This window comes from Arachis hypogaea, chromosome 1, assembly GCF_003086295.3.
Source record: "Arachis hypogaea cultivar Tifrunner chromosome 1, arahy.Tifrunner.gnm2.J5K5, whole genome shotgun sequence".
NCBI lineage: Eukaryota > Viridiplantae > Streptophyta > Magnoliopsida > Fabales > Fabaceae > Arachis > Arachis hypogaea.
The window spans coordinates 95915247-96058137 of record NC_092036.1 but is presented as its reverse complement, the minus strand read 5'-3'; the positions used below and the strand labels follow the sequence as shown (position 1 = coordinate 96058137).

General features: G+C 32.3%; 14 protein-coding genes and 4 long non-coding RNA genes across 25 annotated transcripts; 9 read left to right on the top strand and 9 right to left on the bottom strand.

Moving 5' to 3' along the window:
* The first annotated feature begins 478 nt into the window (after positions 1-478).
* On the top strand, positions 479-4143 carry LOC112698020 (replication protein A 32 kDa subunit B). 2 transcript variants are annotated; one of them, XM_025751448.2, is made up of 10 exons: positions 479-747; positions 975-1085; positions 1172-1269; positions 1375-1416; positions 1915-1992; positions 2237-2315; positions 2438-2521; positions 2604-2680; positions 3560-3628; positions 3711-4143. In XM_025751448.2, exons 1-10 carry the CDS (start codon positions 640-642, stop codon positions 3790-3792), a joined length of 828 nt encoding a protein of 275 aa, XP_025607233.1. In that variant the 5' UTR covers positions 479-639; the 3' UTR covers positions 3793-4143. The 2 variants fall into 2 exon arrangements, with proteins under 2 accessions (XP_025607233.1, XP_025607241.1); XM_025751456.3 differs by having other exon boundaries at positions 535-747; positions 2616-2680.
* Positions 2236-3717, bottom strand: LOC112698034 (uncharacterized). Its single transcript, XR_003151361.3, has 3 exons — positions 3493-3717; positions 3065-3158; positions 2236-2772 (listed from the first exon to the last, which is right to left on the bottom strand). It is a non-coding gene; the product is annotated as an uncharacterized lncRNA (long non-coding RNA).
* Positions 4144-24909: 20766 nt separating the features above from the next.
* On the top strand, positions 24910-28091 carry LOC112698010 (AP2-like ethylene-responsive transcription factor AIL5). 2 transcript variants are annotated; one of them, XM_025751440.3, is made up of 8 exons: positions 24974-25523; positions 25615-25697; positions 26291-26299; positions 26455-26543; positions 26627-26700; positions 26775-26825; positions 26927-27003; positions 27210-28091. In XM_025751440.3, exons 1-8 carry the CDS (start codon positions 25102-25104, stop codon positions 27836-27838), a joined length of 1434 nt encoding a protein of 477 aa, XP_025607225.1. In that variant the 5' UTR covers positions 24974-25101; the 3' UTR covers positions 27839-28091. The 2 variants fall into 2 exon arrangements, with proteins under 2 accessions (XP_072056168.1, XP_025607225.1); XM_072200067.1 differs by lacking the exon at positions 26291-26299 and having other exon boundaries at positions 24910-25523.
* An 18572-nt stretch (positions 28092-46663) lies between these two features.
* Positions 46664-51625, top strand: LOC112697986 (VIN3-like protein 2). The gene is made up of 5 exons (XM_025751419.2): positions 46664-47009; positions 47197-47281; positions 48473-49151; positions 49703-50043; positions 50192-51625. The coding sequence occupies exons 2-5, from the start codon at positions 47257-47259 to the stop codon at positions 51379-51381; spliced, it is 2235 nt and encodes a 744-aa protein (XP_025607204.1). The 5' UTR covers positions 46664-47009; positions 47197-47256; the 3' UTR covers positions 51382-51625.
* A 505-nt stretch (positions 51626-52130) lies between these two features.
* LOC112698000 (ribulose bisphosphate carboxylase small subunit, chloroplastic) lies at positions 52131-53286 on the top strand. Its single transcript, XM_025751433.2, has 3 exons — positions 52131-52572; positions 52663-52794; positions 52881-53286. Exons 1-3 carry the CDS (start codon positions 52279-52281, stop codon positions 53109-53111), a joined length of 657 nt encoding a protein of 218 aa, XP_025607218.1. The 5' UTR covers positions 52131-52278; the 3' UTR covers positions 53112-53286.
* A 1114-nt stretch (positions 53287-54400) lies between these two features.
* Positions 54401-56692, bottom strand: LOC112697979 (uncharacterized). Its single transcript, XM_072200072.1, has 2 exons — positions 55682-56692; positions 54401-54620 (listed from the first exon to the last, which is right to left on the bottom strand). Exon 1 carries the CDS (start codon positions 56302-56304, stop codon positions 55705-55707), a length of 600 nt encoding a protein of 199 aa, XP_072056173.1. The 5' UTR covers positions 56305-56692; the 3' UTR covers positions 54401-54620; positions 55682-55704.
* An 8506-nt stretch (positions 56693-65198) lies between these two features.
* On the top strand, positions 65199-69770 carry LOC112697971 (probable receptor-like serine/threonine-protein kinase At5g57670). Its single transcript, XM_025751395.3, has 7 exons — positions 65199-65909; positions 65992-66246; positions 66379-66536; positions 66648-66727; positions 66796-66931; positions 67003-67152; positions 69465-69770. Exons 1-7 carry the CDS (start codon positions 65687-65689, stop codon positions 69636-69638), a joined length of 1176 nt encoding a protein of 391 aa, XP_025607180.1. The 5' UTR covers positions 65199-65686; the 3' UTR covers positions 69639-69770.
* Positions 69771-70326: 556 nt separating this feature from the next.
* Positions 70327-71312, top strand: LOC140174557 (uncharacterized). The gene is made up of 2 exons (XR_011864294.1): positions 70327-70809; positions 70990-71312. It is a non-coding gene; the product is annotated as an uncharacterized lncRNA (long non-coding RNA).
* A 1814-nt stretch (positions 71313-73126) lies between these two features.
* LOC112697951 (uncharacterized) lies at positions 73127-79862 on the bottom strand. The gene is made up of 15 exons (XM_025751356.3): positions 79449-79862; positions 78871-79023; positions 78251-78659; positions 77709-77827; positions 77539-77616; positions 76988-77128; positions 76510-76554; positions 76244-76410; positions 75940-76018; positions 75767-75855; positions 75445-75574; positions 74886-75018; positions 74502-74647; positions 74082-74268; positions 73127-73892 (listed from the first exon to the last, which is right to left on the bottom strand). The coding sequence occupies exons 1-15, from the start codon at positions 79740-79742 to the stop codon at positions 73687-73689; spliced, it is 2376 nt and encodes a 791-aa protein (XP_025607141.1). The 5' UTR covers positions 79743-79862; the 3' UTR covers positions 73127-73686.
* A 1157-nt stretch (positions 79863-81019) lies between these two features.
* Positions 81020-83926, bottom strand: LOC112697943 (uncharacterized). The gene is made up of 4 exons (XM_025751344.3): positions 83305-83926; positions 82486-82583; positions 81569-81638; positions 81020-81472 (listed from the first exon to the last, which is right to left on the bottom strand). The coding sequence occupies exons 1-3, from the start codon at positions 83564-83566 to the stop codon at positions 81588-81590; spliced, it is 411 nt and encodes a 136-aa protein (XP_025607129.1). The 5' UTR covers positions 83567-83926; the 3' UTR covers positions 81020-81472; positions 81569-81587.
* Positions 83927-84133: 207 nt separating this feature from the next.
* On the bottom strand, positions 84134-88802 carry LOC112697934 (adagio protein 1). Its single transcript, XM_025751332.3, has 2 exons — positions 88033-88802; positions 84134-86423 (listed from the first exon to the last, which is right to left on the bottom strand). Exons 1-2 carry the CDS (start codon positions 88275-88277, stop codon positions 84815-84817), a joined length of 1854 nt encoding a protein of 617 aa, XP_025607117.1. The 5' UTR covers positions 88278-88802; the 3' UTR covers positions 84134-84814.
* A 9117-nt stretch (positions 88803-97919) lies between these two features.
* On the bottom strand, positions 97920-98288 carry LOC140183734 (uncharacterized). Its single transcript, XM_072232541.1, has one exon. It carries the CDS (start codon positions 98286-98288, stop codon positions 97920-97922), a length of 369 nt encoding a protein of 122 aa, XP_072088642.1.
* Positions 98289-99354: 1066 nt separating this feature from the next.
* On the bottom strand, positions 99355-101403 carry LOC114924867 (uncharacterized). The gene is made up of 2 exons (XM_029290732.1): positions 100640-101403; positions 99355-100570 (listed from the first exon to the last, which is right to left on the bottom strand). The coding sequence occupies exons 1-2, from the start codon at positions 101401-101403 to the stop codon at positions 99355-99357; spliced, it is 1980 nt and encodes a 659-aa protein (XP_029146565.1).
* Positions 101404-112070: 10667 nt separating this feature from the next.
* On the top strand, positions 112071-116540 carry LOC112697918 (homogentisate phytyltransferase 1, chloroplastic). 6 transcript variants are annotated; one of them, XM_072200009.1, is made up of 14 exons: positions 112071-112162; positions 112265-112459; positions 112677-112724; positions 113129-113409; positions 113559-113642; positions 113740-113814; positions 114157-114240; positions 114325-114414; positions 114751-114852; positions 115095-115190; positions 115271-115342; positions 115425-115520; positions 115970-116074; positions 116256-116540. In XM_072200009.1, exons 2-14 carry the CDS (start codon positions 112405-112407, stop codon positions 116295-116297), a joined length of 1230 nt encoding a protein of 409 aa, XP_072056110.1. In that variant the 5' UTR covers positions 112071-112162; positions 112265-112404; the 3' UTR covers positions 116298-116540. The 6 variants fall into 6 exon arrangements, with proteins under 6 accessions (XP_072056110.1, XP_072056118.1, XP_025607098.1 ...); XM_072200017.1 differs by lacking the exon at positions 112677-112724 and having other exon boundaries at positions 112112-112162; XM_025751313.3 differs by lacking the exon at positions 112071-112162 and having other exon boundaries at positions 112180-112459.
* A 1269-nt stretch (positions 116541-117809) lies between these two features.
* LOC112697911 (lysine--tRNA ligase, cytoplasmic) lies at positions 117810-122366 on the top strand. Its single transcript, XM_025751283.3, has 16 exons — positions 117810-118204; positions 118316-118391; positions 118476-118544; positions 118624-118789; positions 118882-118975; positions 119260-119345; positions 119526-119644; positions 119729-119788; positions 120416-120541; positions 120645-120927; positions 121024-121123; positions 121215-121371; positions 121490-121633; positions 121714-121782; positions 121907-122050; positions 122133-122366. The coding sequence occupies exons 1-16, from the start codon at positions 118101-118103 to the stop codon at positions 122169-122171; spliced, it is 1836 nt and encodes a 611-aa protein (XP_025607068.1). The 5' UTR covers positions 117810-118100; the 3' UTR covers positions 122172-122366.
* A 1562-nt stretch (positions 122367-123928) lies between these two features.
* LOC140174556 (uncharacterized) lies at positions 123929-124694 on the bottom strand. Its single transcript, XR_011864287.1, has 2 exons — positions 124365-124694; positions 123929-124246 (listed from the first exon to the last, which is right to left on the bottom strand). It is a non-coding gene; the product is annotated as an uncharacterized lncRNA (long non-coding RNA).
* Positions 124695-128996: 4302 nt separating this feature from the next.
* LOC112750560 (uncharacterized) lies at positions 128997-129783 on the bottom strand. The gene is made up of 2 exons (XM_025799383.1): positions 129525-129783; positions 128997-129430 (listed from the first exon to the last, which is right to left on the bottom strand). Exons 1-2 carry the CDS (start codon positions 129781-129783, stop codon positions 128997-128999), a joined length of 693 nt encoding a protein of 230 aa, XP_025655168.1.
* Positions 129784-130522: 739 nt separating this feature from the next.
* LOC140183979 (uncharacterized) lies at positions 130523-132265 on the top strand. Its single transcript, XR_011880578.1, has 2 exons — positions 130523-130810; positions 131950-132265. It is a non-coding gene; the product is annotated as an uncharacterized lncRNA (long non-coding RNA).
* Positions 132266-142891: the final 10626 nt, after the last annotated feature.

Below are 142891 nucleotides of genomic sequence, written 5' to 3'. Positions count from 1 at the left end.
TTTCAACAAAACAAAAGTCCATAAGTAGTGCTATTAATGAAAAGTTAATCTATTTTAAAGACAAATACAATTTTTTTCAACGGATTTCCTAACTCGACAAGTCGATGACTAATCCAACACATATTGATACTCTATTTATTAAGGGTCTGTCACTAACTAATAGATTCTTATCTTGCTTAAATGAACAAATGAGATGACCATTTATCCAATTCAGATTGATTAAAACAAATATTAATTATTTTTAATATTTTTAAGTTGTAAAAATATTTATAATAATAATAATTACTATAGATATTTTTCATTTAAATTTTAATAAAATTTTTTATATAATTTTATGTATTATCCCGTGTAAGACATGGGAATATATACTAGTAACTATATAATGCTTAAAACGGTAAAGAAAAAAAATTTTAAACCATGAGTAAATATGATTTTTTTATTTAAATAAAAAAGCCAAAAAAGAAAAGGGAGAAAAAAAATGGCGGGAAACACATGTTTGGTCCTTAAAAATGAAAAAGAAGAAAAGAGCAGAAAGGGTTTGATAATTGATATGAGTAGCAGTTACATTTTCCACACGAATTCGTGAAATTTTGAAATATCTTCAGTTTCAAATTCAATCTCTGCATTTCGAAGCATATTATGTATGCCAGCCAGTTTGACGGCAACGCCGCCTTCTCCGGCGGCGGTTTCATGCCCTCTCAGACCACTCAGTCCCATGACTCTTCCTCCACCTTCCCTACTTCCAGAGTAAACCCTCTTTCCACTGTCCTCAATTTCATCATAATCTTAACCTTAATCACCTTACTTGTCACAATAAAACATTAATTAACTTCACTCTCATGTTAGGGTTTAGGGTTTTAGCTTCCTCCGAATACTAAACTCCCGAGTCATTTCAGAAATTGCTTTATTGATTTTCCCTTTTTCTTTTTTATTTACTTGCTCACTTTATTAATTTCTTTTGTTTTGGTTTTCAGAATCGGGATGCTCAGTCGTTGCTACCTTTGACGGTGAAGCAGATAAACGATGCGTATAACTCGAGCGATAATAAATCCAATTTGATTGTCGATGGTGTTGATGTCAACACTGTGTGTTCTTCAAATCCTTTAGCGCTTTTTTTTTTGGGTTTCTGGTTCTCTTTTGTTCTGAAGGTTAACACAAACCAATGTTGTAGGTTACACTCGTAGGAAGGGTATGCAACAAAAATGGGATGATTACTGAAGTTCATTTTGTCCTTGATGATGGCACTGGAAGGATTGAGTGTAATAAATGGTGAATGTTCTAAAAAGTGTCTTAGTTTATTGCCAAAAGTTGCACTATCATTTATTTTTTTTTCAGTTCCTTTTTGTCAAGGATGAGTTTCTTCTTTCCGTGCAGGCTTCAAGAAGCAGCGGAATCAAATGAAGTGGACGGTATCATGTATGGTTTTACACTGCATTTCCTAGTTTGAGTTTTCCATTTACCATCTAGCATATGTATGGTTTGATCTGTGATTCCTCTCTGTTTTTCTTTGGAGGAAGAGGGAAAAAAAAGGGGGGGGGGGTTTGAAAAAAATGGTTCCAAATTTTATTAGCGAGTTCCATGTGCAATTTTACTTGTATATCTTCTTCAACAAAATTTTTGCCTCATATTTACACTAAGATTACTTGGGGGATTTATTTCAATAAGTAGAGAAGAACACTAAGGAACATTACTATCAATTTAGAAACGGAAATCTGTGATTTGGGAAGCTCCCCTTTTTTCTTTCTATTATTTATCTATCATTCTGCAGCAGAAGCTGGATATTTTGCACTATAATTGTGTGTAAAGTTGTTGCTAACACAAATCCTCCCCCCCTCCCCCCCTGTTCTTTTAGGGAATAAAAGATGCTTTTAGTATAGTGTCATGCTAAAATTCTTGATTCATAATTCATTATAGGGATGGAGTATATGTGCGTCTTCATGGACAATTAAAAGGCCTTAATGGGAAAAGGATTTTGAATGTTTTCTCGTTTAGGTATGATTCGAAGTTTACCTTTCACTTTTTTATTTCAGCGGTTCAATATTTGGATTTATATCGTATATGTAAGGTTATGACTTATCAAAAATATTATTCTATCACCATGAATGGTTTCCTTTCAGTAAAATTCAATATGTAAGGATGCCCCATGCTACTTATCATGTTGTCCAAGTAAATGATGAGGCAGATATGTTGTTTTCTTGACAGTTAAAAAAAATACTTTACTTTGTGTCATTTTCAGGCCTGTGACTGACTTTAATGAGATTGCCAGCCATTTCATTGAATGTATATATGTTCATCTCTACAATTCCAAGCTAAAGGTAGATTTATTGTTGAGTTGGACAAATTGAATTTATATTATGTGTATATATGGTTATTAATTTTAAGAAAACTGTACCATACACATATTTCTTTTTCTAACATTACATGGTAACATTTTCAGGCTGCTGTTCCTAACCAGCAACATGTTACAAATTCAACACCAATAACACCCACAAAAGGTTACCAAGTTCTCCCACCAAATCAAGTAAGATAATGGACCATAGATTTTCAGTTTGCACTTCATTTTTATATGGTCTCCTCAGTGGTTTGCTGGATTTTAATTGTAGTTCTCTGGTCAGCATAACAATGGTCAGCCGAGGTTCGAAGAAATGGTCCTGGATTTTTTGCATCTTCCCCCACACAGGTGATCTTTTGAAAGTTATTTTGATGTATTATTTGATCAGCTCTTGTTGACCATATGTCTATCTCCCTGGTGCCTTTGTTTTGTTTGAATATCTGTTGTTTGTGCATGTGATGCATGCATATAATCCTATAATTAGCAAAATCTAAGGCATTGTCTGATGCATAAATGGAAATATGGAATGGCAAATCATCCAATTTTAGATTTGATGAACGATTGTAAGGGGATTTCTTGTTCAACTTTAAGTGAAAAACATTTAATTGGTTAACAAAGAGTTGAAGGGCATCAGCTCTATTGGTTTACATGATGGGTGTGGAACTGTCTGCCTGGTAAAGGAATGGTCCGCTAGTGTAAATTATACAAAATGTAAATTGGTAAACTACTAACCTGTCATGTGACTGGGTCGAAAAGTTAAGTCTCTGGCTTGACTTTTGCTGGTATCCGTTCTGGTATGAATTGGATAAACCTTCCATATATTCTCCTGCAGTAACGAGATTAGGGGGCAAAATGCAAGAATGTGGCCTTTTGTTAATTTTGGAACTGACTAGAGTTTTCCACAATCCGAATATAAGAAAATTTGCAGTATGATATATTAGAATTAAACATTGAAGGTAACTTATATTCTGGAACAGCTGATTTAATTAGATAAGGTTAATCATACAAAAGCATCATTCATTCAAGCATTCTTATAATTAAAGTTTGCACTTACTTTCTCGAATATATGCAGTATTGCATTTACTATGCTTGATTTGTTTACCCTACCTAGTCCATTAATCAGACTATTATATGTTCATATTCCTTGGTGGAATTCTTACTTGATACATGGAGACTTGTCTGGCATAATGGCATTCACATCTCAACTTTCTGATACTGATGTTTCAGTGCATCGGAAGGGGGAGTCTCTATTAAACTTATTGAAGAGCAACTACGACTTCCTAAGGACAAGCTGATGTCTCTCTCTCTCTCTCTCTCTCTCTCACACACACACACACACACACACTTACTTTTGCTGACTCTTCTTTCTGGTTTGCAGGTTGGCTATCAAAAATCTTATTGACGAAGGCCAGATTTATGAAGCTATAAGTGATCACTATAAGTCAACCATCAATGGTTGACATTTTAATATACGAAGATATAGTTTGTGCGGAGTTCCAATCATCCTTTCTATGCCTGTTAGTAAGGTTTAATGTGTGAATATGAGCAATTAAGCGTACTACTTATGCTAAGATCTATGGATTTAAGCAAAGTAGGGAGTTTGCTGGTTCTTGAATCTTGATCTACTTGTTTTGTTTTGTATTTTCTGTCTATGTTTTTCTTTTATATCATGATAAGAAATGGTCTTACAAGGTTTTTTTTTTTGTCTTGACAAGGTGCTAGTTTTTTCACTCTGTAAAGAATTGTTTTTAGGGCTTATTGGATCCATTTATGAGTACGGACAAAAAAAACAAGGAACCATTAATGGGCTACACTTTGGTCTTACAAGTTTTTTTTTTGTCTTGACAAGGTCCTAGTTTTTTTCACTCTGATAAAGAATTGTTTTTAGGGCTTATTGGATCCATTTATGAGTACGGACAAAAAAACCAAGGAACCATTAATGGGCTACACTTTGGGCTCCGTGATACGAATTCGTTTCAAACATTGGGCCTCTCGGTCTCATGCTCTTTCATAAGAGTAGAAACCTTAAAACAATTCGAGCTTTGTTCCTTTGGGCTATTAATTTGAACTGCATGGCCAACAAAATTTGAAGTGTTTTCATATATATGCACAAGTAACTCAAATATTCCAAGAACATATAACTTTCCATCTGATACTGTCTAGTAAGTACAAGAGTAAACTCGTAGGATGCATGAGATTGTAAAGCGTTGTTTAATTACCATCTTTTTTAATTGTGCTTTATGTTGATACTTGATAGAAAGGTAGCCTTAATGCTAAGAGCTCACTCAAACTATAGAACCTTGAAGAGTTGAAGTGTTTTGAAACTCCTAAACTCTATTAGAAGGTGCAAGTGGAAGCATGACTTGGATGCTTCCAATTCCACCGCCTCTTCCTCTTGTGGCTGAAATGGCACGCGTAAACAGAAGTTCTTGTATCCATGTCACGTGCTGCGGTGATAGACGTTGATACCAATTACTAATACCACTCAAGTCGCCACGTGCGTTGCCATTCTCAAGGTTTGACAATTGACCCTCATGTGGAGGCACCGTTTTCACTCTACCTCCATAATTAAACTCACTAACATTTCAATTATTTATTTATAGATTTAGATATAGCAGTGTCCAAGTTCTCTTCCCGAATCCGTATAATACACAGTTCGGTTGTTAGCGTATACTGATTTATTTAATGTTTAATTGGAATTATACACCAAAGTTAGGAAAACGACAAAAGGAAAATATCTTTTTTTGGCTTAAAAAACGTGGAAGGCCTATTCTTTTGCAATAGAATCATAATCAAACCCACACGTACAGTGAATCCTAAGTGGGTCCCACATTGGTATATGTCTTAAATCATGTAATGATCAGACGTGTGCCAACACCTTTCTTTCTCACTCTCTCCAAACTTAGAATGTAAGAACAATATTTAAATCAAACACAACTAAATACATACGGGGCATAAAAACAATAGAGAATTGGAGTAGCTAGAATACAAAGAGGTGAGTGCAAGAAAGGATCAAATGAAAATAATAAAATAGTAAGAAATTAAGATAGATATGGGCAATGAACGTGAGAAATGATTCGTTTCTCTGACCACAAACAAGACTGAGCAATAGAAATGGCACTTTTTTTAATCAAACTTTGACCGTTCCGGCAAAGTATTTGGCCACGAATTAAAGAATATGTCTTTTTATATAGCCAGCTGCCTCAATTAGCTTACTTTATGTTACAACATTTGTATGCTAGTGGGGTTTTTTTATGCCCCTCAATTATTATAGTTTTTGAGTAAATTTCAACTTCGTCCCTTTTATTTTATTTTATTTTATCTTTTTTACCGCAGATTTGAAGGGAATCAAACCACAAATGCCAACACACTCCCGCCGAACTCTCTGCCAATCCAAAACATTCCCCTCCTTTTTTTCTCTCTAGTCTTTACACTATAACTTCATCAGCCTGCAACCTTTTGCATTTGTATTTTTTAGGCATTTTCTCTCTCTCTTTGCACTGTGGTTGGTTAGTGTAAAAGTTCAATTTTTTTTTTAAAAAATCCTATCCGGGTCTTGAGGCCTTTCTTGTCTCCTGCAGCCCACACTATAGTGTATTAAATTGTTTTGCCCCACCGCCGAATCTATATTTCATTGTCCCTTTTTAAAATTCAATTATAAACATCTTTTAGTCTTATTATTAAAGCCTAATTACCTCAATTTCATTCAATTAAATTGAGAATATATTTTTATTCAGATTAAACTCAAGATTTATGATTATTGATCATGTTATGTGTACATAAAAATTAATCACTAATTAATTATTATATATAAAAAAATATATTTGACATTTTATATATAATCTTAAATAAATTTAATTATTCGTTTATTGTAAATTTGATTATTCTAATGTAATAAATTTGATTGGATCTAATCAAACTCAAGATTTACAATTTTTTTTGTCTTTTACGGTATTTTTTAGTTTAGTTGGTTAAGAATCAATTCATTGTGGATTAGAACTCCATTTAAGAATTTGTTGTTGGTTAATAAGTTACTGCATGCATAAAGTAAGATACGAACTTTCGACACTTATTTGACCAAGCTAGTAAACTAATCACTAGACTAACACAACTTAATTCAAGATTTATAGTTATAATGCTAAGATATATACCATCTTAATTAATCAATTATCCTTCTTAACTTATAATTTATTTTTCCATATGAGTGTCTCTCACTCACATGTGCAATGTGAATAATGCTGTTGTGGCTTTGGCTTTGATTGGTGATTGGTGGTGTGGGCTGTGGGGTGAGTCACAATAGGACACATTTTGAGACAAGTGTCCTTGTGGTCCGGGGTCAAAAACTGGTAACCGGGGAGCGAGCCACCATATTTCTTGCCAAACATTAATATAATCCCTCCTTCACTTACTAAATTAATTATCTTCTTTGTGATCCATCCATATCACTATTATTTTAATCCTATGATTAATTAAGCTTGGGGTTATGATAATTGACACTTCTATCGCCTATCTTCAAAGCTTCACTATCTCCCCTTGACCATATCCAAGTGACATCTTTGTCCTCATTTAATATTGCGTTACATCTCTAGTTAAATTCATGTTCAACAAATAATTCACCATAAGAATCACATTTTTATATCAAATAATACTGTATGCATGTTCACAATTCTGAATTCTTGTTTCTCTATCCAAGTTCATATTTATATATACATTACAATATAACAAGCTAAGGACTCTTTTTCTGTTTAAGCGTGACTGAATAGTATAATTAATTAATTAATTAAATAAACGCAAAACATTTAGCTAACTGACAACTCTAGTTGCCTTCTCTCAAAAAGAAAAATCAACCATGCTAGTGTATAAAATATATAAAAAATATATATAGTTAGTTTTTTTTAACATATAGTATCTTTAAAAAAAATTTATTAGATTTTAGTCTTTTAAATTGACCATTATCCTACAATATTATTATATGACTAAAATATTAAATGTTGATGAATGAAAACTCTTAATAAAAATATTAAATATATATGATCCGTTCTTGTATGTTTGAACGGATATTAATGGATCTGAAGTTAAGGGTATGAAATTATTTTCAATTCTTTTTAAGATTAGATAAATGTTGATGTTTAATTTGGATATGAATCTCATGTTTAACTCTATCTCATTCTTGTCTGCTAAAATCTTATAAGATGTGTGGTTGATATATATATATTTTAACATTCTCGATCATTTTACATTAAAAGTCATATTTAAAAGCTTCTCTCAATATAAAATTTTCATATATATATATTGTGTGTGTGTAAAAACATTCTAGAGGTTATTATTTTCAATATGGCAAATGTGTATGTATGACAAGAAAATGATGATAGTGGTGTGAAATATACTTTTATGATGTGCAGAAATCGATGGCATCAATTTTGAATTGTGTATTATGGTGTGCAAAAATCGTATCAAGAGTTTTTATTTAATTTATTAAAAAAAACGGGCCTGCTACACATACAAGCATACAAGTTGGCCCAGCCCAAACAGAACTCACGCGCATGAAGAGAGATAACATGGCGCGTCAAAATCACGCGCTCAACATTCGAACGGTTACGTATGGCAGACTCTTCCACTTCTTCCACTTCTTCCATTTCTCAAGGCGCTTTCAAAACAACGAAACCCTCCCATTTTCGAGCGAAAATCAAAGTTCAAAATATAGAAATCGTAGTTCGAAAACTGCATCAAAACACCATCAAACTCTCCGTGAAGAATCTGAAGAAAAAACAAAGCAACAATACTCAACGTAAGTCCATTAAGATACTGTATATTTTACTTTTCTTCTACGTCGTTCTTCTAGGGTTTACTATTACTCTTGCTTCTTTGTTACACTGTTCTAAGTTCTACGTTGTTCTTCTAAGTTCTACGTCGTTCTACGTTGTTATTCTAAGTTCTCCTGCTATTTTTGTTGATTTTTGGGGGTTTATTGCGTAGATTCGGGGGTGTAAACTGCTTAACCTTGTAATGTGGCTTGATATTGAAGCATGGTTGAGTGATATCTGACTGATATCTATATGGATGTATCTGAATAATATCTATGGGTGTATCTCACTGTAATCAATGGGTGTATCTTATTGATATCTTTGGGTGTATCTGACTCATATATATGGGTGTATCTTACTGTTATCAATGGGTGTATCTTGTTGATATCTTTGGGTGTATCTGACTCATATATATGGGTGTATCTTATTGTTATTAATGGGTGTATCTGAGTCATATATATATGGGTGTATATTACTGATATCTTTGGGTGTATTTTTAGTTTCAGAGAAAATGGCAGCAAGAAACCAAACAAAAGACCTTAAATGTGCCACACATCTCCTGAATGATAAGTTCAGAAACATGACTGAGGAGAAGAAGGCGATTGTGAGGGATCTTGGATTCGGTGGGTTGATGCACATCCCACCACTAAGGGTGGATCACCAACTCTTAAGGGAGCTGGCAAACAACTTCAAACTTGGGGAGAACAGACTGAAGACAGGATATGGTTCTTTCCAAATAACCGCAAAAAAATAGGTGATGCGCTTGGCATCAATGCAACAGGTAATTAGCTCAAAATTATAGGTGTATATTAAGTTGTTGTTTGGGTGTATATTAACCTGATGCTTGGGTGTATTTGAACCGACTTGGATGCTTTGTTGTCTTCCTTTTTGTAGGAGATCTATTTCCTGAGAAAGTTGACTATAAGAAACTTTCTGATGATGACAAAATAATTTATAGAAGATTCCAGGGTAAGACCCTCAAAAGTCTTACCGATGAAATGATGGAAATTGGCGTTGGCAACGAAGAGGAACGCCTGATGTTCAAGAGGATATTCATCCTCTACATACAGATGGCGTTCCTTTTGCCAACGACGATAAACAAAATATCGCCCGTGCACCTGGCCCCAATTTTTAAGATGGACGGCATATCGGAGAGAAACTGGGGGGGCATGTTTTGACCTTCATGGTCAAGGGCATCACAGACTATCAAGAGAAGAAGAAGAAGGCAATCAATGGCTGCCTCTTCGCCCTGATGATAATCTACTTTCATCTTTCAAAAAACAAAGGCAAGAATAGGACTGAAAGACCACCAAAGCCCTGGATTGCCAACTGGACTAAGGAGCAGTTGGTGGAAAGAATGACTGCAGAAAGAGAAGAAATTTTGGTAAGTAAACATAATAAGTTGGGTGTATTTTATTTACCCGAATGCTGCTAACTAAAATATCTCATGTTTCAGGGGATTGTGAAGATGGCAGAGACAAGAGAAAGAATGAAAAAAAAAAAAGAAAAAAAAGAAAAAAAACAAGAAATAAAAAAAACAAAAAAAAGGAAGGCGAGCCCAACATCGTCTTTGGAGACAGAAACTACTGACAGTGACACTTCTACCTCTGAGTCTGAGGCTCAAGAAGACTCAGAGGATTCGGGAAGAAAACACCCCAGCAAAAAGGGAAAAAAGTAAGTACCATACTTGGGTGTAATTTCTTTTTCGGGTTGGGTGTATTTTGTTTGTTCACGTTGGGTGTATGTAGCTTATTAAGCAGGGTGTGTTTCGTTTGCTGCGTTGGGTGTATATTGTATATTTAGTTGGGTGTATCTCGTGAATCCATTTGGGTGTATTTTTAGTATGTTCTAAATGACAATTGTTTGCCTTCCAGAATGGACTCAAGAAAAAGAAAGCAGAGGCAAGAGGAGTCAGATTCTGATTCAGAATCTGAATCTGAACCAAGTGATGAGTAATGTCCTGAAATTAATACTCCTTTCTTTTGGCTATTTTATAAAGATTTCGTGTATTAACTGAAGTGTCTATTATTAACTTATAGGAGCGAAGAGTCATCACCTGCGGAGAAGGAGAAGAAAAAGAAAAAAACAAAAACAACTCCAAAAAAGTAAGCAATTCTTTGGATAAAATTCTGTGATAAAATTAATTTTTTATTTCTGATTGGTACTGTTTTTTTTCCACCCAAAACACAACAAAAAAAGAAAAAAGTTGTTGTGGAGGATTCACCTCCTGAAGAAGATCAATACTTTGACGGGTACAGTACCTCGTAAGCTATACTATGGTCTATCATCGTAATTATTTTTGTTAACGTCTTATTTTATGAATGTAGTGAGAGATATGAAATATCAAGTGACGAACTCGATGAATGGCTAAGGGAAAACGTTGATAAATCTGTTGCAGAGGGGTATGTTTTGCTGGGCTGTGTATTTGAGATTTTGGTGTCTTTTGTTTGCTAATAATTGTATCTTGTTTCGCAGGGAGAACCAAGCTGACCTGCGATCGACAGAAGGTCGCTATGTGTCCTCTGAAACGTAAGAAGCTTTATTATTTAATAAAATCTTGTTATCATGATTTGGATGTATTCTGTGAAACAATTTGGGTGTATTTTGTGGATCAAGTTGGGTGTATCTTGTTTACTAAGTTGGATGTATATTTCGTTTGAATAACATGAAATCTGTTTAGACTACCGGCTGTGAACTTGGGAAGTGATGATCCTTCCTCTCAAGGACGCACAAAATAGAGTAGTGTAGACCAGCCGTCTCAGAGCATGTAATTTCTCTTTCAAATAACCGTTACTTTTGTTCTTCTAATAACTTCTACTTCTAATTCTGTATATATTTTTTTTAGAAAAAAAAGCCCTTTATTATTTTATTCAAAAAAAAAGGTAGCAAAAAAAAAGCAAAAACTGCAAGTATGTAAGTTCTCAAAAAACAAAGCCCGTCTTCTTTTTGAATTGTTCGGGTGTATTTTTTGACCTTCTTTGGGTGTATTTTAGGTTGACTCCAACTGATTCGAATATGATGGTTGTTAGGGAACAAACACCGTCGGAAGCGCTTGCAATGTGAGTTTTCCAAGAATATTTCAACCTTATAACCTTATTATTTTCAAATACGTTGTTAACCTTTAATTTTTATTCTTGTTTAGAGTCCCGATCCAGTTTTTTGTGCCGGCATCCCAACAAACAACCACTGACGCAGATTTCGAACCAACCCCTATGCTACAGATTGAAGGGGCTAGAGAAACGTAAGAAAATAGTATTGGGTGTATATTTATTTAGGGTTTGGGTGTATATTTGCTAACAGTTTGGGTGTATATTCTTCCTGATCAATTTTTTTTACGCCATGATTAATTTTGTGTAACTGTGCAGCACTCCTGAAACCCCCAAACAACTTCAAGAAACAACACCCAAGCTTCCCCCAGCTCCAACAAAAATGTAAGTTCATTAGACTAAAATCAATCTTTGCTTATCATCCGTATATTCTTATTCTTACTCTTATTCTTATACATAATGACACAGTCATCCAGACGCAGAGGACGCTGCTGCCCTGTTGATGATGGCACGGACAGCAACCTATGTTCCTAAAACAGATCCGGGGATGCCATCATTCAGCCTCGAATTGACAGATTCAAGCCAGGAGGGGGCGTCAACGCAGGAGACAGAAAGGGAAAAACCTCCAGAAACTGCAACTATGCTAGAACAATTAGACAGTTTGGTCCAAAAATTAGCAAGCAGTGCGGCAAAGGGAAAAGACGAAAGTCCACAAATTCAGAGGGAGACTGGGGGAGAAAGTTCTGCAAAGTTTGAAACTCCTGGGGGAATAAATCAAATTCCGGATGATATGAAACAAAAGTGCTACATCTGGGGGACGAGACTGAAGGAAGACGCAGATGGCGATACTGACGAGTATGAGGAGATATGCACTCTGATTGGCCAAGGAGAATACATTTTGATGAGAACGCACCTTGCATCCCTCCAGGCAAAAAGTGATATAGAATCTCAGGTAATTTTAGACTAACATTAATGTTTTTACACCAAAGTCAACTGCAATGTTTATTAATTTAAAATTGATTTCTAGATTGTATCTGCCATCTGCCTCATCCTAAACCAGAAAAATGAAAAGAGGTTTCAGGAACAAATATACTGTCTCCCCCCCGATATTGTGGTAAGTATTACTTCTACGAACTTTGGGTGTATTTTATGCATTGATTTGGGTGTATTTTTTAGCTTAGATTGGGTGTAAGTTGTGTATTTTCAGTATTTCATTTCTTGTATCGCAATTCTTGCAGAGCATGGCACTTTCGGATCACCCAAGGGGGGAATTCATATCCCCAAAAACGAAAAAAGAATTCAGGGTGGAAGCCTACCCGAGTTTCATTCACTTCATAGATAGAAAAAAATTAAGTTCGCATCCATATGTAAGTTTTCGTTTCGTAAATTTGTTAGTACGCTTATTTACTTATATGCCAAATAAAATAACAGACTGTTGAAATGTGGCAATCCTTCAGATTTTTGCTCCTGTTTACCACTCGGGACATTGGTGGTTATGGCTGATAAATACAACAAAGCGGAAATGTCAAATACTTGACCCGCTACACAAAAAAGCTCCAAGCGATGAGAGAAAGGACATTAATAAATTCACTGTAAGTTGCCTCTGTCTTCTTTACTTTAATAGATAGGTCTATGTTGAAGGTTGAGTTGGGTGTATATTCCATATTCAGTTGGGTGTATCTTGTCCATTCATTCGGGTGTATTACTGATTTGTTTTGGTATTTAAGGGATATGTATTTTCAAGATTGATAACATATGCCGGCGGGAAACCTCTCGAGAAAGGCGAGAAGGAGAAGGAAATTAAAGCCTCATATGTTAAAATATCAGGCCAAAAAACAAGGTATAAATTTGTGACTCTAAACATTAAACTTTCCTAAATAAGATTTGAAATTTATTTTCTTCGTTTTCAGCTATGACTGCGCTATCTACGTAATGAAGTGGCTTGAGTTAATTGAGCCGGAAAACATTAAAAAGGGGAAGTATGAATGGGATAATTGGACACAGGTAACTGTCTTTAGAACTATATAACTCTGTATTACTTTACTGAATTAATATTTCTGTTTAAACATAACATACTTTTTAATTGTAGGAGGAGGTGGACCACTATAGAGTGGAGTATGCTTCCCGGATACTATTCAGTGAGATGAATAAACAGAGAGATCGGGCAATTAGAGAGAGTAGTGCTATAAGGCTGTCGAAGCCATCCTCTGTATTATTGAGTCCGTTTTGTCAGATTAATTCTGCTGATATAGAAACTGGGTAATCCAACTGCTGGGTAGTTTGTAAATTGAACAAATGATGTAAATATTTGCCATTTATCAACAACTTCTATTCGATGTATATTTTTTCCGATAGTTAAACTATCTGTGATGGTAAACTGCCTGTGATGTATTCAAAAGCTGTATTACAGGTGGTAAAATATGAAGAAAAAATAAAGGCATATATAAACGTAAATTATAAACTGTTACACCCAATGCAAGTCTAATAATACACCCGAGGTTGAATAAAATATACACCCAACTGTCTGTGCTGTATTCAAAATGAATGAATTACATGTACTAAAATATGAGGAAAAACATCAACTGAAATATACGCCCATAACCTGTGAATTTTTACAGCTTTTGTTCTATATGTATCTATATATGTGTCTATATGTAAATTGTCAATTAACAAAAATACACCCAAAAGAAACAGAGCTTTTACACCCATACTCTTTATAACTATACACCCAAAGAGTTATCCCCTGCTGCTGGTACCCTGAGCTGATAATTTATAACTTGTCCCTGATATTGGCTGCAATTTGAATGCGCCGCTGATGCAGCATCAAACAGGTTTATCTGAATATAACACTCCCGCATTAGCTAAACTATTAACTAGAAAAATAAACTCAATCGCCACAAATTTAAAGAACATTACATTTACCTCGCTTAAAACTTTCGTCTTCTTCTTCTTTGTGGCATTTGCAATCTGTTTCTCGAGCTTTGAACCTAGCCTGTTTTTTGGACGTCCTCTTGTTCGAATCCTTGGCGGGCTTTGAAGCTCGTTAACGGATTCCAAGTTGGCGTCTTCGTGGGATAAAGAAGATGTCCCCTTCCTTTTGGCTTTTAATGCTTCCATCTCGGCCATGACGTTATCGTACGCACGGTGCAGAATTGCAGTCAGCTCCTCCGATTCGGAGGCAAATTCGCAAATATTTTGCGAACGAAAAACCAATTGGTCGAACCTCTTGCTTCTTGGCTCCATTAGTGGCTCGTCGTGGCTGCTCTTGATGTGTGTGTGTCGCCTCTTTACCTTCTTTCTCCATCGTTCCAGTATGTATCTAGGGGACACTTGGCTTACTTGTTCGAAGCTTAACACGCTTAGTGCGTGACGGCACAGTATCACTCTCGACTCGAATAATAAGCATTGGCATTTTACCTCGGCTGCAACTGAGTCGTAGGTAACCGCAAACTTGTCGAATATTGAGTTGGAAACTTGTTCTCCGACTTCGTATACTGAATAGCCTAGAGCGGAATTCTTTAATCTGGTGATGCAATTCGCCTTTCCTCTGAATTGGGCTTGGACTTCCCTAAACTTTGCGTGAGTGTACGCATCTTGAAACTGAGCTTCGATGGAGGATTTGGTTGCACACGGTATGACCGTATGAAAATCTGCAGCATCTGATTCTCTCTCTGCTTGCTCCCTGCTTCCGAGGCAATTATCGTACTGTTTGACGAACTGAATGAGCGAGCTGTTCCGGATGATGTACTTGTTAAAAAATGAATGCATGCTCTCGCTCCTTTGTGTGCTTCTCATCCCTGCCCAGAAATGGTGGTCCAGATAGATAGGAACCCATATGTGACGGTCTTCGTACAGATCTGCATAATACACCCAAACACACACTGTAAAATACACCCGAGAGATCGTACAATTTACACCTCTGCTGCAGATTTTAAAAACACATTACCTGAAAGCCACTTGTTGTCCGCAAGACCAAAATTCACCAGAAAATCGTTCCAATTCCTATCGAATGAGTCTTTGCTATGAGAGTTCCAAACAACATGGCTCATTTGTTGTTCGATATCGGCATGTCCCTTGTACCCGTTTAATTTGCTTGGAGTCTTCTTCATGATGTGCCAAATACACCAGCGGTGAACTGTTGTTGGCATACAGGCCTCTAAAGCCCTTTTCATTGATGCGCACTGATCGGTGAGAAACCCTTTCGGAGCGTTTCCTCCCATGCAACGAAGCCAGCATTGAAATAACCATTTGAATAATTCAATTTCTTCGTTCTTCATCAAAGAGCATCCGAGAAGTGTTGACTGACCGTGGTGATTCACCCCAACAAAAGAACCACAGACCAAATTATACCTGAAACGAATTACCATGGTCCAGAATGCAAAATCATTAGGTACACCCTAACAAATGCTTCGAATACACCCAATGAAACAGCCAATATACACCTCTGCTGCGGATTCGTAAAAATAAATTAATTTAGCATCATAAACAGGGACAGTTTGTTACCTGTTTGTATTGTAGGTGGTGTCGAATGAAATGACGTCTCCGAAATACTCAAAGGCGGCTCTGCTTCTTGCGTCGGCCCAAAAAGCCACCTTAATCGATTGATCTTCCTCGAGTTCGAGCTCAAAAAAGAAATTCGGATTCTTCTCTTTCATTCTTAAGAAATATTTCCCGAATTCCTTTGCATCTTCTTGTTCGGAAACATTCCGCACTTCCCTGGTAATGTAATTCCTCACGTCCTTTTCGATAAAATTTAACTCGCGGTGACCCCCGGCAGCCGCAACAAATGATTGGTAGGTTTTGCTTGGTCTGATACCGGCCTCGTCGTTATTCTCTATCGTACGACGAATGGACATGCTTAGTTCCCTGTGCTGTTTGAGCATCTCTGCTTTGCTTGGACAGCAGGGGTGTGAATGATCCAGCACAACCTTTGAAATGATCCAAGAACCGACATCCTTCAATGTGTGTATATAAATTCTTGCAGGACAGTTTAAACCGGCTGTCCGATTGGTCTTCTCGGTTGGAGATATTTTAGATTTCCATTTTCCCTCTCTGCTACATGTAATCAGTTGATTCTTAATCTCGTTTCCCTTCCTATTTGTGCACCGAACTCTTGTAGAGAAACCTGCAGCCTTGGCGTAGTTCCTGTAAAATTTTCCGGCATCTTCAAGGGTGGTAAAGGTCATTCCGACCTTCGGAACAAGCTCGTCATCAACAACCGAGAGAGGCTGCACAATACACCGTGTCAGAACTGTGAATACACCCATAGATATGATACAAATACACCCAATCATGTCTAATATGATACACCCGAACCGAAACAACTCAACTACAGAATGACCTTTAAAGCCATAAACTGTCAATACACAGGCTGCAGAATACACCATGTCAAAAACTAAAAACACACCCAATCATGTCTGATATAATACACCTGAACAACAACAACTCAATTAAAAATAACAAAAAACCAGTAAAGTGTATATACACCCACACTTATAGCTAAAATACACCCAAAGAAGAATTGATCTACACCCGAGCGTCTGCTATAAATTCCAGGTAATTAAACAATGTTGAGCAATTTTTAAACTACACAATGATATACAAATTATTGTAAATCAAACCTCAGGAACTTCGTTAGATTCAAATTCATAATCCACTTCGCCTGGATTCAGCACACAATCTGAGCTTGAAGGATCCATTATCTTCAAAACGAGTTCAAACTTTGATTTCAGAAAATAACAAATCAAAAGAGAAAACGAAGCTCGAGTTGCAGAGAGAGAAAAAGATAACGTAAATGAAGAACATACCAGTGAGAAAAGGAGAGGAAAAGATCGATGGAGAAGAATGAGGGAAGACGCGCGAGAAGAAGAACAACCAAATCTCAAAATAACGAAAACGAAGAAGGAAACAAATATTTTTAATTTGGAAGTTAGATATACGCGGGATATTATATAGCGCGTGTAATCAACGTACGTGGAAGAACGCGTATTTTAAATTTATTGTTTAATAAACTTGTAAAGCATACAAGCCCTAAGAGCTTTTCCGTAAAAAAAAATAAAAATTATGTCCCTTGTTTTCTATCAACTATTTAACAAAAAAATCAGAAATCACGCCGTCGATTCTTTATTAAATTTTAAGGGGGAAAAAAATCAGAAAACCACACTTAACAATTTTTTTAAATTGTCCCCCAACAAAAATTTTTCTTTTTGCTCCCATGTTCTAGTAAGAATATAAAAAAAAAGCTAATTTTTGAATTTTACAAAAGACGCTCCATATATAAATTTGTTTTGCCACATTCTAGTGTACAAAATAAAGGTAAAAAAACAGTTTAAATAGGAAACTAACTTTTCTCAATTAATATCAACTAATTTTTTTATTTTAAATTTTAAATTTTAACTCTAAATTCTAATTCTAAATTATAAAACTTCTAAAAATTAATTTTATAATAAAAAATTAATTAATATTAACTAATTAAAATTTAATTTTTTATACTTATTTTATTTTATTATATAGAATCGCAAAAAGGCCGTGAAAGAATAACGAGAGACTTAGATCAGATTAAGTGCATAAAGGATAAAGATGGAGAGGTTTTAGCTCAAGATGAGAAGATCAATGAAAGGTCGAAAAACTACTTCTACGAGTTATTTAATGAAGGACAGAGGACTCTGACGAACCTTTGGAGATTATGCACGAGAGAAGATCAAAACTTCGTCTACTATTAAATGATTCGAGACTTCGAGAAAAAGAGGCTCTAAAGCGGATGAAAAATAGCAAGGTAGTATGACCCGATAATATTCTGATTGAAGTTTGAAAAAGCCTTGGAGAGAAGAGCATCAGTTGGTTAATCAAGCATTTTAACGAGATTTTAAGGTTAAAGAAGATATCAGATGAGTAGAGAAAGAGCACCTTGGTACCTATCTACAAGAATAAGGGAGATATATAGAATTTCAGAAATTATAGAGGGATCAAACTCATGAGACATAAGCCATACCATGAAGTTATGGGAAATGGTGATAGAAGAGAGATTGAGACAAAAGACACAAATAACAGAGAATCAATTTAGTTTTATGTCAGACAGATCCATCACTGAAGTTACATACGTGTTAAGAAGGAAGATGGAAAGGTATCATAATAATAAAAGAGATTCATATATAGTGTTTATTGATATGGAAAAAGTATACGATAGGATACCAAGAGAGAACTTATGGAAGGTTTTGGAAAGGAAGAGAGTACTGATCGCATATATTTGTGCAATTAAAGACATGCATGATGAGGTTACAAGTAGTGTGAATACTCAATGTGGTGTGACAAAAGAATTTTCTATTGGTGGGATCATCTTTAAGTCCATACATTTTTACATTAGCCTTAGAAGTACTCACAGAGCATATCCAAGAACTTGTGCTATGGTGCATGCTTTTTTGTCGATAATATCGTCCTTTTGGGAGGTCAAGAGAAGACCTAAATAAGAAGTTGGATAAATGGAGGAAAGCTCTAGAAGTGTACAGTTTATGCATTAGCCATAGCAAGACGGAATATATGGAATGTAAATTCAGTTGTCAGAGAAAAAAATCCTAATACAAAAGTGAAGATTGGAGAAAATATCTTACAAAAAGTTAAAAGTTTTAAGTATTTTGGGTGCATCATACAGGATAATTGAGAGATTGAATAGGATATAAATCATAGGATTCAAGCAGATTGGTCAAAATGGCAGAGTACGTCTGGTTTTATATATGACAAAAAGTGTCTTTAAAACTTAAAGGTAAATTTTATTGCACTACTATCACACTGGCTATATTTTATGGTACAAAATTAGACAGCCAAAGAGAAGCACAAACATAAATTAAGTATGATAGAGATGAGTATGTTGAGATGGATGAGTGGTCATACGCGATTGAATAGAATAAGGAATAAATATATAAGAGAGAGTTGGAATAGCAGCTATTGTGGAAAAGATAATAAAATCGCATCTCAGGTGATTTAGATATATGAAAAAAAAGATCGATAGAGTATTCAATCAAAAGAGTAGATGAGATGAAAGATGGATAAAGAGTGAAAGAAAGACTTAAAAAGACTATCGATAAAATGATCAAACAAAATCTATATATAAACAATTTACCTCTGTATATATAAAAAATGATAAAATTTAATAATATTATTTATTATTTGATCCATATAGCTGATTTTATTTAGTAGAACAAAATTTTGTTGTTGTTGTTATACTACCGTTGGTTAAGAAGCATGCGAGAATATATATATATAAGCACGATCCTGTCGGATGGCATCGGAGTTTTGTGTTGTCTTGTTGTGTTTGATCACTTGTTTGATTGCATTATTGTTATGTTGTTTACACAAATGAGGAATATATATGTTTACGTAGAGAGTTTTTCCACGTAATTTCGATTTGACAATAATGGCATCAACTATGAGAACTTCCGCTTCCAATAATGGAAAACATCCTTCAAATTATAGGATAATGATAATGATGGAATCGACCCTTTTTATGCCACAACATATACATATACACATGCACTCTTTTTATGCCAACTATATTGACTAATAATTCATGCATGTATCCAACATTATCTCATTATCTTTGCCTACTGGAACACCATATGTTAAGATGGATCGGAGATAAAACTTTGGGAAATTTATCTATCATAATTATTTTTATTTAGATGGAATAATTGATACATATATAGTATCATGAACTCGTTATTTATATATCTTGTGAAAATCGAAACAGGGAGACATACAAATTACTACCATTCATTCTTGTGAAAATCGAAACAGGGAGACATACAAATTACTACCATTCATTGCGGTGGTTGTAAGAGATACAGCAGCACAAAGTTATAGATAATTTAATATTTCAATTATATATATATATATATATATATATATATATATAATTAGATATTTATTATATTTAATATTATTATAAAATTACTTATTTTAAAAATTTAAGTTAATAAAAAGAGATTTATAAATAATTATATTTTTAACATATTTATTTAAATAAAAGTCTTTTTTTATTTATTTATATTTCTTGTGTGTAGGCTTCTTTTTGGTTTTATGTTAAAATTTTTTGTTTAGTTTAACAAGGATTGAATTCTAGATATTTCGATCATAAAAGTTAGGAGGTACATAAATAATTATATCTCAACTGATAAATATTAATTAATTATTTTAATAATAATTAAAAAATATAAAATAAGGTAAATAATAATTAGAATATAGATATTGTCATACCTATTTTAATTATATTAATTTATTTTTTATCAATTTATACAAATGTGTATGTAATGTAAAAAAAAAATCATATATAAAGTGACATTATAACAAATGAAGTAATAACATATTTTCCAAATTAAAAGGTACGATATAAAATAATTTTAGATAATTTTAGACTAATTTTTTTGGTTATCTCTTGAATATTTTGTGTTTTATATCTTCTTTATTTAGTGTCTTTAAATGGTTCAATGCAAGACATATGCATGCCACTTATTACTCTCACATTATTTAATGCTTCCATGAAGTTGAGACCATGAGACAAGCTGAAGATAAGATTTTATTAAGTAGTAGCGACTAGCAATATATACTGATAAAAGAATCAATTAATAGTATATTTCCCAAATTTTAATGATTCGAGTGTAATTTTGCATAAGAAATTAAATAAATAAAGATTAAAGGTGGATACATTTTTGAAAATAATACTTTTATTATAAAAAATTAAGCGACACGAGAATTAAATATAAGAGATAGATGATGATAAAAAATAAGTGTTAAAAATTTTATTAATATCATAAGAGGATAAATGAACTTTTTTAAAAGAGTAAAACTTCGGTAAAATTTATTGTAGGATGTTTTTATAAAACACTCAAAAGGCTAATTTTTTAAGCTCTCTTGTTTCAAGTTGATAAACAAAATAAAAAAAAATTACAGAAGAACAAAAATTCTAAGAAAGTTTTGGTAAAAAAAGTGGGATAAAAGTCATATATTCTCAATTTGATAACAAATTATTTTGAAGAGAGAGCACATTATTTCATGTTGACATTGACATGTTTAGTGTACTCTTTTTTTTTTTCCGAAACTAATCACTAAATGAGGCAAGGGACAAAATGAGCATCTGATTTTTTTTTCTTAATATTTTAGTTTTTTTAAGTAAAAAAAATGAGTTTTATAGTGCCTTTTACTATAGTGGCCAAATTGTCTAACTTTCTTTTAAAAGTAAAAAATAAAATATTTAAAATAAAAAATAAAATATTTAAAATTTATTAAATATTATCTATTTGCCTTTTTTAATAAGTTAGGCACAATATCAAAGGCACCATAGCATTTACCAAAAAAAAAGATAAAGAAAGGAAGTTAATCTCTACAAATTAAAACAGTAGCTCTCATATTATTTTAAATCTTTGTATCGAAGAATTATTCAAATAAAAAAAATACTCATAACATATGGCATTAATAAAAAGATATCTAATTTAATTTATTTATAAGTAGATAATATTTTTTATAATTAAAATTTAACTAATATATTTCTAACATCTTAATTTTCATTTAAAGAGAAGTTCAACTTCTTAAGATATTTTTTAAAATTTTATTCTTTTATCCTAATATTTAAAAAAAAATATTTTTGGCCATATTTTAAATCTTCATATAATTGTTCACACGCAATAAATTTACACTTGAGTTTTGATATACAATTATTGTTCTATGCCATTACACTTAATTAATTATTAGAAAAACTATATAGTTAGGCTTGGTTTGGTAAAGCTTTTTGAAGATGTGTTTGTGCTTTTTAAAAGCTCAAGCTCCTCATTTTGTGTTTGGTAAATCAAAAAGATCATGTGCTTGTGCTTGCAGTTTTTAAAAGATCGGGATACTTTTAAAAGCACCTAGGATAGAGCTTTTCAAAGTTGACTTGTGCTTTTCAAAATTTAAAAGTCTAATATAACCTCATATGTTAACTAATTTTCAAATTTAATGTTTGTATTTATGTCTATTATAGTATTTTTAAATTTTAAAAGCTATTTTATCAAACACAATTGATGTTGCTTATGTTTATTAAAAATTGTTTTTGATTTGATTTATCAAACATAAATGCTACAACTTTTAAAAAGCCATCTTTTAAAAGTTAATTTTTATAAACTACTTTTAAAAAGTAAAAGCTTTACCAAACTAAGCATTACTGGGATGTTTCTAGAACGAAGAAAAGTTCCAAAATTTATGTTAGCATACATTTATTTTGATACATAACCTTTAATAAATGGGAGCAATAAAGGGGGAATTTATTGTCCTAGGTCCATGGCTGTAGCAGCAATGATACATGAATGCCACTGGTGGCCATACCTTCCCAATAGAGCAGGCCAGCCATATCATCTCCCTTTCACTCTATATATTTTCAACTAATAAAAAATATTATACAATAATTAAATAAAAAAAATTGGTCGTGCAAATAAATTATCATCACAGGTTTAGTATCAATCAAGCTATATCATTTGAATGATTTATTTTTTCTTTTGCTTGTTTTTATTCGGATATAATGTGCTTTTATTACATGTGCACACAAATAATGGATCAGATTCGGATTACATGCAAAATGGCATGCCAAGAAGCGACACGTGTCCGAAAGATTTGATAATGATGTGTACGTGTCCTAAGAGTGACATGCGATACTAATAATAATGCTCTCCCTCTAAATCCATCTAATGTGCCACTATTTTCATTCACTTATAAATTATTATAATAATAAAATAAAACAGGTATAGGTTTAGTTTTCATTATTTTATTAGGCACACCATCTATCTTTTTAGACTTTTTATTTTCAACTATTTACATGTCTTAAGTTCATATTTTAGTATTCCAATATATAGCCTTGGTTAATTAATTTGGTTAATGTGTCTAAGTACTATATATATATTACAAAAATGTTTGTATTTTTTAACCTTGGCCATCAAATTATCTTTATCTAACTTTGTCAAAAGGTAAAAGGAAACTGTGGGTCTGATCTGAAGTAAAGGGATAACAAATCAAATGAAATAGTAAGGAATAATAATATGGTGGTTTATGGCGCCAAGAGGCTCTCTTTTAGGAGTCAAAGAAAAGAAAAAGGATCAAAAGATTGGAAGCAAAGAGTAATAAAGAAAAGTAAAGTAAAGAAAAGTAAAAAAAGAATGTCACTCGCGGCAACTAGATAGAGAGGAAATGACGAGAATATTTATGTGTATTACACAGTTAAGAAGTAATTCGTCGCAAATCAAAATTTTATTTAAATGTTTATTTTTATTTAATAAATTATTATATATATACAAAATAAAATTTAAATTCTCGATATTTATTTAATTAAATTAAAAAATTAATTACTAGACTAATACAGATTAATTCCATGCATGTGTATTATTGTTCATATATATAGATTGCAAACTTTTTAACCAAATTCGTTTTTAATGTGTCAATTTGTTTCATTATTTCATAATGTGAATTGATGATTTTTAAAGTAAATATTGTAAATATCTGAAACCTAAATTAATTGATGAGGCAAGAAAGTCATTGACCCATACTTGTGTTGCGTATTAGTTAGCCATTGAAACTTCTCTCTCTCTCTCTCTCTCTCTCGTTATCCAAAAGCAATGACTTTCTAATCTTAGCAAACCGCCTCTTCTCCCTATAAAGACCTTCCACCTTGCATTGCCTTCTTGTTCTCCAAGCCTTTATATCTTACTCTTTCTCTACTTTAAACATAAATCAACTCAATTAGTTACTACTATAATTAAGTAAATAATAATGTACGTTACATGTAGAATTTTGAGAGAGACCAGAGTTGCATTAAATAATTAAAGTCGCTTTGACATTATAACTTAATTGATACGTATTATTAAACCATGTTAATTAATTGAGACATTTTGTGCAACGTCACATTATTAGCCAAAAGGAGATTGATGAAGAATTTTCTTTAAAAATAAAAAGATCAGAATTCTTGTTATGCAACATGAACTTCTACTCATCCTTTCTAACTTTCATATATGATGACATTGGTTGGAAAGATGTAAATAATATATATCATTAACCCAAATTTTTAGAAAAAACAAACTCAAAATAATAACTTATATATTTTTTATACATTTAATATTTTAAAAGTATACTAAGAATGTACAGTCAAAAATATTATTTATATATTAAAATTAATTACTAAAATTAACTATTAATATATATATAATTTAATTTATTTTTAATATATTTTAATATATATTTTATATTAATAATTATTTTAGTAATTAATTTTAACATACATATACCCTTAACCAAACCCTTTAGCCTTGTAAATATTATTTATAGGGCTGCGGAAACAAAAATGGAATTTTGGTAAAAAGGGTTGGAGACAGCCTTGATTATACGTTAAAGGATGACATAAGGGAAGAAAAAGAGTAGACATGCATTGGCAATTGGCGTTGGCATTCTGCATTCATATCTCATCTTAGCTTTTATATCTCTTTAAAAAAACAGGTTCAATTTACATCAAAATTAATAACAAAAATCAGATATAAAATATATTAAAAATAAATTAAATTATATATATTTATATATGAATATATAAAATAACAATTTTGATATTAGTTATAACGTGTTTGTAGTAATTTTGTTTCTGAAAAAAATTTAACAAATAATAAAATTTATTAATACTTTTTTTCTTATTCTATAGTATTTCTTATATGAGACCTCGTTTTTCGTGTAACCCTAACCGAGTCTCTCTCTTTCTCAAATACATGCCTCTATATCTGTGTCATAATCTCACACTTCTTCTTCAACCTTTCATTCCTTTCTCTCTCTCTCTATAGATTCTAGTAAGTAATATAAGGGATAGTCGCAGTTTCCAAAGACAGCAACATCTCACCAACTTGGGGAACCGGAACATAATATTATGGACTCTTCCTCTTCTTCATCCCTTCCTTTCTCTCTCTCCAACCACTCTTCTTCCTCTCCTCTCTCCCTCTTCCACCCCTCCTTCACCGACGCCGCCGATGCCCGATCAACTAACCTCTCCATATTCACCGGGGTCCCCAAGTTCGAGGATTTCCTCGGTGCCTCCGCCGCAACTGCACCCACCGCCACAACACCATCTGCACCACCGCCCCCGCCGCAGCAGCAGCTTGCTCAGTTCTCCACCGAAAACAACAACGGCGTGATATATGACTCTGAACTGAAGACAACGATAACCGCCTGCTTCCCTGGCGGTTTCGGCGGCGGAGCTTCAAATGGCGCTGAACTGAGTCAGAAGCCATCTCCAAAGAAAACTGTGGACACCTTCGGCCAACGCACCTCCATCTACCGCGGAGTCACAAGGTTTACATATGAATCATATTTGCGTTTGCGTTATTCAGAGAAATAATAGAAAAAAAAAGAGAAATGTTTATTTTTATTTGGTTATTGTCAGACATAGATGGACAGGGAGATATGAAGCTCATCTATGGGATAACAGCTGCAGAAGGGAAGGACAAAGTAGGAAAGGAAGACAAGGTAATAATATTATAAATATTATTATTATAACATTAACATTATTAAGCTTAGTTCATCATTAAATTCATCATCGTACTATTATCGCTATATATGACCAGGTTTCAAGTTTTATTTATTATTAATAACGAAAAATAGAGGGGAGGGGGACTGTGTCTAACATGCGCGGGGGTTCACGGTGTCACCGGAATGTGGCGTTACGCTTCAAATCCCGACGCAAAAAAAATTAAAAAAATGTGAGAATTAACTAATGTTAAATAATTTAACATATTTAACAAGAATAATATAATGTAAAAGTCTAGGAAAAAGCAATTTTATGAAAAAATAAGCTATTGTAGAAAATTTCACGTCAATCTCACACTATTAAAATCATCATTGATGACTATTTGATTGTTATAAGTTACTAAAATTGTTGGTCTCTATTACTCCTCTAATCTAATTTGACTAGTGTGATGATGATCATTATTGTTGCTACATAGTACATGCTAGACTTGTGGCGAAGATTCTGACCGTGTTTTGGTTTTGTTTGTTTCTTTTGCGTGGCGAATGATTACTGACCGTGGATTCCTGTTCCTCATTATGCGTTCATTTCTCAGTTTATTTGGGTGAGTTCCCTTTTTTTTCTTTTTTATACTTTGACCACATGATACATTTTGATTTACTTTACTGTGCTCAAGTGTGAAGTATATTCCCCCCACCCTCCCGTGTATTGAGATTCAGATTCTTGTCTAAGTTGAATGATTTTTCTCTAATAATGTAGGTGGCTATGACAAGGAAGAGAAAGCGGCCAGAGCTTATGATCTCGCTGCTCTCAAGTACTGGGGTCCAACCACTACCACCAACTTTCCGGTAACTACTTTACTATAATTAAGGATCCCCTTTCATTACACAACAACCCCCTCTTTTTTAATCATTTTTCTCTTTACATGCAGGTTTCCAACTATGAGAGGGAGCTAGAGGAAATGAAGAACATGACAAGACAAGAGTTTGTTGCTTCTCTAAGAAGGTATTTAATAATTTATACTAATAATATATTTCACGTTATTTCTATTTACGAGATATAATTTATTTTGTTAATAGGAAGAGCAGTGGATTCTCTAGGGGGGCGTCTATATACAGAGGAGTGACTAGGTATAATATATCCTATCATATCTATCTATGAATATTGTACTTTATGCGGCCACATTTAATTTGAGAGAGTGAAAATGATGAAATTGCATGCGTTGTTTAAGGCACCACCAGCATGGGCGATGGCAGGCAAGAATAGGCAGAGTAGCCGGAAACAAAGACCTGTACCTTGGCACTTTCAGTGAGTATCATTAATAGTTAAAAACTGTTAAATGATAATTTAATTAAATTTATTAAATTATTTAATAATTTTTAATTATTAACTTTACATGAAGCTACTACAGTTTTCACCTTATTTAAATACGAAAATGTTTTATAATTAAAAAAAATCAGCTGAAAACAATCATAATTTATCTTATTTAGTATTCATTCAATATCGATAAACAGGTACCCAAGAAGAAGCTGCAGAGGCTTATGACATTGCAGCAATAAAATTCAGAGGACTCAACGCAGTGACCAACTTCGACATGAGTCGCTACGACGTCAAGAGCATTGCTAACAGCACCCTTCCCATCGGCGGACTATCAAACAAGAACAAGAACTCCGCCGATGACCCCGTCGTCACTCAACCACCACCACCACCACCTTCAAGCTCCACCCTCAGCTTCGCCATTCCCATCAAACAAGACCCTTCCGCAGATTACTGGTCCATCATTGGCTACTCCAATAACACACAGCTGGAAAGTGCCAGGGGTACAAATGTAATTGCAACAGCAGCAACCTCTTTTCTACCTCCCAACAACAATGGCAATGGCATGATGGAGTTCTCCGCTGCCCCTTCAGCGGACGGATTCTTGAACGGAGGAGGGATCTTTGTTAGCCACAATCATCATCAAGAAGAGAGTGGTGGTTGTTCCTCACCATCTTCGGGTGGTTCTTCAATCCCATTGGCAACGCCAATATTTTCCTTAAATAGCAACAATAATTATGAGAACTGGATTGGTCCAACACTGCACACATTCCAAGCTCATGCAAAACCCAGTCTCTTTCAAACGCCAATATTTGGAATGGAATGAGAGAATGAGAATCTGTGCATAATATAATGATGAAATCCTCCGAAGAAAGAAAGAAGGACAACAAGTCTTCAGAGTTGGACTTGATTCAGTACTGACGAATCATAATTCGCTATAACTCTCTGCTGACACTACTACTAACACACAGTTTCTTTCTTTTATGTCTTGCATTTTCTTTTAATCGTTTTCGCCTTTAGCTTTTCTTACTTCTTTGTTAATATACTGACATGATTTATGAGTATAATGGGAAAAAATATATGCTTTTGTAATCCCCCCTTATCCCCCTTCGTGAAACCACTCATCAACATTCAACACTGTCTACCAATATTCTTGGACTAGTTGTTACACTGCCATAATTAATTAAATCGTGAACACAGAGGAGGGTGACGTTCACGTGTTCATGCTGGAACTTTGCAGTTTTGATTGATTTCAAAGCCATCCTCTTTCGGTACCGCTTCTTTCACATGCAACCACATCACAATCGTTTTCTCACTCAAAAATAAAACAAAACCTTCTCAACAAAATTCTTTTAAGAGAGTGATTTTATGATAAAAATAAATTAAAATAATACTAAAAAGTTAGCATAATTTATTGTTTTTGACTAGCAATTAATCAATAATATTTAAGAGTGTGGTTTTAAAATATAAAATTGACCTACTAGATTTTAGCTGTTGGATTGTCTACTCAATATAAACTAAAATTGCTAGTTTTCAAACTTTTCTTAATGAATAATATAATATACCGTTGTTATTCCATTTGAGCATAAAGTTATGTTCAATTTTATAGTGTTTATTACTTAATATTTAATTTTTCTCTAATTTATTTTTATATTTTTAAATTAAATATTTTTTTAATAAGTTAGACATCATCTTTATTTAAAGTATCATAACAATTGCCTAATGTTATAAAGAATTAACTAACAACATCGAAAAGTAAATAATGCGATGCTACTTATTAAACCTGATTAATAACAAAATTAATGATTATTAATTACACTTGTTTAAAGTTGGAGGGGGATGTATACGTAATAATTAGTATTTAGTAGCATATATATGCTTACATGAAAAGGTGAACTCACACGGGCCACTAATTATTAGGGAGCTAAGATTTTGACCAAAAGTTGGATAATCGAAATTCAAAAGCCATAGAAAAAAACAGTGTAAGTAGCTAGTAGTAGAAATCATCATACACATAGGACAAAAAACAAAAACCATAGAATATATATCATATCATATGCTATGCTAAGTGTTCTCAACTTTTTCTAGATGGTCCCTCTCTTGCATTCTAGCTATAGTTTACAACTGGACATACATATTATTAGTTTTAGAGACTCAGTTAAAAAATTTAGAGAAAAAAGGAGGGAATAGAAACTAGAATTTAGAATGAAGGAAAGGATCCGAAAAAAATAAAAAGGAAATGTCTTTTCTTGTCTGATATTAAACCACATGTAGCTTTCGGCGCTTATTAGATGGTTCCCCACCATCTTTGACCATTGAAGACATTGAAGTACCAAAGTACTGAAAATGGAATGAAGGTGCATGGACACATATAACTTGTTGTTTCCTCCGACAAAGTCCAACATTAATTCCAGCCCCTTCATCTATCTGACCATGCATATGTATCTGCCTTCCATCTTTCGTTTTACCCCCAAACCATAACCAAAAAAGAGAGAGAATATTACTCCAATTATTTCCTTTTGGAGTTCACAGAAACTGCGAAGCATATATGATTTTGGCCTATTATATTATATGATAGGAGAATTTTCAAATGTACTTAGAACATTGATATTTCAGTAATTTTAATAGTTGATTTTAATTAATATATATTATATATATTTTTACATATGATATAGAGTTTACTTAATATATATCTTAAAAATACAATTTTAAAAAAATATATAAAAAATATAAAATAAAATCACAAATTAAACGCGAACTTAATTTTTCAATGCATTTATCAAAATAAAAACTTAAAAACTTTCAGTAACTTGAACAAAATATCTATCATGATATAAAATTGGTTTCATTCTTTATCAATAATACGAAGGTAAGTCATATTGAAATTGAGACAATTAATTTTCTACTTTACTTTACTTGCATATAATTTTTTCTAAAAAAATTATCTATCTTTTTCTTAAAACATTTATTGAATATGGAAGAATAATATAGAATCGTTGGTCGCTCTCCAAATGAAGGAGTGGCTTTATATGAATTTCCATCACACGTATTTTCTTAACTATCAGATCATGTACTCACAAATTAACCTTCATCGTATCATTCACATGCTTGGCAATATAATGTAGCATCTAATCAATGTCGTTAATTTTGTCACATCATTTCATTTGTCATTATTTTGCAGAAAGTATAGTTAATCAATCCTATATACAGTTAAGTGGTTAATCTAGTAGCAAAATTTTTAAAAAACCTAATTTTAAAATTTCAAAATTAGGTTTTGCGCTAAAAAGAACACGCATGCTACTACTCCAATCTATTGCGCCCTCCCTGTCAAGTGGTGTTGCCGCGCCACTGCTCTCTCCTGGTTCGTCTCTTGTCGTTGTACTACCAAGTCTCCTCTTTCCTACTTTTCTCGTTGCAATGTCGCATTCTCTCCTCTAACCCTTCTCGCACTGCCCGCCTCTCCTCCAACCCTTTTTGTCGCGATGCCAGTCGTCTGCCAGTGCTATGCAACCACGGTCCACGACACACGAGAGAGTGACTACTACTGTTAATGCCACATACAATGTTCTTTTTTTTAGGTTTTGGACGATTTTTTTCGCTAGTTGTGAATGTGTCTTTTTTATTAATATGTTTTAGATATCTGTTTTTATTTGGTTTTAAATTTTTTTTTTCCAAAATTTAGATGTTTTTTTTATTTGGTTTTGTATGTTTCTTATGCTCATTTGAATTCACGTTTTCTTCAAAGAGAAAATTCAAAAAAAAGTACTCAACCAGGACCGCGGACAAATTCTGAGCAACGGACTATGGTGGGACGATTTCTGAACGAGGAAGGTGGTGAGCAATGCGATTTTGAATCGCGGCGTAGGGATTTAGATTTTTTTTTTCTTGTTGAACTTCTTTTGCCATCTATATATTAGTTGATTGGAGTTGACTAGTAATCTGGTTGGTTATTTAACAAAGTTAAACATTATTATTCCTTCCTTTAAAATAATTACTCTATCTATTTCTGACCGCATTATTTGAGGGTGTATCTTATGGTGCCTATATACACTTGTCTAACTTATTAAAAAGAGATAAAAATTAATATTTAAATTAAAAAATATAAAAATAAACAATTTTTTAATATTTAAAACTTACTATAGAAAGTAATTTCGGCACCAAAATTAAAAACATGGAAGAATTGTGTACATGTATTACCTTGAAAATAATTAATTAAGATCTTGCTTGTTCACCTAATGCAGCCTTGGTCTACTAATTAAGAACGAAGCATAATTTTTTACTAGTACCATGCAATAAAAATCACGATTATACTTTCATGTGAAAGGTACTCAAATTATAATTTTTTTTATCTAATATAAATTCTATATAAGAATCTAAAAATACTTAATGTAAAAGCTAATGCCTAATAAACTTATAATAATGTATGCGCCTAATAATCCAGGATAGTAGGTGTGAAACTTAGCTCAATGGACATCCATAACAATAAATTTCCACCTAACTACTATTTGATATGTTAATACGTAATTAGTAATTATTTCTGACAACCTAGCTTATTATAATTTTGCATTCAAACCAAGTTGACAGGCACATGCTAAATCTCGAAAAGGCTAAAGTTCCAAGTGGAACAAAATGATAGTCAAATGTAAAACTGCAAAAAGCTTCTCCCTTTCTTTTTCTTTGCCTTTTGTTTGTTAAATTTGTGTGTAGGGGACCTCATTTTTTGTTTTCTTTATTTGTGATAGCTTTTTATTTTATTTTACTTTTTGTTTTGGTTGAGTTGAGTCACAATCTACGTACCCCATATGTTGGCCATAGGATGATACAAAAACCCACCTTAACCTTTTCTTTAATATTGCCATAAAATGTTTCAGTAGATTTAACTATAAATGTTAATGTACTACTAAAGAAAGTAAAAATTACAATACTATTTCAAAAATGAACTTGTTGTTGAAAGTCAAAAATAAAATACTGTAAATTTTAAATTTTAAATTTAAATTATTGATAAATAATATAATAAATAAAGAACTGAAATTTGTCTTTTACTTAATAAAAAATATTTGAAGATAAGTCAAGATTTAACACTAATTAATTTTCTGTTTAATGGAAAAAGGAAGTCATATATATATATATATATATATATATATATATATATATATATATATATATATATATATATATATATATATATATATATATATATATATATATATATAGTTTTTGTCCTGCCTTTGGATTGGTGATGAGTACATTTGAATCTGAAATTAAAAGGCAGTATCTTAGCTAGGAACCAAACCAACTATATATTTGATAAATTTGATTTCCTTTTTGTGTTAATATATTGATGAAAGGTCTACTAGTACTACTATAATAATAATAATAATAATGTGAAAAAAAATAGGTTCTTGACTTTTAAATTTATAACATATAAATTTTTAATTAATTAAAAATATAAAAATATTTTTTATTTTTTAAATTGTGAGATATTTAAATTTTTCGTCTAAAATATAAAAAAATTAATAAATTTTTCAAAAAAAAATAAATGTCTTATTTTTTAGAAAATAAAAAATATTTTTATATTTTTAATTAATCAATAATTTATTTATTTTTAAAATAAAAAATCAAAATTTATTTGTTAATAATTTTACCCAGTGCCTTACGGGATATGAAGTATGAAGTTTGAACAAGCAAGTCCTGTGATAAAAGGACACCGCAACTTGTGCATATCAATCAATCTAAGTTTCTCTTTTAAATTACTTAATGTATTTAACTTGTAGTCTGAATTATTATTTATAATGACGATTTATTAACACTGTGATAATCATGCTTATAAAGCCTCACGTGTTTTCTAACAACACTTCTCCGGCGAAGCGTGCGGTTTAAATGTCAGAATTAGATTGCCTGTATCATGCTCCCCTCTATATATATATATATATATATATATATATATTGGCACAAATCATAAAAAAAAATTGTAACGTGGCACTGACTTATTGATATATATTTGAACAATGACGTTAGTTCCACTTAAATAAGTTAAATTTTATGCGAAAATTTAGAATAATATTTCTTCTTCTTTTTTAAGGAACTGAATTTTTTTTTTTGAGCAAAAGTAAATCATATTATTGATTAATGAAAAGGATTATACATTGGTCCATCGAATAACTAGGGACGAGATACTAATTAAAGAACTGAATTATTTATCACTTCAATAAGTAAATAAAAGTTAATTGCAAAGCCCTTACAAACCCAACATGGCCCAATTAATGTAAAGGTAAAGCCCATATTTATTTCCATATTAGATGAGAGCCCATTCCACTACATGGATAATGTAGAAAACAGCCCAATTTGTAATAAGAATATCATTTCATAATTTAGAAAAAAAATTACTACCCTCCCTGCTAAAAAAATATCGAGAAGAACTGTCTAATTGGCTTTATTGGACCCTAAGCCCAACATCAGCTCTTTTAAAAAGGAATTGAACGTCTTGAAAGCTGAAATAATACAAGACCAAAAAAAAAAAGAAAGCTGGAATAATATAAGAATCAATTCCTAACCAACTTGGGTTGGTCGAGTAATCATTCACTCGTCCGCTTAAATAAGTGTCGGGGGGTTTGAATTCCTCGTGTATACAGCAATCCATTGGCCAATGACAAACCCTTAATTGAAGCTAAGATCCGCGACGGATTAATCTTTCACCTGTCGAGTTGCATTGGAGGATATCGTGAGTAACAAAAAAAATCAATTCCTTCATGATTGGAATTGAAGAACGAAACTTCTATCCTAAACTTTATTGAATTTAGTACTTCTATTTATAGTCCGAAAATCTTGTTTTAGATAATGTTTACAGTGAGAGACATAAGTTAATAAAGAAGAGAAAATAAGACTGTTTAAGATGAGATAAGGATGATAATGACTATACTGTGCATGCAGTGAGGACTATATATATGTCTCATCATAATTCACGTGACTGCGTTATTGTGTTGTTGGCATCAATAATGTCTTCATCTTATTACACTTTTTGACCTTATTCTCTATTTCTAGTAGCAATATATACTATATACTTTGTGATGGTATCTATCTCAAAGCCGCACTCACTTCAATAATATGCATCTTGCTTTATACAATTTTTTTTTTTGAATTTATGTATGTATGAATCTGATCCTAAACCGCTAATTTCTTTGCCAATTGCGGGGAATCAAACCCCAGTCTTATTGTATATATGGATGGAAAATGTTGTGGACTAATTGAAAAGAATTAAAATATCTTCTTATATCAATCAATAGCCACGAAATTGATTAGGGAGTGGAAAGAAAAATTTGAGTAATTGGAAGCAGATATGAGTCAATTTATAAGATATTCATAGATATTTGACAGTACTATTGATACGTCGAATTATTCTATGGTATATATGATTTTTCAATTTGCAACGTGCAAGTGGCTTTGGGGGATGGACCAATAACGTGGTATCTAAGCTTCATGAATAAATACAATATTAGAAAGCCAATATTATACGGTAAGGGGGAAAAAATTAAAACTCTTAAAATATAAATATTTAAAATTTAAACTCAACAAAAACTCATCTTTAATTAGTAAATTTTATATTAAACTTGTTTGATAATCTACTATAATATTATTTGAAATTGACGATTATAGTGTTGATTTTCTAATATTATTCGTATATGTGCATGCTTGTGCTTGTCTGTGTCGGAACGAGCAATTAGAAAGAAAAATAAAAGAAAGAACAACAGCGTGGTGGTGTTCACTGAAAACCAAAAAAGCAGTCGTCACTTTCTCTTATCAATATTAAATTAAAAGATAATAGGGTGCTAATTATGTTACTAATTTATTTAGCAATAGTATAAATGCAAATGATGGAGTGATCTTGTAGTCATAGGGCATACCCCACATTAATTTTCGGTGCTCCTAAATATTGGCCGTTTCTTAATTAGTCTCTTGAGGAATGAATGAAGATAATAAGCTGAGTTTTTTTTTTTTTAATTGAAGATAAAAATATTCGAACTCATAGCTTCTTGAGTGAATATAAAGAGATTATACAATTTGAGTTATAATTTTTTGATAATAAATTGAATTTATTTAATTTTCTTTAATTTATGCCATTGCATTATTATTGTGATATCACCATATTGTACTATTTACTTTAATTATTATCATAATTTGGATAAGATTTGGAAGCAATTAATAAATAAATGTTTGATGATGAGAAAACCTTGATGTTGATTTTGTACAAACAAAAAACCCGCCATCAATTCTTTGATTATTAGTTAGTATTATCATTAATGAAATCATAGAATAATTAGACTGCATTATATTACTTTGTATAAGAACAAAATCTACCTATGATATGTTTTCTTTCGCATATTATTTTAATGATTTCCTATAATCAAGTTAATTATCCAACAAAATTCGTATAATTTACTTCACATTTACGAGTTATTATTTGTAATTATCATTTGACTAAATACATCACTATATGTAATTATTTTTTGATAGTTTTTTTTCTGCGAATTTCAATTTTTTTATTTTTCTGTGTTCTTCTTCTTTTCACCTTCGATGCTCTTTTTTCTTTTTCTCATTCTCTTTTTTTTCTTCATTTTTCTCTTATATTATCGTCGTTGTCACCGTTATCATCTCTATTTCTATCTATTTCTCCTTCTCCTCTTCTTTCTTTTCTTATTTAAATTTTTTCGATTTCTTTCTTCTTTTTTCTTTTTCCTCTTCCATCATTATTATTATCATCATTATCATTATCATTATGTTATCATCGTCGTCGTCTTATATGTATAACAATTTAAGTCATAATGCATCGAATTTTCTTAATGATGATGACACACAAACAAACTCAATCCAAAACAAATTTAGACCAGAATGCACCAAAATTAAATTCAGAATATATCAAAATTACTTAATGATAACTCAAAACAACTCCTCCTTCTCTTTCTTCTTCATTATCATTATCGTCTTCTTCTCCTTCTTCTCTTCTTTCTCTTCTTTTTTTTTTTCTCATCTTTCTCCTACGTTATCGTCGTCACCACCACCACTTCCATCTCCTCCCCCTCCTTCTTTTCTTATTTGAATTTTTTTATTTCCTCTTTCTTTTTTCTCCTCCTCCATTATCATTATTATCATTGTTATCGTTATTCTCATCATCGTTATCTTCTTTTATATGTATAATAGTTCAAATCCAGAATACACCAAAACTTTTTAATGATGAGGACATACAAACACACTCAGTTTAAAATAAGTTAAGACTTAAGACCATACTACACCAAAATTAAATAAAAAATACACTGAAATTCAAATCTAGAATACATCGAACTCAAAACTCCTCCTCCGCCTTCTTCTTCTTCATCATTATTATCATCTTTTGTTTCTTTTCTTGTTAATCTTGTTTTACCTTCTCATTATTCTTCTGGTTTTACTCTCTTAACAAGAATAAAAACAAAAAAAAAACGCATAATGCCTCAAAATCACTAGAAAGAGAAGGAAGAAAAGAAAAAAACACAGCAATAGCAATAAAAAAAAGAGGATGAAAAAGAAACATACGAAAAAGAATAATAAAAAACGCAAAAAAAAAAGAAAGAGGAGAAGGAGGAGGAAGAGAAGAAATAAGAGAGGAACGTATGAACGTTCTCGTAATTAGAGCATGTATTCACCTTCTCATTGATAAAATTAATTTTTGTTAGATTTGAACTAATTTAATTATATTTAATTGTCAAAATGACTTGAATATACAACATCACTCATATTTTTTTTTTCATGAAAAAGAAGAATTTAAGGATGTATTTAGTTTATCGTTTTCTATTTTTTGGAGCTTTACAGAGGAAATAAGAAAAACAAATTATTATTATCATAGAGTTGAAAAAAAAAAGTATATACATGATACTGTCGGCTGTGTTGTAAACACTATGATTCTTCAACCATCAGAAGGATTGCCAAGGAATGAAAAATTTATGTGGAGACAAAAGAGGGTAGCTGGAATTTTACCTAATTTTATTTTTGTTTACTCCAACAGAACTAAATCATCACCTACCAAAAAATATAGCAAGTACCATATATGGACTTGGTTTAAATGCCATGGTAAAATTGTGTTAGGTACACTTATTACTGTTAGATATATTTATTTTTGAAACACTGTAAATCTAAAACAGTTTAATACATATATTTTATCATATAATATTATATCAATAAAAATAATTAATTTTTATATTAATTATATAAATTATTATTAAAAAAATAAATAAAATTAAATGACTGTATAAAATATTTTATATTGTTAGTATATTAAAATTAAATTCTTTTAAATATAAAGGATATAATTATTTAATATCTTATTTTATTATTGGTTTAAATTTTTACAATAAAACTGAAACTTCTAAAATTTAATTCCTGTTATCCAACAAAATAGTATAAGTAAAATAAAAATATATTTACTTATCTTTTTATTAATTTAATTTTTTAAAAGAAATAATTTCATAATATTAAACTTTTTAAAAAAAATAGTTACTGCTAGCTAAAGATTCTGCTTTATTAAATGCTTAATAATCCTCTAATAGTGTATTTATGTGCAATTAAATATAGTTACCATGAAATCAATTTGAGTTAGTCGAGTGGTCAACTCACTTGTCCGATTAAATAAATGTTGAAATTTAAATTCTGTCTTATGTATGCAGCAATTCATTGATCAGCGATAGACCCGATAGATCCTTAAATAAAACTTAAATCTACAATTAATTAATTTTTAACTTATCGAATTATAAAAAACAGTAAAACAAAAAAAATATAGTTGCCATGTCCACTATAGACACGATCATTATCATTGGAGGTTGGATCTTTTAAAAGCCAGATGTGAGGATTACGATTTACGAGTACCATCGGGACTTTTGATTGGAGGAGTTTGTAGATATTTCTGATACGATATTTTAATTTTCTTCTTTTACATAAGTTACTAATTAATTTTATTTTTTTTAATTAGATAACACAATTACACTAATACATACATGACATTAGAGTTATGATTACAATCCTTTCTGATAAGACAATTCCCTGTTTGGCCACTTAATTTTATTTGATCCATGATTATTACAGAATGGAAAGAGGGGTAGTGTGGGGGAAGGCAGATTGTTCCAAACTCATGATTGACAATCAAAAAATATGATAAGAGAGAGATAACTTGTATAACCATCAGCGGGTCCAAACATTAATGGGCCCTTTATCTTTTATAAATAAATATTTTAGTCTTTTTATAGTGAAAATTTAGTTTTTCTTTTAAATTCTATCTTAATTTATTGGTTAATAGAGTCTAGAATAAAATATTAAATTGGTTTTCTTTGAATATAATTTTGTCTTGATTCTTAAGATTTAAAGTGTCTTATTTAAATCTAAAAAAAATTTATTTAGCTTTAATGCAGTTCTACCATAAAGTCAGTTAAATAATTACATAACAGCAATACAAGAACAAAGTCGATAATCTGGAGAATAAATACAAGTTTCGAAGGCAAAAAATTAACTATGGATGCATCAATACATTTATTTATCATTTTCCTTAGTTCTATAGAAAATATTTTATTTAAATTGTAAGAAAAATGGTAAATAAATGTATTGATGCATTTACAGTTGATTTTGTACCTCTTGAATTTGTACTTGTTTTCTAGATTATCGACGTGTTATTGTACCTGTTAATTATTTAACTTTGATCTCACGGTGGGACTACATTGAAACTAATAAAACTTTTTTGGATTTAAATAGGATACTTTAAACTCTGAAGACCAAAAAAAGATTACACCTAAATATAAGGAATTAATTTAGTACTTTACCGTAGAATCTATTATATTTAAAATTTTTTATTAGTTAATTGCATTTACAGAAAATAATTGCATTTACAAAGTCTCAATATGAGATTCGTCAAAAAAATCTCATTTTTTTACTGAAGATAGAAAAAACTCAAACTCAACATCTCTTAAATGAATATAGAAAATTAATGTCATTTAACTATAACTCGTTAACATATTAAACATAACATTTATTTTTTATAGAATAAAACATTTTTTAATTTCTTACTGTAAAGTAAAGGTATGGATTTCCAGTAAAATGAGCACACATATTAGGAAAAAGAAAAGGAAAAAAGTGCGAAAGTTTGAATAGACAAGCGATTGGGCTTTTACTCAGATCTAGATCTGTCTAACCCTTGATTTTGCTATCAACTTTGCTGCTTCCACACACAAACATATACAAATTTGCTTTTCTTATTACACTTTCACTACTCATTATATTCTTCATCACTTGTATCAATTCCATGCACCATTGGAACTAGGTTCTAGCTAGTTGGTTCACATTTTCAACAGGTTTGGAACGAATCATTCATTGAACTCAACTATCATAAATATTATTTGGTTAAACTACAAAAAAATATATTTGACTTATTTTGTCGGCTCGCAAAAATATTCTTAAATTTTGTTATAAAATTATCATATTTTAAGAATAAAAAAAAATTATTTTTTTAATAATGCTTATAAAATATTACATCAAAATATTATTTTTAAAGTTTTTTTAAAATATATATTTAATATTTAGTTCTTTTTGTCACACTTTTAAATTTTTTAGAGTTTTATTTGTCGTTACTCATTAACATCTTTTAGAGATATTTTTGTTAGTGACGTGACTTTTAGAAACTATTTTAATAATTTTTTCTTTTTAAATACAAATTTAAACTTATAAAATCAACGTAAAACAAATTCAACAAATTAAAAGGGAGGCATAACATAAATGATACATATATAGAAATTTTCCTCTCTCAGCTGTTTTCTGTTACTATTATGGCCCATATTGTAAGATTGCATGCAAAATAAAAAATTAAACATATAAAAGTATCAATCATATTAATTATATATTAAAATCAGTTATTAATATAAAATATATATTTAAATATATAGCGACCAGTTTGATATCTAATTTTAAATGTACAACAAAGTATTTTTGTTAAAAATATATATAAGTCAAATACTAATCCATTCTATCTATATTTATATATATTTATATTTTTCCTCTTTTCCGGATTATTATTATTTTATTATTTTTATATTAACAAATACATACTAATTTAGTAAACTAGAGGAAAAAAAGAACGCAATGATTTTCATGACATCATTATTAGAAGGACCGCCCAAAAATAAGAAAGAAACAAGGAAGGACCACATGAACGATGGTCAGTATATAATAGAAAATTCTTTATGAGCAGGCACACCAATAATACTGATTAGTGATTACCAATCACTAATAATGATTCCCAATTGTATACAATAATGTATAATTTATGTATCCAGTGTCCACGCCTACAAAATATTTTTAATACCGAATTTATATCATTTTCTCTTTTATTTTTGGACTCCTTCTCTAATAACCGAATATATATCATTTTCATATATGTTATTTTAGTTAAATATATAATTATTAACAAATACGTGAAATTAAGTATAATTTAAAAATAATTTTACAACACTACTTGAGTATATATATATATATATATATATATATATATATATATATATATATATATATATATATATATATATATATATATATATATAGTCCTTCTAGTATAATTATATTATATATGATGACTATGATAATTATGTATTATTATATCATCAAAGATAATTAATTTTTAAAGTTATTTTTTAATACGTAATGTAAATAAATAAATTTTATTAAATAACTATATAAAATATTTTATATTATGAATATTTAATTTTATTATAAAAAACATGTTAAATGTATAAAAATATTGAATAAATACAAAGAAACAATAACACAAGCAATACAAATTCTAGAATGCGTAATTTTTTATTTTAAAATATATAATTTTAAATTAACAAATATATAAATTTGTTATTAATTGATTATTGCTTAATTTTTGCAATATTCTAGTAAAACGTAATAAATTCATATAGATATAGAGGCTAGGTTAGATAACCACCCAACAAAGAAATTAAAACCCGGATCTGAAACAAAACAACCCCGCAATGAAACTGTTTAATACTTTAAAATTTTTTTCACGTATATCGATATATTGATATTTTAATAATAATTTTTAATTTTTAATTATTAATCTTAATTATAAAAAATATATAATATATAATTAAAATCAATAATTAAGAATTATTGAAATACAAGTGTACCATATATTTAAAAACTTTTCAATACTTTAATATATGAACGAATCACATCCGTTATATGTCAACTCTTTTAGGTGTTTGATTTGACATGCAAATAATATATGTTCTTGTGTAAGCAATCATGCTTATTAATTATTCAACTTTTTTTTTAATCAAGTCCATATCTCAATTCCAATATTTGAAACTTCCAACTTGATATAATACAAGTTGTATTACTATTTACGTATAAAGTCTAGGAATATTATTATATTTGTATGTCAACATGTGTGAATAATTGTATTTTTTAACCATTTTGCGAAGTTTAAAATTATATAATTAATAATTTGGGCACGTACCACAGACCATCAAAATGGGTCACATCTATCTGACTAGTTCGATTACTCATTTAAATGAGTAAAATTTGTCTCTAAAATTAAACTCGTTTAAATTTCAGATTAAATAGATTGAGCCTGACTCGAAAAAAATAATGGATTAAATTAATTAGCCTGTCGATTAAACGGACAATTTATTTTTTCTTGTATTTTTAAAAAAAATTAGTTTTTTTAGTCGATATTTCTCTCGATTTGACCCGAAAATTCGATTCATTGACTAAAAAAATATAATTTTTATAGATTTTTGACCCAAAAATAATATTTTTTGTCAAAATATTATTTTAAATAAATAAATAAATAAATAAATTGACCCATTTAATCTATTGGATTGATCATAAATGGTCCAAATTAAAAAATTATAACCCACAAATAAAATAAACTTAAACAATCCAATTCATTTAATTTATAAACTTAATGGATCGGACCTAAATAAACCGAACTAATCCATTTAACAGCCTTACGTACCACCATTAAATGGAAAGCAAATTATTTTCTGTAATAATTTCGTAAACAATATTTTAGAGTCATTGTATGGCATGATTTGAACTTTTATAGGCTTTGATTTTCACAAGTTTGTTGGTTTCATACTTTGATTTCATTTCGTCGGCGCCATCCTAGTGCACCACCTTATCCCTAAGATCGTTAATTATTTAGACAAATGTCATTTTCATTTCAACTATATCCTAACTTTATCTTTTCTTTCTCTATCATTTCCTTTGGACCATTCATAACGCTCCACGATTGTGTTATTTTTATCATTCAATGTTTTACAAATTTTCAATTCTCTTTAACCTTGACACGTAGCCATAACCCTCAATCCTTAAGTTATTTTATTATCATATATACTCTTATTGGTTGTAAAATCATGTTCATATTTATACATGTGTCCTTTGTTATTATTATTGCATTCTACATTTTAGTCTTCTTCCATAAAATAAACCTTTTATATTGTAGCGTCCTACATGATGATGACCCTGGCCTCTTTATAATTACTAGCAGCTATATTATAAGGCCAATTCTAATTCTACGGTGGTTATGAATTTATATTTAAATTTTATCTAATTTATTTTTTATAATAAATTTTATTTTTTAAAATTATTTATTTTTATATTTTTTAAATTAAATAATAATTTTTAATTTTTTTAATAAATAAACACCATTTTTTAAATACTATAGCATCATTTACTATATTATAAACTGTTACATACTACTTTTGAAAATAGTTATTAATTAAAAATAAGTTGGCCGATTAGAGTGACTTTTTTCTTTTATTTATGAAATAAGAAATTTAGACACCAAATAGAAGAATCCTTTTTATAATAATAATAATAATAATAATAATAATAATAATAATAATAATAATAATAATAATAATAATAATAATAATTTGCGGCTTATTTAAATAGGTGCATTAATAAGTGCCGAGCGATATACATTTCCGTTCCTATTATAACTATTAGAAAATTTTTTAAATATACTGGTATATTAAATTTTCAATAAATTTTAATTGTTAATTTTAATTATATATATTATATATTTTTTATAATTAAAATTAATAATTAAATTAAAAATTATTAAAATATTAATATATCAATATTATATAATATATAATATACAAAAAGTTAATATTATAAAAAAACATATAAAAATTTAACTTAAAAGATTACGTGATAGATGCGAAATAAATATTACGCAAGATAAATTAATATGCAATTTTTTATTATTTACGGAGCAAAATTTATATAAAATAAGATAAGATAAAATACACTAAGATTGAATAATGCGAAAATTTATTTCTATCGATTTTATGCCATCTTTAGTCATTAAATAAAACCAATGATATAAAAAAATAGTAAAACTTTAGCATAACTTCAAATTTCATGAAATTAAATAATTTACTGTTTGGAGAAAAAATAATGAAAGAAAAAGAAAAGATTTTTGATATATACTGTTACAAGTATCATATTTTTCAAAAATATAAATTTTACATAATTTATATATTTTTTAGCTAATTTTTTATTTTGAATAGATCTATTTAATTATATATATATATATTCAAATTATTCAACACCTATTTATAAATATTTACACTCCAAATAACTATTTTTAAATATAAAAATATGTATCACAAATTTCATATATAATTTATAAATGTGATACATCCATTTATCTTGAATTTAAGGTTAAGTGAGAGTCGCTTAATTCATGCATAAGGTGGTACACACTTTATTTATTGCCTCGTCTCCTGCAGTAATATGTGGGACACCTACTGTGTAAAATGACGATCTTGTCCCTCTGCTGATTCTGATCTCACATGTGTGTTTCTCTGCCCCACCAACAAATTTTTTAACTCTCCTTATCCAATCACTACCTCCCATCACTTGGACAGTTTTGCCCCTTCAATCACTTTTTGCTATTTACAAAAGTAGTATAGAATATAAACAGAATAGTTTCTCGTTTTATTTATTACATATTTACATATATTAACAAAAATTGAATAATTCTCGAGGTTGAAGTAATTTTACATCTAAATGATTTGAGTTATATATATTTTTTATTTTTTAATATTTTTTTTCTCTTTTTTATTCTGAATGTTACATCTTTTTTTTTCTTTTTTATATTATTTTTTAATTTTGTTATCGTTGTTACCAATAACATCTCTTTCTCTTTTTTTATTGAAATTTTGTCTCTTTTTTTTAATCTTTTTTCTCTATCATCATCATCATTATTATCATCGTTGTCTTTTTTTAATACGTATCGACGTTATCGTTATCATTAAATTTGAATTTATATAATGGACAATTTTCGGGTCATTTGGTATTATATAATAGTTTCGTTTTGAGCTAATTTTCGGTTCATTTGAGACACAAATGTTTTTGAATTTGAATTTATATAATGGACAATTTTCGATTCATTTGGTGTTATATAATGGTTTCGTTTTGATAATATTTTCGATTCATTCGAGACGCAAGTGTTTCTGAATTCGAATTTATATAATGGACAATTTTCAGTTCATTTGGTATTATATAATGATTTTGTTTTGATAATTATTTTGATTCATTCGATCACCACAAAGAATCAGAATCAATAAAGATGTTAGAAAAATGTTAGTGTTGTTGATGATAATGATAATGATGATGAAGGAGGAAGAAGAAAAAGAAGGAGAAGATAAAAAATTTAAATAAAAAAGAAATCGGAAAAAAAATAAAAAATAAAAAATAGATGTAGTGGTACGATAGTGATGACCATAATGATAATAAAAAAAATGAAAAAAATAAAAAAAAGTAAAAAAATAAAATGTCGTCGCCTAAACTAAATAATTTAGGTAAATACTTAGATGTGTAGCGGAATTTTGTCCAGCTTATTAACACAAGCAGATTCTTTTATTGGCTAGTTAAATATACTTATATACATGTCACCAATATAAAAAGGAAAAACCATGACACTGCAGAGCACATACGATTATTCCCCTTGATTTGTATACGATTATCATCGTAGGGTTGTTATCTTTTGCATGCATGACAATAGAGGTTGTGGGGATGCTTCTAGTTGTTAACCCCTTTTTTTTATGTGAAATAATCTTGGACCTTAGTGTTTTAGATTCATGTAGGAACAACCATCAATAATTAAATGGACTCTTCTACATAAATACTATAATTACAAATGTTCACGAGTTACTTACAATATTGGAAATTGCTGATTTTCATGGTTTAATTTTTTATCTAATTACGTGAATGATAATATGATTTCTAAAAAGATTCCGAAGATCAAATTAAAAAGAATTTGAGAAATATGATTAATGAGTATGTGTGTAACATACTTGAAAAAGTGAATGACTCTTCTTTATATGTGCTAGATATCTTATTTTATTTTTGGTTAGAAAATTTTAAAATTTAAAAATTCGATAAAATTATGTTGAATGCAATTAGGCTATCAAACACGTAAATTAGGTCACAACAACAAACTAATTAAAATCAATTCAAATCAAATTTACACCATAGAACTCGGAATACATACCCACCTTTAAATTGACCGATTCATCTTCAAACACAGTTCTTTATACGTCGTGGCAGCAAATAATTGTGACCTTTTCTTTTATTATTCAATAATATTTAATTTGATAAATCTAATATATCCTTAATTTTAACATAACCTAAAATGACAAAAAAAAGTTAGTCAAATATTATCAAAACTGAAAAATATGTCTTCCCTGAAAGACTAAAAGATCTGTTATGGTTCTTGTGAAAGATTTGATTGAATAAGCGTCAAAGTTCCTGACCAAAAAAATAAGTAGTGTCAAAGTTGTCAAAGCTCCATATTATTTTGTCACTAATACATGCACAAAAAACCTAATTATCTAGGACTTTTTTCTAAATCCTCAAACTAAAATATCTTTCTAAACGAAACTCTTGTCGTTCGAAATCCATAAAATTCAATGAATGAACTCGAATTGATTCGTTTTATCAAATAATTATCCTCTTTCTCAGATATTATATATGATATAATTTTCTAGTTGATCCTATTCCTATAGATAAAAGTGAATTTCCAATAAGATATTTCAAAAAACAAGGTGAGATATACCAAAAATTGATGGTTTATGATGCAGAGAGAGAGGTGATTGAACATTGATGAGATATGGTGTTTGTGGTTGAAACAGGGAGGCACAACACTCCAAAAAATAAATGCCCTGTCCCTAAACAAACACAGGTTAGAGTATTTCAGATGAAGTCGACTTTATATAAAGTTGATATTTAAGATTACGTGAAGTTGATATTTAAAATTAGTTAGATAAAAATTTAGTCAAATTATTTAATTTTTATCTAATAACTCTCAAGTATCAATTTCACGTAAAGTTGACTGCACATGAATTTTCATTCTATTTCAATTACCAAACAGAAAATAATATTCCTCACTAAGTCGTTGCGAATTGAAATTTTTTTTTAAAATTTATCACATATTAATAACTCAAATTTAAGATTTTTTAAATAAAAATAAAAAAATTATATCATTTAAATTATATTTTATTAATTCATATATCAATAAATTATTACATATATAAAATAAAATTTAAATCTTTAATATTTATTTAAGCGAATTATTAGAGCAACTCAACTCGATTTAAACGACGCTGAATTGTAGAATGGAGAGTGGGCATCGCAATAGCAACACCAACAGCATCGCATGCAGCCGCTTTTTTTATTTATTCATATAAATATAAATATAAATACATTTTTTTTCTCTATCCAACAACTAAAACGCTTTTTTCTCTCTCACTCTTTTTTCTTTCTCTCTCTAGAAGTAAGGTCCTCTCCACCACCACCACCACTACCACCGCCACCTCCTCGAATCCCTTCTGCTTATGTAGAGAGAGAAAGAAAGTTTTCGCTTAATGGATTCGTTTTCTCTTCCACAATTCAAAGCATCTCTCCTATTGGTATTTCTTATTCCATTTCCCTTTCAATCTCTCTCATCCTTTTTTTTCTTAAATAAAAAATTATTTTGGGCATCTTCTTATTTTCCCGTAAATTTGTAATCTTTTCTTCTTGTTGTTTGTTTTTTTTATTTACATATGGCGACTCATGAGTCATGATGCAGATTTTGTGGAATTTTGTGTTGCGCAGATTCGGTAATATTTTTGCGGTAATGCAGTGGTATGAGTGATTCTTTCTTGGTGCATAGCTATGGCTGCTGATTCGTCTATTGAGGGTAACTCCTTTGCTGAATTTGCTTGTTTTGGCTCTAAATTCATCTGTTTCAGCTAATTTTCACGGTTGCCACTGTTTTTTTGTTCCGTTGGAAAATGGTGTGGCTGAATTAGTGAATTCTATGGAGGATTTGTTTGGCCTGGTGATTAATCTTCTAAGATAACTTAACGATCCCACCTCTTGATTAATCTGTTTGGCGTTTTGCATTGTGACGTTTTTTTTCTTTTAATATATATTTTATTTTTCTGGTTGTTGAATTATGTTGTTGTGATCTCTTCATGCCTGGTCTCTCTGAATTTAGTTATCAACTTTGAATTTTTTATACATACTAAATTTAAAATTTATTTAAATTTTCATAAGAGAGGCGTTTCTTCTTTTCTTTTTTCTTTTTTTTTTCTATCTCTCTTATTTTATTATTTTTTATTATTAGAAAGTAGTTATCAGCTCTTGAATTTCTTTTCTTCTATTTTCGCAAAATTTTATTTTTCATAAGGATTGTTTCTCTGTATAGTTATTTATTTTTTTAATGATGATTTTGGCTTTTGGGTTAAAAGACTTTACTGTAGCATTTGATTGCTGAGCTGTTACCCTGCATTTTGGGCCATACAGTTCATAGACAGAGCGGTGCAAAATATTATATTGATGCATTATGAGGGGACATAGGGAAATATGCTTTTGTTTTTGTGAAATCGAGTTACTTATATGTTATATCAGGTGCGATGTGCCAGCTACTACTAAATTAACCGATCTATGTGTTCTCTTTAAGTGATCATGGAGTCACCTATAAAAGTCAAAGCAAGTTAAGTCCAATTGCCCAATTGGCTGACCTAATCACTCTATTATTAGGGTTCTCTTTCCCAATATTTAAGTAATTGGAACGTCCTTGTGATGAGTACTCTAGTTTTATTGCGGTTGCTTGCTTTTGGGTATAATTTTAAGTAGGCGATATTTTATACTATTAACAGAATTTGGCCCTTAACATGTGCAGAAAAGGTACTAACTTCATTATAGTTGCATGAAAAAGGATCAACTATTCTGGTTGCTGTCTCCTAAAATTTTCATTTTCTCGATGACAATGTGTTGCATGAATTCAAGTTACTGCCTTATCTTTCTTACATGTTGAGTTTTAAAGTGAAAAAATATCGCATCGTTTTGTAACTTAGTGACTTGTTCTCACTTTCCTTGATTCTAGGCCTGGTGCTTGATCCTTCTAAATGCAGTAAGTTGACTATGGAGGAAAAAAGAGAACTTGTATATGAATTGTCCAAGTGGTCTCATGGTGCATCCGAGATGCTACAGTCATGGAGCCGTCAAGAAATTTTGCAAATCTTGTGTGCGGAGATGGGGAAAGAAAGGAAGTATACTGGGTTGACAAAGTTGAAAATTATAGAGAACCTTCTAAAAATTGTTTCTGAAAAGAAATCTGCGGGGCATGAAACTGCCACAGACTCTGAACCACAGCAATCTTCTCCTGCAAATGGTCAGAAACCTGCCAAAAGGCAGAGAAAAACTGAGAATCCATCTCGATTGCTGGTGCCTGCAAACAATGTTCCAGTTAATAATGGTGGTGATGTGGGTAGTGTCACATGCTGCAAAAACTCAGCTTGCAAAGCTGCGCTGAATCTAGCAGATAAATTTTGCAAACGGTGTTCATGCTGCATTTGTCATCAATATGATGACAACAAGGATCCTAGCCTATGGTTAATATGCAGCTCTGAATCACCTTTTCCTGCCGTTTCTTGTGGCTTGTCATGCCACCTTGAGTGTGCTTTAAAACACGTTGCTTCTGGAATTGGCAAAGATAGTGAACGTCCCAAGCTTGATGGAAGCTTCTATTGTGTCTCTTGTGGGAAAATAAATGATTTACTCGGGTAATTATACTGATCTATATCTTAGATAACAAACTGTTTCAATTTTGTGCATCAATCACCCCTCCTGTTCATACCGTGTCTCGGGCAGAAATGAGTCTCCTTGATTGAAATATCTTCTTGACCATGTTGTGCGTTGATTTTTTTAACCATTGATTTGCAATTGTGGGACCCGTGCAAGTAGAGGATGAAATGAATCATAGTGCAAGTAGAAGTACTCCCCCCCCCCCCCCAACTTTCCCCGTTTATCTTTTTAGAATATGAATATAGGATCTCGAACCCTGGCATTTTGTTTGTAATTTTCTTTAACTTAAATTGAATGCCATTTGTCGATGTGTCTTGGTATGATCTGTTTTTAGTGTGAGAGAAAAAATTGAGAAATTTTGAATGTTCTCTTCTGACCTGTGAATTATAAAGTTATTATAAATTCAATGCAACAGATGGTAAATTTGTTCCTTTATTATATGTAGTATATGCTGTGTTCCTTGAAGAATTAAATTTTGAAAATCTGTAGGGTAAGGTCAATCTCATCTGGTGTTGTTTCTTAAATTTAGGTGCATGAGAAAACAACTGACAGTGGCAAAGGATACCAGACGTGTGGACATACTTTGTTACCGTGTCTCCTTATGCCAAAGACTTCTTCAAGGGACTGAAATGTATCAAAAGATTTATGAAATTGTTGATGAAGCAGTGAAGAAACTTGAACCTGACGTGGGTCCATTGACCAGCTCACCAGCAAAGATTGGTAGGGGGATTGTGAATAGGCTTTCATCTGGACCAGGGGTTCAGAAACTCTGTGGATCTGCTCTGGAATCTCTTGATTCACTGCTTTCGAATAGGATCTCGCCTATATCACCTAATCTAACTACTCAAGTTGATCAATCAACACCTAACGGTAAATAACATGTCTAATTTTACCCTTCAGTAATTCTGTTACCTCCACCAATTAGCCAAAATTATGTTTCGATGAACATTACTATGGTATTTTTATGCATAGAAAAGGTGTCCGCAGATTGTTATTGAATTTTACTTGACACTTCCAGATGCAAAAATGCTTGCTCCAAGCATGGTGAGGTTTGAAGACATCACTGCAACATCCCTTGCTATTATTTTGGGATATGAAAATCATGGAGAAAATATTTCTGGTTTCACCTTGTGGCATCGCAAAGCTGATGATGAGGACTACGCAGTGGACCCTACTTGCACTTTGCTTCTTCCAAATAGAAGGTTCAGTGTCAGAGATCTTATTCCTGCTACAGAATACACTTTCAAAGTTGTTTCTAATGACTCGAGGGAGTTGGGCGTGTGTGAAGTTCATATCTCAACAGAGCACGGTGATGATGAAGCCCCTAATTGCTCGGCAACGGAAAGAAGCCAGAGCCCAGTAACCAACTGCAGCAGCCTTTCCAATCCATCTTCAGTGGAAGATGAAACTAATAACAGCAATCCATATAGTGACCAGACTGATAATCGGTCAGAAAATTATCATAATTATTGCAAGGATTCTGATCAAGTTGCTACTGGAAATTTATCAAATGGTACTATTATCTGTTCCAATATAGGTGGAGCAGGACTTCCCACAGATGCAGATTCCTTGTTGGACAAGCAGCATTCTGCAGGAATGGCTGGCCCCATTCCAGGTTCTGATGTACTAAAGCTTGAAAACAATCATTCACCAGAGGAACAAGTCACTGAGGACATGAGCGTTGATGACGGGTTGAATTCGCCGGTGTTAACTGGCAGAGAATGTGTGCCATTAGTAGCTAGCTCAGAAGGAGGCTTACCTAATACCCCATGCAAGTTGGAAATACTCAAGGATGGGCCAGGAAGAAATGGGAGATCTAAATCTGGTGGAAAAGATCAAGAAAATGGATCCGGGAAGAGGGAAGGGGCTCGGGACGGGAGCACCTCAAAGAAGAGAAGCGGGGAAAGGCCAGATGAGGGCTGCACAGCAAACGGGTTTTCAGATCACAATTTTGAGTATTACGTGAAGGTGATTAGATGGTTAGAGTGTGAAGGGCACATAGAGAAGAATTTCAGGCAGAAGTTTCTGACTTGGTATAGCTTAAGAGCAAGCCCACAAGAAATGAGGATTGTGAAAATATACATAGACACATTTCTTGAAGATCCAGCATCTCTTGCTGAGCAACTTGTGGACACTTTCACAGAATGCATATCTTGCAAGAGAACTTCAGTGGTGCCGGCAGGATTCTGCATGAAGCTTTGGCATTGATCAGCCCTTTCCAGGGTTGTGATTGATGCTGTAATTCTTTAGAAGATTTCTGATATTCATCCATTTAGACAGTAATCGAATATATTTATTCAGCAGCATTGTCATTCACATGATGATGTGCGAATTTTAGATTTACTTTAATTATACAGTTTCAAATTGATAATTTTTTTCAATTTGGGAACTCGATCAATCAATATAATTGCCTCTGGGAAATGGAATGACAATAGACTTCTGCTTGTTACAAGGATCAGTATTTTTTGGCTCTTCATTAGATCAATTCATTGTACAAAAAGATTTTTCTTTTTTAAATATATTGAAAGCATGTTTGGTGTTAAATATTCTTTTAGTAATTTCTTGTGCAACCTTTGCAAGAATGCTTGATGGTTTTCCAAGATATTCATTCATGTTAAGAGGTTTTTAAAGCATTTGGGTATGTATTTCTGAAGTCTGAAGGCATCTCATATGGTAAAATTGATGAAAGACAATGTCACAGTTCTTTCATTTAGCATAAGCAAACGGTGCATTATTTTCATTGCCAATAAGTTCCAAAATGCCAGAGATTTCAGATGTAACTGCATGAAACACCTAGCACTTTTGCAGTACTTGTAAATAAGGTTTCCGACACATCCACAATAATGTCACATCCATCCAAACTTGTTTGTTAGCGCACCAACAAAAAGCCAACAGTAAAAAAAGCTGGACGAATCATTCCTTCTAATTTATTTATTAATTAATATTAAAATAAATCTATACTGTCTTACAACTTGCATTGCTAGAATAGCAGAGCAGAAACTCTAATAAATAATTATAATTACTTTAAAAACATGATGCTAACAATAATGTAGTTTTACATTTTTACTATTGAGTGTCGATGAGATCAAGGCTTTGTAGCTTTATATGCAACTCTCCACTTTCAAGTGCCCACAGTTTACTAAATACTATCATCTTTCAGGATCTCCCTTCATTCCATTATATTATTCTTTTCTTCACAACTTCATCAGTGCCTCCTTCAAGATCAGATCAACCTTCAGTTTGAGAAACATGTATGCTGGAAGTTTTGCAGCTCCAGTTTCTGGGGCTGGCTATGTTGGTTTAAAGGCCAACTCTTCAAATCTTTATACTACTACTAACATTGAATGGTGCAAGACAAAGAACATAGTCTCCAATGGTTCCAAAACTCACTGCATGAAGGTGAGAAGAATTCATATATATTTATATGTATGATTTCTATATATATTATATATAATTCGCTCCTTCTTCTTGTTTTTTAATTAAGAACAGACATGGAATCCAATCAATAATAGGAAGTTTGAGACACTGTCATACCTGCCTCCACTTTCAGATGAGTCCATTGGAAAGGAGATTGACTACATGCTGAAAAAAGGATGGACTCCTTGCCTTGAATTTGATGAGGTAATTAGTGTATGTAACACAAGTTGTTAAGAATAATAATGCATTTGCATATATGCATGTAATAATTTGTAGGGAACGTGGATCAGGTAGGGTGTATTAGAAGAGAGAACAGCAGAATGCCAGGGTACTATGATGGAAGATATTGGACACTGTGGAAGCTACCATTTTTTGGTTGCACTGATTCATCACAAGTAATGAATGAGATCAAAGAGTGCAAAGAGCAATACCCAAATGCTTATATAAGATGTTTGGCTTTTGATGATCATCGTCACATGCAAGCCATGGCTTTTCTCATCCACAAACCTCCTTCCACTTAATTAAGACCCTTCAATCTTCTGCAGCACTTACTGTTCATGTTTCCTCGTTTTCATCTTTTTTTTTTTTATTTGCTTTTGTTTTCTGTCATCTTTTATTTACTGTTTGGTCATGTACTCATGTGACTGTTGCATAAATAAGATTGATGATCAAGAGTTTTTGCGGTGTTTTTGTTTAGCATAGGTGCAAATATGATTGAGCTTTTGCTTTTATTATTAAAAAAACAAACACTTAAACTTTTATGCATAACTGATCTGGCCTATGAATTGATGCTACGCGGAATCCAGGTACAAGTACTATAGGATTTGAATAAAGAAATATAAAAATGTTTGTGGCAAAAACCAATCCAGCCCATGGATTATGACATGCATCCCTTGTTTTCAAGGCAATAATGTATATGCACATGATTGAACACATTCAATTTTCATTATTTTGTATTAGCAATTGGAGTAAGTGGGTTTGGACTTATATCCTACGAAGTGAAACGTGGATCGATGTGGTCTATAATGAATGCAAGTTGGCAATAGTTATGTGTAAAAGTAGTAGTACCATTGAACAACTAATTTAACCGGCCAAAACACAAAAGCGGGTAACTTGATAACTTATTATATTTTGGTGTAAAGTGTAATGAGTAATGACCGAACTGAGTATGACAATATCATTATGACTTAAGAATTTTTCATTGGAATATAAAATTATAAAAATTTCTGTACAATTGTCATCATATAAAGTTAATAATCAAAAATTGAAAATCATTAGATAATTTGTTAATATTTAATTAAATAATTGTCTAACAGTTTTCGATTATCAACTTCACATAACATCAATCAAAAATTGAAAATCATTAGATAATTTGTTAATATTTAATTAAATAATTATCTAACAGTTTTCGATTATCAACTTCAGTTTTCGATTATCAACTTCACATAACATCAATAACATCAATAGCATGTAAATTCTCACTGTATAAAATACTTGACATGTGCGCCCTATGATGAATCGTTGTTCATTGTATATGTGACAGAAAGATTTTGCTCCTTTATTTATTTATTTTTAATAATATTAATGTTAATTTTTTTTGTTATTTCTTATATGGAGGATCAAGAGAAGAGTGATTAATTATGAAAGAGAAGAACTTTACTATTGAATCTTGTACGAATTATAAAGATTAAAGTATGACTTACTTAAAACGATCGTAAAAACTTTTGGTAGACAACTAGATATCAACATTTTTCACCCATTGAAAATTTTCGGGTTGACTTTAATGTTTGATGATAAGTGAGAATAAGGATAACTAAGGGCATTTAGTTTGCATTTTTATTTTCACAATCAAAGCACCTGCATTGCATGCGGTTAAATCCACAAGAAATTGGTTGAGTGCTACTACTTCACAATTAGGTACTACAACTAAAACATACCCAACAGCAATTAAATTGCACATCGAGCTAGCACAAATAAATGAACACCGTCACAGCGCGGATTAGTGAACCTTCACCAAAACCATAAACCATCTGCAAAAAATAAATAAAATAAAAATCCCAATGATACCATCTGCTTAAGCAAAAGCAGCAGCAACCAACATCGGTATAACAGAGAAATATCACCTTTCAAACTTAGGAACATGAATCATACAAAGAAGAAATGTAATGAAAAATTTTGCCTCAAGAGAAAAAAAAAAAACACATACTCAATGAATTGATGTGGATAGTCTTTCCAAACAGGGATGACTAATTAACTATTATTCATATTGCCAATCATATTTCTTAGTTACATTCACAATCTCCAATATCAATCTTTAATTCTTTATAAACGAAAAATCTCTAAAAATAAAGTTATTCTAAACAGTCTTGAATAACGAATACTTCACATAGCCAAAGTTCTACACTCCCCAAATCCTACCAACATTATTCTAGATCAATAGCCCCCCACACACTGCATGTCCAAGTCCAATCCATGGTACACAAGGATACTACCCCCGCCTATTGGAATTATCATGAAATCATCATGAAATTGAAACTGCCCTTTGGGGAATGACAGTTACCCTTAGTCACCGTTATTCTAGCAGAGGAAAATAAATAAATGAAGGAACACATAAACAAAGTGATTGAGAAGAAATAAAGAGGGAGGAGGAAGAAGAACAAAAAGCCCCATCCTTAATCAATCTAAGTGCAACAAAACAAGTAGTTCAATTATCCCTTAGTCACAACACTAGCATCAAAAGAGAGCCAATCACAACCAAATTGAACCAATGCTCACTAACTCAAATTGATTTTCAAGTGCCACTCTATAGTATATGAAAAGATTAGCAGAATTCACGTTTCACCATCTGATTTTGATTTTGGCACCAAACTGTAATTCGTTTCAGTTCAACATAAAACCAAATGGAACGGAAGAAAGCTCATTCCTTGAGCAAAAACAGCATTCACAATGATAAGAAAACATACAACGAATCCAATCAACTACTGAGCTGAGTTAAATACTCCAAACCTAATCCGAAGCATCAAATTCGACATGAACAGTAATCCATCCCAATTCGCGAGAAATTGAATAGAGTAAAGTAACATGTACAAACCTCAAAGAAACCCTAGGGGCAATCTATCGATTCCTCTCAGCAGGCAATGGGCGATTGAAGCCACCACGGCGGTTCATGTACTGCCTCGGCTGGCGCTTGGTGACGGCTCTGACGCCGCTGACGTCAGCACCGGGCACAGGCTTGCCCTTGGTGGAATCGAATCCTGTGGGAATCCCAAGCATCTTCATCATTTCCATCTCGTCCTCGTTGGTCTCAGCTGCTTCTCCTTCAACTCCAGCACCATTCTCCTTCTGCTTCTGCTGCTGCTCTTTCACGATCCCGTCCACGAAGTCAGAAACCGCCTTCTTCGCGTCCTCGGGGGATTCTCTCCGGTGCCGCTTTCTTGGAGGGTCCGGGGAAGGGGTCCGGTGGTGGCGACGCCGCCGGTGAGAGCGGTCCGCTGGAGAGCGGGAACGGGACGGAGAGCGGTACCGATCAGGGGAGCGAGTGCGAGAGCGAGTGTGGCGGGAGCGGGCAGCACGGTCAGGTGACCGCGAACGGGATCTCTTGCTCCGAACTCGATCCCGTTCTCGGTCACGTTCACGGTCACGGTCACGGTCATCCTTGTCTCGCCTTCGTTCCCTTTCCCGGTCTCGATTACGGTCACGGTCACGGTCAGCCATGATACTCGGGAAGCAGTGGCTGGCTGGCTGCTACTACTACCACAGCTGGATTTTTTCAAAAGGCAAGTTTGGGCCAAAAGTTGGGCTGACTAGCAATACGGCCCATATTGTTATTGGGCTGATTGATTTATTAGCCCAGCCCAATAGTTGAAAAGTTAGAATGTCCCTACCCTACTAGAGTGAGCAGTAGATAGAAAGTTGGTTGAATATAAATAGAGGTAACAGTATGACATGCACCATTGTCGTTGTCATAATTCATTAATAACTACGCACATGCAAACGCACTGTAAATAGGGTTGCATGAGCCATGCAAGTCAATGAATTAAAGTTCGTTATGTAATGATGATCATCATGATGCTGCACTCATCAAGTGCTTCCAACACCATTTACTTTATCTTGAATCAATTTATCCGAATAATAATTTTAATTTCTAGAGAGGATGAGATTGTACTACATCTAAAATTGACTAGGAAGTACAAGCGACACTATTTTTACTTTTTACAAAAATATTTATATTTTTGAGGGACCATACTACTGGAAAGTACAAGCAAAACAGACCTTCAATTAATATGGTTTCTATATATATAATCATGTTTATTGAATTTTTAGAAAACTATATGATTGGAGACATATATAAGAGTAGCGAATTCAAAGTGGATTAGTCCAATTTAAATAGAGTAAAATAAAAACATTGAATTAAAGGCCACAGAGTTAGGCTGAACGGTGCCTAAGTTGATGTGTTAGGTAGTAATTGGGTTGAGCCCTCAACTCATTACTCACCTATAAACATTGAATTGACCATTATTGCCTCAAAAAATATTCTCTTGTGTCAAATGTGCAATACATACTCATACATAAAATCATTGGTAAGAAATTAAAAACCGTATTGATATAAAAATGAATAATCACATACATTTATATTTATCTGGATGGTAGTAGCTAGGTATAGTGCAGCTCGCATTAATTCCATGTCCATTTATTCGTATTGTTTCCCCAAAAATCGAAGTAAGGAGAGCGTGATTGATTAGTTGTTGTCCAAATTTGGGTACTCGTGAACATGAAGCAATTAATTAATAAGCAAGATGGTATTAGCTCAGCTTTCTCTTTTGCTCTTTCAAATTTCATTCGCATAAATAACTGGTGTATGCGTTTTACACCTAATTTCATGTAAAGTTGATAGTTGAGAGTCGTTAAATAATTTAATAAATTTGACTAAATTATCATTTAACAATTCTCAACTATCAATTTCACGTAAAGTTAACTGCATATGAGTTTTCACGGTATTTTAATGGCTAAGGTAACAACACAACAATGTTTACTCCTAAGTTGGCTAGAAAGTGACCTTGTCCCACCCCAACACTTACATATTTATATATAGAGAAAAGCTTAGTATACAAGCGATTAGGGCTTGTAACTATTACAAGTTTATTAACGCCTAATCCACTAAAACGTGCTGCAACTCCTACGTCACTTACACGCACTATACAAAGATCCCGCGTTTGTATAACTACCAAATTTAAAAGATTTGTTTCCTTCTTTGTTTTCTTTCTTTTCAAATTTCATCGTTCTTCTTCTCGCGCGTCTTCCCCTAGTTTTTCGATCGTTCTTTTCCTCTCCTTTCTCATTGGTTTGTTCTTCGTCATTGACGTTAGCTTTTCTCTCTGTAACTCCAGCTTCGTTTTGACATGGTGTATTTATAGTTTTTGACATGGTGTATTCTGCAACATCTCTGTTGTTGATGACCAGTTTGTTCCGAAGGTTGGAATGACCTTTACCACCCTTGAAGATGCTGGAAAATTTTACAGGAACTATACCAAGGTTGCAGGTTTTTCTACAAGAGTTCGGAGCACAAATAGAAAGGAAAACGAGATTAAGAATCAATTGATTATATGTAGCAGAGAGGGAAAATGAAACTCTCATAGCAAAGACTCATTTGATAGGAATTGGAATGATTTTCTGCTAAACTTTGGTCTTGTGGACAACAAGTGGCTTTCATGTAGTGTTGGGTTAAAATCTGCAGCAGAGGTGTAAATTTAATTTTTTATCGGGTGTATTTATAGTTTGTGTTTGGGTGTATTATGCAGATCTCTATGCAGACCGTCATATATGGGTTCCAATCTATCTGGATCACCACTTCATATTATAGTACCTTTAAATCAGAAATTTTGAATACACCAGAGAGAGTTTAATTAATTTTGGTCTTGTGGACAACAAGTGGCTTTCAGGTAGTGTTGGGTTAAAATCTGCAGCAGGGGTGTAAATTTAATTTTTTATCGGGTGTATTTATAGTCTGTGTTTGGGTGTATTATGCAGATCTCTATGCAGACCGTCATATATGGGTTCCAATCTATCTGGATCACCACTTCATATTATAGTACCTGTAAATCAGAAATTTTGAATACACCAGAGAGAGTTTAATTAATTTTGGTCTTGTGGACAACAAGTGACTTTCAGGTAGTGTTGGGTTAAAATCTGCAGCAGAGGTGTAAATTTAATTTTTTATCGGGTGTATTTATAGTCTGTGTTTGGGTGTATTATGCAGATCTCTATGCAGACCGTCATATATGGGTTCCAATCTATCTGGATCACCACTTCATATTATAGTACCTGTAAATCAGAAATTTTGAATACACCAGAGAGAGTTTAATTAATTTTGGTCTTGTGGACAACAAGTGGCTTTCAGGTAGTGTTGGGTTAAAATCTGCAGCAGGGGTGTAAATTTAATTTTTTATCGGGTGTATTTATAGTCTGTGTTTGGGTGTATTATGCAGATCTCTATGCAGACCGTCATATATGGGTTCCAATCTATCTGGATCACCACTTCATATTATAGTACCTGTAAATCAGACATTTTGAATACACCAGAGAGAGTTTAATTAATTTTGGTCTTGTGAACAACAAGTGGCTTTCAGGTAGTGTTGGGTTAAAATCTGCAGCAGGAGTGTAAATTTAATTTTTTATCGGGTGTATTTATAGTCTGTGTTTGGGTGTATTATGCAGATCTCTATGCAGACCGTCATATATGGGTTCCCATCTATCTGGATCACCACTTCATATTATAGTACCTGTAAATCAGACATTTTGAATACACCAGAGAGAGTTTAATTAATTTTGGTCTTGTGGACAACAAGTGACTTTCAGGTAGTGTTGGGTTAAAATCTGCAGCAGGGGTGTAAATTTAATTTTTTATCGGGTGTATTTATAGTCTGTGTTTGGGTGTATTATGCAGATCTCTATGCAGACCGTCATATATGGGTTCCAATCTATCTGGATCACCACTTCATATTATAGTACCTGTAAATCAGAAATTTTGAATACACCAGAGAGAGTTTAATTAATTTTGGTCTTGTGGACAACAAGTGGCTTTCAGGTAGTGTTAGGTTAAAATCTGCAGCAGGGGTGTAAATTTAATTTTTTATCGGGTGTATTTATAGTCTATGTTTGGGTGTATTATGCAAATCTCTATGCAGACCATTATATATGGGTTCCAATCTATCTGGATCACCACTTCATATTATAGTACCTGTAAATCAGACATTTTGAATACACCAGAGAGAGTTTAATTAATTTTGGTCTTGTGGACAACAAGTGGCTTTCAGGTAGTGTTGGGTTAAAATCTGCAGCAGGGGTGTAAATTTAATTTTTTATCGGGTGTATTTATAGTCTGTGTTTGGGTGTATTATGCAGTTCTCTATGCAGACCGTCATATATGGGTTCCAATCTATCTGGATCACCACTTCATATTATAGTACCTGTAAATCAGACATTTTGAATACACCAGAGAGAGTTTAATTAATTTTGGTCTTGTGGACAACAAGTGGCTTTCAGGTAGTGTTGGGTTAAAATCTGCAGCAGAGGTGTAAATTTAATTTTTTATCGGGTGTATTTATAGTCTGTGTTTGGGTGTATTATGCAGATCTCTATGCAGACCGTCATATATGGGTTCCAATCTATCTGGATCACCACTTCATATTATAGTACCTGTAAATCAGACATTTTGAATACACCAGAGAGAGTTTAATTAATTTTGGTCTTGTGGACAACAAGTGGCTTTCAGGTAGTGTTGGGTTAAAATCTGCAGCAGAGGTGTAAATTTAATTTTTTATCGGGTGTATTTATAGTCTGTGTTTGGGTGTATTATGCAGATCTCTATGCAGACCGTCATATATGGGTTCCAATCTATCTGGATCACCACTTCATATTATAGTACCTGTAAATCAGACATTTTGAATACACCAGAGAGAGTTTAATTAATTTTGGTCTTGTGGACAACAAGTGGCTTTCAGGTAGTGTTGGGTTAAAATCTGCAGCAGAGGTGTAAATTTAATTTTTTATCGGGTGTATTTATAGTCTGTGTTTGGGTGTATTATGCAGATCTCTATGCAGACCGTCATATATGTGTTCCAATCTATCTGGATCACCACTTCATATTATAGTACCTGTAAATCAGACATTTTGAATACACCATAGAGAGTTTAATTATGGAAAAAAAATTTACTTATAGTTGGATCAAATATATTTACACCGTGTGTTCAATTTCTTAGAACAAAAAGATCAATAAAACCTAGAAGAACATAGAAGAACAGTAAAATATAGTTCTTTGATTTCGAAATCAGAAACAGAAATGTGAAAAATGTACAAGATGAGTAAAACAATAACGTACCTTGAATAATATTTTGTTGATGGTTTCTGCTATTATTCGCGACGAGTTCAAATGTCTCTTCAGTTTGGAATGTTGCTCGAAACTTGAGGATTTGTGTTATCTTTGAAGGAGAAGAGGAAGAGTGAGCCATAACGAGCGGTTTTTTCGAAGCGTAATCATTCGAGTGACGCGCGTGAAATTGACGCTCCATTTAAAGGGAGGGAGTGCGCGTGGATTAAACCTGAGTTGGGCCAACTTGTAAGAATTGTATGCGTTATTTGTTTGTATGTGTAGCGGAGCCCTAATATATAAATTATAAAACACTACTACTCAGTGGTCCTCTTATATATATACATACATATATAGTAATTCTATCACTTATTCGTATATTTTCTTTTTACGATGAGACTATATTTTTTTAATGCTAAAGGATGAGGTTGCATGTATACTCAAAAAACGTACAAATATAATTTCGTGTATAAGCTATGGAAAGCTCTTTCATGTATATGATCCAGAAGTGCCCTTGCTTTAGCTCGTGACTCTATTTATTTCAAATTAATAAATATGACTGATATTGATATTATTTGAGATATGTAATTTATATTTATTATTTGAGATATGACGGACATTTTGCTGACAATACTCATAGATATGTGTGTTTGTTGTGTCCAACCATGTCTTAATAAAAAATAATTTTTTTTTCTCTAAACACTTCTCAACACACTTAAATATCATCACGTGTCAGCGTGTCCAGTCTTATTCTTAACATATATTCTTAAAATAAATTTAGATATAATATATATTATTATTAAAATAAAAAAATATTTTAAATACTTAATATAATTAAAATAAGACATTAAAAATAATTAAAAATATTAATTTATATTTTAATATTAATAAAATATCAAAATATCATTACGATTTATCTAAAAAACACTTTATATTTTATATATATACGTATTTTCGTGTCATATAAAATTTTAAAATTCGCATATCGATATATCTTATACGGTGTTGTGTTCCGTATTCGTGTCAGTATTCGTATATGATAGCTTCTGTTTACCACAATTTTGTTTTTAATTAATACCGTAAATGATGATAATAAAAGCTTGAAATATATATATAGGGATAAAAAACTGGACCAGTTATAACTAAGGAACAATAATCAATAATTACATTTGAAATGAAAGTGAGGTTATCCGGTGCTGTCTTTAGCTAGTGACACTTGTTGCATAATTCTTTAGCTAATTATTGGTGACGTGAGACTAATTTTTATTACTATATAGGTAACACAAAACAATAATGTATGTGCATTTTTAGGAAAACTGTTTATTTATTTTTGGTTATAATTAACTGCTTCAGATGTATTTCAAAGGGTTAGGTTTTTAATTATTCCTCCACTGTTCATATGCAGATGAATGATGAACCGATTTTTATTTCTTTCTTCTTGTTTATTTGGGGCACTTTTTCCAATTGAATAAAATTTTATCTTTCACTTTTATAAAGAGGGTTTGATAAATACCCAAATAAAAGAGCTTCAACATTTGATTTGGTTTTGTGATTATTTGACTTGTTATGTATAAGCGCACTAAGTCCCACCTAATTCTGGACTCTGGCATATGGAATAGAATTCTCATAATCAATTTCAAGTTATCAAGTACTAATCTTTTTTGTTAGTCTAACTAATTTATACAAATATTTTTACATTTTTTTCTCTCTCTTATTGGACCATGAAGTTTAAACTTTAGAGGCGTATGGAGTCCAATAATTATTTATGCTCTTTATAAAAGTAAACGTTTTTGTTATACCAAAAGACCTAAAAGAAGTTTAACTTAAAAAAAAAAAGAAAAAAGAAGTTTAAAAAATATGAATCGAACTAAATAGTAAAAATGTTATGTGCATGCTGAAATTAACCAATATATAAGTATATAAACATATACATTATTTAATTATTTAATTTATTTTCAATGTGTATTTTATATTTTAACATATATTTTATACTAATAGTTAAAGACAGAGACGGAATTAAGGGGACAAGCATAAGTCTTGGTCTCTCAACTTTTTTTAATAAAATTAACAATTTTAAGTATATAAAGTTATTATATATTATATAATTTTATTTAAAAAATAGAATAAATAATTATCTTAGATAAATAATTAAATTATTAAACTAAAAAACAGGTAACAATCTTTAAATTGAGAAAAATATTATTGTCAATCACTTTTCGATTAAATAAAATTTTAAATCTTTAATTTTTTTGTTTTTAAATATTTTTCTCTTAATTTTCACACCTATTATCGTATAAAAATACTTTAATATTTATAATAACTAAAAAAAATCTTTATATATTATAATACATATATAAAAGTAAATTATTTTAAAAAATTTTTTCATGATATTAAATTAATAACATATTAAGTAAATTGATTAAAATAATTATATTTTATATATTTTAAATGCATATAACAAAATTATTAGACAACTTATTTATATTATTTTATAGTATATTATTTTATGATATGAAGCATAAAAATATAACTTATTATCACAATAATACTCAACAAAGTAAATTAATAAAAAATAGATATTTTTATATTTTATCGAATCTAAAATAAAAAAATTATAAGAACTAAGATAAAATTTTTATATAACAAATACTTATTAGTATTTTTTTAATAAAAAATATTAATTATAATTATATATATTAATGAATATATAATATTATATTTGATAATATAATATTTTAATTTTTAATTTTTTTCTACCAAATTTTTAGATCTGTTTCTGCTAGTAATTGATTCAGTAACTAATTTTTAATATATACATAAAATTATTAAAAATAATATATGAAATAAATAATTATTTTTAAACTTATTATTTAAAAGATCAATTAAACACACGAATTCAATCTTATAATAATATAAAAATTCTTATATTGATAGTATATCAAAATTGAACTCGTATTAAATAATGAAAACAACACAAATTTCTTAATTGTGACCTCCATTGTTTTATTTTTAAGTGTAATGTATTCATATAACTTGGACTCTTGGAGACTTGAACCCTTCTATAGCCATCCAAAGCTTACTTTCTAATTTATTATCATAAAATATGTAATTAAATAATATGGTCTCCAGTCTCCACACACAAAATAATAAGCCCATACTCAATGAAATGATACAAGCCGAATTGATTTTAATATTTATTAAATCAGTTTAATGTAGAGCAAACTTTATAATATACATATATACTAATATATACACACAAAAGTCCAAAAATTCAAAGCACTAGTCTTCATCCGGAAAAATAAAAAGAAAAAGAGAAAGAAATTAAAGTAATTTGCAACGCTTTCATTACACAATTTGAAAGTAATAGACGGTGCATTTTCATTGCATTTCGTTTTCCAATCATAAATACAAAGTAGTTTACCTGAACCATTACCTTAATTGGATATGGCTAATGATAATAATAATAATAATAATAATAATAATAATAATAATAATAATAATAATAATAATAATAATAATAATAATAATAATAATAATATAAGGTAGTGTTTAGTAGAGAGACAGAGACGGAAAGATTGAGATCGAGAGACAGAGATTAGAATAAATCTTAGTATTTTGTTTGGTGTAAAATGAGAAACAGGGATTAAAACAAGAATGAAATTTTAATTTAATTTACACAAAGAGTAAAATTGGAATTAATTTATTAAAATAAGAGTATTTTAGATATAAAATGTTATTAAAATTTCAGTCTCTATTTCTAAAAATTTTAATCTCCTATATTCTCATTTTTTTAAAAATATTAAAATACTAAAAATTAAAAAAAATAAAAATTTTAATATTAATCTTTGAACCAATAAATATAATACTAAATTTCAATCTATCAATCTCTCTCTCAGTATGTTAGAACAAACAGTGCCAACACCAGAGACTATAGAGACTTGGAATCTGACATATGGAGGTGAAGTTTGCCTTCCCTCTCTTTTCTTTTCACTTCTTTTTGAAACACAGGGCTTGTAACATCGAAGCTATTAATTAGTGTATAATTAATAGCAATGAAGTTAACATTAAGTTATTCAATATGATATATGATACATGGTCAAATGAAAATAAGCAGAGTGACAAAGAAAGAAATATCTAAAAATGTTAGCACAAATATTTTATTCTTGTGAAATACAAAATTGAGGAAGAAGTCACGGAGCACGCATCTTCTAAATTGTTCTAGATGGGTGAGACTCATATCATTATTATTATTATTAATATTATTATTATTACAACAAAGCTAACATAATAACATGGCATAATTATCACCTTGTACGGCTATTACATTGCAAATGTGACTCACAATAGCAGATACCTAAATAATTAACCAAATGAAAAGCCACATAAATAGAAGAGCCAAAGAGTTGAATAGGCTCATATGCCTAGTTTTCTAAACCTTCTTTATTCTTTTTTCCTAAGACCAAGATCAAATAAGCATAAGCTCCTTCAAGTTTTCTTTCTATTTTTTCAAATTTGTTTTATGGACCTTGAAATTTGAAAAAGCAGTGTCATATAGGAGGAGTAGTATTTCATAGATAAACGTGAGAAAGCATTTAAACCCTTTTAACTGTCCCTAGTACACAGTACACAAAACAGTTTTATCATCATCTTTTTTCCTCTTCTTTGCATGAAACAGAGTCCTCTGTTATCTCCTCTGCATGAAAAACAGAGTACTCTGTTTTCATTGTTGCAATGAAATACATTCGGACCAGCAGCTTGAAGAGGCTCTTCTCTCTGAAAAGGCGTAGTTTTGGAGACCAATCTCTGAGCCGGAGCGGTTCAACCGGTGGTGAAAACTTATATAAGGGCTCAGATACTGTTCTTCTTCCACATGAACAACATTGTTCACCAAGACCCTCTTGGAAGTGCTTCTCCTATGAAGAACTTTTTGATGCCACCAATGGTTTCAGCTCAGGTATTTTAACTCTCACTTGAAATGAACATTACAAATATTTTGAATTGAAAGCTAAGTTTTTTTTTTTTTTTTTTGGGTTCAGAGAATTTGGTTGGAAAAGGAGGGTATGCAGAGGTATACAAGGGAACACTGAAGGATGGAGAGGAGATTGCAGTGAAGAGGCTCACAAGAACTTGCAGAGATGAGAGGAAAGAGAAAGAGTTTCTAACAGAGATTGGTACAATCGGCCATGTCCACCATAACAATGTTTTGCCACTTCTTGGTTGCTGTATTGACAATGGCCTTTACCTTGTTTTCATGCTATCTACCAGAGGCTCTGTTGCATCCCTTCTTCATGGTAAATGAATAAAAAAAATTACTTTTTTTTAATAAAGTTTGAAATTTTGGCAGCAAAAACTTGTTTTCTTTATCTGGGTTTTTGAAAAAAGAAGGAAAGGTGCTAATGATATTATTGTTACTTTTTGGGTAGATGAAAAGTTGGATACTTTGGATTGGAAAACAAGGCATAAGATAGCTGTTGGAACTGCACGTGGCCTCCATTACTTGCACAAAGGTTGCAAGAGAAGGATAATCCACCGAGACATTAAGGCATCAAATATTCTTTTGACAGAAGATTTTGAACCTCAGGTCTTGTTTTCTGTTGCAGTGGTTTTGAATTTTGATGGGTTAGTTTACTCTCATGAGAAAAGAGAGTTTAACTGTTTAAGTGGTTTTGATTTTTGAATTTGATTGAATCAGATATCTGATTTCGGATTAGCAAAATGGCTTCCATCTCAATGGAGTCATCATTCAATTGGCCCAATAGAAGGGACATTTGGGTAAGTTAAAGTTACTGTTTTTATTTGGCCCAATGTGGTGTATGAAAATGAATGAGATTGTTTTGCAGTCATTTGGCACCAGAATACTATCTGCATGGAGTTGTGGATGAGAAGACAGATGTATTTGCTTTTGGTGTGTTCTTGCTTGAACTCATTTCTGGAAGAAAACCAGTTGATGGGTCTCACCAAAGCTTGCATACTTGGGTGAGTAATTCAATGTTACTTTCTTGTACATTATTGATGGGAAATGTGTTAAGTTAATTGTTGTTGAGTAGGCAAAACCAATATTGAAGAAAGGGGAGGAAGAGAAGCTTGTGGATCCAAGGCTTGAAGGGGAGTATGATGGAGGAGAGTTAAAGAGACTTGCCTTTGCAGCATCCTTGTGCATTCGGGCTTCTTCAATTTGGCGACCAACCATGACTCAGGTAACATAAAACTTCCCTACATAATATAATATGCTTCTTTATTAGTAAAAACTCGGGTGTAGGTAACTTCATTTCGAGTTGATAGCGAAATTGTTAAATGATTGAACAGATTTGACTAAATTATCATTTAACAACTATCAATTTTCAATTTTGTCTTCTTAAACTCTATTTTTTTATTAGTTTAAAATTTTGAGATAAATAATTTTATGAGATAATATCAAAATTTTTATAATTTATTTATTTAAATTCAATTTAATACAAAAAAAAATAATAATATTACGTGTTTTTTTGTGTTTTTTCTATCAATTTAAATTTTTTTAAAAAAGTAATTTCATTACATAATATTATAATTTAGAATTCAATTTAACTTAAAAAAATTCCAGCATAAATTAAATAAAAAAATAAAAAATTTCCGGAGTTCGCATATCACTAAGGAATATTGCACCAAGTAGCACCATTTGATGTAAGTGAAATTATATTAATATTTTCTGATACCATAAATGTCATATATCTCATATCTTTTCTTACGTAGAGCAGAATACGACTGACCTAGTTGCCATTTTTAAAAATCCCATTGCTTAGGGAAAATATTTTATACCTCATCTCTATTAGTAATCCCTTAAAGCATTAAAATTTCTAAGTGGAAGATAAGTTATTATACATAGATATTTTAATACAGGTACTATGACTATGTGATATGGTGATGGGAATAATTTTCTTTTTAATTACTATAGCACATTAATCACATTAAAAAAAAAAAAAGAAATTTGACTATAAATCGTTTAGTATTTATTATGTATACACAATTATTTCTCAAATATCTAAAGAAGTGTCCAAAACATAGGTTAAAAAAAAAAGCATTTCCACTTTGTCGTGTTATCTATAAGCATGTATGGCGTGTTCACTAATCCAACCATTCCCTTTTAGTAGATTGCCAAGTGACAAATAAACTATAAATCTAAAAAATAATATTCATTCTCAGCTATCATTTTATTTAATTACGTATCAAAGGCTTTACTTTGAAGTTATAACTCATCATTTTCAATAGGCAGAAATATGATGCATCAATTAGATGCATTCAAATTTCTTGACTCCATTTTTTTTTCCATGCAAAATTCTTTAGTCACTCGATGTTATGTGCTACCTAACTTATGATAGTTGACAACAGATAATATATGTAGTAGCCTATTCATATACAACACTACAACAGTGAGGAATTGAGAAAATACTATAGTGTGAAAAATATCTAATAATGTATTCTTCAATTGAAAATAGTCCATTAAAAAAATGAACAAAGAAATGGTCAATAGAACTATAAAAAACATTTAAAAATAATAATAAATAATAAATCAAAATAATTTATAAAATCATATATGTAGATAAAGTTATTTTTAATCAATTAAATAAAAACAATTAATGATTATTTAATTATTAAAAAATGACAATTTGGTGCACAAACATTAAAAAAAGATTGCATCCAAAATGTGTATTCCACGCAATTTAATTTAATAATTATATCAATAGTTGTTTTTACGACTTGAACATGTGATCTTAAAGTTGCACGAAGACAATTTAACCATAATAATTATCTAATTATTATAATTAAATTAAAATATTATAAAAAAACTAATGTTATTGTTTACCGATTGGTATACATATATCAACCAATCGTATATTGTCGCATTAGTAAAAGTGACTAATTTTAAAACTTCATACTTAAACCCTTTAATTGCGTAAATTTAATTGGATAATTGTGTAAAATTATGTATTTACAATGCATCAAATTAAAATATTATTATAAATAACTTTTTTTACAAAAAAAAGGACAAATATATATTAAGAAATAAAGGTAGTAGTTATTCATATGAAGTGTATATTTCTCTTGAGAAACAGCTCATAAAGTAAGTTTAATGGTTGTGGTAGTGATTTGATTTATGCCTTTAACTAACAAAGAGGTGAAAGACATGCAATTCATTGGGATTGTGGGCCTCGTACCTTGTTATTGTTGTAACTTACACAACCGTAGCAATTAATATTTGCTATGCATGAACACATATATACTAGTACTTCTAACAACTCATTAATCAGAACACAACATTCTTTTAACATATATGAAAATTCAGATGCAATTGATCTCAGGTAAAGTTAATAGTTGAGAACTGTTACATAAAAATTTAGTCAAATTAGTCAAATTATCTAACAATTTCAATTATCAACTTTACGTAAAGTCGACTGTACCTAAGATAAATTGCAAACTAGAGTGTTAATTTTGTCCTGGTTGGTAGATGGGTATTTAACATGGTTTGTCACAGGTATTAGAGGTAATGGAAGAGGGTGAAATTGACAGAGAGAAGTGGAAAATGCCAGAGGAAGAAGAAGAGGAAGATGAAGAGGAAGAGTTTTGGGGTTTTGATGATCTTGAATATGAATATGACACTTCATTATCAATGTCACTACCTGATTCCACTGCAAGTACATATATTTAGAGGTTAAATTTTAAAGAGTTAGGTGCCACTTTCAATTATTACCCAAATAGTGACACTAGCTAGTAGTGTATGTATACATGGATGATGATATGTTAAAACTTAAAAGAGTATTATTCTTTATTGTTATTTTTATTTTTAAGTTTAATTGAACTTTATTATGTCGGCAACGTGAGAGGAAAATGACAGAGTAAAGTTGTTTTCCGCCACTAATCATTATTCAATGGTGAAGTCTTTATGTGAAACAAGACACTAATAATTGGTTTTAATAGGTCCACTTGTTTCTAAGTTTTCTATGTGATGTAACCAACAATAATGTGATCTTTAAAATAGGTTTCCGATGGTGACATACATATATTGGATAATAATAACTGATTTCTTTTTCTTTTCCTTTTTTTCCCCCTAAATTTTCAACCAATTTTGGCTAATTTTAGGAGCAAGCTACATGCCAAAAAGTGCAAAACTCATTATAAGAAAAATTCTAAATATTTACTGATAATTATCTCAAAAATAGCGAAATTATTAATTTAAAAAAAATAAAATAAATAAGATAAATATTAAGCAATATAAACAATAATTAAAAAAAATTAAATTAATTATTAAAATCAGATTATTAATTTATTAGAATAATTAATTTTTAAATTTAAATTATTAGGGTTAGATAATAGAACTTCTTATCTTAACCCTCCTCCTCCCTCTTCCACCCACATCATTCGATCCTCTCCTCCACTTCCAAAACTCGTCATCATGGATCTCCGGTCCACACCCAAAATTTATTGTCGGTGTCGGAGACAATCGTTCTAACACATCATAACGCCGCCATTCCTCCTAACGCCATTTAGATGTAGTCGAAACACCGCTACCCATACACGCCGTCGCAGCCTCACCCCATGCCACTGTCCCCCCAGCCCATATCGATGTCGGAGACACTCGTGTCGTTCCGCCTGTTTTTAAAGAATGAAATGGCACTGTTTTTAAAGAATGAAATGAATAAAATAAAAAAGTGGACTTGCCTGGAGCTTAATGGTAAAAATGTACTCATCCATGTCAACGTGGTTCTTGTTAATGGCGGCCATTATGAGTTTGCCACACTTAGCTTCCATCCACGTCGTCACAAACGACGCCTGGTTCAACCTGGGTTTCCGTCCAGCATGAGCTCGTCATTTATTATCTGGTACGTTACCTCCTTGAGTTATTTTAGTAGATATGCAGATGATTATTTTAATTCTTATGTGCCGGATGGTCATTTTAGTAGATATGTGGATGATTATTTTAATTTTTATGTAGATGGTTATTTGATTGGAATGAGTTTAGTTAGATACGATTAAAATATATTGGATGTTCAATTTACTAGGTATGCGGATGATTATTTTTGTCCTTAAGTGGATGGTTATTCTTAAGTGCCGACGAGAGTCCTTGTTGACGAACCAACGGCAGTGAGGAGGATCCGGTGGTGACGATGGGCGGGCTCGTTGGCGACCAAGCGACGACGTGAAGAACCCAAGAGGCGACGATGATGTCCGGTGAGGGAGAGAGTGACGCCGGCGAAAGGGGCTTGTTGCCTTGTTGGTGAGGCGGCGACGACAGAGGATTTGAGAAAGAAGCTAGTGCTTTGATAAATTAAGATATAATGGATAGTTAAAATTTTTGAATTACTAATGAGATTTTTCGGTTGGGTAATTTGGATGAAGTGTTGTTTTTTTTAATTTAATTAGACTAAATTTTCAACTCATTGTTCATGTTATTCAAATTTTCTATTGTTTATCTACTGGAACTGATAAAAAAAATATCCTTTTCAATCTTTAATCTCTATTTTTGTAAGACTGATTAGTCCTTCTGTTCTGAAAAGAAATTATTGACAAAAAAATTAATCAATCTTGTGAAGTTAAATATTAAAAACTGAAATGGATATATATTTTTTTAAAAGCCTCATGATTCTTCGAAAAAATTATTAGGCATCGGAATAGATATTCTCCCATTATATGCATAAGGAAAAGAAAATGATCATATGGCAAATACTATTGAACTTTTGCAACTCTCAAAAGTTAAAAGTCTAATACAATGAGAATTGAGTGTAACAATAAGTGAGTTCCTTGCATTAATTTAACAATGTTGATTTTTACCCTTATTATTTTATGGCAATGGATAAACACTGAAGTTATTTATTTGAGGCAAGATTTGTTGTATTGTTATGATGAATGAACATAACATAGAAGAAGAAATAGGTACGAATCAAGAATTTTCATGGATGTATTCGGCTGTCATGCAAGTTGACATATGCATTTTATGATTTTATCCCCCATTTTTGGAATTGCAAGGCCCACTATAGAGCTGTCATGTACACTTCCCTCACTAACTTTTATCACATTAATTATTAATTACTTAATATCAACTGGGGGTTCACATGTCCACATTTTCATGAAACTATTAATATTATACATTAACTACTATTTCTCTTGCATATTGTTTAATTTCTGTGTCACGGCGTAAAACTATTTAGTGTATACTTATAGTGAATCAAAGCGTGTTGTGTAATATCACCTCACTCTAAATATTTTTGTGTAATTTACCATTTTAATGAGTTTAATTTTAATAACTGTTGTGTTTTACATAATCATCCAATTACAGTTGTTTTTCGGTGAATATTACATAATTCGATACACGTGTAAAACTATTATATCAAAATTAAATTCTTAATATATTTTGATGTGCATGTGCTTAAGTTCAGGTTAGGTGCTGCCATGGGCAAATCATGTAGTAATAGAAAATAGCAATAAGCAGATTATAGACATGGATCAAATTAAATAAATTAAGGTGGTCCAGTGACAGATAATGCGACCTTAGGAACAGAGATTCTGTTTTAAATATAGCAATTTTGCATTATGTAATACAACAACAATCAGCATATAATGCCAAAGCTGAATTTACATAAAAAAAAAAGAAGTTGATTCTATTAATACAAAGGTTGCATTATGGTATTTGTTAGTTGAACGCTGCCATAACAATGTTGTAGGCAAGTAGGAGAATCTAAAAAAATAGTTACTTAACAATATGATAAAATAGTTACTTAATAAAAAAATCATCGGTATAACTTGCACCTAACGATAATTAACAATAAGAGATTAATAAAGCCAGCTAGATCCTCCAAGGAAATTAATAAATAGAATAATTATTATTATTATCCATAGTAGATTCCCAACCTATGTTGTGGAAAATTCTTCTCTCTAAGAAGTTGGTGACTTAACACATTGGTATGATTTTGTGACCTGTTTTGCTGGGAAATTCTTCCCTATAGAAGTGTTATACCTGTAAGATGGGTTCGACTACATGGATCAAATGACGATATACATTCATATCACAATGGTGTTGATTTCCTTTTATCACTACCCTTATGAAGGCATCAAATTGGAATTTTAAAATGGAAAATAAAGGCATTAGTTAAGACATAAATGACCAACTAAAGCAGATATTAGGTTAAAATGAATAAGTAGTTGTAACTAAAGCACAAAACAATTCATTACTATGTATATAAGATCATAATTCATAAAATTGTTACATATAAAAGTGTACCTTCCCTAACATTGACAGCTATACTACCTAGACACATTAGTTTCTAATAAACTACTTCAAAATTGATACATTGAAAGCCTATCTCCCACCACATCATCACATTCATTCTTGTAAAGTAATTCTTTTCATTCAACTGAAATAACACAAACCCAAAATAGAGAGAGAGTAAATCTATAAGGGTTAATAAGCAGACTAACCAACCACTTAAAGGTGAATCTTCTTGTCCAAGCTCTTGTTTTGTATCAGCAAAGTAGAAAACAAATCATGTGAAAAATTCAAAATTGCAAATGCCGACCATGGTGACCAACTTGCAGCTATAAGTAGGTAATATTTAGGACAATCATATGGAACACACAGCAGCCTCAACTTTACACTCAATCCTTAAAAAGTTAATACCCTTGAGCTCTGCTGATAGGAACTAGCATCCAAATAAAAATATATATCATTCCTCGAACACGATTCCACATAAGCATGCAGCGTGTCATTCTGCAAGAGCTGCTCTTTTCTCCAGCAGAGACTCCAAAAACACTGAACACAGTTTTGTGAGGGGTGGCAACATGTGTGTTGAACCAGTAAATATGGTTTCCCAAGGCCGCTCTGATGCCGTAGACATAACTGACGCAGCCTTGTCCTTTTGCAAATCAAACTTGGGTAACTCTCCATAAATGGAAGAATATCCAAATTGTCCTGAAATCACAGAGAAAAAGGAGAATGAGAAACTAAATCTAAACAAGAATATCATTCCAAATAAAAGAAAAAGGTGCAATTATTTATTTCAGCTAGATCATTTTTCACTTTCTTCAATCAATGAGGGATTGAATCTATGCAACCTCTTCCATACATGTGGACCAAATAGTACAAAACCTGGACATATACCTGTTTCTTCAAGTGCAACATCCTGCCTAATTATGCTGAGTTTGTGACCTTCTTTGTCGTACGGATCAAAGATGACATATTCACGATCTCCGTTTATATATACAAGCAGTGTCTGCGACGTTTTTCCATCAATAACTGCTCGTTCAGACAGATCGCCTTTCAAAAATGCAAGTCCCCCTCCCTTAGCCTGAATACAAAGGTAAGGCAGAGAAGAAACAGGCACTGTAAATCATCAACTATAGTAAAGAATTCACTGATGCACTAGACACGTGTCTATGATTTTAAGCATTTAATATATTCAAGAATGCAATAAAAAAAAGTCAAATACAATTGAACAGCCTTCTAGTTAGTTAATCGCTCAAGTGGTTGGGTATAGTTGGAATTTTATCAAGGGATCAAAGGTTCAGGAAACAAGCATACCTTCGTTACAGACATGGAAGCCACGGGAATGGGATCTGTTGCATTGAACAATAAGATTATTCCATTGCCTTTAAATGCACGCTCATTTGATCCGGGAAGGAGAGCAAGGATAGCAAAATACGATGAATCTATTGCCGAGGAAACAGCTGAAAAAATATGCACAAAGAAGTGTCAGATTGACGCTATTTCCATCCTAAATAGTAAATTCAGAAACAAGGCAGCATTTAGACATCTTCTAGTGTTTCCAGGAAGATACAGAAGAAACAGTGATGAAAAAAATATTTATGACACACTGCAGAAAATGAAGTTACAAGAGACATAATAAAATCATTAGGATGCACATTAAAATTATTGAAGGTAAAAATAAGAAGTCTTAAAGAAAACCTTCTATTTGAAGCCGGTATGACCAAGCCATAGTTAACTTTGACATACTCCAAACAGACAGCTGTGGCTTTAAACCATGCGAGACAGACAAGAGATACTCAGACTTTCCAGCAAAGGCGAGGCTGACAATTGGCTGAAAAAGAGAAGCATGAGCAGTTAAGACAAGATGCAAACGATGTATATGCATGAATCAACGAACCCTAATAGTATTTTCTTAGTTTAGTTCCCTTTTTTGGGGAAAAAATGTATTTTTAATCCTAATACATGATATTTATTATGAAGCTAGGCCCTAATAAGTTTTTCATCTGAAACTTAGTTCGCATGCATGAAACTGCTCTCAATTTCATCTCATCCATCTATTGCCATCACAATCCCACAAGCACAGCACAAAGTTACAATTCCATATAAAATTCTCATATAAAACAAGTGCAACATTAAGGGCAAAAGATATGCAGCATTTTCCCCCCTTCTTTAGTTTGCTGGTGATTTGATGCATGTTGCAAGATAATTCTAGGGTATGAACAAACTACGAGGAATAACAAGGTTCCAAGAAAATCACCGTTGGGGTCTCCCCTACAACAGCCATAAGCACATTCTTATCAGGGTCCCACAAAGTAATAACAGTGTCTGCTGCAACAGCCAGAACAGAACCATCGGCTGAAAAGGTAGCAGCCCTCATTGCTTTATTCCTGTAGAGGGAAATAAGTCATACCAATAATTCAGCATAGTCTCATATATAAGCAAACAGCAGTTAAGTCATTTTCTAATTGTGCTGCTGAAATTAACAGTAAATTCTTCATTTATGCAAATTGGTACAACTTTGAAATCCATAGCCTACGAAATAAAATATCATTTCTAGCAATTAAAGCAGGATTATATACTTGTATGATCCAACAGCATGGCACATCCAACCAGAATTCTGAAGTGCCTGGCCTTTCTGCTGAATATCTCCTTCCTTGCAGACCCATATCTGAATCATACCAAGAAACAAATATTAGTAAAAAAGATCATGAGCATCATCATCAACAACGATTTCTCTAAACTCTAAATGTACCTTGAAATCTCCACCATAAGATGAACTCACAGCCATACGACGGGTTGGATGAAAAGCAATAGCAGAAATATGAGCATCCCTATCAATAAGGAAAAAGAAAATGTAAACCCCTCTTTCTAATGCATCTGAAGGAACTACACATGTAATATTCGTTCTAAATAAAGTTACAAAAAAAGAGTAAATAATGAAGTGAAATATGGCTATACCGTACCACTATGGCTAGGCACATCGGATAAAAAATATAACCATGATAAGGCTTTGTAAGGTTTTATAAACTTCTTGCAAAATTAATCCTTGGACTCACCTGTGAGGTTCATAAATAACGGTGGATACTGAAAATCTTTTGGTATCTGAATCCAAATCCCAAAATTTCAGAGATACAAGGCCTCCTACTCCTTCTTCAGGAAGCTTAATTTCAACAGTACCCATAATAGAACCATCAACTGACAGCTCCACCAAAGTCACTGCCACCTGCAACCGCATTCCAATTCATCAATTGACTAATCTCCTAGTTTTCAAAAGAGGATGGAATATTCATAAGCAACTAGATAAGTTTGTGTATTCACATACCGTGACCTCATCAACGGGTTGGTGGTTTCTTTCACAGACTTGAACCTACAAAAGTAACAAGTCACATCTTATCTTTTGGATTGAAGATGAATATCAGATCTTAAAAGCAATCACAAATTGTGAGAATCTATATACTGTTAGCAGGTAGAAGGGGAAATCATGATAAAGAGAAACAACCAGGGTTGCAAACATCAAATGACCTAACCAGGGCCTAATCTTCCCTCCTTATTTGGTTTACTACAAACGTCCCAACAAATAAGGTGGTCATTTCTACATTCCCCTACCCCTGACCAAAATCCAGCATGGATTTCTCTATTTTATGAGCCCCTGCTATGGAATTTGAAAAGGGAGATAAAGTACAAGAGAATGATCTACAAACACAACAAAATATGAGAAATTGAAAGCTCTAGAGATATTAATTGTGGGGCTCAAGCTACTTTAGGAAATTCAATCGACAAATCTAAACAAAATCTATTACCTCATAAACTCCACGATTAGCAAACAAGCTGTAGAATTGTATGCCGTAGTTCTCTGTCTGTACAGCCACTAAACCAGAAGTGCAGTCAAAAGCAGCTTTGCCAGAAAAACTCTCGCATATTTCTTGATAAGATAAAGGGGGCTGAATACAAAACATAAGTGCAATGTGAAGTTAAATCAAGCTGCAGCACAAGTTTTTATGAAAAACTATGTATGCATGCACTACATTTTTCAATACAAAGGCACTCTTTCATCATTCGTACAGGACCTTTGTTTAAAAAAAATGGTAAAGCCTCCAATATAAAAGTTATCATATTTTTTGTAATGGTTTGACTTAAAAAAAGAACTCAAACATCGAACTTCCATTAAAAAAAATATATATCTAAAAAAAAAACTGAGTTTGAAATGTAAAGAGAAAGGCGCAAAAATACACTTTCCAAATAACTAATTGTGGTTATATATGATCAATGTGGCTTTACAAATTATTCAATAACGAAAAATTTTAGTACACACTTTGCTATAAAGTACATGAAGGCCTAAAAGAGGAATAACCTTGATGCCTGAGATGGATTTGATTATTTCCATTGAAGGGGTCTTCAGCATATGAATTTGGTTATCAGCACAAGATATCTGTGTACATTAATTAGTTAAACTGAAACAGTTTGGCATCAAGAAGCAGATACTTATAATTAATTGTTCACCTATACAAATGTGATTCTTACCAGGGAAAGCGAAGGATCTGGAGATTCAATGAAGTACAAAAGTGGGGATCCAATTCTCGGTAAAAATTTCTTCTTTCCAGAGTCCAACTGCCAAAGTACCAGAACTCCTTCCTTCCCCCCTATTATAAGAAGCCATACAGCCAGAGTATTATATTTGGAAAAGGCAGTAACATCCTGCTTGGCAAAAGACGAGATATTGATATTGACCGTATGACACATTTTGTGTTTTCTAAAAGATTCAGGTGCCACCACATGTATAAGATGCAAGTATCACTCTCACTCAAAAAGGGTAACTTGAAGTCATAAAGACGTTTACTAAGTAAATCAAATCACAGTCTAGTTCCAGCATCTTTCAAACATATGAACAATAAAATGACAACATTACACAGATTATTCAAAAAGTTTTCCAACTAGAAAGAATACAGAACTACCAAATACTGGCTTCTCAAACACTCTACACTCCAATTACCAAGTTCAATTCTTTTGTAATCTATTTCGGGAAAATATTTTGATTTCTGCTCAATTTTGAGATATATCTTCACCTGAATACAAATAGGCTCCATCAGGAGAGAAAGATAGAAGACAAACTCCAGCAGAGTGCCAATGCCACGCTGAGCATGATTCAGCATCGTCATTCTGCCTTACCCCATTCTTATCTTCCCCATCATTCATTGATATTCTGTTATTTGATCCACTGTGATCCAGAAACTTTTGAGTACCGAATCCTCTCCAAATCAAGATTCTTCCAGTTACATCACCAGCAGCCACAGTTCTCTCTGTTGGATGGAATGCAAGAACTGTAATGGTTTTTGTATGGTGGAGGGTAATCTTCTTTGCCACAGCAAGATCAGACTCCACTCTAGGAAGTTTCCAAATATGAAGCTTGCGCTTGTCTTTTATACCGAAAAATTTTCCTGAGGGACTAATGATCAACGGTTCTAGTCGTTCTGTCTGCAAAAACGTGAGAACACATTCATGCACATGATCAACAACAGTAGTCATAATTAAATTGCATTATCATGCAGGTTGACTGCAAATAGGATGAACAGAAATCAAATTACTTTTGGTCTGGGATAACATTAATTAATGTGCTTCATATATTCTCTACAATCATAGCAAAACCAAACTAACATGTAACAGTGTAGTTTCCATCAAATTTTACCTCTTTCAAGACAAGTTTGCCAACATTCTGATAGTTTGTTAAACTGCACTTCCTGATCTGCCAAGCTTTTCCGTCATGAACAGACACATACGCAAAAACATTGGCTGTCTTTGCATTGTTTTCTTCTGAAGAGCCCAAAAATGAAGGTATCACCTAAAAGATACAGAATTGATCAAACAAAAGTTAGCAATAACTTCCTTATAATGCAAAATGCAAACAAACAAACATTCATAGGAAGGTATCCACTAGTGCCTAATCCTCTAGCAAAACACAAGGATTTCAATATCAAACCATTTTCACCAAGATGATATGAAAACATCTAACTGAAACTACCTACCTTGTTTCAATACCCAAAATTTTTCAGCTTGTAATGTTCATTACTAGAAAAACATTCAAATTTACCAACACTTAGTTTACTCAAGAGTTTGGCAATGTCTCTTGTTCAAGTATTGTGAACCCAAAAGAACAAGCATTGTTTCCTTCAGCTTAAGTGTAAAGTCTCAACACCGAATAAAAGCAGCTAACAAAACCTGAAGTTTTCTCATAAAAAAAGGTTGAAACTTTACTGAAAACGTTACCATGGAAAAAATGGGCATGCCCAAATCGAGTTTCTTAACCATCTCGGGAACAGAGAAGTCCCAATAGCGAACGGTTCCATCAAAAGAAGAGGTCCAACAGTAGCACAAGATGTCAGTGGCGGGCACCACGAAAACGGAGGTAACAGGAGCAGTGTGACCTTCCAAGGAAGAAACCTGCAAGCCGGTGGAGCTGCTGAAGATGGAGACGGTGTTGCCGGTGCAAACGAGGACACGATTTCCGTCGTTCGAGAACGCCGGTGGCGACGACACGTAGTTTTGGCCTCCCCTAATCATGCTGATGCTGTAGCTGAAACTGAACGAAACGCTGAGTGGGAAGAGTGGTGGCGGCACAGCTTAACGCGCCGTAGTTGAACTCAGTTGAAGAGAAGAGAAGAGAAGAGAAGAGAATAACAAGAAGCGAAGAGGGTCACTATGGGCCACTTACATTATGTCCATGAGTTCGGCCCAATACAGTCCATCCCAATATGGTTTGGGCCCAATTTTACCATAGGTGGCTGTAAGTGTTATGTAAAGTGCAAACTTTGTTTTATGTAGACACTAGACACCGACTTTGAGAAAGAAAAGAGAAAAGAGAAAGGAAAAAAGAAACAAAAAAAAAGGGTAAGAGAAAAGAAAAGAATAGAATAAAGGCAAGGAAGATCAATTTTTGTACCAAAAAGAGGTAGAATCGTGACGGCGTTTACATAAGCAACTAGACTGCTTGTTTCAAACTCTTTTTTTAAAGAAAAAAAATATCATTTTACAACTTATATTTTCTTTCGAAAAATTATTTGTGTAATTTACAGAAAAGGTTGGGGATTTTTTTCCCCGGGGGGGGGGGGGATCCAATTATCTTTTAATTTGGACTCCATTCTCTTGATTAAAAAATTCTTTTTTTAATAAATTCTTTTTTATCTTTTAGTGTATTTGACAATTTTCTAATAGTAAAAGTAAAAATACTTACAAAATAAAATAAAAAACATCTTTTTTGAAAAACTATAATCTACATCTTTTTTTAAGAGATTTTTTTTCTTAAAAACAGATGTTTTTCATATAATAAATAAATAAAAAAATATTTTCATATTGTTATACTCAAACATATTGATAGATAAAAAGATATTTTTACATGAAATACCTAAACATAAAATTACTTTTATTTCTTCATAAAATCTTTTAAAAAAAATACTCGAAAAAAGATGTTTTCTTAAAAACCCACCAAAACAAACCCTAAAAGTTTTCCAATAATTCAAAAGTTGAATTTTTTTTTTTTTTTGGGGGGGGTACATCAAAGCAATTTTCTAGTGAAATAGGTTGAAGCAAGCTCAGTCTAACTAGTTCCTCATTTTTCTCTAGCCATTTTGATAATTTGATGTTACTATCCTACAAAATGCATCTAAAGAAAGAAATCAAGACAATGCTTGTTGAGCCATGTGATCATGCTCTATTGAATATTGATACATCTATGGGCCGACAAAAAAGCGACTTCGATGCCATCGTGGATACACCTCAGGGATTTAACATTTTTCATGAGTATGTCGCGTATAATTGAATTGAATGTAGCTGCAAAGTAGTTATACTCTAAAAGAACAAAGCTATATTCAAGTCCTGATATAGGCAATAGTTGTATAAACCTCTTATTGTCTTAATACATAACAAAAATAAAACCAATAGAGGATTAATTTCTAAATTATACTTATAATATAAGGAATTGCATTGGAATTAATTAGCCCTGAGATTGATGACAAGGCCACTATCCTTGAAAAAGAACAGCTCCGAGGTTTTGCAAATCCAAAGACATTACACGACAGACACTAGAATACAAGTAGATCAAAACCATCGCCCCACGCGATGATAGCTTGATGATGATACTATCAAAATAATGAGACTCAACTTCTGGAGTTGGAAAACAACCACTGAATCAGATCAAAGAAATATTTGACATTTCAGACTCATTTGTTCTAACCCCACATGTAAGTACAAAAGGTATATAAATATACTCTACTCCAAGAGTCTTCTGATTAATCCTGCATAATATTAATAATAACCATTAATTGGTCTTCCCTAATACATTTTGAGGATAACAAATATTGCAAAACAAAAGGTAGTATTTAACTATTTACCCCCACAGCCCTTGGCAAGTTATACATTCTGCACTTTGCTTGAGATCTCTTTTACTTTTTCTCCTTTTTCCTGCCATCAATAAGCCTCAAATTCTCAGAACTCAAACAAACAGATGTATTTGCTATGACACTTTTGAAAAGCAAAGAGTATATATATACCATTACATGACTGTTTATTAGAATTTTTATCATGTAATACTATTGAAAGTGATGGAGAAAGATACAGAGAATCGACCATAGCAAGTAGTTAACACATTTTGTATCAAAAAAAAAAAAAAACGCAAAAGGAAAAGAAGTATCCAATTTTTTAGAAATTGTTGTCACAATTATAGAAGGTTCCGAAATCGTCATCACAATTATGTAATACCATATTGCTACAAATTGCCTGGGTCATGATAACTTGGGAATGAATAAGGCAAATAAGAAGTTCACAAAGGGATCCACCATAAGTTGGTACCAGAAAGGTCCCTAATGTTGACAAGTAACAAGATCTCATTAGCTCCCTCAACTTGTCATCCTCTAGGATATTTCACCAGACCAAAAATCGTACTTCACTATAACAGAAACAAAACAAATCCACAGTAAACTTGCACACAAAGCTTGTGTCCCAAAGACAAACTTAACTTAAAAGGCTTATCCTTAACAAACTCAAACCAAAGTTTCTGTCAATTCCTCCTCAATCAAATAGCACACAGGAAAGGACCTTTATAATAAGACTATAGTGAATTAGTTGCATATCAGAATATCTGTTCGAGTTAAAAAAGGGAATCACATAAAACAAGGAAACGAGAGCACAATATCCAATTCTGAAAGCATATAATAACTAAGCTTATAATATGTTTTTTTTTGGGTTTGGGGGGTTGGTTGGTATTGTATTAAACTATTAATCTTAGATATACATGATAATACTTGCTCACCATTCCCTTGCTCTCGTAATAATCATCAAGGGCCCATTGATACTTTGACTGATTCAATCCAAACCAACGCGCCAGATGATCATCTAGACTTGAGTGGGCTGTATAAGAAAGGTAAATGGTTATGAACTTAGCAAAAAGTTAATTTAAAAAATAGATAAAAAAAAATAGACAATTTAGAACCAATTGGAAATCTTTTCTATCGAATGTAAGAACATAACATGTAGTGTTATCATGAAATGCCCAGAAACAGCTTACATGCCATTCACTCAACCAAAGACAATGTTCACTTTCCCTTCCTTAAGAAAACCAAGGAAACAGATAAGACGAGCAAATCCAGACCTTCATTATTTCATTTACTTAACAAAGACGTATCAGTTTTCCAACCCCAAAATTAGATTAGACATATGCAAAATGTTTTGTAATTAGCAGCTAAAAATTGCATTTTATAAACAATAATGAATCTCACCGGAACATAAGGAAGAAAACAGAAACCACTAGATTTAGTCATTATTATTATAATAATAATAACAATAATAATCTAGCTATATAAAATGGAGTAGAATAATTTGTTACCAAATCAAATCAAGATATTTCTAAAAATAGATAGCATCACACTGATCATCATCCACCAACATCTCCATCACATGACTTTTCAACAACTCATTTCAAAAAAATTCAACTCTTTTTTTTCCTCTCAGTAAAAAATTCGCTCCTTTTTTTTCATTAAGTTTCGTTACCTAAACAGCAGAGAAAAGCGAGTAGAGCGCAATGCAAAGCAAAGTGAGCTAAGACGCAAAGCTGAGAGAGTAAAGTGCTCACCAGTTTGAACCTTAGCGACAGCATTCCTGAAGAAGCCAGAAACGGAACCGTCGGAGAGTGATTTCTCGGAGGAGAGAACGGGCTTCTGAATCTGCGGCGGAGGAGGCTGAACGGGAGGCGGGGAGATCTTGTTGGGGGAAGGTGGGAGGACGACGGGAGGTTCGGCGGGCTTGGGAGTAGAAGGCGGTGTCATGAAGACGGTGTAAGGCCCGATTTTGCCGATGACTGGTGGCGGCGTAGATTCTGCGTTGATAGGAGGCATTGCGGCGACGGAGAGATTAGAATCGCAGCGGGCTTTTGAGAAAGAGAAAAAGAAAAGGAAAAAAAGAGACAAAGCTAAAGACGAAGATGAAGAAAGAGGGAGTGAGGAGTGAGGAGTGGAGAGTGTAGTGAGAGAGAGAGAGAGTTGTGTGTTCACACTTTTCACACAAACCAAGTTGGGGGAATGGGGATGGGGGTTTGGTTGGATGTTTGATCTTTTTCTTCTCTTTCTATGTACTTTCCCACTCCATTCTTTTCTTCCCAATAACTCTTCCTTTTTCACTGCTAATTATTTAATTATTTTGTTAATTAAACCATTAATTCACTTCTCCATTCCTAATTTCCAATAATTTTCATTCTCATTAACACATTAACCTTACTACCGTTTTAATAGCCATCCCGCCTGTTAGGCACTTAAGCTACCTTTGTCTTTTACAAAGGCAAAAAATGAGATACACAATAGACAATAGTAACTACAAAATATATTTTACACATTGTATAAATACTCAAATAGTGAACAAAATTAAGGGTCAAAATTATATATATCTAACACCAAATTCCACCCGTCTCCAAGTAAAAAGTAAATGCATATATTTGCTTCTGAGAATTAGTGCTTGAGGGAGAAAAAACAGTAACAGGCCACACAAATGTCCAATAATGTTACAGGATTCTGAGAACTGAGAAGCCTGTGAGCTGTGACAACGCCAATAATACAAATTCAAATCAATCCACTCAAATAGGCTACATGGGCTCAAGTGTACGGTATAGATGTATAGTAATGGTATACACAGATGTGATTTGCAACAACCATCAACAGTTATGTATGTGGCGACGGAAATATAGCTACGTTGCTCAACATTCATTTTCCTTTTTTACTTCTTTTGTTCCTTTGTCGTGGTTCAGATTACACAGTTTGAACAAAACATCAAACACATGATTTGAGAAACTACCCTAAGATATTACCACTAGTAATCTATTCAGGAAGAATAATTCATTGCGCGTAGAGTACTGAAGGGCAAAGTCTCATGCATCCTCACAAAAAAAAACATGGTCGCATGTCACTCAGAAAACCAGTTCTCGAGTCAGAACCAAACCTACATGTTCTGACTTCTGACCCGAGCAGAGCTTGTCAAGTCATCGGTGGCTAATGCAATCATTCCCGCCGATTTCTGCTTAAAATGACTTCACAACTTTAAGCCAAGCCATGTAGCAATCAACCCTTCACCACACTAGTGTTTATTTGCAGGATCTATAGGACAGAACTCGCAAGCGAAAGTTCATGGAGCTCACTTAGCATCCATTCCTCCCCGGTTTGACCACCCAATACAATAGCTCTTGTCCCTCCAACAACGCATGTACTGTGTCCCCAAGCAAATCTCGGAGGGCGACCAGGTACGTTTAGAATCCTCCATGTGGGCTTCTCATCGGTTGGGTCAAGAATATAAAGCTGGGAGGCAGAATGAAGACCTGCAACAGACCCACCAAATATCAGAATTCTCCCACCTGGAAGACTGACAGCCACATGATCAAGTCTAGGAGGAGGAGCTATGCCCCCGGGATTTCCAGCACCAGGCATTCCACTCCCTGTTACACATCTCCAACAAGGCTCCTCCTCACTTAGATCCATAGTGAATACATCACTGGAACGAAAACGTAAGGGTCCGCTCTTAGCCAGACCTCCAAACATTAGTATTTTCCTACCACCATAAACAGACAATGTGTGGCCCAGTCGAGAAGGTGGAGTCCATGCCATTGGTATCTCTCTCCAGACAGGCTTCTCCATGGACAAATCAAGGAGGAAAGTATCACTCAATAACACTCCAGAGTCTGCACAGCCTCCAGAAACAATCAACTTAGTACCATCAAGAGTACAGGAGCTATGCCACGACCTTGGAAGGGGCGGTGCCAATCCAGAAATTTCACGCCAAGTTGGAGGCTTTGCGTCCAGGTCCAGAACAAACACATCGTTGAGCAGGCCCTGCCTTCCACATCCTCCAAATACAACCAAATTAGAACCATTGACACAAGAAATGGTGTGGCCCCATCGACCAGGAGGAGGAGAGCTTACCTGGACGTGTTGCCACTCGGGATTATTAGAATTGAGATCCAATACAAAGGTGTCATTCATAGGCTGCATGTTAACTCCTTCACCACCAAACAGGACTACTCTATTGCCCACAGCACAAGCACTGAAATTACAGCGTGAGGGTTCAACAGCACCTCCAACAGTCAACTTCCTCCATGCTGCTGCTTCAAGGGTGGTCAATTCCCTTGCCAACCGACCCCATCCAAGCCTCCTCGCACCAGGCACAGTCTCTAAAACACGTGTAGTCTCACTGCCCCATGCATTTTGGCACACCATTCTCCAAAGGTCTTCATTTTTTGTCAGCTCATACAATCTCCTACAGACAGAGCTAACTGATGCAATATCTCTTGGAGTTAAACAAGCAAGTATCTTCAGAGACAGTACCTCATCACTCAACTGGAATATCCCACACACTCCACGCGATACATTTCGCTCTCCTGGTGGAAGAGGATGAAAAGAGGAAGGCACAGAATGAAATCGATCAGATGACTTAGTAGATTCTTTAAGTGAAGAACCGTGAAGAGGACCTAGATCAATGTTTGCCTCTGTGAAGAACTGGATTCCAATTACATGTGTTATAGTCTCATCATCTCCATATATAGGCGTCAGCCGCAATCTGTTCATCAGTGGAGATCCATCTTTCCTAAAGTTCAGCAACTCACCTTGGAATTCGATCCCCTCCTCAAGGCATCTTCTAATTTCTGAAATTACTGTTGATTCCACCAATGGATGCCTTCTCTTGGCAAATGGACCTCGACATTGCAAGAAGCGGCTGCAAAATATTTGAGATGATTAAAAAAAACTCATGGAACTAGAAATACTAAGCAATACATGCTACAAAGCCAGCATATATAGTTTGTTAACTATATAGAACACACTCCAGCTTTCTTTTCTTTCCTTTACTTCCCCAAAGCAGTAAAAGAATACTCACTCTGATCAAAAGATCAATGAGAATACATCAACATGCAGAGTCACTATGAAGTCCTTATTTGAACAAAGCTATCAAGAATTACCACATTTCCAGTAACAAATATCTCATCTTAAATAGAACTCAAAATTATTCATGGTTTATAGACAGAGAAGTTTCAGGATTTTGTATCAATCAAGATGCCTCTAAATCTAAAGACATATACCAAGAAAGAGAGGTAGTTTGTTTTGTTATCATGTTCACGATTACTTTAAATTTAAAGAATCCGTATCATCATGGTAATGCAATTGGTCATCTTTTACACCATCAGCCATAGTAGACTTTATGAATCCATAAGAAGAGTTTTCAACAAGCTTCTCTTAATCTCTCCCATGTATTAATACTTTTACCTGAGTGTTTCCTAATACTCTGAGCTCGCCATATAGTTGTAATTGACCTAATACTGACCAAACCAGAAAATAACGGATCCTAACAGTTCATTAAACTATGGACCCTCAAAATGAAATGGCCCTACCCTAAACCCTAAATATAAAAAATATTACAAGCTCCCAAACACAATTGAAGCAGCGACTATTTCTAATAAAATCTTCATGGAAGGAATCAGAATACACACTAATAAGCTCTTCTATTACTGGACAACAAACAGGAATGCAGGACACAACACATGTACCGAACCTTGGCTAATAATCAATAACATGTGTTTGCCTGATAGAATGATACATGTAGCAAATAAACCACCAAGACACCTTCAATATCGAAAGCATCATAGTGTCTTTCTACAGATGTCCAACCGTTTACCGAACCTTTGCCATGCCTTTGAATGATAGAATGATACATATCGCAAATAAGCCATCTGGACACCTTCAATATCAAAAGCATCCATATTTCCAACCATTTACAGCCAGCACATAGCAGTAACGAGATATCCACAATATATTGAGTCAACAGAATTCCCCATAGCAACATTCATGCATGGCCAGAGTCAGTATCACTCATAAGCTACCAGTCAGAAGTCAAAAATCAAAACCTTCCACTCCTAGTTCATATATACACTAAAGTTCCAAGACTATTTACCCATCAAAACCTGCCTAAACTCTAAATATTGGCAGCATGTCATGTTAATTTCCTTCTAAAGGACACCAATAAGCCCAACAGCTGCAACTAAGGTCAGACTCGGAGGCAGAGCCTTATATACTCATCAATTTTTGCAGTTACTTACAAATATTATGGATATCCTTAATCCCCCTCATATTTTTTTCTCAAATATTATTAACCCCAAATGTAATGGGAAAACAGAGTACTTCCCTCTCTAAACCCTCCTTTTATGTTTGATTCCTTCTCCTTCCCTCTAAAAACCTAAAGCTACCACCAAAAATCCGTTCCACGTGGAAAGAGCATAACCAAACTGAGGTAAAAAGCTAAAAAGGAAAGTGCAATTGAAGGTGAAACTGACCAATTGCGACCGAGAACCTCCTCGGCGCGGTAACCGGTGACGATCTCAAAGACGGTGTTGACGTAGATAATAGGGTGGTCAGGCTCGAGTGCGTCGGTGACGACGACTCCGCATGGCGCCGTCTGCAGAAGAAGGTTCTCGACGGGAAACGGGAGAGGGCAATCATCGGCGTCGGCGTGGGTGAAGTCGAACGCTCCCTCCTCTTCCTCCTCCCCGCTCAGATCCGAGTTGCTGTCCCACTCCATTCCCCCAATCTCCCCCTTAGGCGGCGGTTGCAGTACCCATACACCATCAATGACTGAACCACCGTAACGATAACTAATTTTCCAATCGGAGTATCAAGAGTAAAAAACAAACCACAGTTATTAATCTTCCTTTTCTTTTTCTCCTTTTTCAGTTGATGAGTCGGTGAGGCATAAAACGAGTGGCGTAGCAGCGTTTTTTCAGTAGCTTCCGATAACTGTTAAAAACACACACTCTTTCTTTCTCTTCTCTCAGCTAACAATATCGCTTACCACCGCCTTTTGTTTCTTATATACTGCCACAATATTGTTGTGCACACGAAAAGAGTGCATATGCTAAAATGACTAATTAATTACAATTGAACTCATATCTATTACTAATAAAAAATAATTTAAATAACACTGAAATATACATAATCTCATTCGATGTGAGGAGAAGTCGGAAGAAAATTCAATAAAAATGATGGATAGATGAAAAATAATTAAAAAGATTCTATAGTATAAAGTGATCAATCTAAATTTTTGTGTAGTACGCAATGACCTTTATTGTTGTATGTATACATCTCATCCAATAATAGGACTTATGAATCCACATTGTTCTCAATGTTCCATGTGCGCAAAATTTATTTTTGAAGAGATTAAATTAGAATAAAATGTGTAGAAACAAAGTTACTATAGTTCCATGGGTTTGGTTAACTTTGCCACACTTTCACTTGTTCTCCTTATTTGTCATGGTGCTAGGAATTGGCAAAAGAAAATTGGCAACTCCTTTTGTGGACAGGTAGATAATTTACCATGTATGGAGGCCTAACTAACAATGATGGTAGATGACATTAATAATTAGTGTGTGAATACCCCCATGTAGTGGCGGATCTTGGAAAAAAAAATTGGGGTCAAATGTATAATTAAGTTTATTAATTATATTCAAAACTAAGTGTATCAACTTTTTAATTTTATAATAGATTTTTTTAAAATAAAGTTAAGAAATTATAATTGATATAATAACATCTAAAATTACAATAGATAGATATCTTTGTTTGTCCAAACCATTTTTTAAGTATTAAAGATGAATAAGAAAATATAAAATAATAAACTTAAATCTAATAAGATTTTTTTTGGATGTTATGATAGCATTTACTCTATTGTGCAATATATTTGGACTGTATTTTTAGAAAATTAAAAACTTATTACTTATTTTGATAAACACTTATATATTGCTTCTTATATAATAAATTGTGTGAAATTAATTTATTTATTTTATAGTTTAGTTGAAAAATATTTTGTATTATAAAATATTAAATTACTAAAATAATATAACTTATTTATAATATTTTATAGTTGGATATCATTTAGTAAAAATATAAAATCATTATAACTTAAAATAGTTAGCTTATCCTTTTAACTATAAATTTAAGACATATTGTTTATGATTACAATATAAAATTAATATATAAATAAATAAAAATAGAAAAATAGCGGTTTGATGGTATTAGAAATAAAAAAAATCGAGATATGTATATCAAAAGGTAGAAATTTAAGTGCAGTTGACTTCACATAAAGTTGATATTTAAGAACTGTTAAATAAAAATTTAGTCAAATCAGTTAAATCATCTAACGGCTCTCATCAAATGTTAACTTCACGTAAAGTCGATTTCATATGAATTTTCACTGTATTAGAAAAAGAAGAAAATGTGACTATAGTAAGAGTAAAACTCAAAAACATGGTATTGTGAAAGACTTACAAGAAGAAGCAAAACCGATTCAATAACTTCATATGGTGTCATCATTTAATATACATACAGGTGATATAATAATAATAATAATAATAATAATAATAATAATAATAATAATAATAATAATAATAATAATAATAATAATAATAATAATAATAATAATAACTTGGTTTATTGAAGAACAAATAAAGGTAATTGCCGTCTGATTTTTACATAGCTTCATGAGTCGGACTAAGATTCATCCATATCCATTATTTGTTTCCCATTCTCTCTACCATGCAATATAATGTTGGAAAACAAACTACTCTTTATTGAAATATATATTATATTATATATAATATACTATAACCAAGTTAAGTCAAATTATATTATATTCGTAAGTTGGTTCCATCCCCCATATTAGCCTCGTGGCTTATTTCATTGTTTTGATGTTTGCTAATATGTTTTGAGTAAGGTGCATGTTTTTACACAAAAAGGGTACATCTCCCTTTTCGTTTTATTGCTAACTCTTTATTTGCCTCATCTTACTCCATACATACACCAACGTCGTAGGATACAAGCAAATCCATTCGAAGTTAATAAAAAAAACATAAAAAAAAAATAAAAGCTCAAGATTCTGCCAAAAGAGAGAGACAAATTAAAGGTGATTTTGCTATACTAGGTTATCGTTATTAGCTGTACGAACTTTATAGATAGGGAGTATATATATGGGAATAATGAACATGAAATGTTTGGTCTTTTTTTTTTTTACTTACAATATATAGCATATTTTCGACAATATTAAGCATTGTTAAGTATTATTGGAAGATATTTTATCATATTTATATTATAAAATTCTTCATATAAATATAGTCACAAAATATAACTAGTTCTGAGTAACCATGCATTTTCAACGAAAGATTTACGCTTAGGCACAAGCCACAATTTCAAATTGATGAATTTGATAGTATGATATATTTTAAATAAGAGAATCATTCGGATAAAGACGTCTAAAACGTCTTTTTTTAAAAATATTTTTTAATAATTAAAATTTAACATATATAATCGATTAAATCATGTTATTTTTGTCAAAATTAGACTAAACAAATTGATTTAAGCAAAAAAATAATGAATTAAATCTTAAATTGGTCTAAATTAATATTATTTTTTTATAAAAAATGACTACAATACCTTTTTTAAAGAGAATGATTAAAATACTCTTATTATTATATATATATTTTAGAATTCTCAAAATTAATATATATAATAGAAGTATTTTAGTTATTTTCTATAATAAGATATTGTAGTCATTTTCTATAAAAAATAATATTAATTTAGATCAGTTCAATATTTGATTCACCATTTTTCCATCAAATCAATTTGTCTAGCTTAATTTTGACAAAAATAATACGATTTAATCAATTATATGTGTTAAATTTTAATTATTAAAAAATATCTTTATAAAAAGACATTTTCAGTATCTTTATCTGAGTGACTCCCTTTAAATAATTCTAATCAGTTGATTTAATTTTATATGCCACACCAAGAATAATTGAATAAGCATGGAAATTTAATTTTAATTAATTGAAAAATAATTAATTTTTTAGTTGAAGTCATAATAAGTTCTTAAATAATAATAGTACAAGTTTTCACGCCATTGTACTAAAATTGCACAGCCATGGAGTCACTAAATGGCGTGTTCGTGTCATGTTTGGTCATTTTCTTTTTCATGAAAATGTCCCATAATGACATAAATTAATGTTGAATTGCCTATATACTATACCTTCACATGCGTGATGGGGACACAACCACGATAATATGCAGTTCAGATTTATTTCTTTTTTTCCCCATTAATTCCTTCACAATATAGATATGGATATATAGGAGGTAATTGTCTATATTGAAGCAAAATATCTTTGTTTTAATTTTCAATATATAAATGAAAATATAATAACCATAACCATAATTTTAATTATAGTTAATTTGGATGCAATCCATTTGCAAACGTAGCAATTGAATATATTAAAAATATTAAAAAATTCGATTTATTTTGGTTAGCAAATATTTTCGTAAAAAATTATATCATTATTTTTTTAGTTAGTATTTTCGTGCACCTTTTAATTAAATCATAAATTTCATCCATTTCATATTATTATTTCCTTATATACAATTATTAATCATCACTAAATTTTATTCAAAGTGTAATTAATTAAAAGAGAAGGAAAAAAATCATTGTATTATTTTCTTTGTCTATCATTAAATATCTATTGTTGTAATTTTTCTTTCTAACTTATACTATATGATATACTATATAAAAATTAATTAATAACTTTTTACACTTAATTTACAACAAAAATAAAAGTGAAAAGTTAAAATTAATTTAATTAACTAGTATATATATGTATCAGTACTTTGTATATGATAATATACAAAATATATAAAGTTTTGTTTTTTTTTTATGATCTTTTTAAATGAAAATATGCATAGTAATTTCATTATGAAAATTTTATAAAGTTTATTAAATTTAAAGTTTAACTATTTTTAATATTAAAAATAATTAAATCAATGAATAATAATTTTATTTGTTTTCAAATTATAACAATTACTCGCTAATAGTAATTTATAGTTTATGAATAAATTAAAATATTTATATTAAAATTTTATATTTTAAAATATTTATTTTTAAATAATATTAATGGTCAAAATTATAGACATTTTTTATAATTTACGAATAAACTTTTTAAATTATCTTACTATTATGTTAAAATTAATTTGAGCAAACACAATCTAACATCAAATAAAAAAAATTATTGAATTACCTTTTCTATTATGATAAAAAATTATTATCGAGAATTTTTTTTTGTTGACAGCTGTTTTATATTCTATTATAATGTTTATTTTTGGAATCAAAATAATATAACTAACGTTGTTATCTATTAAAAATTTACCAATATATTTTATTTATTCTTGAGTTAAAGTAGCTATATTTGTATTTAAAAATATTTTCATATTTTTTATTAGTTTAAACACATACTAAAATATTTAAAGATAAGATAAATGTATAATTAAATGCACAATATCTTGTCACAACTATGACAAATTTATTGGTCCAAAATAATTTATAATATCTTTTTTTTTATTTTCCTACTTTAAAATAGATAATAAAAATTTTACTAAACAAATTGTACAAGATGTCTCTGGTACGGGTTGAGAGATGGATCGAGAACTTGCGGGTTGAGGCAGATGCCGGATCACTTGACTGGAGCAATGGGGGGAGGTACCTGCAAAGGCACTCCGACGCTCAAGTCGGAATGGATCTAAGAGGTAGAAGGTGTGAGGAATGAATGAATACCTGGAGGGACCTGGGTCCTCTATTTATAGGTGATGGTGAATATCTTATCTTATCTTATTTGGCTAAGATAAGGGAGACGTTTGAATTCGAAAGTCGGTTAGGAGTTCTAGAGGGCCGGTTTCGGGCCTTCTAGGAGAGGGAGGCGGATCGAACCCGGGAGGCTGAGTTCGGGTTCGACCTTGGGTCTGGGATCCGTGGGCCGGATCCGTAACAGTTGCCCCCGCAGCGGAAGAGCGAGCAAGGTCAGTCTGTCGCTGGGAGGTGTGGTCTTGATTGCGGGCTACGCTTTTAGTTTTTCTCGGGCGTTCGTTTGGTTCTTTTGGAGGGAGATCGGTGTTTCGGCCCCGGTTTTGCCGAGGGTTCGCCTGACCGTTTTGGTTTGACGTGATTCTTCCGAGTCCACTGCGTCTGTTGCATTTTTCGAGGCGTGCTTTATTAGTTTCTTTTTTTGAGGGGGGCATTTAATGCGAGGGGACGTTTTCCTCTTTTGCCCCTACGCGCCTTGCCTCGCTTAGGGTTAATTGTGTCTTTTTTCTCCCCCTTTGAAACCGTTTTGGCTTTTTGCTTCAGTTTCCTCATTCATTTTTCGTTTTCTCTTCTGGAAAAAAATCTCCTTTTCTTTCTGTGGTACTGCTCTCTGGTGTTGCTGCTGCTTCTGCTTTTCGAGCTTTTCCAGGCTTGTCTTCTGCATTACTAGGTTGGTTTGTCTCGCTTTTCTTGATTTTTGTTTTGTGGTGCATTTGTTCTATTTTTGCTATGCATTGTTCTGTTTGTTTTCTTTCTCTTTCAATCTTCGTACTGCATTTTGTGTTTTTGGGAGGTGGTATTCGAGTCTTTGACGGGGCTGAGCACCGCCGTGTCGGTTTAGTAGTGGCGGTGCACCACCGTGTTGGGTCGGTAGTGGTGGTAGGTTTCTGTCTTGCTTTTGCGTAGGGTTAGGCTGATGGTGGTGCTCCTCCCTGTTTTAGGTATATATCGGCGGAGAAGTGAGGGTGTTGGTGCCCCGATTGCCCCTTCCAGGGGCGTCCCCGCTCGTTACACTTGGGTGACTAGCGATGTGTGGGGCGTTCCGTCACGGATGACGGAGGATGATCTTCAGAGGCTCCGTGATGAGGGGGCGATTTGTGGTGGTGGTGATGAGGAGAGGCAGTATGAGCTCGTCCTCCCGGATGCCGACGAGCGTGTTTGTTATTTGAACCTCCATTCGCCCACTGTGCCGGATTGGATGTGGGTTTACTAGTCGATGTTTACTCGGCTCGACGTGCGGTTCCCTTTTTCTCTGTTTGTTCAGGATCTGCTGAGTCGGTGTTCCGTGGCACCGTCCCAGCTTCACCCGAGTAGTTGGGCTGCCGTGCAGTCTTTTGAATTGGTGTGTCGGTATCTTGATCTTCCGGCTTCTGTTCCTGTTTTCCTTTTCCTTTTCTTATGTACTCTTCCGACTAATGAAGGGAAGCATAAGAAGGGGTATATGTCGTTCCGTGCTCAGCCTCATCGCCATATTTTTGGGTTGTTTGAGGATTCCTTTCACGGTTTCAAGAGGGAGTATTTTAAAGTGCGCCCTGTCCAGAGGCATCGTCCGTTTTGGTTGACGTTGGAGGGCGAGCGCCGGTTCCCGACATACTGGAACTTCGGTGCCGGCCTGTTAGTTTTGACTAAGGTCACTTACGATGGTCTGTGTTCCGAGGATAAGGACATTGCTAATGTCCTGTGGCATCTATTTGGAGAGCGTCCGTTAAATCCTCGGGATGTTATGGGAGATCCTGAGGCCTGTCGAACGTATATTGGTGTGTGGTTTTTTTGCTTCCTTCTTTTTCCTGTTTGTTTCTCGATCTTGTGCCTTTGTTGTTTTTTTTTGATGTTGTTTCTTTGATTTTTCTTAGTTGAGATGGCTGGTGGTTTGACTTCTCTAACGAGGTTGAAAGCTGCGATGGATCGGGAGGAGGGGTCGTCGGCATCTCCCGCCACTCCTGTCTCTAATCCTGCTGTGGGTTCCCAAGCTGTTTCTCAGGAAGTGGTTTCGGCTGGGGTTAGGGTTGACACCTAGGTTCCCCCTAATCTCGTGGACTCGCTTGAGGAGGAGGTCATTGTGGTTTCGGCTGCTGAGGCTTCTCGGAAGAGAAAGAGGCTTGAGGAGCCTAGCAGTGAAGCTTTGGGAGAGAAGGGTGCCGTTCCTACTGTGATGGATCGACATTTTGATACGTCGGGGTTCATAGATCAACACTTGATGCCTGGTACAGAGCCATTTTTTAATGAGTGTGATGTCTCTTTTCAAGCCAAGTCGGTGTATCGTGCCCTTCTCCGATCTGCCGTTATTGTCCGGAAGGCCGAGCCGGTGATGGCTCAGGTCGGCTTGTTGGACAAGAAGCTTCGCCAGTCCCAAGCTGAAGTGACCAAGTTGAAAGAGCAACTTGAATCTACCGAGGTGGCGAGGGAGAAGGCGGCGAAGTCTTTCGAGGAGGCCGGGGCGGAGATCCTTCGTCTTTCCGAGGTCGAGACTTCGCTTCTTTTGCAGCTGAGTGTGGAGAGGGAGCGGGCTTCCGATGCGGGCTCTCAGGCTGCGGTGCTTCTTGGTGAGGTGGAAGATTTGAAGGCAGAGGTTGCTGCTTTAAAGAAGGAGAAGGCGGGGCTGTTGGCTGATGCGAAGAGTGCGATTGCGGCTACCGAGGAGACGATGAGGGCTCAGGCTTTGGTTTTGGCCCCAGGTGTGGACATGTCCATGATGGGGGCTTTCAAAACCGTCCGTGATGGCCGAATTGTGGACCTCGAGTAGCTTTCTTTTTTTATCTTGGTTTGTTTTGTTTGTTTTGGATATTTGGCTGTGGGCCGTATACTTTTTGAACTTTGGTTTGTTCGCACTTTACTTTTAATGACTCGTGCGGTCGTTTGCTCTTTTCTGTTTTATTTTGAGCCGTTATGTGTTTAAGCCGTTGTGACTTTAGGACCTTAGGTAGGTCGTTTAGTATTTTAGGGATATCCGTTTGTTAGGCCCCGAGGATGATCAGTTCTCGGTGTCGCAGCCGTGTTTTTATTCCGTTTTGGGAATGAGAAAAGGAGAAAACACAATGAAATTTTCTTAGGCCTCGTTAAAACCCTCCGTTTCTGGCGGGAAATAGTACCCGTAGTTAAAATATTCTAACATAAATGTAGCGTGATAGAAGAAAAATGAGTAAAAAACCAAAAAAAGTTAGAAAGATAAGGGATGGCCCAAGGGGGTCGGTCTTAAGTGTAATAGCGTCGTAAGTTGGCGGCGTTCCATGTTCTCGAGACTTCGTCGCCGTTAAGTCGCTCGAGTTTGTATGCTCCCCTTCCGATGGTGGCTTTGATTCTGTATGGTCCTTCCCAATTGGGGGTGAGTTTCCCTTCTCCTGGGGTCGGGGCTCCTATGTCGTTTCGTCGTAGGACGAGGTCGTCGGGTGCGAATTCTCTTTTGATGATGCCATGGTTGTACCTTAAGCTGATTCTTTGGTTTAGGGCTAGTTCTCGAATATGAGCTATGCTTCTTCCTTCGTCGATGAGGTCGCGTTCCGCTTCCTCGTCGTTCCCTCCGACCGTTTTTCTGGGGCTCGGATCTCCTATTTCCACTGGGATGATGACTTCCATGCCGTATGTTAATCGGAAGGGTGTCTCCCCTGTGGTCGTTTGGGGTGTAGTCCGGTATGACCATAGGACCGAACCGAGTTCGTCGGCCCATAGTCCTTTGGCTTCGTCGAGCCGTTTCTTGAGTCATTTGACGATTATTTTATTTGCGGATTCCACCTGTCCGTTTGTTTGGGGGTGTTCTACCGAGCTGAAGCGATGTGATATGTGTAGTCCTTCTAAGAATTCTCTGAACTTTTTGTCAGCAAATTGGGTTCCGTTGTCCGAGATAACGATATCGGGGATCCCGAATCGGGTGATGATCTATTGCCAGAGGAATTTTCGGCATTGGGTTGCTGTGATGGAGGCCAGAGGCTCGGCCTCAATCCACTTAGTGTAGTAATCTATGGCGACGATGAGATATCAGAGTTGGCCGGGTGCCATAGGAAAGGGTCCGACAAGGTCGATTCCCCAGGTACCGAATGGCCGTTCTCCCGATATGATGCTGAGCTGGTGTGGGGAGGCCTCATGGATATTGGCATGTCTTTGGCATTTATCGCAACTTTTTACTAGTTTTATGGAGTCTTGGATAACCGTGGGCCAGAAGTAGCCGGCTCGGATGACTTTCTGGGCAAGGGTTTTACCTCCGATGTGGTGGCCGCAGCAACCTTCGTGGATTTCGCGGAGTATGTACTCCGTGTCCTCGGGTTCGACGCATTTGAGGAGGGGTTGTGAGAGTCCGCGCTTGTATAGTTGTCCTGCGACAATCGTGTAGTTGGCGGCTTCTCTTTTTGTTCGTTTCCCCTCTTTGGGATCTTTAGGTAGGGTTCCGTTGAGGAGGTATTGTAGGATGGGGTAAGTCCAAGATCCTTGTCTAGAGAGTGTTAGGCAAGTGTTGGCTGTTGTGGATATGGATGGTGATTTAATGACTTCTTGAATTAGCGATTTGTTGCCGTGTCCTAGTTTGGTGCTGGCTAGCTTGGAGAGGAGATCTGCTCTGGCGTTTCATTCTCTGGGAACGTGCCGTATGGTAATGTGATCGAACCCTTCTTTCAGTTCGTTTACCTTGGCGAGGTATTGTTGAAGTAAGGGGTCGCGTGTTTGGTAGTCTCCGTTGATTTGAGAGCTGACTACCTGTGAATCGGTGCTTACTTCCAGGACTTTTGCCCCGACGTCCTTGGCTAGGGTTAGGCCTGCCAGGAGGGCTTCATATTCTGCTTGATTGTTAGAAATTGGGAATTCGTATCGTACTGACTGTTCGATTACGATCCCGTTTTGGCTTTCAAGTATGACCCCGGCGCCTCCGGAGGTGACGTTTGATGAGCTGTCGACGTGCAACTTCCATGAGTCGGGAGTGGTGTTTCCCAGAGTCATTTTGGCGATGAAGTCGGCCATGGCTTGTGCTTTGATTGCGTTTCAGGGTTCGAACTTGATTTGGAATTGGGACAGCTCAATGGACCATGCTAGCATTCTTCCTGCTAGGTCAGGCTTTTGTAGCACCTGTTTGACTGCTTGGTCGGTTCGGACTGTCACGGGATGGGCCTGAAAGTATTGTCTTAAGCGCCGAGAGGCCGTGAGGAGCATGAACGCAAGTTTTTCTAGGCGTGAGTAGCGGGTTTCTGCATCTTGTAGGACATTGCTTATGAAGTATATGGGTCTTTGCTCCTTCTGCTTGCTTTCGCGGATGAGTGTTGCTGCAAGTGCCTCTTCCGTTATGGAAAGCTATAGGTAGAGGGTCTCCCCTGTTTGAGGTTTGGTGAGGACTGATGGTTCTACTAGGACTCTTTTGAAGTGTTGGAAGGCTTCCTCGCATTCTGCTTCCCATTTGAAAGGGGCTCCTTTCTTCATTAGTTTGAAGAAGGGGATTGCTTTTTGTGCCGATGCTCCGAGGAAGCGGGATAGCGCTGTGAGCCAGCCAGTGAGCTTTTGGATGTCGTTGAGGTTTGTTGGGCTTGTCATGTCGAGGATGGCACGACATCTTTCTGGGTTAGCTTCGACTCCGCGTTGCGTGATCATGAAGCCGAGGAATTTTCCTGCCTCCATTCCGAAGGCGCATTTTGTCGGGTTGAGTCGCATTCGATGCTTTCGTAGGGTGCTCATTATGAGCCTGAGGTCATCGATGAGTTGTTCGCTGGATTTGGTTTTCGCGAGCATGTCGTCAATGTAGACTTCTACTCTGGTTCCGAACAGGTTTTGAAATATCTTATTGACGAGCCTCTGATAGGTTGCTCCGGCGTTCTTTACACCGAAAGGCATGACCGTGTAGCAGTATGTTCCGTCGGGGGTGATAAACACTGTTTTTTCCTCGTCGGGTCAGTGCATCGGTATTTGATTTTAGCCGGAGTATGCGTCCATGAAGCTTAGGTATCGATGGCCGGATGCGGCGTCTACCAATCCGTCGATGTTGGGTAGGGGAAAGGCGTCTTTTGGACAAGCTTTATTAAGGTCCGTATAATCGACGCATTTGCCATTTCCCGTTGGACTTCTTCACTAGTACGACGTTAGCCAACCACGTCGTGTATGGTAGTTCTCTAATGAAGTTTGCTTCGAGTAGGGCTTTTACTTGGCTTCTTTGTGCTACGGGCTTGGCTTTGGGATCTACGGCTAGTTGGTGGGACATTAGGTCGGGGTCTATCCCGGGCATGTCGGCTGGTGTGAAAGCGAATAGGTCTCTATTTTGTTTCAGAAATTGAGAAAGGTCCTCTTTGAGGACGTATCGGAGGTTCCTGTTGATGAAAGTGTATTCGTCTTTGGTTCGTCCTATTTGTAGTTTTTCCATGTCGCCTTCTGGTTCTGGTATGGGCTGGCCGTCTTGTCGGGCGTCCAACTCGGCTAGGAATATCCCAGCCGCGTCGCGAGACTTCTTTTGTAAGGCTAGACTAGTGTTGTCGCATTCTGCTGCGACCTCGCGGTCTCCGTGGATAGTGGCGATGGAGCCGTCGTCCGCTATGAATTTCATAAGGAGATATTTGGTAAAAATGATGGCGGAGAAGTCGTTGATCATTTTCCTTCCGAGGATGACGTTGTAGGCGGTGGAATCTTTGAGGACCACAAATTCGGACAGAATTGTCTTCCTTCGGTCGCCTGTTCCTATGGTGAGGGGTAGGGTGATAGAGCCGTCTGGTTTGAGGAAGTTGTCCCTAAGTCCTGTAACGCCATTGCGGTGTGTTTGGAAGTTTTCGTTGTGGAGTCCGAGCTTGTCGAAATCTCCTCGGAAGAGGATGTTGGAGTCTGCGCCGGTGTCCACCAGTATCCGTCGAACTAGTCCTGTTCCGATTCTTGCCGAGATGACGAAGGGTGCATCTTCGGCTGAGGTGCCGTTCTGGCATTCTTCGGGTAGAAAGTTTATCGCTTGTTTGGGAGTGGTAGGTGGGGCTTGGTTTCTTACGGCCAAAACTTTGAGGTCCTTTTGTATCTTCGATTTTGATTTACCTGATATGTCCTTGCCTGTGATAATGTTTACTATTATGGTTGAGTCGTCTTCTAGGCTTTCCTTGGGAAGTTGTCTTTGTGTTCTCGGGTTGCGTCCTTCTCTTTCAGCTGATTTGTCCCTTTCTGCACGTCTTGGTTCTCTGATGATTTTGGCGAACTCTGGGAGCTTGCCGTCTCTTATGGCTTGTTCAAGTGCGTCTTTGAGGTCGAAACAATCTTGTGTCCTGTGCCCGTAACCTCAGTGGTAGTCGTAGTAGAGGGTTTTGTTGCCGTCTGTCCTTTCTTTGAGTTGCCGGGCTTTTGGGATGATGCCTCGATCTACTATCTGGTGGTATATCTCGGTAATTGGAGCCGTTAGGGACGTGTAATTAGAGAATTTTCCGATTCTTGGTGGGCAGCTTGTGTTTGTCGGTTTGGGGTGGTCCTTTTGATTTTCTCTAGGTGGTGGGTTATGTCGTTGTGCCGGGTTGCCGTGTAGGGTGTGGTTGTGTTGCCGCTTGTTGGCAGCGACGACTTGGCTGACCTCTTCGTCATTTATGTAGTCTTTGGCGACGTTTTGGATTTCGTGCATGGTCCATACGGGTTTGGTGGTGAGGTGTTTGCGGAAGTCTTCGTTCATGAGCCCGTTAGTTAAGCAAAGGCTTGCGACTGAATCCGTGAGCCCGTCGATCGTTAGACATTCGTCGTTGAAGCGGTCGAGGTATTTCCTTGTGGATTCGTCCTGTTTTTGTGTGACCCCTAGCAGGCTGATGGGGTGTTTTGCTTTAGTAATTCTGGTTGTGAATTGGGCCATGAACTTTCGTGTGATATCGTGGAAGCCAGCTATGGATCTGTTCGGGAGGGCATTGAACCATTTGATTGCCGGCCCGGCTAGGGTCACCGGGAAGGCTCTACATCGGACTGCATCGGCTGCTCCTTCTAGGTTCATCCTGGCCTCGAAGGCTGTTAGGTGTTCTTTGGGATCTTTGGTTCCGTCGTACTTCATGTCGGTGGGTTTATCGAAACTTTTGGGGAGTTTTGCTTTCAAGATTCTTTCCGTGAAAGGTGTGGCTCCCATTATCGTGTGGTCGTTTCTCGTGCGTTTGGCTTCTCGGTGTCGCCGATCTTCGTCCGAGTCGCACTGACGACTCAGATCTCAGGAAATGCTGCGGTTGTGCCTTTTGCTGTATCGCCGTTCTGGCGATTTTTCTCGCCTGTTGTCGCGCGACGTGCTGCGATCGTCTCTCCTATCGCGTCGCCGGGTTGGTGATCTGCCGTGGCAGGATTTTGATCTGGAGGTTGCGTGGCTTCCGTGTTCGTTATTGTGTCTTTCCTTGGCAGCCAATTTGCCTTCGAGTTCCTGGACCCGGAGGCAGAGATCTTGGATGATTTGTGTCACTTTGTCTCCTGTTTTCTCAGGGTGTCGCGGTTCTGCGATGATGTGATCGTTCTCCTTGTTCTGTCTGTGGTGGATGGTACTCGCTATCCTTCCTTGGTTCGCGACCTCCTGGTGTTCTGGGGTCGGATTCCTTATTCGATAATCATCCTGGCTTGAGGAGGTTTCTACAAGTGCGTCCCCCATTCCGGTTTAGCCGGCGTAAGTTCCCCACAGACGGCGCCAATGTACAAGATGTCTCTGGTACGGGTTGAGAGATGGATTGAGAACTTGCGGGTTGAGGCGGATGCCGGATCACTTGACTGGAGCAATGGGGGGAGGTACCTGCAAAGACACTCCGACGCTCAAGTCAGAATGGATCTAAGAGGTAGAAGGTGTGAGGAATGAATGAATACCTAGAGAGACCTGGGTCCTCTATTTATAGGTGATGGTGAGTATCGTATCTTATCTTATTTGGCTAAGATAAGGGAGACGTTTGAATTCGAAAGTCGGTTAGGAATTCTACAGGGCCGGTTTTGGGCCTTCTAGGAGAGGGAGGCGGATCGAACCCGGGAGACTGGGTTCGGGTTCGACCTTGGGTTTGGGATCCGTGGGCCAGATCCGTAACAAAAATATAGGATACAATTCATATTTACTCTTTTATACATAAATATCATTATATATAATTATTCATGATTCTTATAAAAAGAGAGGTAAGCTAAAAAAAGGAGAAAACACACAACAATCTTTATGGATGCTATTTTATCACTTAATTTTTGAATTAAAAATAAAATTAAACACGTAAACAATATAATTTAAACATTGAAAAGACTCAACATATGAAGAATTACCATAAGTTAACTTGTATGAAATAAAAAAGATAAAATTTATAATAAAAATTATAAAAAAACTTAAATAAATAGAAAATAAATAAAAGAGATGCAGTATAATAATGAATAATAATATTTTATAGTTTATAAAAAAATCAAAAAGTAGAAATCATGCATCATAGGAGGGAAAAAAATTACCAAATGGAAGAACAATTAGTAAAACATGAGATTGGTTTTTAGCACATATGACTTTTTAACTGTGAATAAGTTATAAAATATAGAAATAAGTAAAATAAAAAAAATAAATGAAATTAAAATGTTTAGTCCTACTACATACATACAAGTTTTTTTGACAAATAAGTCCAACCAAATTAACCATAACCCAACAAAACTCACTTACATAATGCGTGCGTAAAATTATGCCGTTCTTCTTCATATTTATTCTTCTTCTTCGTGTTCTTCCTCCGACGTTTGTATCCTGCGTTTCTCCTCATCCTCCTCCTTCTTCTTCTTCTCCTTTTTCTCCTCCTCATTTTTCTTCGTGTTCCTTCTTCTTCTTTACATGTTTCATCCTCATCATCGTTCTTTTTATTACTGGTGTTGTTGCTGCATTTTTTTTCTCCTCCTCTTTCTTTTGATTTTGCATGTATTTTTGTTTGATTTTTTCCTAGCAAAAAGAATTATGATAAAATGAAATAAGAAGAAGAAGAAGAAGCGGAACATGAGAAAAAAAGTTTTAAATTGTACAGAATTTATTATAATAAAAATACACCGAAATTTCTTAACAATAGCACATAAATTTCTTAGTTTTTACACCAAAATTTTGCTACAATTGCACAAAAATATTTTCTTTAATGCTGCATTTCTTTTCTTTTTCTCTTTTTTTTATTTTCTTATTTCTTTCTTCCTTTTAGGTGAATGAATGTAGGTTCATCATCTTCTAAGTAATTTTGCAGCATTATGTGTTTTTTTTCTTTATTTGATTTTTTTATTTTTATTAAGAGAGTAAGATAAGAAGAAACTTGAGAAGGTAAAACAAAAAAAAAGTGAATAAAAAAAAAGAGATGATGTTGAGGGAAAAGAATAAGAAGAAACAGCAAAAGATGAGAATGAGAAAGAGAAAAAGTTTTTAATTATGTAGAACTAATTAGAATAAAAATACACAAAAATTTCTTAACAATAGCACATAAATTTCTTAGTTTTTAATTTTTATACCAAAATTTTGCTACAAATACATACAGATGTTTCTTTAATGCTGCATTTTTTCTTCTTTTTTTTATTTCTTTTTTTGTTTAGTTGAATGAATGTAAGTTTATCATCTTCTAGGTAATTTTGTAGCATTATGTTTCTTCTTCTTCTTTGTTTTATTTTTTTATTATTATTTTTTTAAGAGAGTAAAACAAAAAGAAACTTCAGAAGACAAAAAAAAAAAAGATAATGATGATGATGATAAAAAAAAGAAGAAGAAGTAGCAAAAGATGAGAAGGAGGAAGAGAAAGAGTTTTGAATTATGCAAAACTTATCAGAATAAAAATACATCGAAATTTTTTAATAATAACACGTAAATTTCTTAAATTTTACACTGAAATTTTACTACAAATACACATAGATATTTTTTTAATGCTGTATTTTTTTCTTCTTCTTTTTTTTTTCTTATTTCTTTTAGTTAAATGAATGTAAGTTCCTCCTCTTCCAAGTAATTTTACAGCATTATGTGTTTTTTTTCTTTTTTGTTTGATTTTTTTGTTTTTATTTTTATTAAGAGAGTAAAACAAGAAGAAACTTGAGAAGGTAAAACAATAAGAAAACGATGAATAAGAAAAAAAAAGCAGATGATAATGAAGATGATGATGATGAAAAAGAATAAGAAGAAGAAGTAGCAGAAGATGATGAGGAGGAAGAGGAAGAGTTTTAAATTATGTAGAACTTATTAGAATAAAAATACACTAAAATTTCTTTAAAATAACACATAAATTTTTTATTTTTACACCAAAATTTTGCTACAGATACATACAAATATTTTCTTCAATGCTGCATTTTTTTCTTCTATTTTTTCTTATTTTTTTATTTTAGTTGAATGAATATAAGTTTATCACCTTTCAAGTAATTTTGCAGTATTATGTGTTTCTTTTTTTTCTTTGCTTGATTTTTTTGTTTTTATTATTGTTAAGAGAGTAAAACAAGAAAAAATTTGAGAAGGTAAAACAAGAAAGAAAAAGATGAATAAGGAAAAAAAAGCAGATGATGGTGGAAAAGAAGAAGAAGAAGAATAAGAAGAATAAAAAGAAGCAGCAGAAGATGAGAAGGAGAAATAAGAAGAGGAAGAGTTTTGAATTATGTAAAACTTATCATAATAAAAATATACCGAAATTTCTTAACAATAATACATAAATTTTTTAGTTTTTACACTGAAATTTTGCTACAAATACACATAAATGTTTCTTTAATGCTACATTTTTTCATCATTTTTTCTTTATTTCTTTCTTTCATTTAGTTGAATGAATGTAAGTTTATTATCCTCTTCCATGTAATTTTGCAGTATTATATATATATATATATATATATATATTGTTTTTATTTTTGTTAAGAGAGTAAAACAATAAGAAACTTGAGAAGGTAAAACTTAAACAAGAAAGAAAAGATGAATAAGAAAAAAAGAAAAAGATGATAATGATGATGAAAAAGAAGAAAAAGAAATAGTAAAAGATGAGGAGGATGAAGAGAAAGAGTTTTAAATTATGCAGAATTTATTTGAATAAAAATATACCGAAATTTCTTATAAACATATAAATTTTTTAAATTTTACACCGAAATTTTGCTTCAAATACATACAAATATTTTTTTAATGCTGTATTTTTTCTTCTTTTTTTATTTATTTCTTTTTTTAATTGAATAAATGTAAGTTTATATTTTTTCAAGTAATTTTGCAGCATTATGTGTTTTTTTCTTTTTTGTTTGATTTTTTTGTTTTATTCTTGTTAGGAGAATAAAATAAGAAGAATTTTGAGAAGGTAAAATAAGAAAAAAAATATGAATAAGAAAAAAAAGAAGGTGGCGACGATGATGAAAAATAAGAAGAAGTAGCAAAAAAAGATGAAAAGGAGACGGAGAACAAAAATACACCGAAATTTCCTAACAAATACCACATAAATTTCTTAGTTTTCACACATAAAATTTGCTTCAAATATACACAAATTATTTAATGATTGTGACACACAAACTTAGTTTGAAAACAACACACAAAATTGACTGAATTATCAATAAAAACACATCCAAATCAATTTAATCCAGTTGAGGAATTTGTCTTCTCAATTAGAGATATGTTCGATTTTCGTTTCTCTTCTTTGATTCATGTAATCAATTGATTCTTAATCTCATTTTTCTTCTTATTTGTGTTATGAATTTTCGTATAAAAACATACAAGTTTAGAATAATCTTTGTAGAATTTTCAAACTATACGTCACCACTTGATTCGATTCAAAACAATAATACAATTCGTCCTGATTCAATTGAAAGTCTGAATCTATAAATGCACCGAAAAATTGTTCATCTCAACCTTTGAAATGAGTTGTTCATCAATATTGCACAGAAATTGAAAATACACCAAAATTAGTCCAAAATAAACCATATTAGAAACTAAAATACACCGAACTAGAAATAAAATAGATACATCAAAATAATAAAATTAGATTCAGAACTCGTACATTATATTCAAATTAAAACCATCAACCATGCACAACAATTTTCACAGACATAAACAAAATGATTATACAAAATCATAGACTACTAACAAACTATATTAACTAGATTCAAACTATACTTCACCACTCGATTCGATTCAAAATAATAATACAATTCGCCCTGGTTCAATTGAAATCTCAACCTATAAATGCACCGAAAAATTTTCAAAATACACCAAAAGAAAAGAGTTCCAAAAAATACACTAATTTATAATTGAAATATACTGAAACGAGAACGGAACGGATTTATCACAATAATAATTCAGACTCATAACTCCTACATTACATTCAATTCAAACCATTAACCATGAACAACAATTTTCACAAACAAAAAACAATATTATTCACCTACAAAATTATAAACTACTAACAAACAACATTAACTAGAAACGAACCACACCTTAACCACTTGATTTGATTCAAAACAATAATCCACTTCGCTCTGGTTCAATTTGAACTTGAATCATTCATTATTTTGGACAACGAAATAACTATTTAAACTTGATTTCACGGCTTGATTTTAAAAATTTGAATCCAAATCTTCAAATCAGGTAAAAGAATATTGAACTTGAACGAAGAAAACGTAGAGAACGAATAAAACATAGAGAAGGAAGAAAAACACAGAAAATGCAAAGATAAAATAGAATGTAGAGACACAAAAAACGCCGAAAAAATTTTAAAAAAGAAATGAGAACCGTATAAAAAAGATAGTTATATATTCACGCGTCGAGTCAAAAATTTATTAGAGATAGTGATGCATCAAGGTAAATTATGTCAAAACTATTTGTTTGGACTTGTTTATTTTAAATGACTTGTATGTAAAAATTAATTATAATTTTTTTAAATAAATCGATGAAATACTCACGACAATATAATTGATGATAGGCACATAATTATTAAACAATAAATTACAAGCAACTATTAATAGAAATATTAGATTTGATATTAAAATAAAAATATAAATAATTAATAAAAATTTAAATCTTAAAAACAAAATATTTAAAATAAAAAAAATAAAAAATTTTGATAAACAAAAACTCAAACATTATTATGATAATAAATTAAATCAAATAACATATAATTGAAATAATTAAATTAAATAATTAGTATAATAAATTAATTATAATTATTACGATTAATAAAGTAGGCCAAATAAATAAAACATATCTTATAAATATATCATGCAAAAAGTATAACGCTTTTAAAAATTCTTAATAAAAATACATAAGACAAAAAATTTAACGCAAATTAAAATAAAATATATTTATTTATTTCAGTCAAATTAAATAATTAATATGATTAATTAGTTATAGTTATCGTGATCAAATAAAATATTAAATATTTAATATTTATCTCAATTAAATTAAATAAATAATTAATTATGATATTTTTAAAAATCATTAATCAAAATATATAAGGCTAAAATATTAATATAAATTAACACAAAATCAATTCATTTATTCTAATAAAATCAAATAATTAATATAATAGATTATTTATAATTAAATACGGTTTAAATAATTTAATATTTGTCTCAATCAATTTAAATAAATAATTAATTATAAAATTCTTAAAAATTATTAATCAAAATATATAAGATAAAAATATAAATTAAAATAAAATTAATTTATGTATTTCAGTCAAATAAAGTAATTAATTTAATTGATTAAATATAGTCAACTAAAATATTAAATAATTTAATATTTACCTTAATTAAATTAAATAATTTAATCTCTCTCTCTCCATTATTTTAACCTAATTGAAAATAGCATGCAACGAAATCATGAAATTTCTTTTCGTACTTATAGATTATTATTGCACAATGGGGGCGGTTATTAGAAGTCAACATAACAAAGGAAATATAGTATGTGTCGTCAACTTGGCCCAAAAACTTAGCAATACATAATAGGTCACTCTTAATATCACCATGTTTTGTGGCAACTGGTTAAGGATATAGCCAATAATTTATACTTTAAATGATAATCTTTTCATACTCGCTTAAAAAATCGTGGGTTTAAATGAGTATAACTTCCCTTAAGCTTAAAGTAGAGTCAATTATTTGTAATTAAAAGGTGAGCACGGTTATTACTTATTAGCAAGTTGAAGTTTTACGCGAGGGTAACACAATAAGAGGAGGAAACAAATGGCAGCTTTCATTATGGGTGGAAATTCAGGTGCAGTTGACTTCATATGAAGTTGATATCTAAGAGTCATTAGATGATTTGACTGATTTGACTAAATTCTTATCTAACAGTTTTGAGATATCAACTTCACGTGAAATCGACTTCACTTGAGTTTCCACCTTTCATTATTTATACTGCTAATAACAATATATAGATGAATCTCATCATCATCCTAGTAATAACTAACTATTCTTAGAGTTCTTACTCTTATATAACTTTGACTATTTAGGTTTGAATTTCATTGGACCTATTATAACCTATGATGCACGGATACTGATACGAACACAGGACACGTCGATACGTAAATTTTAAATATTACAAGACACAGGAATACGCATACATATAAAATATAAAGTATTTTTTAGATAAATCGTAATGATATTTTAATATTTTATTGATATTAAAATATAAATTAATTTTTTAAATTATTTTTAATGTCTTATTTTAATTATATCAAGTATTTAAAATATTTCTTTTGTTTTAATAAATAATAATATATACTATATCTAAATTTATTTTCAAAATATATCTTAAGAATAAGATCGGACACGCTGACACGTGATGGTATTTAGGTGTGTTCAAATGTGTCCGGAGAAGATTTTTTTATTTTTTATTGAGACACGTTTTGGACACAGCAGACACGCGTGTCAGACGAGTGTCGATGAGTGTCGTGTCCGAAATGTGTCTGACACGCAGTCACGATAACTCAGCAAAGTATCCGTACTTCATAAATTACAACTAACTTAATTCAAGTCTGCTCAAGTCATTACTAGGAAGAGTAAAGATATTAATCATCGATAATATTTATTGATTTGGTCAGCATATAACCAGCAGAGAAATGTGAACTATTAGATGAAATCTCACACCAATCTCACACAATTAAATCATCATTAATGACTATTTGATTACTATCAATCACAAAAGTTGCTGACCTTAACATTTCTCATTATTTGTTTTTAAATGTTCAAACTCATCATAATTAATCTTATTATTTAGTTAAATAAAAACAATTATAAGCATGTTTTGGGGTTTTCCCCTGTACGTGGTTAATATATAGAAAAAAACAAACACAAGAGAGATAGACAAAGTAATAAAGTGGGGTTGAGAATTATTGAGAGTCACAGAATAGAGAATTCCTTATTACAGGAATCCTGTATAACAAGGACGATATACAGTTTAGCCTATCTAAGTAGCTATGTATGGAAACAAATGTCGTAACTGAAAAGGGTGGTCATCAGTCACATGTCAGCCAGCTATCTTCTTTCTCTTCACAACCACCAATCAAATATCATGCACCCTATTCCTCCCATAATTTACCACATAACTAAACAATGGAATCTTGAAGTATCATTTTTGTTTTCTATAATTTTAGATTAAAAAAAGACCCCTTTTATTCAGTTTTCTCTTATTTGAGAGAAATTCTTGCACGTAAATACAACTATTGAATTGGTGTAAGAATTAGAGTAGTAATCATATAACAGTTTAATTATTATTTAATTATTTATTATAAATAGTAAAATAATTTTAATCAACTTTGATATTAAAATAACCCTTGGTGAATTTTTTAGCTTATAAATACTACAATGAGTGTTGGTTCCTAATTCCGTTTCGGGGGAGACATAAAATGTGAGTGAATACGGATCTTTGAGAAAAAACATGCGAAATATTAATAAGCAAACTAGCAATAATGGACCACATTATTATAAATATCTTGGGTAAAGGACGATCATACATTTCTTTTTTTAAAAGGTTTTCTATATGATAATAATCATTCTAATTAAAGAAAGAATGTGATTTTTTTTTTCCTTAGGTTTATTTGATGTACATACATCTAATATAAAAGAACTAACATAGTGTTACACACGTATATACGATAGGTATGTATGTGTGCTGCAGAATTAAATTAATACCACAAACCATTTTTTAAATATTAAACTGTTATTAATTAATTATGTATAATTTCTTTTGAGAACTAAAGGACCAGTTTAGCTTAAATCTTTTTGACCCAAAAAAAACTTTTAATTTGCTCAAGAATAAATTGACCTCCTTGTATAGATTTTATAAATAGAACAAAGCGTTATAATGTTCTTAGTTAATATTTAAGAATACTTATATGTTCAATTACTTCTTCAAAATCACGTCTTTTTAACGGTCCTGTAGTACTCAAATAGTAGAATATTATGGATCTGACTCTTTTAAAGTTTTATTGTTACTTTAGACCAAAAAAAAATATACTATTAATCATATTTGAATTAAAATAATAAATGTACAAATAATAAATATTATAAATTTAAAGATAAATAAAATATTACTTTTTCCAAACATTATTATATTCAAAAATGAAATTTTAGGATTCAATTTGATTTCATTTCATTTGGTAAATTAAAAATAAAAAAATAAAATTGACTAAATAATAAATCTAATATTTTAGTATTTAGTCGAATTTAACTTTAATTATTAAATAAAAAATAAGTGATTAAGATTAGTTAAACAGTAAAATCATTACACTTATTACTTACTTTGTTTTATTAAAAAAAACATTTTTACGCAACTCATTAAAAAATCTGTATATATATTAAAAATTAGTAATTAATTAATTAATTGCATTGAATATCTTATAAATTTTTTTATATAATACCAGAATAATATCTATTATAAATTTAATTATTCTAATAATTAACTAATTTGATAATTATTAATTTGAATATATATGATACTGCTTTTTACTTATATATAGAATTATTAAATTTTTATTTATTTAAATAAAAAACTAATAAACTAGATTTAGACAACATTATTTGATTATAAAAAAATATTGAGTGAATTTATTATGTATTCCTGTATTTTTTATATACTTCTATTATAATTAATTATTAACAATATTAAATCAATAAAAAATAATTTAAATAACAGTACTTTTTTCATCAAAATAAATATAAAATATATTAATTTAATATATTTTCACATAATATTTTTGTTTATGTCTCATTTATCAAATATCATTTTGTATTTAGTTTCACTGTTTCATTCTTTCAATGAGTCAAATGTTTCGAATTAAAAAGATTAGAGTAAAGTATCGTTTTTGTCCCCAACATTTGGGGTAAGTTCTATTTATATCTCTAACGTTTAAATCGTCTTATTTGTATCCCTAATGTTTATAAAAGTGATTCAATGTTATCCTACTATCAATTATACTAATAAATCAGTCATTTGGATGTATTCATTTTTAATTAGATCTCACTTGGATGTGTTCGATTTTAATATTATACCCATTATTTGTGTTTAGATTCAATTATGTTCCTAAAAAAGTGAATTATGTAAATATTGTAGAAATTAGTTTTAACTTTTGATGAACTATTTTTCGGAGTGGATCATCGATTTTATTCGAGACATTCAAACTAAAGTGTTCATGATGTGTAATTGATAGCAGGATAATATTGAATCACTTTTACAAACGTTAAAAATACAAATAAAATGATTTAAAAATTTACCCCAAATATTAGGGACAAAAACAATACTTTACTCATTTAAAGATCCATTTGCCTTTTTTTTTTATCTAAACTTAATTATTAAAATGACCTGTCATACTTTGTATCTAGGAAAAAAAATCTAAGGAGAATCAAGTAAATAGAGTATGAATTTATTCGGAGTTTGGGAAGTAGCAAATGGAGATGCCGTGTGTCTCTATCAATTTTAGTCGTTGATAGTGGTGGGTGCTACTGTTACATGACAAAGCCAACGCTTTTTGCTTTTTCCCTCTTTGCCCCTCAAACCTCTGAATTTCAGAAAGATCTGCTTTTGGTTTTTGCAGGCAAGTAAGTAAGTACCGTGCCGTGAGCAATTCCATGACTCTTTCATGAAGTAGCTACTAGTTCTGTGTGCCTCTCACTCCACGCACTCAAAAACCTAAACACTCTTCAATTCATTCATTCACTCACTCGCATTGCGCAGATGAATTCTCTGCTTCTTGGTTCTTTTCCTAATAAAGCTTCACTAGTTACCCCTGGTATGCTATGCTATGTGTAATGTTGTTTTGTAACTAAAAATGACAATGGAATCTGCAACTGAGATGTATTCGAATCTAGTAGCTTCTTCTATTCTTCTTCGTTTTTCTTTTTCAGTAATTGGAGGATGAAAAATTGATTTATTTACTGTGAAGTGTGTACATAAATAGTTTTCGGTACTCCTTCTTTAATTTTTTTTCTTTTTAATTAATTTTTCAGGTGGAAGTTGTTGGAGGAGTAAAAATTGGACAAATAATTGTTTGACTAGTATGTTCAGGATCTCATATAGACCCATACCTATACTTCTCTTTAGCTTAATTGTTTATTATTTTTTTTGTTTCAGTAAACTTGATAAACACGAATGGAAAAAGAAAAATGGAACGATTTATGAATATATAAATCTTCAGCTGTCATGATTTAATGACTATTAGCAGTTTAGCAATACTCTTTTTAAGTTTACTTGTGGTATGACATTGTGGCTATGATAATGATATCAGTTAGTTGAGTAATTAACTCTCTTCACAGGGTCCTAGCTTTTCCCTTTGATAATAATTATGAAATTCATGCTTAGGAGATTCTTTCTTATGATTTATTTTACAAGAAGAAATAATTTATATTTGGAGGTGTTCTTTGCTGTCTCTGCTACTAACATCCACCAGTTGGTACTCTAGGTTCTTACGCACCACCAACAGCTTCATGGCCCAAAAGGAAGATAAAAAAAGAATATAATTTTCTGAGGTTTAAGCAGTCAAGTTTAGTATTTCGTTGTGAAGGCATTGAGGGAGGGCCTACATGCCAAGAATGTAACAGAAAACATATTGTGAAAGCGACCTCTGGGCAATCTTTTGAATCTGAACCTCCAGCTTTTGATTCAAAAAGAATTTTGACCTCTGTTAAAAATTCATTGGATGCTTTCTATAGGTTTTCCAGGCCACACACGGTTATTGGCACCGTAAGTTGAACCTCTTCTAGAATTTTTCTTTTAAGATAGTACATGGATGGTATGGTTAATACTTTAATTTATTTGTTTGAACCAGTTTTCTGGATTATTGTAATATTCTGATTATTTTAAAACTGACCACTTTATCTCTGTTTGCATAGGCATTGAGCATAGTTTCTGTGTCTCTCCTAGCAGTGCAGAAATCATCAGACATATCTCCTCTATTTTTTACTGGTGTGTTGGAGGTGAGCCACTGAAGTGTGTTGTTTCTCTTAAATGGCTAAAAGTTTCTGTTATTTCCTTCTAGTCTAGTAATGCATTTTGGAGTTTTCTTCGTTTCAGGCTGTGGTAGCTGCCTTGTTTATGAATATTTATATTGTCGGATTGAATCAATTGTCAGATATTGAAATAGACAAGGTATGGATCTTGCTAATAGAAATAAAAATCTTGGTGACTAATAAATGCTTTTCTTTTGTACTTGGCTTCTGAATTATTCAAGTAGAATTGCTATGTGATTTATCAGTTAACTCACCAAAGTAGGATAGTCAAAAGCCTATATATTGGGTGTGAACAGTTGTTCCTGCAACTTGAGCACGGAACAGTTAATATGATTTTGACCACCATATTATGGTTTAGATATTATTGTAACTTTGATGTGGTTATAAGTTATAACAACACACAACTTTTTATAGCTGTCAAACTTTTCCAGGGAAATTCCACGTGGGTTGTCTTATTATTGATCTGTATATCTTATTGCAGATAAACAAGCCATATCTTCCATTGGCATCCGGTGAATATTCCATTGGAACTGGTGTCACAATTGTTGCATCGTTTTCATTGCTGGTACCATATAGATTCAATACTTTTTCCAAAACAAGCTTTACTGAAATGGTGGAAAGAGGCTTACTGCTTTGTTCTCTTTTACAGAGTTTTTGGCTTGGTTGGATTGTAGGTTCATGGCCGTTGTTTTGGGCTCTTTTCATCAGTTTTGTGCTTGGGACTGCTTATTCAATTGATGTGAGAGTTTCTTTTTCGTTTTTTTTTAAAGACCTCATTTTCCCCACAATATATTATTCAAGGTATAATACTTGAATGGTCATCATACATTGTCTTCATTTTAAGAGTCTACATGTTCAGCATATTACTTGCATTATCAAATTTTGAAGCCATAAATGTCAAACAATATCCACTTGTCTTGGTTTTTCTTTAATAAGAAAAGAATGTGTTAGTTGCAAGTTGAATTTAAGAGTTAAAAAGTATAAATAAGGATCCTCGCCAATAAATCCTGATTTTGGAAAAAATTATTGTGCGACATCACTAATCTGTTTTTAGCGTTGTTTTCCAAATTTTCAGGTGCCACTCTTGAGATGGAAGAGATTTGCAGTGCTTGCTGCAATGTGTATTCTAGCTGTCCGTGCAGTAATTGTTCAACTTGCTTTTTTCCTTCACATGCAGGTTTTGTTCCAGTAGCCTTTCTACACATGACAGCAACAAGTCATTATCTAAAGTTTTGGGGGTTGGCTTAGTTGAATTCATGACATACTATAGTATATGAAATCACACGCAACATGGAAAACATATTTTTGCTAGCTAGTACTAGGGAGTTTGATTCATTTGTCTCACTTTTCAATCCAGTAAGTGAATCTTCCCCAAGAAGTCTGATGGTTTTGGTTGCTAATTCATGTGACATTGTCTAGACCCATGTGTACAAGAGGCCAGTTGTGTTTTCAAGACCACTGATTTTTGCTACAGCATTCATGAGTTTCTTCTCTGTAGTTATAGCATTGTTCAAGGTTCGAGCCTCTAATTTCTTAGAATTTGGATTTATTTAACATAAGATGTGTGTGTAATGCAATTACTGCATTTCATGTAGGATATACCTGACATAGAAGGAGATAGAATATTCGGCATCCAGTCGTTTTCAGTACGTTTAGGTCAGCAGCGGGTATGCTCTTCAAATTGCACATTTCAGCCAACTTGGTTATGCCTACTCTATTCCTTGGTTGTCACTAACTAATCTTTTGCAGGTATTTTGGATTTGTGTCTCACTCCTTGAAGTTGCTTACGGAGTCGCCCTCATGGTGGGAGCAGCTTCTCCTTGCCTTTGGAGCAAAATTATCACGGTAAGGTGCTTGTTATATGTATGGTCTACAGTATCGATGTGCTATATTCTGGGAACTGAGACTTTGGTTTTGAACAAGTGTAGACTCCAGTGGGTTACAGACTTGCAGTAGATATATAGTTTACCTCATTCTATGGCTACCTTTTTACTATGGTTGTTAGTTCTTAACAGTTTTTTCCCCACTCATGTCTCCCTCAAATATAAGAGCTTATTCACCGATTCATGTTTGGCAGAGTTCATGGGAGTGGACCAAACTCAAATTTTGCTTAATATTTATCAACTTGGATAAAATATCCAACCTTATATCATTTTGATCTTGATATTTGTTGTAAAGTTAAAAGTGATCTTTATAAGAGGCAAGTTTTTAGGAGGAAAGTTGCATTTCACAGATTGGTATTGATTGAATGTATCAGCAGTGTCTGAAATGTATTCTATGCCCCAATGTTTTAGGGCGTGGGACATGCTGCTATGGCTTTAATTCTCTGGTTCCGTGCCAAATCTGTAGATTTCAAGAACAAAGCTTCCATAACATCCTTCTACATGTTTATCTGGAAGGTAATTTCAGCTGCCTTTTGTTCATCCTTTGTGGTTGTGGAGTTCATTTTCCATAATTGTTCAAAATCATATCTTTTGAATGAAACCTTCTTCAAGTTTTGAATTCTTAGCGAAACCTTTTTAAGCCGCTATTGAAAGCACAAGACCGAGGTGGAACATGATGTGTTCTTTGTTGTTGCAGCTATTTTATGCAGAGTACTTGCTCATACCTTTAGTTAGATGAGTATGGGGCGTCACCCAATCATAGCCGTGAAAATAGTTTTACAATTACATAGTGCTCACAGGCCATCATCATACATGAGAGATGAGCCTACAATTTTATTAAGTTTTAACTGGAATTGTAAATGAAATATGATTTGTTAACATTGATTTCTGTTTGGTACTCACAGATTTCTCATTACATTTTATGGACCTGTTACTTTTTCTTGGAATGTTTTATTATAATCTCATATTTTGTTTCCTTTAATGTGGTCTCATTATTCCTGTCTGCCTTTTGTTTTCTTGATCGTCTTCGTGCAAATAAGTTGATTAGTTGTCTGCTATTAGTTGAAATACCTAAGAAAAATAATTGGTGGATCTCATTCATCTTTCTGATTATCCTCCTAACTTCTGAAATATCCATTTGTTTCTTTTAAGAAAAAATCAAATCTTAATAGAAGTTTATGCCCCAAAATAATGATGATGGTAGATCGTTCCCTCGTGATTTTTGCTTTCTTAGAGTGGACGAGTCAAGCATATGCCAGTTATAATTAAATCTTTGAAGGATCTTATACATTTTAAGGAACTCCTATAGTGTCTCCAACAATAACATGTAAGGGAAATTGCAATTGAGGAATGTTGATTATAGCTCCTATATTGATATTAAATTAACTTCCAATAATCCAATCCTTGCCATATTATTATGGATTAATTATTTTTTTGTCCTTCTTAAATTTATGTTTTGTGCAATTAATATTTAAATATTAAAAATATGTAGGTAAACTCTCGAGTTTTCAAAATTATGTAAGCAAGCCCGAGTTTTTCAAAAGTATGAATAAATCGACTACGTTGACAACTTTTTTTTAATCACAACAAAATCCAAAGTGTTAAAGTTGTATATTTGGAAAAATTTAGATAATAATTTGCATATAAGTATATAACTCAAAGTCTAAGAAAGCATAATACACTTATTTTAGATAATATGCAAATTTCGAAGTTTTTCATCGATTACTTCACACACTTTTTAAAATTCATAAACTAAAGTTTATAAGGTAGTAAAGTAAAATTAATTGGATGTGAATATAAAAAGATTGAAACTCAAGTGCCGTTAACTGTTAATGTTGCAAGTGTGAGGAGTGTTGAAGTTAGTCGCACATCAAAGAAAGCAAGGAAGAGTGATGAATTTATAAGATGAGAGATCCATTTACTTGACATCTTAAGGTTTTGAGTTGGATGTGATGTCATCTCATTTTATGTTCTCTCACTTGATTCCTCCCTGAAGTCTCTCGGTTGTCGAGAGCTCTCCACAGTTGGTATAGAGCCGATGGTTAATCGGACTGGTGACGTGTCTCACACCTTAAGGTTTTGGTCCAACATTAACTTCATGTGAAATTGATAATTCGAAATTAAATAATTTCACAGATTTGACGAAATTCCTCGTGTCATCTGAGTTTTCGCAGTATAAAAACAACCCCCCAAAAGTCAAAAACTCATTTGATGATCTTAAGTTCTTAACCCATCCAGGGTCCAGGTACCATTTTAGTTTTTTTTTTTTTTAAATTAGACAACCCAGCATCAATTAAAACGGCCAAAACAAACGACTGAATCATTTCGTTCAGCTTACAAAGCTACAGTTTTTCCCTCTCGTCCAAAAAAAAAAAGCAACAGTTATTCCCAAAACGACAACGTCCAAAGACAGAATAAAGAAATATAGGCGCCGTTTTCAGAACGCGAAAAAACATAAACCCTACTTCTCTACTTCTCCATTTCTCCGAGTTCACTATTCTGTTTTCATTCGATTACTCTTCCGGCAATCGTTCTTCCTCCAATGGCATCTCCTCCTCCTTCGTCGTCGGAGGCCGCAGCTCCAACTCCAACTCCTTCTCCGTCGGCGGCCACAGCTCAAGCTCTCGGCGGCGAGCTAAGCAAGAAGTGAGTTCCCCAACTCGTTTCATCTCCAGCGCAATTTGCTCTTCACCTATCACCACTTTCTTCTGTCGCAGGAAATTTCATATAATTTTATTTGGTTGGTTTTGTTTTCAGTGCATTAAAGCGTGAACTGAAGATCAGACAGAAAGAAGAAGAGAGAAAGCGCAAGGAGGAAGAGAAGGCCAAAAAGGTAAATTAACCTCCTTCATTTCCATTTTCTTCTCTGCATTATGTAGCAATATGCAATTTTAACTTTATAAATTGATAACTGTAGGCAGCAGAAACTCAAAATGCTCAAGCTAACAAGCCTGCATCTGCTGATGATGAAGATATGGACCCCACTGTAAGTTCCATTGCAGCACTGCAATGGTTTTCAATAGTGATTTGATTTTCTGAAATATTCCATATCTTTTTGGGTGCAGCAATACCTTGAGAACAGGCTCAAGTACCTTGCAGCTCAGAAGGCTGAAGGGATTAACCCATACCCGCACAAGTTCTCTGTGACCATGTCAATTAGTCAATACATTGACAAATACGAATCATTGGAAAAGGGGGAGCACCTTGAAGATGTCTCTGTCTCTTTGTCTGGTACTACCCCACCTTCTAATTCTTGGCATTGTATTTTCTGTGGTTTGTTTTTGTTAATTTATAACTTCTTAGTTTGTATGTTTGAATTCTAGGCCGGGTCATGGTTAAACGCCCTTCGGGCTCCAAGCTTGTCTTTTATGACTTGCATGGTGGCGGCTTTAAGGTCCAGGTTATCGCTGATGCAAGGTACAAAATGTAACTGCTGTTTTTACCGTTATGGCCATTAGTTTCAAATTTAGAAAGTAAATGTGAATCAAGAGGTAACATATGCTATGTTCTGTTGTGTTGCTTGGTACTTTGGCGCTTGACCAACTTGAAAGCAGTTTGATTTTTGTGATCAAGTTATTTATTTATTTTTTGTGTTTTTTTTCCTTTATTGTATTTTTACTATATATTGTTTATGCCGTTTCTTTCTATTCTGGTTGTGCTTTCATAATAGGACTAAACCCGTTTACATCTGTGGGATGCAGTAAATCTGACTTGGGTGAGGCCGGATTTTCCAAATTCCATTCTAACGTCAAACGTGGTGATATTGTTGGTGTTACCGGGTTTCCAGGTTTGAATGTTACAAACTTCCAGCTTGCTCAAATTTTCCACTGTCTGACTTATTATCCTTTTGGGTTGTTTTCATATATAATTTATACTATCCATCATCAGATGCCATAAATTCTTGCATTGAGGAGAATGAGTTTTTTGCATATCCATAAATCTTGTTTTCCTTTGTTCACTTGTTCAGGGAAGAGTAAGAGGGGAGAGCTCAGTATTTTCCCCAAGACATTTGTAGTGCTGTCTCATTGTCTTCATATGATGCCAAGGCAAAAATCTGCTGCTGCTGCTGCAGATGCAAATTTGATGGTGACTATAATTTCTTTCGGTGTTTTATGCTGTTTGAAGTTTATTTCATAGATAATGACATTCTTATTTATTTATTATATGCAGAAAGATCCATGGGTACCAGGAAAAACTAGGAATCCCGAAACATACATCTTGAAGGATCAGGTATTGCTAGCATGTAAAATAACTTGATAGTTTCCTCCACTGTTCTAGATTTATTTTCCTAATTTTACGAAATATTTTTGGTTAGTAGCTACTGTGAAAGTGTTAGTGTGCACCATTCCAGAATGAATTGAAATAGATGGATTCATGGCATTATCCATTCTCTTTTGTCATTGGTATCCATTTTTTTATTACCCGACGTAAAAAGTTCTTGTTATTCATGTCACCATATGCATGTTTGTATTTGAAACTTACCAAGTCAACCACATAAACTTCTGCTCATTATTTTACGAAGACCTACCCCTTTTCAGTTTTGCATGTATGATATCATTTTCAAATCGAACTATATTATTCTGACTTTTTCACCTAAATGAGTAAATATATCAATCATATTCTTAAATGAATTTGATAGAAATTTCAATATTACAACATGGGCCTCTGAAATTTGCTTAATTTCCCACTAAAATACAAATTTAAATCCCGAATTCTACTTTTTCTTACTTACATCAAGTTGAAACAAGAAGTTTTATCTCCTGTTTCTGTCTTTCTCTTAATTATGTCACTAATGACTGATTAACCATAGTTCTCTTTTACAATAGAATATCCAATTTAACTATCTTTGTTTATTAGGAAACAAGATATCGTATGCGCCACTTGGATTTAATGTTGAATCCGGAGGTCCGAGAGATATTTAAGACCAGATCTAAAATCATAGCTTACATCAGGAGGTTCCTAGATAACCTTGATTTTTTGGAGGTTAGTTGTCTGGTTATTCTGAGGCCATCTGCACTTTTATTTTATTTAATTTTATTTATTTATTTTTTCCCATCCTTAACCTACATTTTTTGGCTACTATCAGGTTGAAACACCTATGATGAATATGATTGCTGGTGGAGCAGCAGCTCGTCCATTTGTCACTCATCACAATGAACTCAACATGAGATTATTCATGAGAATTGCTCCAGAACTTTATCTGAAGGAGCTGGTTGTTGGTGGCCTTGATCGTGTTTATGAAATTGGTAAACAGTTTAGAAATGAAGGTATAGATTTGACGCACAATCCAGAGTTCACTACATGTGAGTTTTATATGGCTTACATGGACTACAATGACGTAATGGGGATAACAGAGCAAATGTTGAGTGGTAAGATTTTAAGAAGTTAGCAGTTTTGGTTGCTATTATGGGTCTTATCTTAAATAAGTAATGTTTCATCCAAATGATGTGGAAAAAATTAAATAGGTATGGTCAAGGAACTTACAAAAGGAAGCTATAAAATCAAATATCATGCGAACGGGATTGACAAGGATCCTATTGAAATAGACTTCACTCCACCTTTCAGGTCCGGTGTAAATTTGTTATTCATCAATGGCAGTGATTCTATCCATTTATATTTTGAGAATTTATTGATTTCCTTTCTCCTGTTATTACAGAAGGATTGATATGATTGAGGGACTGGAGAAGATGGCAGGCCTAAGTATTCCTAAGGACTTGGCGGGTGAGGAAGCTAATAAATATCTGAGGGATGCTTGCTTGCGGTATGACATTAAATGCCCTCCCCCGGAGACAACTGCTAGATTGTTGGATAAAGTAAGTCATGTTCATTTCAGTTGTTCTTTTGGACTATAATATCGTTCAAGTTTTTCCTACTTTAGAAAAGTGGACTTGTAGCTTCATTTTTCCTAAAGTTTTTCTTGTCATATTGCAGCTCGTGGGTCACTTTTTGGAAGAAACGTGTGTCAATCCCACATTCATCATAAATCATCCTGAGATCATGAGTCCCTTAGCAAAGTGGCACAGATCTAAACCAGGCCTGACCGAACGTTTTGAATTATTTGTGAACAAACATGAAGTAAGATTTCAACAATTATTACTTAGATGTAAATGAATGAATATATGCCCTGTTTTCAAAGTTTTTCTGTTTATTTCCAGCTCTGCAATGCATATACTGAGTTGAATGATCCTGTAGTACAACGTCAGAGATTTGCTGAACAATTGAAGGTTGGTTATGGTATATGATGCAATTATAATGTGCTGAAATGGTTCTCCACTCAAACTGTTTTCATAATTGTTTTTGCATACGAATAACCATATTCATTTTATGTGTGCCTCTTCTTTATTTCAGGATCGGCAATCCGGTGATGATGAAGCAATGGCCTTAGATGAAACCTTCTGTACGGCTCTCGAGTATGGTCTGCCTCCAACTGGTGGTTGGGGTTTGGGGATTGATCGACTCACCATGTTGTTGACGGACTCGCAAAATATTAAGGTTCATTCAGTATCAAGATTACTGTTTTTTCTTTTTCTCCTTTTTGCATCCACTTACCATCTTCATTCCTTTTGCTTCACAGGAAGTTCTTCTTTTCCCTGCCATGAAACCTCAAGATTAAACCCCATTTTCATGCTTTGTAGGTTTCTCTTCTTTTCAATACAAACAAGAATTCATTTCTTAAACAATACTGTTTTAATTTCATTGCTAGATTATTATGTTATATGGTCATTTACGTAGTTTGATTGGTCATAATTACTATCAGATTACATTGTTTAGAATTTTTTTTTTAATTATTTAAGCTATTAGCTACCTATTTCTATTTGTGCCCCTAATATAGATCGGGCCCCTGACTGTTATTTAAGAAGACGGGTAATGCTACGGTGACGAATTCAAATTTTTTCTATAATGTGAGGAACTTATGTGTCAAAACTCTGAGTTTGACGCCTAATATTGAAACAGGCGAAATACATGTGGCAGGTTTCTGATTCTCACTGCCTGCTATAATAGACGCGTCAGTATTTGTTTTCCTTTTAGCTGAAGTAATTAAGTATAATTCTATTATTTAACTTCTGATTTAATTTGTGGGCTTTTCTGGATTGAGATGGACTGATTGGATTCCAAAAATCACTCTATTAGCAAACAATGCATTTTGGATAATAATAATAATAACAATAATAATAATAATAAAAAATTAGATAAGTGTTGTCTAGAAATTAAAATGTGTTTTATATATTTTTGTTTATCAAAAAGTGGTTGGAGCCAATAATTCTTTTTGTTGCAAATTAATCACGAATGATCAAAATGATATTACAATAAGAATTGTGGTTCATTTTTATATTGTATTATTATTTGGGGTCAATAACGCAGAATTTAAGTACTACACGAGATAAAATCTAATTACTTTTAAAATAGAATGCAACTACAAAAGGAAGAAAGAATTTTTGAAAGAATTACTACTATTGTTATTATTAATTATCATTATTATTATTTTATTTTCTCATGACCCAGATATATTGTTGCCAAAGTGCCAATTGATAATTTTTGACCCAATAATCCATTTCGACCAAAAAAAAGTCCACAAATTAAATTAAGACATTAAATAATATTATATTTAATTACTTTAGGAAACAAATTCTAACACATCTGTAGCAGCTAAAGAAAATCAAAGACCTGCTGCATGTATCCCACTTTTAGAAAACAGGTGTCAAACTTAGATTTTAGACACATAGGTTCCTCACATGTAGAAAAAATTTGTTTTGCTCACCGGAGCATAACCCTAAAAAGACCCCGGGGGGATCGAGCACATTATATTTATAAGGGTGTGCTTGCATAATTTCTCTAGAAGTTGATTATATATATATTGAAAGATAATTCTTATCAATTTTTTCCAACAAGTTTTAAAATAAAAACTTTCGTAAAAAGTTTGCTAAATAGATCAAATTATTTAGCTTATTTGGGGGGGGGGGGGTCAAAAAATGTATTTTTGTTGAAGGTCGAATGTTTTCTATTTGCTTTTGCTATGCGCTTTTCAAAAATCCAACATGTAAGCCTATCAGTGTGCAATTCTCATCTCACATTATGAAGGATGAACAACCCTTTGTTTTCAACTTTACAGGCTTTTACCAAAATCCTCAAAAACTCTCAATCCAATTCAACTCTAATCATACCAATTTCAATCCTAAACACTCTTCCACATTTTCAACCACTCATCTATCAATTTCCAACCATCCAAAACCCAACAATTCAATTTCAAAACCATTTCAATGAACAATTTAAAATCTAACAACATTTCACCAAGTGAATACCAAACCTACATTACCATATTTTGTACTTAATTATACTATATTTATTTATTATTTTTCATCACAACAAAAAGACTGCAATCATAAATTAATAGTAAAAAGTTAAAAAGTTTTGTATAGTTGCATTAAACAGCCATACCAGACTCATTATTATCATGCCCTATAAATACCATTTGTTCCTCAACCTTTCATTTGCAGTTTTGCACCACTTCATTTCATACATTAGTTTGTTTCTTTGCACATTGCTAACAGCCATGGATGGTGGTGGATTCTTCAAATCCAGCGTTATGAATGTTGCAAAAAGCATAAAGAAGACAGGAAAAGATGACCCCTAAAACACCAGCTAATAGTGTCGCACATCCTCTGTTTACACCCTTGCTAAGAGTTCCACCTTCATACACCAAACAAATATATCGTCATTTATTATTCTTAATAAGATAAAGGTTAGGTGATTAATATTTTTTTTATTTCTTTGTATTTGACTAACACTAGTCTGTTAAGATACTTACCTACGTGAATTCTAAAACTACAATCACGGTAAAAATCGCCCACATTCCGGCTTCTTCAAAACTTTCGTAAAGAAGCCTTAAGTAGTAGAACAACGCGACCAAAGTGAGAGCGAATCCCACTTTTAACGAGTGAATCACTCGTCTCGGGTCATCTTTTGCTATCTTCCTTGTGATTTTTGCAACATTTATAAGGTTGGATTTGAAGAATCCACCACTATGATAAGATGTTCCAAACAAATTAAAACACTGGTGGTGAGAGACGACTTACATGGAAAGGATAAAAAATGCAAGATTGAGAAGACAAGATTATGGTGGAAGACATTTGGGTTTGAATAAAGGAGAGTCATATATAATATGTTTTTATGATACAAGGTCCATCATAGAAGTGTAGAATAATAAAAACACCCAATTCTTGGAGAGAATAAAGAGGCTGCAGTAGGTTGGGCTCAAAAACAAAAAAACTTGTCTAAGGCCTCTCTGACTCGGTTCTTGATAAATATGGTAAGATAATAATGATAATATGGTAAATTGATTATATTTTAATATGGTAAGATAATAATAATAATGTTAAACTTATATTTCAGGATCGGGAATCCGGTGATGATGAAGCAATGGCCTTAGATGAAACCTTCTGTACGGCTCTCGAGTATTTTTCCGTGATCCTTATTACTTTGTGATTATGAAATTTCCGATACCATATTCATCTGAATGTCACTGGCAATATATGTAAATTAAAAAAAAAAGGAATGTAACAAATTGGACAGTTATTAGTTTATGATTCTCCAACGTTTTATATTGGAGAAATAAGTAAAGTTATACATTAGATGAGAATTTTCATGTAAAATTAATAATAGTTGAAAATCGTTAGGTAAATTTATTGTTTTATGAATATATATATATATATATATTTATATATTACAAAATATATAATAAGATTGAAAAACTTTTAAATATATCGGTATACTAGTATTTTAATAATTTTTAATTGTTGATCTTAATTATAAAAAATATATATAATTAAGATCGATGATTAAGATTTACTGAAATACCAATGTAGTAATATACTTAAAAGCTTTTTAATAAGATTTTCTCATAACCTAACCGAAAAAAAAAAGAAATGACCAAAGTATCCTGAAGGTGAGAGCACATGATATACCAGCAATACCTGATGACAGAATAGATAACATTTTAATGGGAAAAGCTCTTTTAGGATAGATTCGATTATTGGTATGATTATGAACAGTTACTCAAAGCTTTAAAGGGTAGTTGGAAAAAATTTTAAAAAAAAGCCCGTGCGTTGTCGTGTGGACACTATTAGTAAAATGATCATTGGTCATGGTTCAACGGTCTTTGTTTTCATTTTGGCGCAGTAATTTCATTCTAACAATTCTTAACTGGTTTGGCTCAATATTTATTATTTATTTATTTGTTTATAAGATTATCTAAGTCAATATTCTGCTGCTTAATATCCAGCTTGACCAGACACGCAACTTTCACACCAGTTTCATAAGCAGGATTAAGGGATAATAATACACCAACATAATAAAAGATTAAGCCGTCATCATTTCAAAGCATGCAAACTTTATTGACCATTTTTCTTTAGTTCAATAATATAATAAATTAAATCTATCTTTGCTTCTTCTATTAAGACCGAATTCGTCTTTTAAAAAACTGTATATAGTTTTAGACTTTGAAGCAGTTGATACTTAGCCATCAAATCAAGTACTGAGAAAGTTAAGAAAATAAATTAAAAATAAAGAAATAATTTGGATAGTCTTGGTTGTTGGACTATTATTACAGGAGACAAAAAATGCAATAACAATGGTCTTGCTCTCAATGAACCTGTTCAACTCCATTCATCAGCAGCCAACTAGTTTTGTGAATCTAGTGTTTTTGGGTCAACTATTTTCATGATTGAGTGTTATCCATTAAATTGTGTAAGTTCCAAGTATCGTAATTAAGGGTGAATTGATGTCCAAAGTAACATCTGATAATGTATTACAAAAGTGCCCACCGTGTTGTGTGATGTGACTTTTATTTGTGCCCTCTCAGCTCCCCAATGGGTAATTCTTCAATGCCTTCCTTTGAGTTTTGAGGCCAAAACATTATGGGATTAACACTTTGTTTGGATGGATGATGAAAAATGAGAGGAAAAAAAATGGGAGGAAAGAAAATAGAAGGAAAGAAAATGAAAGGAAAAGTTAATTTTTTTTATGTTGTTTGGATGAAGAGAAAATAGATGGAAAGAAAATGGGAGGAAATTTTTCTTTTATTTGGATGAAAGGAAAAATAGGAAAAGAAAAAATCATAAACAAGTGAAATTACATAAATACCATTCCTTATATTATATATAAATTATAATATACCAATGTATTTAAATTATTTCTAAAATAAAAAAAAGTGATCCCAATTACATTTAAGAATTTTAAAGTGTTATCTTTATTAACAATAATATTTTTTGAATTTATCCTTTTCTGTTGTCGTGGAATGTCATAAATAAAAATTAGTATCATTCTTTTTAAATACATATAAATAAATAATTTTTTAAAAGAATAATAAAAACTACTCATACTCTACATCATTAATCTCCTTAATCATATTTAAGAAAAAGTTCCACTAAATTATATTTACAAAATAAAATATTATCAAAAGTGACTAGCATTTCTTTCTTACTACGTGTGACAAAAAACCATATACAATTTCTATAAACATATAACAAAATGCAAAAAACGTAACAACGACCAGGACTCTAAAATAGTACCATTTTATCACCACACAACACTTTTCAAAAGGGTCATTCTTTTATCACCACACAACACTTTTCAAAAGGGTCATTCTTCATGGTCAGAGTAATCAGCATAGGTCTACGTCCAAAAAATCAATTGTACATAGCTTGAGTCATCTGTACCTATCTACTTCAAAAAAAAAAAGTTTTTCCGAGTTAAAGATATTAACACATGATGAATTTCTAGTTGTCCTCTGTACTCATTGGTCCCAAACATTTTCAAATTTTAGGATTCCTGCACGAGCATATACAACAAAGACAAATGAACACAAAGATCAGAGTTGATTATGATAATTTGTTTTATTGATATCTTTCTATTCAAACAACCAATCAATCTCAAAGTATCAGCAAAAACTGATTTCCAACCATGTGTTAATATAAATAAAACAGAAAATGATCTCTTGTTCAAATATATGAAGATATAGTCATACTTTACGACAATAAAAAACACATAATCAATTGTTAAACGCAATAACCTCAAATTAACCAGAGATTAAGCGCATATAAAAATTTTACCTGTAATGGTGAATGTTTTCTGGAAGTACCATATCTCCTAAGCGAACACCAGCAGCAGTCATGAAATGAAAAAGTGCATCCAGTCGCATTTCAGGTGGGATCCCAAAAATTTGGCGTTTTTTTTGCTCATTTTCACATAAAAACTGATAACATTGCATCCGAAATGAACCTACTAGACCCAATTCAGTCAACATATCCCATACATCTGATTCACTGTAAATTCGAGGCCTACTTTGTTGCATAATAGCTAATCCTTTTTCAGCAATCGCGACTTGTCTTTCAATTAATAAGATTTATTTTTCGGCGATTGAAACTTGCCTCTCAGCTACAGAAGCTTGTCTCTTAGCTAATTCAACCTGCCTCTGAGCCACGTCATGTAGCTTGCTAGACAGATAACTACCCTCTTTTACAGCATCGGTCATGGTAGTAATTCCCAAAGCAACTTTCTCATACTGTGCCTCCAAAAAATCATTCATAGGAGACTTACGCTTTGTACCTCTCGAAGTTGAATTCCCTCCTACTTGATTTGGCTGACCATGAGGAGCACCTGGTGAATCTAAAGTAACAGAAAATGTTGGGATATCATGTCCCGTATTCACATCTATGTCAGAAAATCCAACATTTTCAAAAGAGTCATTCAAGTCAATGGGATCTCTATCAAGTTGCTGAATCCTTTCTCGTGAAGTAGCAGCCCCTTTACTAGTAGCTCTATCAGCTCCGAACAACTCCTTCAAAATATCATAATACTTAATTTGCATTTTTCTCCATTTTTCTGCTTGAGGTTTCTCCTACATAAAAAAATGTTAAAATTATTTTGTGACTCACTTCATCACTGATATAAGTAATAAAAAAGTATAAGATACCTTAATAAAGTCTTGCCACACTTTTTCTTCAGCTTCAAACTTTCTAGTTACAGGATTCCATGCAAATCCACTTAAGTGATGAAATAAGTCATACGCTTCAGCAAAATGATCTTTCAGTGTCTTCATTCTATTCTTGATGTGGTTCTTCGTTATGTGTGGACCTATAGTTATACTCAAAGTCTTCACAACATTGGCATATGCTTCAGTTGTCCACGAGCCATCGTGTCTATTACCTTTCAATGCTTCTTCTGCTAACGCATTTAACAGAGCTTCATCCATCTCATCAGACCATCTTAAGTTGTCTTTAGAAGGTTGAGTTGCTTCTGTTTTATTTCCTTTATTTGGCATTATTTAACCTGTAACATTTTCTTAAAAAATCCAATAAACAACTTTGACAATAAACTACACATATATATACATATTCAAATATATTAAATGTATAATCACTCATAATGTTTGATACACATTCTACATTTCAATCGCAATGTTATCTCGTAATAATGCTGCATGCCTATATTCCTCATCACGTTGTTGAATTGGTTGTGATCTATCTATATTGCGTTCTTGTAGCAATTCTCTATCAACCTCATCAATTATAGATTGATCAACATCAACACCCATCAAAAAGTTATACAGTATACAACATGCCAAAAAAATATCTCTCATAGTTTCAAATGAATAATATGGTTCAGTGTCGCCAGCTATAATTGGGAATCTTTTCTTTAGAACTCCAAAACATCTTTCAATGACATTTCTTAATGAAGAATGCCGGTGGTTGAATAGTTCTTTAGGATTTTGTGGCTCACGTAGTGAATACTCTTTCAGGTGATACCGAACACCTCTATATGGTGTAAGTATCCCAGGCTTCAGCATGAATCCAGCATCGCCTAGATAAAATTTTCCTACAACAGTTGCATACAAAAATTAAAGTATAACACACTATGACTATAAATTTAACTTTATATAGCTGATTTCGTAAATTATATAAGCACAGACCTTCGGAAATTCGAAGTGGATATTCCCTACTTAAAGCATCTTTCAATATTCTTGAGTCAGAGGTAGTTCCTTCCCAACCGGACAACACATAAGTAAATTTTATATCAAAACCACAGGCCGCTAAAACATTTTGTGTTGGGTGATCTTTTCGTCCGCGAAAACGAGGGGCGTCCACCCTTGGTACCTTCAAACGACTATGAGTTTCATCTATGGCTCCAATGCAATCCTTTTTTGGGAAAGTATATTGACTTATTAACATAACAGTATTATAATTATTTCATTGACAATTATATAAATGTGAGTAAGTAAATCAAAAGAGTTAGTACCTTAAAAAACGGATAGAATCGACTATTATTAAGTATTTCATAAGGAACTTCCTCACCAGATGGTTGTAACAACCCTCAATTTTAAAAATATAAATATAAATAAGTTACAATTTATTTTATAAAATTAGAGTTCCTTATTTTTAGAAAATTATTTTTATTATCAGTAATTGAACTGATTTTATAATAATTTAAATTTAATCAAATTATTATTATTATTATTATTATTATTATTATTATCATTATTAATTATAAAGTATGAAAACAAAAGGCGGTTTATGTTTTACATTAAGCTACATATATATCATTACTATCATTACGCATTATGATTGCATATATTATTATTATTATTATAACTAGCGTTATTCATTGCTAGTTCTACTAAGGAAACTTTATAGTATTATAAGTTACACAATTAGATATTGTAACATTATAAGTTACGTTAATATATATAAAGAAAGAGTACTCGGTCACTTTCATAGATATAAGTTTTGTAATATAATATTATATTATTATAATTCGTTCTTAGCTTCCTTCTATATAAGTATAACCTATTATTATAATTTCCTTTCATAAAGTGTATATAAAATATAAATAAAGCTAAGGCGGCGTATTTGTATTAATCATATATATATCATTAACGTATGCGAGAGGAAAAAAAAGAAAGAACACGGAGAGAGAAGACCGAGAGAGAACGTAAATCCTTCGGAATTTCCGGCTTCAATTTCTTGAAATTCGTAACTCCAATAAAAAATCTAATCCGGTAAGAGTATTCGTAACCTCCTCCTCTACACGTTGGCATAATTTTTAATTAGTAGAAGTTGACAGTGACGTAGTTCCTCTTTCTTTTGGGTTTGACCAACGGGAGTTTTAGGAGACATAGACGATACTGGACATTTTCTTCTTCGATAGCTCAGTCAGATAGCTTCTCCGGAGTTTTGAATATTTTGATTTCGTACGAAGGTATGGTTTTGGTTTCTCGTAGATAATGTTTAATGTCACGTGAAAACTCAGGCTAGAAGACCTTAAGATAGGAATGAAATGAATGAATAATTGATGGATTTGTGTATATGGTATTAAATGTGAGGTTTAGCTATTGTCAATAATTTGCTGTTGAAGTTGGTCGGTTTGGAAAAAGATTTGATATTGGTATTTGTTTGATTATGAAATAATTTGTTACTGAAAATGATTTGAGTGACTGAGAGGTGTTTGGTTTGATAGTTGGGACCCTTGAAGGGTGGTAGAAATTTGAGTCTTAGAGGAGATATTGCCAAAATTTCTTTAAGAATTGGAGTTTGATTTGAGGTAATATTTTAAAAGGGAAAGAGATTATTATGTGACTTGTATATTTGAGACTATTTGTTGACCCTCTGTCGCAAGATGTGACCGGGCACTTTAACTCCCCGGATTCCCCCATGGGCATGCATATAAATATGAATATTGAATATTATTGAGCTTGGAGTTTAACTCCATGGAATACTATACTATTGAGCTTGGAGTGTGACTCCATGGAATATTATATTTGAGCTTGGAGTTTGACTCCATGGAATATTATTGAGCTTGGGGATGCGCGCACAGAGGGACTGTCCAATGGTTAACTACCAGGACTTGTCGGGTTGGCTGTATAACCGACAGATGAGACTCATCAGCCATAGGACAGGCATACATCATATGCATTTGTTTGTTTGCTTGAGTGTGCATTGTTTTGGTTTGCTTAACTGTTTAATTCTGCTTATCCGCTACTTGTTCTACTTGCTGTAAATGCTTCTCTACCTGTGCTTTTCTTGCTTGAACTATATGTGTATGTTTTCTGAGAAATCCTTCTTGGCGAAGGTGTGAGGAGAGAGGATTGTTCCACCAATGATTCGGAGGAGTAGAGAATACAGAACGTGAATTATTAGGTTAAAGTTAGATTCCGAATTAGAATACCTTAGACAACTTACCAAATTTCTGGTTTAGTTGAATTCTTAAGCGGAAATCTGAGTGTCGAAGTTCTAGGAATGCCTCTGGCTTTCCCGAGACCTTTTATATTAACTATGCGGGCACCTTTACCATACTGAGAACCTCCGGTTCTCATCCCATACTATGTTGTTGTTTTTCAGATGCAGGTCGAGAGACACCTCGTTGAGCATTTGGGTATCCTCCTTACGAGCGAAGAACTGTCTTTTGGACTGTCATATTTTGTTTTAGGCTATGTATATATGTTTATAGAATCTCCGTATGTATATTTTGTGTTTTGTCCCTCCTAGAGGTCGACTTGGAGATACAGGGGTTTATTTTGTGGTTTGAGTTTTATTTTGGGTTGTATATAAACATAATTATATACTCTGGTCGGCCTTAGCTTCGCAGGTCGAGTCTGGAGCTTGCTATCGGAGTTTTGGAACTCTGATATGTATATATATGTGTTCAGTTATCTTTCGATTTTACCTGTCCGTTTTACGAATATCCATGCGAGTGTGTCACGATTTTCTGTTTATCAATTTGTTTAGCTTGTTCTTCAAGGCTCCTAGATATGATTTCACCCAACTATATCTATGTAGATATCATTTTCTTTTAGAGGTCGTAATACCTTGCCACCTCTGCTTTACGACTTAAGCGTAAGGCCCTGTGTGGTAGGGTGTTACAATGGTTGCCTGAAGAAGTCTCCCTCTAACGATAGAATAGCATGTAAGACATTGTGAAAGTGACGATTAATTGTCTCTCCTGACCGGTGGAAGAAGAAAGACATGGTTCTAGTTTTCACATTATGCCCTATAATATGTAGGAATTTAGCGACTTGCTCTTCAAACGTAGAACGAGTTGAATCTTTTACTCTACCAGTTCTTCTTAATTTCTGACACAACTGCCTAAATGCTTCAGGGCCCATACGTATGACATCTCGGCACTTTTCAGACTCCAGTAACTGTGTCATTAATTGAGTATGCCTAAGTTCTCTTTCTAAGTTGTCGTCATTAATTTGCCTAGGCCTATGTTGTGATATTAATTCCAAAAGATACAACTGATGCACTGCAACACAAGAAAGAGATGTGACACAGATATGTTGTCTATTTTCTAACTCTTCCCTGACACGAGTTGGTATTTGTATTGGATCAGGATGATATAGGTCAGTAGAAGTGATTTGACCTACTTGAAATTCTGAATCATATATGACATTTGTTCTATCTTCGAGATTCGCATCTTCGATATTTTCATTATCCATCTATGAAAATATAAGATTTAGGGTGGAGATATCAATAAAGAAAGTAACTAGAAAGTCACATATGTTATTACATTTTAACAATTCATTTATCGAAATATAAAAAATAATTGAAAATAAAATTTTATATAACACTATGGTGTCATGTTATAAACACGAAAATACCTTGATATGAAACACTTATTTTCAGCTCCTAAATGTCAAACTTGATTTCAAAATTGGCTGCCATAAACAATAAAAACAAACTGTAAATGACATGATATATTAATAAATACCTTGGTTTAACACCAAAATCCAATGAAAAAAACATAAAAACATAAGTTGCGAGTAAAAATTGAATGAGACCAAAGAAGGAAATTATTCCACAGTAATAACTGATAATATGTTCATATTCTTTATGCCTGTTTATTCATTTCTATACTAAAAAAAAAGAAATTAAAAAAAAAGGAATAAGTTGTCCCATTAATGATTGTAATAATTAGGTGCATGCATCACAACACCTATAAATAAAATCTAAATAGGTGGATCTACTTAATAAGTGATGGACTTTTGAGTAAACTATACTCATAACATTGATTCAGTTCACCTTACCGTTGGTTGTAATTTAAGCATATAATAAACAAATCAAATTAATGAAAAAAAAAGAAAAAAATTAACAAAAAAATTAAGAAATCAAACATGTAAAAATATTATGATAACTGATAAGCATATGTACATATTCTATACACTTTGTAATTGCTTTCTCTATATTAAAAATATTATACGTTCTTATGTCTTAAAATTTTTTGAATTATTAAAATAGAGATTCTTCTTATGGCATATATAATAAATAGACAAATTATAAGGAGTTGATTTTTATGATATATCCAATTTAATATCTAATATCTAAAATAATTGTAATTATCGTGGTTTACCCACTACCAATCTTTGATTAAATTAATTTAATTTTGATTCATGTTAATTTTCTAAAGATATGCAATGAGAGTTTTTTCAAAAATTTTTTAATTCTACAAAAAGAATCATCTATAAAGCAAGTACCTAGTGAATTAAGCAAATGATGCATGAACTAAAGAAGAGGTTGTGAAATCTCTCCCTTTATGAATGATATATCTGATAGCTAATGTTGATGATATTTACATAAAAAGAAAGTAAAAAAGAGAAACAAAAGCTGGCTTATGTCTTTCAAAAAATTGCTTCATGCTAACCTACAAAGAATTGTGTTTAAAATGCATGCTCAAATTAATTGAATGATTTAATTGGTCAAAGTTCCAAGTTTAATTAGTAGATTGATTTAGAATTACATTATATGCATTAGGAGCTTAATCTTTTTTATACTCTCTATTTTCTAATATGTTGTTTTCACAAATCACAATGTATAATTTTTTTTTTATTTTTTAGTAAATTTTCCTAAATACAAGTGCCTGATTATCTAGTGTATAATTGATCATTGATGAAGACTTAAGAGGTAAGTTTTTGGCATTTTTTACTTGTTGGTCACACACTTTTCATAGTCACAATAATAATAATAAGGTAACTAAATTTTATGGTCACTTGCCTGAATTCTTTTCTTCATATTTGGACCACCCCATGAAAAAAGGGCATAATGTAATAAAGTTTGAGAAAAAATCTGATGATATGAAAATCAGGGCAAATCATTTCAAATACCAGATGAGTTAAAAATTAGTCATTTCTAGGATCAAACGTGAATTGAGTCATATATCATTGGATTTTTGAGTTAGAACGAATGAAGTATTTAAGAACAGACAATGAAAAATGGGTTCTTTTTCCACTACAAAAATAAACGGCATCCATGAAATGTAAATCAAAATATTTCAATGAAAACCAAAAGAGGAATACAATCTATGGGTTCTTGGCATCCATGAAATGTAAAATCAGAACATTTCAGTTGAAAAACAAAAGAGGAGTACAATGTATGGGTTCTTTTTCCACTACAAAAATAAACAGCATCCATGAAATGTAAAATCAGAACATTTCAGTTGAAAACCAAAAGAGGAATACAATCTATGGGTTCTTGGCATCCATAAAATGTAAAATCAGAACATTTCAGTTAAAAAACAAAAGAGGAGTACAATCTATGAGTTCTTTTTCCACTACAAGAATAAATGGCATCTATGAAATGTAAAATAAGAACATTTCAGTTGAAAAACAAAAAAGGAATACAATCTATATGCTAAAATGATTTTTTTCCATTTCTTTTTGAAAAAACCTACTACAACTGAAAAAAAGAACTCACCTTTCTGTTGAGGATGCCTGGTTGAAGATGTGCTTTACCTGTCACAACGATAACGAAACTGCTGTAGCAACGTGGATGCAGATGGAAAGCTACGCTGGCAGTGCTGAAGAAGAAAGCCAAACAGGTTAAGACAATGACAGGTGTTCTCTTCTTCCGAAAAGATTGAAGTTAGGCTTTGTTTGGATATAGAAAAGAAAATGGAAGGAAAGAAAATGAGTGGAAAGAAAATAGAAGGAAAAATAGAGTTATTTGTATGTTGTTTGGATTAAGAGAAAATGGATGGAAAAAAAATAGAGAGAAAATTTTCTTTTGTTTGGATGGAAAGAAAAGTGAGAAGAAAGAAAATCATAATAATATAAAATTACATTAATACCCTTATATATATTATATGTAAATTATAATTTATTAATGATAAGGGTAAATGTGTAATTTTATTCATATTGCTCCCATTTCTCTTTATTTTCTTCTCATTTGTGGAGAGAAAATAATTTAATGGGTCCCACACTATTTTTTTTTTCCTCTCTATTTTTTCTTCTCATCCAAACAACAAAAAATTTCCTTTTTCATTCATTTTCTTTCCTCCCATTTTCTTTCCCTTCAAAATCCCTCCATCCAAACAATGTGTAAGGGAGGCGCAAAACCCTTTTTTTTAATGGTATTTTTTAACTGGACAAATTAATAATTAATTAATTTGTTGTGGACGGAATTTTATTTAAAGGTCTATTGTTGATCAATGAATTACTCTATCATACACAAGATAAAATTTGAATCCTTCAATATTTACTTAAATAGATGAGTGAGCTGATTCCAACAAAAGAAAAGTATAGAAAAACGATATTTATTTGAACAACATAAATAATAATTAAAAAAGAGTTAATTTTAATTTAAAAAATTTAATTTTTAGATTAATTAAATATAACCTTTATTTTAAATAAAAAATTAATTTTAATTTTAAATTAATTAAATATAGTCCTTATTTTAAATGGTTAGTAAACCATTGTTAACGTAATTCGCACCTCTGATTGCTTTTCTAATTTTGTTAAACAATATCCCACTAAACCCGGCCCCTTGGGATTATCTTACATTCTTACATGTATTTTTCATCTATTTTGGTATTAATTTAAATAAGAGATGATCTAAGCTCATCAAAATTACATTAATTCGATTTCTGATTTGAATATCAGAAACACTTCATGACCAGATATTTGTCTTAACTATAAGCGAATGACTTAAATAAAAAAAATTAATTATTTTTCAGTAATACTATAGAAATAATATATATTTTTTTATCAATAATTAATTAATAATAATTAAAAATATTGACTAAAAATATGATGTTGAGCTCCCTTAGCAAGAATTTCTTCTTCTTTTTTTTAATTATCATTAAGTTATAGTTTTAAATAATTTACAACTCCAGCAAATATGCACTTCCCACGTCAATATTTATATATAATTTATAATCCATCCAATAATATGGACTGTACGTGGAAAGTACAAATAATTATTATATATGAAGTGGGATTATATTCACTAATTTACCCAAACAATTAATGAAAGGATAGCTAGCTGTGTGAACGTACATCAGCGTCTCATATCTTTCCACATGCTAACATGTTAGTCTGTTTCTTAATTCTTCTCCAAATTCAAATTGATTGACCTACATTTCTCACCACAGCCGTCAAACTTATATAGGATAACTCAAACTCCTATGGGACACCAAACAGATTATTACCTAATTTTTTTTGTTGTAATGCAAATTAAGAATTATTTATTATATATAAGTATTTCAAGTTTTACAAATTATTTATATTTATATTTATATATTTTATACGTATCGTTACTGCAAATTTTTAATTATTGTCATCATTAATACCATCTTTTTTTCTCCTTCTCTCTTTCCTCTTTTTTATTAGAATTTTTTTTCTCATTTCTTTTTCTCTTTCTCCTCTATCATCAATTATCTCATTGATAAAAATAATGAATAATTCAAGTTCAGATTGTCAATTGAACTAAAATAAAATTGATTATTGTTTTAAATCTAATCAAATAGTTGAGATATGGTTCAATTCAAAAGAAAAAATGTAGCATTAGAGAAAATATTTTATGTATTTGAGTGTAACACAAAAATATTTGGGTATATTTTATTTTGATAAGTTTTGTATAATTCAAAACTCTTTCTCTTCTTTTTTTTCATATTCTGCTGTTTTTTTTTATTTATCTTTTTCTTTTTGTTTTACATTTTTAAGATTCTTCTTGTTTTACTCTTTTAACAAGAATAAAAACAAAAAATGAAACAAAGAAGAAGAAGAAACACATAATACTGCAAAATAAGATGATGAACTTACATTTATTTAACTAAAAGAAAGAAAAAAATAAGAAAAAAAGAAGAAAAAAAATGTAGCATTAAAGGAAACATTTTTCTGTATTTGCAGCAAATTTGGGTGTATCATGAAGATATTTGGGTATTTTTTAAGAATTTTGGGTGTATTTTTATTCTGATAAGTTCTGCATAATTCAAAATTCTTCTTCTTTCTCCTCCTCATCTTCTACTGCTTTTTTTTTATCATCATCATTTTCTTCTTCTTCTTTATTTTACCTTCTCAAGTTTCTTCTTGTTTTACTCACTTAACAAGAATAAAAACAAAAAAATCAAACAAAGAAGAAAAAGAAACACTTAATGGTACAAAATTAATTGGAAGAGGATGTATTTACATTAATATAACTAAAAGAAAGAAAAAAATAAGAAAAAAAAGAAGAAAAAAATGCAGTATTAGATGAAATATTTTTTTGTATTTGTAGCAAATTTAGGTGTAACACGAAGATATTTGGGTGTATTTTTATTCTGATGAGTTCTGCATAATTCAAAACTCTTCCTCTTCCTCCTTCTCATCTTCTACTGCTTCTTCTTCTTCATCTTCTTATTTCATTTTTTTATCATTCTTCTTGGGAGAAAAAATCAAACAAAGAAGAAAAAATACATAATGTTACAAAATCAATAGAAAAAGGAGGAGAAAAAAATGCAGAAACAATAACAACAATAAAAAGAATGACGATGAGGATGAAAACACGAAGAAGAAGAAAGAATGCAAAGAAAAATGAGGAGGAATGCAAAGAAGAAGGAGGAGAAGAAGAAGGAAAAAGAGCAGGGAGAAGAACGTGGAATACAAACATTGAAGAAGAACCGCTCATTACATGCTATTCAAAGTTGAGAAAGCACGTGTCTACACGCTCTAAATTGAAAGTTATTTTTGTTGGGTTTGGACAAACTTGTATAGATTTATATGCCAAAAAGACTTATATGTGTAGCAAGGCTCAAAAATTAAATATTGCATACAGATATTTTTAGTAAAGCAATACATCTTGCGGGGTTTAAATTAGAGGTGTTCAAATTTAAACCGGTTTAAATTAAATCGTTATTCAATTTTAATCTAAACAAAAAATTTATTAAAATCGCACTAATTCGAATTTGATTGGATTCAATATTTTACAAACTGCTGGATCGGATCAAATTTCAAATCTACTTTTCATAACCGATCCAATGCAATCCAAATCACACAATGTACTATAATATTATTATTTTATTATTATATTTATAATTATACTTATAATATGTTTAATTTGTTATATATTTTTATATTATTCATGTATTATTATTATTTAATAAATATTTTATGTTCACATGTTATTTATTTATTTAGGGTATAGTATATTTTTTATCCCTGAAGTTTGACAAAAATTTCAAAAATACCTTCAAGTTTTATTTTGTTTCAATTTTGTCTCAAAAGTTTTGATTTGCATCAAATAATTCCCGACGGCTAATTTTTCAAAAAATTTAAGACCAATTCAACAACAATTTCATAAGAACAACCCTTAACACAAGCAAATCAAACATAGTTTTCATGCATTATTGTTAGATTGGTCTTACTTTTTTTGAAAATTTAGCCGTCGAGGGTATATTTGATACAAATCGAAAATTTTTGGGACAAAATTGGAACAAAATAAAACTTAGAGGTATTTTTTAAACTTCTGTCAAATTTTAGGGACAAAAAATATACTTTATCTATTTATTTATTTTAACTAATTTATTATTTTATTTCTATTGTTTTGTTATTGTTAGTTTTTTAAGATATTATTAAAATTTGTTATGTCATTATTAATTATTTAAAATTTAATGTTAAAATTTGTTATATGTATTTAATTTTTTTAATTTACAAAATCACAAATTCAATCTAATCAAAACCTCTTGAAATTGAATCGGATTTTTTTTACATTATCCAATTCAACCTATATTGCAAGTAAAATTAATGAATTAAGTTATTATTTTCAAATTATATGAAACAATTCTATAATGACATCGATGAGTACATCCTAATAATAATAATAATAATCACTAATTGAAATGGTGATTTTCTTGTAATTTGTCATAATACTTGATGATGAGCTGCAGCCATGTGATGCTCCAGTTGTTGTCTACAATTGTTTATAATATATAGTAGGAGAATTTTAGTATACAGATCAAAGTTGGTACAGATTTAAAGATTTGTCTACACCACACTTTTTAAAGCCACACTTTAAACCGTAATTCTTCATAAAGAAAAGCATCACCTAATGGAAAAAAGTAAATTAGAAGATTTAAGAAAAGAAATAATCAAGTTATCAAAATTAATAGATCAAAAATTAATGATTTTAACTAATGTTAACTGTAATGACACCGAATTCTTAAAATCAATACAAAATGATTTTTCTCAAAATCTTTATTTTACTATAAGTTTTATTGAAGGACTTCAAAAACCTGAAAAAACTTATTTTTCACACGAAATTTCTAAGAAATGTTATCATGGAAATAATTCCCCACATCTTTATCATACTTTTAACCCACAATTAAATTATATAGTAGATATGCTTGAAGAAATATTAGTATCCATAAATTTTCAAAGAAATAAAGAAAAAGAGAATCCCAAAGAAGAAAAATTTCAAAATATAATCAACATAACAGATCTAAAAGTAAAACCACCACTAAAATTATGAATATTGAAGAAAAGTTAGAAGAAGTTATAATGCTTTTTAAACAATTAAAAATGGCTCAAGAAAATAATATTATGGAACAAGGATTTCAAATAGAAGAAGAATTAGTAAATTCTGAAAATATAGAAAATGAAGAACACATCCTAGATTATTCAAGTGACGAAAAACCAGCAATCCCAATACAAATAAAAAATGAAGCTGGAACATCTAAAGATAACCAATCTCAATATAAATGGGAAACAGGTTTTGATAATTATGCTTTTAAAAAAGGGTTTATAAATAAAGATTCAAAATATACAAAAATACCATCAAAGTACGTTCCTAAAATCCAAGAAATGGAAGGAGAAAGAATGCTTGATTTAGACTGTAAAAAGAATGAAAAAGAAATTTTTTGAAAATTGGTTGAATTCCTTTTTATTAGAAGCTTTTACTAATCCAAAGCTTAGTAAATTGTCTGGAAGAGATATTTGGAATTACATAGGATTTCATACTAAAGGAACTATAAGAGATTATATGACATCAATAGAAAACCAAATAATAGAAGATTTAGCAACAAAAATAACAGCTTATGATAAGATATTATATATAATGATGATTCTATATAAAGAATTTTTTGGAAAAAATATTATAGATCATAAACAAGAAGTCTATAATAAAGAATATCAAGAAGCAAAAAACCATTTAGCTAATATTCAGATATATGATTTATGTAATGTGGAGTCCTATATATGTGAATATAGAATACATTATTACAAATTAAAAGAAGAAGATAAAAATCATTATCTTAGTATGTACATAACAAAACTTCCATATCCTGCTAATGAATTTATAATGGGAAGATTTATAAGAGAAATAAATAGAGGAACAATTGAAAATAATTTTGGTGGAGCAACCTCTGCTATAAGAGAGGAAATAAAAGAACGTTGTATGCAAGAAACAACTCAAAAAAGATTTGCAAATATAATCAGAATTTGCTGTCAGGATAATGAGGAGATACCTCAAAAATACGGTCTTAATAAAAATCTTCAAAGAAAAATAAAATATCAATTTAGAAGAAGAAAATACTATCCAAACTGGAGAAAAAAGAGATATTTTAGAAAAGAAAATAACAATAAAAACAAAAGACAAAGAAATAACTATTGCCCGAATAAAAAAGAAAATTGTAAATGTTGGTATTGCCAAGAAGAAGGACACTACGCAAATGAATGCCCGAAAAAGAAGGATAAAAAGGATCTTACTAAACAAATAGAAATTGCTGAGTCTTGTTTCATGGAACCATTAGAAGAATCTGATGATAACTTAGACTATATTTTTGAATATGTCTCGGAAACATACTCAGAGACTGAGTAATAATGCTACATTTATTACTATAAAAATAACAAAAAAGTTTATAAATGCTTTCATAGATTCTGGGGCAACACAATGCTTTGCTAGTTCAAGTATAAAACTTGATTGGAAAAAATTAAAGAAACCATTAAAAGTTAGAATAGCTGACAAATCAATACATAAAATTGACCAAAGGTTGAAATTTTTATTCAAAATTATAGGTTCATTGTTCCATCTATATATATGTTAGATTCTGGAATGGATTTTATCATAGGAAATAACTTTTTAAAGCTATATCATCCATTCATTCAAGAATTAACATATATAGTTTTAAAAGCTCCACACGATTCTTTAATAAATCAAAAATCAAAACGTATAAAAATACCAACTACTACTATAGATAAGATCTTAAAGTTTAAAATATTTTCTATATTAGAAACATGTTATTTAAATCTATACTTTCAGATAAATATTCCAAAAAATAATCTTGAAATAAAGATAGAAGAACTCTTGGATGAAATTTGTGCTGAAAATCCTTTAGATATTAAAAATACAAATAACGAATTAGTAAGCATTAAATTAAAAGATCCCACAAAAGAGATAAATGTTCCAAATAAAATTTCTTATTCCGCGAGAGATAGAGAAGAGTTCTCATTAGAGTGTAAAGACCTTTTGGAAAAAGGAATTATAAGATTAAGTAAAAGTCCTCATGCGGCTCCAGCTTTTTACGTTGAAAACAATAATGAAATTAAAAGGGGAAAACGAAGAATGGTAATAAACTATAAGAAAATGAATGAAGCAACTATTGGTGATGCTCATAAACTTCCAAGAAAAGATTCTATTTTAGAAAAAATCAAAGGAGCAACTTGGTTTTCATCTCTTGATGCAAAATCAGGATATTGGCAACTTCGTTTAGACGAAGAAACAAAGAAATTAACTGCTTTTACTTGCCCAACAAAGGAATCAACAAATGTGTTGCTTTATGAATGGAATGTATTACCATTCGGATTAAAGCAAGCCCCAGGTATTTATCAAAGATTTATGGAAGAAAATCTAAAAGAGTTAAATGAATTTGTTTTAGTATACATTGATGATATACTAATTTTTACAAAACAGGATAAAGAATATCATCTTCAAAAATTATTAATAGTTTTAGAAAGATGCAAGGAAAAAGGATTAGTTCTTAGTAAAAAGAAAGCAAGAATAGCAAAACAAGAAATAGAGTTCCTTGGATTAATTCTAT

What these genes read in the sequence shown, in the direction of transcription:
- LOC112698020 (XM_025751448.2), top strand. Translation starts at nt 640, where the DNA reads ATGTATGCCAGCCAGTTTGACGGCAACGCCGCCTTCTCCGGCGGCGGT. An exon ending in TCTACAATTCCAAGCTAAAG is followed by an intron (nt 2,316 to 2,437) that starts GTAGATTTATTG and finishes TAACATTTTCAG; the next exon opens with GCTGCTGTTCCTAACCAGCA. An exon ending in TTGCATCTTCCCCCACACAG is followed by an intron (nt 2,681 to 3,559) that starts GTGATCTTTTGA and finishes CTGATGTTTCAG; the next exon opens with TGCATCGGAAGGGGGAGTCT.
- LOC112698010 (XM_025751440.3), top strand. Translation starts at nt 25,102, where the DNA reads ATGGACTCTTCCTCTTCTTCATCCCTTCCTTTCTCTCTCTCCAACCAC. An exon ending in TTTGTTGCTTCTCTAAGAAG is followed by an intron (nt 26,701 to 26,774) that starts GTATTTAATAAT and finishes TTTTGTTAATAG; the next exon opens with GAAGAGCAGTGGATTCTCTA. An exon ending in ATATACAGAGGAGTGACTAG is followed by an intron (nt 26,826 to 26,926) that starts GTATAATATATC and finishes GCGTTGTTTAAG; the next exon opens with GCACCACCAGCATGGGCGAT.
- LOC112697986 (XM_025751419.2), top strand. Translation starts at nt 47,257, where the DNA reads ATGGCTGCTGATTCGTCTATTGAGG. An exon ending in AAAATAAATGATTTACTCGG is followed by an intron (nt 49,152 to 49,702) that starts GTAATTATACTG and finishes TCTTAAATTTAG; the next exon opens with GTGCATGAGAAAACAACTGA. An exon ending in TGATCAATCAACACCTAACG is followed by an intron (nt 50,044 to 50,191) that starts GTAAATAACATG and finishes TGACACTTCCAG; the next exon opens with ATGCAAAAATGCTTGCTCCA.
- LOC112698000 (XM_025751433.2), top strand. Translation starts at nt 52,279, where the DNA reads ATGCAACTCTCCACTTTCAAGTGCCCACAGTTTACTAAATACTATCAT. An exon ending in CCAAAACTCACTGCATGAAG is followed by an intron (nt 52,573 to 52,662) that starts GTGAGAAGAATT and finishes AATTAAGAACAG; the next exon opens with ACATGGAATCCAATCAATAA. An exon ending in CTTGCCTTGAATTTGATGAG is followed by an intron (nt 52,795 to 52,880) that starts GTAATTAGTGTA and finishes AACGTGGATCAG; the next exon opens with GTAGGGTGTATTAGAAGAGA.
- LOC112697979 (XM_072200072.1), bottom strand. Translation starts at nt 56,304, where the DNA reads ATGGCTGACCGTGACCGTGACCGTAATCGAGACCGGGAAAGGGAACGA.
- LOC112697971 (XM_025751395.3), top strand. Translation starts at nt 65,687, where the DNA reads ATGAAATACATTCGGACCAGCAGCTTGAAGAGGCTCTTCTCTCTGAAA. An exon ending in TGTTGCATCCCTTCTTCATG is followed by an intron (nt 66,247 to 66,378) that starts GTAAATGAATAA and finishes CTTTTTGGGTAG; the next exon opens with ATGAAAAGTTGGATACTTTG. An exon ending in ACCAAAGCTTGCATACTTGG is followed by an intron (nt 66,932 to 67,002) that starts GTGAGTAATTCA and finishes GTTGTTGAGTAG; the next exon opens with GCAAAACCAATATTGAAGAA.
- LOC112697951 (XM_025751356.3), bottom strand. Translation starts at nt 79,742, where the DNA reads ATGATTAGGGGAGGCCAAAACTACGTGTCGTCGCCACCGGCGTTCTCG. An exon ending in AACCCGTTGATGAGGTCACG is followed by an intron (nt 76,411 to 76,509) that starts GTATGTGAATAC and finishes ATGCGGTTGCAG; the next exon opens with GTGGCAGTGACTTTGGTGGA. An exon ending in CATGCTGTTGGATCATACAA is followed by an intron (nt 75,575 to 75,766) that starts GTATATAATCCT and finishes TTCCCTCTACAG; the next exon opens with GAATAAAGCAATGAGGGCTG.
- LOC112697943 (XM_025751344.3), bottom strand. Translation starts at nt 83,566, where the DNA reads ATGCCTCCTATCAACGCAGAATCTACGCCGCCACCAGTCATCGGCAAA. An exon ending in TGTCGCTAAGGTTCAAACTG is followed by an intron (nt 82,584 to 83,304) that starts GTGAGCACTTTA and finishes TTTCTTATACAG; the next exon opens with CCCACTCAAGTCTAGATGAT. An exon ending in ATTACGAGAGCAAGGGAATG is followed by an intron (nt 81,639 to 82,485) that starts GTGAGCAAGTAT and finishes TATTGATGGCAG; the next exon opens with GAAAAAGGAGAAAAAGTAAA.
- LOC112697934 (XM_025751332.3), bottom strand. Translation starts at nt 88,277, where the DNA reads ATGGAGTGGGACAGCAACTCGGATCTGAGCGGGGAGGAGGAAGAGGAG. An exon ending in GAGGTTCTCGGTCGCAATTG is followed by an intron (nt 86,424 to 88,032) that starts GTCAGTTTCACC and finishes AATATTTTGCAG; the next exon opens with CCGCTTCTTGCAATGTCGAG.
- LOC140183734 (XM_072232541.1), bottom strand. Translation starts at nt 98,288, where the DNA reads ATGACTCTGGGAAACACCACTCCCGACTCATGGAAGTTGCACGTCGAC.
- LOC114924867 (XM_029290732.1), bottom strand. Translation starts at nt 101,403, where the DNA reads ATGGGAGCCACACCTTTCACGGAAAGAATCTTGAAAGCAAAACTCCCC. An exon ending in GGCATCATCCCAAAAGCCCG is followed by an intron (nt 100,571 to 100,639) that starts GCAACTCAAAGA and finishes TTACGGGCACAG; the next exon opens with GACACAAGATTGTTTCGACC.
- LOC112697918 (XM_025751295.2), top strand. Translation starts at nt 112,405, where the DNA reads ATGAATTCTCTGCTTCTTGGTTCTTTTCCTAATAAAGCTTCACTAGTT. An exon ending in GGACTGCTTATTCAATTGAT is followed by an intron (nt 114,415 to 114,750) that starts GTGAGAGTTTCT and finishes CCAAATTTTCAG; the next exon opens with GTGCCACTCTTGAGATGGAA. An exon ending in TCTACATGTTTATCTGGAAG is followed by an intron (nt 116,075 to 116,255) that starts GTAATTTCAGCT and finishes TTGTTGTTGCAG; the next exon opens with CTATTTTATGCAGAGTACTT.
- LOC112697911 (XM_025751283.3), top strand. Translation starts at nt 118,101, where the DNA reads ATGGCATCTCCTCCTCCTTCGTCGTCGGAGGCCGCAGCTCCAACTCCA. An exon ending in TGTCTCTGTCTCTTTGTCTG is followed by an intron (nt 118,790 to 118,881) that starts GTACTACCCCAC and finishes TTTGAATTCTAG; the next exon opens with GCCGGGTCATGGTTAAACGC. An exon ending in CTGCAGATGCAAATTTGATG is followed by an intron (nt 119,645 to 119,728) that starts GTGACTATAATT and finishes TATTATATGCAG; the next exon opens with AAAGATCCATGGGTACCAGG.
- LOC112750560 (XM_025799383.1), bottom strand. Translation starts at nt 129,783, where the DNA reads ATGTTAATAAGTCAATATACTTTCCCAAAAAAGGATTGCATTGGAGCC. An exon ending in TCCACTTCGAATTTCCGAAG is followed by an intron (nt 129,431 to 129,524) that starts GTCTGTGCTTAT and finishes CAACTGTTGTAG; the next exon opens with GAAAATTTTATCTAGGCGAT.